Genomic DNA, 127,707 nt, shown 5'->3' with positions numbered 1-127,707 from the left:
ATAATAAGCTCGAAAGAAAAGTTTTCCGAGGAATACATCAAAATATGAAAAAGGCCTACAAAATTGTGGAGCTCCATCCAACCAGATCCCTTTATAGGCAAGCCTTGCTCTCTATAAAAAGGATCCCTTGCTATGTACATTTCCTATCCCAGGCCCCATTCCCATAGTCTCATAGCCTTTAGGCTCGTAAGCCAAGGGTCTGTGTTGTGACACTACTCCCTCCTTGAAGAAGAGGTTTTATTCTTGAAAAAGGAAGTGAGGAATCTGTTTGGAGGAGCATAGACATGGTTTTGCATTCACATGTCATGATAATCTAAAATCATTTCTAGCTCATGTGGTCAATCCTACTAGCACATCATATCTACAACATCACCTTACATTCCTAGTCGCTTCATCAAATGACTAATGTGAAAGGCAAGATGAACACAAGACTAATTTATAAGCTCGTTCACCTATCTTGTTAGTCTGCATTACCATTGTGAGAGCTCTAAAGAGAATGTCTAGTTTCTAGAATTTTTGAATATTCTAGAACCGTCAACAATACATGTCTTCCTTCCTTAAAGAAAAACTAATGTAGTTTGCCATCTAAAATTTGCTTATAGCAGCATCGAGTCTGTCTCGTTCACCTATCTTGTTAGTCTGCATTACCATTGTGAGAGCTCTAAAGACAATGTCTAGTTTCTAGAATTTTTGAATATTCTAGAACCGTCAACAATACATGTCTTCCTTCCTTAAAGAAAAACTAATGTAGTTTGCCATCTAAAATTTGCTTATAGCAGCATCGAGTCTGTCGTGCATTAGGACGAGCAATGCATAACAAATCCATGTGTTTTGGAGAAAATTCTTTGCCAATTGCACCTCCTCATTAGCAAACCCATTGTAATTTGACCTAGATTGATACCCAGACCTGAATATAAAGGGGTTAATCTAGTAGAAACATGTTTAGGACTATTATGAGCAAACTCTAAGATAGATAATCCTCCAAAGTGGTCTTTTTATTGATGTTAGATCTTAACATATTTTCAAGTACCTGATAATCTCTAACCTAGTTTTTTTATCATTGCTCTCCAAAATTGGCCATCATATACCTATCACGATCGCTAACAAAATTAATAGGATGACCATATAGCTTAAACACATTCTTCTCAAATAGCATTGTTAATTTTGGAGCATTAGTGGTTTAAGTAGAAATAAACCTACACATCTTGGTCAAGTGGTTTATAACTACCGAAAACATCATTGTTGCGGTTTGTAGTAGGCAAAGCCACGATAAAATCCATAGAGGTGCTTTCCATTTGCTGTTGGGAATCTCAAAGGGATGTAAGAGCCCACCTACCTTACGCCACTCCACCTTCTTCATCCAACACTTTTATCAATGTAGCAAGTACCCTATATGTCCTTACGCAATCGTGGCCATTGAAATTTCCTTCTAACTAGTACATGTCTTGCAAATACCAAGATGATTGACACTTGAACTATCATGACTTTAAAAAACAATTTGGCACCTACTGTAAGTTTGAGGGTATCTATTCTCCTCCCTTATGGAGGAAATGACCATATTTGATGGAAAATTTTCAATTTAATTCGTCACCTCATATGGGGCCCTTTATAGCACTTCCTTTAGAGCACTCCCTTTGGAGTGAGAAAGATCTTGCATTCTCACGTGACTCCACACCTTAGCATATGAATAATTGAAAAAGAAACTCATAAAGCATGAAAAGAAACGCTTAATGTCCAAATTTAGTCCTAAAAGCTATCTTAGCAATATTCACTGTATTGATTTATACATTATGGTATCTATGTCAGGATTAGAGTGGATAGGGAAAGAGGCATTCATGATTAGGAGAGCATAGATACACATTGGAGAAATACTAGACTTGAACTATTCAATATGAAGAGAGTACAAGAGGGCTCTCTTCATAGCCTTTAGCTAGGTATCTTTTGGGTAGTACGACCAGGTAGTGCACAATGATTGTGAGTCTTTACCTCAAGTGACTCCTATACATCAAAGAATCTCATGTGGACTCATGTAAAGACTCATCTGAATATCATCACTCACATCGTCTCATAAGGGAAGGTTCATAGGCTAAAGCCAATACACAACTAGCCTCCGCTTGGGGTTTAGACTGTGACAACTCATTGGTGCCTAAAGCGGTTCATAATCATAAGGTAGCCATATAACATAATTCATACTCATAACACCTCCCTTCAAACTAATGACCAAGACCAAGATCTCCTAGGATATCTCTAAAATGGTACATTTGAGTGAGGTACAAGGAAAACATTAGCGTGCTATACAAAGTAGAGTCAAAAGCATAGGAAGCCAAATGACTGCTTCTTTGGTAATCTTCTTCTTGTCTATTTGCTGCATTTTCTTCATTCTTTTTCTACTTCTTTTTCTTCTTGTTTTTAATTCTCTTTGGCTGACCTTTGAAGTAGCATTGGTAGGTGCATGTCCTTTTCTTTCACAGTGAATGGATTTTTGTTCTTGTAACATTCTTTGGCTTGACGTCGTGACTTTCCACAAGTAAACCATTTCGTTTTTTTATGATTAGGTTAGGTAAATCCATCCCCTTGAAGTAAATTGTTATTCGTATTTGTGCTTTCTTTCTACCTCCTGAAGCGAGTTGACTATAGTTTGAATATTGGATCCTTTTCTTCAGGCTTTGTGGCTACTTGATTGTAGTCTTTTGGTAGAGTTCCTAGAGTACTACAACTTTATTGGTACTTCACATTTAATGTATGTGTGTGACAATTCTTTTGACAAGGCTTGCAATGTCTTCTCCTTCCTCCATTGTTAAGAGTTACATTGTTTTCAACAAGAATCTTACTTGTCTTCTTTGCCCAAGTTCTTTTCAAGAAATTCCAAGGCCTCATAAGCACTTGTGCATTCATCTATAAAGTGCACATAATTTATATCTAGTGTCGGTAACACGAGTATGCCTAAGGCTTGCTCATCTTTTGTAGACAATTGGGTAACAATTCTAAATGATGATACTTTAAGTTGAGTTTCTGTTTTGATGGTATGAGTGGTCATAGGTTCTTTTTCATAAAATATCCCTCATTTTTTTATACCAAGTGTGGAAGCCTTGGTCATTAAATTTCTCTATCTTTCTCCTCCATTGTGCTTATGGAGTGGCCTTAATACTTGAAGATTATTCAAGAGTGTCTAAATCTTTATGAATGCACAATTATCATAACATCTGTTTTTAATGTGCTTGGTTGCCAAAGCTCTAAAGAGGTTGAGAGAGAGAGAGAGAGAGAGAGAGAGAGAGAGAGAGAGAGAGAGAGAGATTGAGATTTCCCTCAGGTTGACAAATGGCTCTTATGAAAGTACCCTTGGCCTTGGCTTTGGCTAAAAATACCAATGCTAGGAATTATTCAAGAGTGTCTAAATCTTTATGAATGCACAATTATCATAACATCTGTTTTTAATGTGCTTGGTTGCCAAAGCTCTAAAGAGGTTGAGAGAGAGAGAGAGAGAGAGAGAGAGAGAGAGAGAGAGAGAGAGAGAGAGAGATTGAGATTTCCCTCAGGTTGACAAATGGCTCTTATGAAAGTACCCTTGGCCTTGGCTTTGGCTAAAAATAGCAATGCTATGCCATTAGGGAATTTGGGAGGTCATTTGGAGGGCCTTATTGAGGAGAGAGAAAAGGAGGCGCATCCAATGAATAGCAAGCCAACGTAACGTAGAAATGGGAAGAAATAAATAAAAAAACGCAAAAGAAAGAGAAGAAACATGAGGTAAAACCTCATTTTTAGGGCGTTTACGATATCCATATGTGGGCCCTAGGTCTTAATCTAGTTAAGGTACTGAAAGACAGCTACGATAATGTATCATACTCCCGCCACCAAAAGCTCTTGCTCCATTAGCCAAGCGTTCAAAACTAAAATTCCCTCCACTGGAAGCAAGTTCAAGTTTTTCTCTACCACTCAGAAAGAGCCATTCTTCTTCTTGCCCTAATAACTCTAGGGGTTGTTGTGCTCTTTCCCCAACCAACCTCGCCATTAGTCTCCCAAGGAGGCCAAGTAGCACCATAAGCTCTATCACTATCTCAAACTCCATCAATATAGATAGTCAATGGAAACAACAAACAATATACAAAGGGTCTTGAGTTCTTATGCAACCAAGAAGGAGGAAAAGATTCTCAATAGAAAATCTATTTTGTTCAGTATGGAAAGCACGAGTGCTAGTTTTCAAAGTGGAGGTAGGCAAGAAAACTGCTAAGGAGGTTTTGGTACAGCATGTCTACAGTCACTCTGATGTGATTGCTAATGGCGAAGATGTCTTGGCTTACCATCCACAATGCAACTATAAGTGTGTTCATAGCAGATCAAGTTCTCATAAGCTCTAAATTCTATTCAGTTATTAGACTAGGTGGTCTATTACATTTTGTTGTTGCAATTGCATATGTCTATCCTTCATCATATGAGGAATGGGAGCCATTGGAGTGTATTATAGGTCTCATCTCTGTAATCCACATTGACATTGGTGTTTTACAATATGATGGAAGAACTAGCAAGAGTCTTGCAGATGAGAGAATTTTTTTCTACGAGCATTTCTACCAGCTCAACCAAAAAAATCAAAAAGGTACTCTGGTTAAACTCCCTCTCCCTACTAGTTGGAGTTGTATTGTTGACTGGCCGGTCTCGGACACCATGATGTTTGAATCTCTCAGAAGTTTATATGTGCCCACTAAATTGGTAAAGATTGCTAATTTTTGTCCTATAAGCTTATATGTGAAACTATTTCACACCTGCCACATACATGTTGCAAAGACAATAACACCATATTAGTGAATTTGAGAATTTTCCAGTTCTCACTTTCAAAATGAGCTTAAGATTTGACCACATGGCCAAATCTTAGCCAAAGTTTTGAGAGCATGGCTTAAAAGAGATTCTCAAGTACTACCTGGTGGAAGGAGTTGGCTTTAAAAAATAGTTTGAGATTTGTCCATATGACCAAATCCGATTAAGACATTGGTGATTCCCAAACTAGCTCTAAAGTCTCAAATTCTCTAATATGGTGTTCAATGTTGGTATGTAAATCTCGCTTGCTTATGTGACAAGCTTCTTGATAGAGGGTGGTATGTTAAAGAGGTGGACGACATACAATGCGAGGTTTCACTGGACACTTTGGTGGCCAAGTACATGATCGGCACACAGTCCCTTCTCATCTCCTTTTGGTACTAGCACTGCTCTCATATTGTTGTAGGCTACTCTAAGTTTATTTCTATTGATCAAGAGTCGGCAGGCTTGGAGAAAAATGGTGTCGTAGATGTGGAGGTATTTGACAAAGAGCTCAACCTTGTGACATTGGTCACAATAAGAGAGCAATGCAACCTTCTACAACTTCGGCACAACATAGTGGACGAGACCGCGGAGAACGAGCCCTCACAGTTCTATTTTTTATTTGGTGGACGCAAAGTAATGCAACGAAGGGAAAAAGAGATTGTATGTAGAGAACTAACTGACCGAGTGCAAATCGTGCCAATGTAACTTGAATAAATTCCATTGGGCGTAACTTCTTCTTTACTTGAAATCTATATTTATGACTTCCATTGCAACATTTCTTTCAATTTAAATCTTTTGTTTCAATTGTGAGATGAGTCCTACCATTTGGTTATATCTTTATTTCAATTGTAAGATGAAACTGTCTCGCTACCTCTCTCTCCCTTTGTGAGGTGGAAGTGTGATTACTGTATATTTTGAACAACATATGCAGAGTTCGATGTCTAAAATCTCTCTCTCTCTCTCTCTCTCTCTCTCTCTCTCTCTCTCTCTCTCTCTCTCACACACACACACACACACACACACACACACAACACTCACATTTCCATGGCACCACATTGAGAATTACAAAGAATCATATTAATGTACATAGTTAGCATTTTGGAGATTATTTATAAGTACAAATTTTGAAACAGTCAATGGGCTGAAATACAAATTTTAGAAATAAGGGATCAAAATGTCCTCTTGATAAAAGTCATGCTTATGACCTTCAAATGAGGGTGGGGAGAGAGTGGTGCCCGGTGGATTTAGCAAGCCCTTATGGGATGTGTCATCTATCAACAAAGTGTTGATATCATCATATGGGTCATGGATTTGATAAAAAGGTTTATAGTATATGAATATGTCTGGTTTGGTAGGGTGGTAGTGGCCGTCAATGAAAACACACTCCTGTGAATACAAAAAATCAAATTGCAAATGTTTGATTCCCACTAAGTTGCAAACCATATTTACAAGGGAATTGCGGTTTCTTTGCTGCACAGAGGACCATATCGCAACCCGGAACCTTGGAAGTAGAAATTGTATAAATTCCTTGGTTCCCGGACGCATAGTGGCTCTACAAGTGCCTATCCAGATGGTGCGCAAATTGACAAGTTTTGCATGGGGATCATACGGCTCCCAAAACAGCAGCAATCCGTTGACGTCCGAAATAATTAGTCTCTGCAAACATTTTGTAAAACAAATAAGTAGTTAGACAGTAGGTTTTGACTTCATTGGTTATTAACGAAACAATCATGTCAATGTCTAGCAAAGGTCCATACTAGGTTTGCCTGTTGTGGAGGTTGTCTTGTCCAGTGTTGACATCCTCAAGCTTTTTCTCACCAGTCCCTTATTCTTCTACTGTTCGAGACTCTTGTGTCTCCAGTGTTGAGGGGTCCATTGCACCTGAATTAGCTTCTAATGTGCTATGGTCTGTTTGTGTGTCAGGCATAAATGACTCTTGATTTTCAAGCTCAACAGGTGGCATTCTGACAGAGGTGTGCTCTACTTGAGGTTTAGGGTGTTCTTTCTCAGCCCCTCCCTCTGCATAAACTTCTTCCTTCTGAAACCCTCCAAGTGCAAAGGGAGTTTCAATTTTTATTTCTTCCTCAACCCCTCGATTTGTGTGATCTTGCTCCTGTGTGGGATTCCCCTCATCTTGAATTTTCTCCTTGTCAAACTCTCCCTCGGCAGCATTTATCTTCTCAGAAGTTCCTCCCTCCTCTTGCTCTTGTCCTTCCGCAGCTGACCTTATGAAATATGTTTGCTGATGTCCCTCATCAGTCATCGTTAACTCTACAATGTGGTCATCCAATAGGGTCTGTTTTGCATCCATGCTCACGGGATGTGAAATCCTTGATTAGGGTGGCACAGTATCGGTGAAAATACTGTATGATGTACTTCTCCAATGCACTCTGCAAAAGACAAAACAAAAACAAAAACAAAAATGAACTTAGACACATTTTTGTCCAAACAATCACAATGTTATAGTAATGCTGTGCAAAATACCTACCTTTGACATGAATGGCTTTAGTGCAAAAAATATCTGTAGTGTATACTCAACATGGAGGAGGCACCTCATCCACACGAGTTGGCATCTCTTTGTAAAGGCACCGTGAATTCCTTAATTTCTCACCTGTACAACTCTAGATTTCGGCGTAGCCTTCCATTTGCGTGCAATAATCTTTTTATGCATGTGCAAGCAGGAGGACTTTGTATGAACCCAACACAATAATTGCCTCCATACTTTATCCAAAATAAAACCAATTTATAATTCTCAATACTCACAATTTTAATTCTAGATGCGTTCCTTGAATTGAGTTCAATGCAAACGAGGCTCCAATGGTGGTTGCTCTCATATGGAAAAATTATGGTTGTTACTTGCAGCATTGAACAATGGGCAAACAATGGGCAAGCCACTTATCGAATGTGCCGATATGGGTGTTTTTCATTTTGAAAAAGATAGAGATCTGGGGATCCAAGATATATATTTCTGCATGACTTTGTGCAAGTAGCTGGCTCTTGATCAAACTACAAGACATTTACTAGTTGTTAGTCTCTAGACTCAAGGCTGGATAAAAATATGATGAAGCTGGTGAAAGAATCTTACATCACGAAGATATAGACAATTGAATCTATGATTTGAGCATCTAGATCTCGCAATATATTGATATCCATAGAATCTAATGCAAGTCTTCTTATACCATGTTCTAGCTGTATATCTACTATTAATCCTTCCTCCATAGATGATAAAATTTTGTTGTTGCTGACATCGACTTCGTCTGTAATGATGTGGTAGCTATTAATCTCTTCTTCGATAGCATTTGCTACTTTTTCCTTCTCTTTAGTTTATTCATCTCCTTTGCACGCCGTTTTCCTACTCAACTTTGGACCTGACATTCACATCGTGGGTGACTTCTACAATCTTCACCTCTGTCTGTGGCTTTGATGGAGGAATAAGCAAAATTTCCTTCATTTTATTGTCTATAAATTCTTTGGGTTGGAGAAGTTTATCATATCTCCACCTTACTCTTTTCAAAGTTTCACTGTCCTTGTCCATAATCGTTACCCTGTGTTCATGTCTTGCAACAATTGTTATGGCATTAAAATATTCTAGCAAAAAATCTTTTGCTGCCTCTTGTAGTGCCAGCTGTGCAGTAGGTTTCCACCTCATGGTGCCAAAACGTGCTTCCTCACATATTGACCTGACTAGTCTTTGGAATGGAAGCTTTCGTACAAGAAGCTCAATACAATTGTGAGCCTTCTTTATTTCCTTGAGCAACTTGATGTGTCTTTGTGGCCTCTTCATCCTTGGAGCTTTCAAGATTTTCATGGGCTTTCTTGGTCTCTTCTTTTTACTAGCAGATCTTCTTCCTGCTTTAGCAGCAAAATCTGGACCTTTGTCTGCCTTTCTCGTAGTCGCCTTTGTTCTTGCCATTTACTTGTAAGCCAATTTCTCTCTCTCTCTCTCTCTCTCTCTCTCTCTCTCTCTCTCTCTCTCTCTCTCTCTCTCTCTCTCTCTCTCTCTCTCTCTCTCTCTCTCTCTCTCTCCCCCCCCCCGTGTGCGTGTGTGTGTGTGGAAAAGGTTTTAAAAAAAGGTAAGCCCAAGAAAAGGTAACAAAAATGTACAGCTTTGTAACATAAATTTGCATAAAAGTGTTTTTGTCATGACGCTGCGTGAGTAATTACCTATTGTTGTTTATTTCTTCTACGAGCGGTTTTGATGTCAATATTGAGAGAGAGAGAGAGAGAGAGAGAGAGAGAGAGAGAGAGAGAGAGAGAGACGATACTTTTACTTGTCTTATGGCACGCGTACGTGTATTGTTGGTCTGTCGAATGTCCTTCGTGCGTTGTAGAGCACAAAATGGGTAGAAAATCATGGAGAGAGGGGGTAGGCACTCAAATAAGAGGAGATGCTCTACTAACCTCTTTAAAATGCCAACATGACCTATGAGACCAATTTTTCACACACACACACACACACACACACACACACATAGAGAGAGAGAGAGAGAGAGAGAGAGAGAGATGAGACTTTGTTGTTGTCCTATGGCACGCATATATGTAGTATTGGTCTGTTGCTTGTCCTCTGCACGCCGTGGAGCATATAAGGGGTAGCAAAACAAGGAGAGAGATGAGTTGGCACTCAAATAAAATGAGATGCTCTATTAACCTCTTTAAAATACCAACATGACATATGAGACCAATCTGTCAGAGAGAGAGAGAGAGAGAGAGAGAGAGAGAGAGAGAGAGAGAGAGAGAGAGAGACCATCTTGCAATTTTTGAGAAATGTGTTATAATATTTAATAAAAACGTCAAATGTTGGTGTCTATGGTATGTGGCTGAAGCTTCTTAGTCCCAATACTTACCTATTATATCATGTATTATGTTTTTGTTAGGATTAAGATCTCACAAAATGAAGAGGCAGAGGGTCGATCCAAAAATTGTTTTTTGGTGAACAGGAAGCAGAAGAAAGACCATCTCAGTTGCTGGGAGACTCTTTAAAGAGAGATGTGGACTTTACTAAGGCCAAAGATATATTTCTTGAAGATGATGTTATGGGCACAGAGGAACCCCCCAATTACTCAGAAGCCCCCAATGACTCAGAAGCATCAGAACATGAAGAAGTGCCTGTAATCCTGAAGCTTTAAGTGACTAGCACCAAAAAGAGAGACATTGATATTTCTTCTGCCTCCTATGAGCCAGCTACAAAATGCAAGGAGGAAGGGGTAGATGGTGTTGAAAATCTTACATGCGTGGATAAAAGATTGTTTGATTTTGTACTATCTACAGGAGCTGCTGAAATGTTTGACAAGGTCTCTTCTATCTTTAATGTCCCATTAAATCTTGATGACCTTATAGCTCAGCACAACGATTTCCTCAAGTCTAAAAGAGACAGGTTTTGAGCTTGAGGTCCAAATGGGCAGGGTGGTTCTTGTTGATATGGTGGTGATACACATAAAAGATTGTGATTCCACAAGATGGTCATACAAGAAGTACCATCAGCTGCCCATCATCTATAGACCCTCATGGTGTCCTATGCACGAACGGGATTGCAAGCTAATTAAAGAATCCTTTGGGTTCCTTCTATTTTTAAATTCTCTATTTGCTAGTCTCTTGAAGGATCCTTAAGAGTAATGGAGGAGGAGGATCTACCACCCGATGAACAAGATGATGAGGACATGCAGTCCAATGAGGTACCCGAGATTGAGGAGGATATTAATCTTGAGGTAGAGGCTAAAGGGGTGGAACAAAGCAAAATACTCTCAATTAAAACATCTCAAATAAAACTACCCAATGTGTCTGGCTTTAATGAGAAGCAAGCCACATTGATGCATCCTGGACCGCCAAAGTTCAAATTTGGTGAGAGATCATACACTTTCCTCCATGACATTCAAAATATATTTGCTTTAAGGGAGGACTTTGCACTTGCCACCATCTCCAAATTTCAAGAGGGGAGGAGTGGATTTGTGTCTGATGATAGCAGTGACAACAAGGCGATGTAAACCATCAGTAACCCAATGGAGTGCCTCAAACTCTGCTTGAAGGCAGAAAATTATAGAGAGACACTCCCATATGAGGCTACCTTCCAAGCTATCAGAAACAACCTCATGTCATCAACCAATACTCAATAAGTAGAGGATTGGTTTATGTGTCCCACACAAGAGTCCACGAGGTCAGTGGACCTATGGAAGGATGATTTATATATGCAAGATGAGAGCTACGTGGTAGGCCACCCCCCCCCCCCCCCCCCCCCCCCCCCCCCCCCCCAAAATATAGTTGTCATTGTCTTTCTCTAACTCATCCTTTTGTGTATAGTCATGGATTACTGAAAAGGATGTCTTCCTTCATCATCGGACAAGAGAGTATTGTGGAAGGGATGCAGCACTAGGACAATACCTTGCCAGAATCTGTGAGGCACCCATACTAGTCTTTCACAATGGATGTCCCAAGAGGGAAGTACTGCAACGTTCGCCCTCAAGATGCTCTCACGCTTCCTAGGTGGACCAATGCTACTACGAAATGTAGACAAATTTATCCTCGTCGACAAAGTTTTTGCTACAAAATGTTTTGGATACTGTCCGGGATACACTGGTGGTTGTGTAGCTTATTATTACACATACACATCAATGGCACTCACTTTGGGAAACAAAACCCAATGAAGTCTTAGATTATGGCAAACATTTAATGATCCGATACAAGGGTAATGTGCCAAAAGATATCCACTATCTGTCATCAAGTTGAGAGACTTGTGACTTGTACTATATCTATTATAATATTATGCATCTCTTGTACATGTTGTGACCTAAAATCAAATTCTCTTGATCCACCTATGGTTAACATATTGCATTGTCTCTCTCCACTTTCTCTAGCCTTCATGAGCACTAAGTTGTTGAATGCCTCTACTCATTTCCTTTCTTTTGTTGCAAATGCCTAATTGCTTGTGCTGTTGATGAACAGTCCAATACATGTTTTTGCTACAGTCGGTGAAGGATTCTACAATAAAACCACTGAAACAACTCTTTCAAACTGTTTGCCTTATCTTCAGAGCCACCATGTTTTGTTGTCTGAAATATGCATTCCTTGCCATGTAATGAGACTTTTCCAAGCTTTGGGTGTTCTAGATGCCTGGGTTTCCATACTTTTGAATGAAGTATGGTAAGTGATCGAAAATGATGTGCTGCAAATAAAACAAGTTTTTAGGAATTTTAAACATCATTTTAGTCCTTTTCATTTAAAAGGATGCTTTACTAGTACCATGTAATGAGTAATCTAAGTTTCAATCCATGCTGTCCTAAATGCTTTCTTTAGTAGCTGAAGGTTCTCCTTGAACTTGTTTAGATCAATTTGTGACCACTCATCTTTGTCACACATCTGAAATAGCACATCGATGGAACGCCACACTTCACCCTTGGCATTCGTGTTACCATATACATAGAGTAGTGATGTATGTGAACACACTTAGGACCGTCGGGGCATTTTTTCCCTCACTAGGAGGTTTTTTTCCTCCTGCATTACGCCCATCATTCAAGGGCTATTTATCTTTCCATTGCACACTAATTAATACACTCTCTGTTGTGTTCCTTGATCTTACTTCGTCTTCTCCAAGCTGTGGGTGTTTTCTTGCAACCCTAATTCCAACAATTGGTATCAGGGCAGGTTGCATCCTCACTTTCTCCGATTTCTGTGAGCTTTGGTGAGCGTTCGCAGGTCGACAAAATTTTTGGGTAAGCTCGAAGAACTTAGTCTGCTCAGATTTTTGATTCGGACTAATTTCGGGCTCCGTTTCCACTATAGGCAGTATACTACACGTGCTATTTTGTCATTTTGTGCAAATTTTTTGTCAGTGCCATCTTTTGTATAACAGGTCCGTTACAGTCTTCTATGGTTTGTGCTATATAGCACGTGTTGTTTCCCCTTTGTTTCTACTCTTTTCGAGCAGTTTTCACATGAGGTGCAGGCATTCACCATGGCCGACAACAACACAGTGTTCAAGATGTTTGGTGCTGAGGACAGATTGGATGGGGACAATTACCCTATGTGGGCTTACATGATGCAACACGTTCTTGTGTCAAAGGGTGTTTGGATTAGAGTTGTTTTGCCAACGATAGAACAAGCTCGTTGGGATGTAAAAGATGCACAGGCTCATGCATTGATTGCGTTGTCTGTGAAGCGCACTATTACTCCTCACATTCGTTCAACAAAATCTACAAAACATGCTTGTGATATTCTGGCTGGTCTTTATGCAAGTCGCAATGAGGCTAAAATTGCATTGCTGCGTAAAGAGCTAGAGTCGAAGATTATGCATGAGCAAGATGATATGGACACTTTCCTTGCTAGTGTCAAGGATATCAATGAGAAACTTATTTCTGCATGTGAAGTCATTTCATACAGTTCCCTTGTGCAGACTGCTCTTGATGCCTTGCCAGATTCTTACTAGACTTTGCTAGTACTTGGAGACTTATGACCCAAGGAATTTTGAAAGTTGTCAAGTTTGATGCATTGTGCACATTGTTGTTGCAAGAGTCGCATTCCATAAAAAAACAAAACTAGACAGCGTGCAATTGAACTGGCTTTTATTGCCGCTCAAAGAAATGTGGTAGTAGTATTGTAGCCACTTCTCATGGTTCTTTTGCGAGTAGAAAATTACATATAATTCCTAATGCTTCTACTGACAACAATTCATCTGAAAATTCTAGTGATAAGGGCACAAAGAAGATGCGTTGCCATTATTGTAAAGCTAATGATCATTTGATCAAGTAGTGTCTTAAGTTGAAGGCCAAAAAGGCAAAGAAGAAAGAGGGTGGTTCCACTGCAAATGTTGGTTCCACTACAAATGCAGCTATTGTTGAGTCTTCTATGAAAGGAGATTGTGATGTTGATGTTGATGCAGAAAGGCTTTTAGTGCAGAGTGTACCTATAATCCTCTTGTCCATGATGCATGCATGTCAATTGAGATTCACATGTGTGGTATTTTGATAGTGGTGCTACAAAGCACATTACCTCACATCGTGATTTGTTCACTTCTCTTGAGTCTGTCCCTTGTGGGAATTCAGTTACTTGTGCCAATAATGCCTCTTATCCGGTTCAGGGAGTTGGAAAGATTGTGCTTACTGCTCCAAATAGCAGTTCTTTCACACTTGTTGATGCACTTTATGTACCTGGGATCAAGAAGAACCTTTTTTTTGTATCCGCAATTGCTAGACTTGGTGTTGTAGTCAAATTTGTGAATGACAGATGTCCAGTACATGATCTCAGTTTTGGTGACGAAATTGTTGCATCTGGCATTTTATAACGTGGGTTGTTTAAGCTCATTTTGTATGACAAGTGTGGGTAGAATTTTAGAAATGCAATTGTGGATTCAAACGCTATTTCATATGCAAAACTTTGGCATGCACATTTTGGTCATCTGAATTTTGCCAGCTTGATGTGTTTGCTAAAATCTGATATGGTTGCTTCTTTGCCGCCTCTTGAAGCACCTGTCAAACATGTTTGTGAAGGCTGTATTTTGGGTAAGATGCAGCGTTCAAAGTTTCCAAAGGATGGTTCAGTTAGGGCCACATGCAGGTTGCAGCTTCTTGTGCATAGTGATGTTTGTGGGCCCATGCAAACTCCATCCTTGGGCAATTATCTTTACTTCGTGACTTTCATTGATGATTACTCCAGGCATGCATGGGTATTTCCGCTTAAAGCAAAGTCCAAAGTATTTATGTGCTTCAAACAATTCTTGGCTATGGCTGAAAATGTCTCGAAATGTACTATGGGCACCCTCCGTTCCGATTGAGGGGGGGGAGTATATGTCTCATGAATTTAATGCATTTTTGGCTAGTCGTGGGATAAAACACCAATGTACAGTGCCTTATACACCTCAAAAAAATGGTATTGCTGAGAGGAAAATTAGGTCACTTACGAAAATGGCACGATGTATCGTTTTGTCTTGAGGCCATCATGTGTGCCACATATGTACTCAACAGGTGTCCTACAGAAGATTTGTAGTCTATTACTCCATATGAAGCATGTCGTGATAGAAAGCCTTCTATTGAGCACATGCATGTTGTTTGGCATATGCTTTGGTGCCACAAACACAACGCAGAAAATTGGATGATAAGGTTATCAAATGTATTTTTGTTGGTTATAGTGCTGAAAGAAAAGGTTACAGGTTGTATCATCCACAAACGAAGCATAATCTGGTTTCACGGGATGTTGTGTTTGTGGAATATTTTGTTAAGCCCTTGTTGTCATGTACTAGAGACAATAATGTAAGCTCACAGGACATATATGACACTTTGTTGCCTGTTTTCAGTGGTGGAAGTTCGAATATAAATTCCAATGAGGCAAATGTACAGCCTATGGGGTTTCTGAAAATGTTGCAGATCAGCCTATTACTGATGAAGATGTACATCATGTACTTGATGAGGAAAGGGTTGAGAATGAGTAGGCTAGAGGTATGCCTAAATGGCTGGTGCATACTTTGTGTGTCAGTAAATTGGATGCACCTTTGTCTAGTCGTACTCGTTCAGGTTCTCGCTATGCATCTTATGCATCAGATTGTTATGCTTTGGATGTGTCTAGTCTACAAGATGTTGAGGAACCTCTATCTTTTGATGAAGCACAAATTTTTTTGTTTTGTTTTGTTTTCTTTTTGGAGTCGGGTAGGGCACGCCCAACCGCTCCCCCCATACACCAAAAAAGTATACAAGAAGAACGACCAGGACTATGCACCCAGAAACCGAAGGCAGACGCTTTTGTCACTAGTTTCCTCTGGACTACGAGAGTTCATAATTATCTACACTCTTAGGGCCATGACTAATCCCTTGAGAGACCCACTTCGCCACTTGGATTTGGGCGTGACAGAGACCAAGTACCTCTATTCAGAGGCCCAGGTATTGCAGAACCTGCTTCGGTCTTCCCTTTGGAGTTGCCTCCTCTAGGTAACTTATCGCTCACCTCACTAAACTGCCTTTGAAACCCGACGGTTTTCCCCTAGGAAATGCCATACCCACTTGGAAGGGCGTCGGCTCACAAGTGGCGTCCGTTGAGGTTGGTGATGTCTCCCTCTTGCACCTCCCAACCCCTTTTAGGTTACGTTGAACCCCTGGGGGGGGAATGGCACTTGGGCGCTCTTGTAGCTCATCTGGCTTCGCTTGGGGAGAATTACGTCATTTCTCCCGAAAGGGATCGGATTCAAAATAACAGCATAGGAAGGGAAGCATTATCTCCCCATCCGTCTATGCAGAGCACCCAAATACCAGGGTACAACTTCACCGAGGAACTTCGTCACAGGCACGTGCCTGCGGTTCCGTCCCTCGAGTGCGGATCACGGCATACCCAGAAGGGCATCCGCTTCCTGCGAGCCTCCCCACCAAGGAGGATAACGGTCCTTTCTTCAGGGTCCAACGAAGGGTCGATTAAGTTGAAGGTGGAGTTGAATTGGTTTATCCAGTGCCCCCTAGCTTCATCAACCGCCAAACAACTCATCAGCAAATGCGAAAGCGAACGACCCTCGAACAGGGAGCACAACGTGCAAATGCCGTGTCTGCGCATGTAACTATTAGCCAGTTTAAGCCCCTCTACTCTCACGAGAGACAGCATTCTCTCCTCCTTCCTATTCGCTATAGTGCTCCTATTGAGCTGCGCAGGTATCCACATATTTGTTCAAAGCCGGCCTCCTCATAGGGCTCCAACGCCAGGCACGAATGCCTCTCGTCCCACTTGTCCCATGCGTGGTAGCGAATTGTGCTAAAGTCAGTCTCGTTGGGATATACTTATTCATCCAGTTCTCGGTTTTTGTCGTCCAAGTTCACTTCTTGAACAGTTGGTTCTTAGGCTTCTTCGTTACCAAGGAGCCTATCCAAGTAGATGAAACTGAGCGGTACTTGTCAAACGCCCTTGCTTGTTGTTTCCCACAAAAGGCAGGTACGGGTGGTATGTTAAACTCGTGATGGAGAGTTGCCATCCCTATAGAGGTTGACCTTGCTCCCTTTCGAGTAACATTCGCATCCCTATGGTGACAAGGCGTTGCAGAGAGTGAAGGACATTCAAAAAATTGGATGGCTGCCATGCAATCAAAATATGATGCACTTAGAAAATAACACATGGAATTTATGTGATTTTCCTCATAGAAAAAAGACCATTGGTATGAAGTGGGTTTACAAGTTGAAACGCAAGCCGGATGGTGAGATTGATCGCTATAAGGCTCGACTTGTTGCAAAGGGTTATGCACAACAAAAAGGCATAGATTATGAAGAGACTTTTTCTCCCACTTGTCATATGACTACTGTGCATTTTCTATGTGCATTGGCAGCTCATTTTGGTTGGGATGTACATCAATTAGACATTGTTACTGCTTTCTTGAATGGTGTCATATTTGAGTAAGTTTATGTAACGCAACCTACAAGAGGATAGGGTGTGCAAATGTAACAATGTTTTGTATGGGTTGAAGCAATCTCCTCGTGCTTGGTATGAGAAGGCTGACACTCATTTGGTCAAACGAGGCTTTCATAACAGCCCAACAAAAGCACATTGTATGTAAAGCATGAGGGTGATGTACTTCTTATTGTGCTTCTTTATGTGGATGATTTGTTGATCACTGGACCAAATATATTTTTGAATTTAAGGTTTATTTGATAGAGACATTTTTATGTAAGTTTGGACTTGAGGATTCCAAACCTATCGCCACTCCCATGGAAACAAGTTTAAAATTGAGTCTTCATGATGCTGGTGATCCTGCGGATGTCACTCTTTACCAACTATTGTTGGATGCCTCATTTATGTATGCAACACAAGGCCAGATATTCAGTTTGCAGTCTCACAGGTCAGCAGATTTATGCATAGCCCAGGGTCAAAGCATTTACTGGCTATCAAGAGGATTTTTCGCTACTTGAGTGGCACTTTACATCTTGGCTTGTTTTATCCCAAGGGGGATAATGGCCGCCAGACTTACATGCTTTTTCGGACTCAAATTGGGCTGGTTGTTTTGACACGCAAGTGTCCACAAGTGGTTTTTGGTTCATGCAATTCATGTATATCATGGTTGTGCAAGAAGCAACCTACTGTGGCCACTTCCAGTTGTGAGATTGAGTACGGTTGAGTGTGTATGGCTCAGACGCTATATTGTTGATTTGAGTGTTGGACAGGACATTGCCAACACTATCTACACTGACAATCAAAGAGCATTGGAAGTTGCACGAGGAACCCAATTTTTCATGCTTGCACAAAGCACATTGAGGTGCATTACCACTATGTCAGGGAGAGGCTCTCAACACGAGAGATCAGCTTGGCTTATGTGCCAACACAGAATAACCTTGCAGATCTTTTCACAAAGGCATTGTCTCGTGAGAAGTTCGAAGATTTCCATAAAGCTTTGGGCTTACTCCCCTTTGTGGACTGATCATGTCCTCAGGGCATGGCACTTCCCTTTACTCTATGTGTCAGTTCTCATTCACCGGATCACTCTAGGGGGGTTTGTTACCATATACATGAGGTAGTGATGTGTGTGAACATACTTAGGACCTGTAATGGTTGGTGATTTCTTCTCCGCATGGATTTGAGAAGCTTTATGGGGTCTTACCATTGTCGTTGTCGGGGTATTTTTTTCCTCACTAGGAGGTTTTTTCCCCCGTGCATTGTATATACGCCCATCATTCTAGGATGATATATCTTCCATTGCACACTAAGTAATACACTTTCTGTTGTGTGCATTGAGCTTCCTTCGTCTTCTCCAAGATGTGGGTGTCTTCTTGCAACCCTAATTCCAAGAATCGCGAGTTGTGGGTTCCTGGACCTTCACTGTCATATGCAGATTTTTCCATTGCTGAAACTCAATTTTGCTGACATAGGTGGACCGATATATCCTTCCATGCTTGGCTAGCTTCTTATCTTTCACGCGTGTTGGTTTTGATAAAAAACAACGTGTCTTGACTCCACCAATAGATGATTTGCAAGATACATCTTTATCATTGGTTGACTTTTTCTCGTCCCGTTGGATTTTCACATTGCTCCCATGGAGACCCGTCTCTGACAAAACCAGTTCAAGCGCCTCTACCGTGACCTTCTGTTCTTTTGAGTTCTTGATGTTTCAAGCAAACCCAACGTACATATACACCAACTTCTCCACAATTCTGTAAAGAGCATGCATTGTACAAATGTGGACATTGACAAGTGGAATATCCAGAACTGGCTGGAAATTTAGGATCCTCATTATGTTGAGTAGGAGCCTTTCTCCACCATTCTGGGTCCATCATCTTTGCAGGCTCCATGCAATACAAGCATGGAGACCTTACCATAGCACCCATTCCACAATTATACATACACTTCAGTGTTTTAATGTCACTTGCAAGATTCTATTGGACTTGAAAGCCTCCCCTCCCATTTACAACTAGGACCTTTCCTTGATTCATTTGTTTATCAATGCTATCAGGGATAGGGGTTTGATGGAATACTCGATATAAAATATCGCTGTCTTCTTTCTTTACCTTCAAGATTAAATCTACATGAAACGTGAAACTAAATCTAAAATTAAATCACAAGAGTGCTCACCAAAGCTGAAGAGAATATGGAAATGGAATACCTGAAAAGCACCAAGCCACCATATGTTTGTTTGTGATTGAACACTAAAGTATGAAGGATCATCAGTGGAGCATTTTGAAAGAGCCCTATTCATCAATGTTATTGTGACTCGTTCTAAATTTTTGTCTTTGAGAATCTCACTCATCTAGCTTCAAAACAAAATGCAGAACGCAACTTGTTTCTTCAAATGTTATATTATAGAACTCAACCATTCTAGTTTGCAACTACGTGAGGTCCATGAAGATATTGTTGTACTCATCGTAGGTTACAATTGTTCCTTGAGATCTATAAATACCATCAATATGAAATGAGCATACAATGAAGTCTATCTATGCATGGTTGAGTTGAAGTCTCTCTTTTCAGACACCTGCTGTTGTTGATAGAAGTTTAGACTTTATTCTATTCTTCACAAAAATGGAGGAGATAGATTGATGAATAGCTGAGTACCCTCTCTTACTCACGCCAAGGGAGTCAAGTGTGCCATGTACTTCACTGGCAGGCACTGCACTCTTTGTAATAAAACGGTCATACATTATATCCTTTGCAAGACCACTTGTTATCAAAAGCTTCAACTTCTTTCCTACATTGGCCTTTGGATCTATGTTTTCTTTTTTTGGATATATAGCATGTCTACATAGAAAACATAATATGCATAAGAAAAAACTGTGTATATAAACTATAAGGTCCACAATCGTAACTTCAATGCTTGGATTCTTTTATTGAGACCGCCAGAGCCAACCTTCAAGGTTTCAAGATTCCGTAGTCTCTTCTTTCGCACACGAGCACCTAGTCTTATATCTTTCCTTTGTAAGTTCCGCACTTTTTCTTGCAAGACCCGTATTTATAGTGTGCACTGCAAAAGGGTTTTTTGGTCCTCATAATGCAAATTAAAAAGTCGTAGAATCTCATTTGCTTTTGATGGTGAATCATGTTTTTTTAAATTTCGGATTTCCCACTTAGAGCTTTGCAATAGCCAAGTAAACCATTCTATACGTCACCTGCAAAGGTCAATAAAGTAGTGAGATTTGTAAATGCAAAAGAGGCATTGGTCATAGGATTCAAAAGATAGAGTGAGCAATTTGTTCATAAATCTATGTGTTTTGCTTCCTCTACTCTGAGTCTTTCTTTCTCCGTAGGTGTTACTATTGTGTTTGTTTACTTCTCTTGCATAAAGGCTACTATTCAAGATTCAAATCAACGTGTAAATGATATTTATGTTGTTTAGTGAGAAGGTTTGAGAGGATCGATGAAGAAGCCATGAACACACAATCAAGAAAATCAACAAACGAAAGAGTAGAACGCCATTAGTCCCTAGACTCCCTACTGCATACATTGTATAGAGAAGAACTTCCCTCCTATATGACGAGGTGCATTCAATATAACTGAAAGAGGACATTCTATCAATCATTACGGCCGTTATGACTCTGTCGAAAGAATCCACTTCAAAGTACACGTTTTGAACGGTTAATGAGGACACCTTTTCTTTTACCACACCAATTTTCTAGAGAGAGAAGACAAAACATTGTATTTTCTTAGAAGGCCCTCCAAATGAATGCCTGTGTGGACACCGCCCCTTTAGAAAATAAAGCACTAGATTAGCCGTGCAAAATTACCCTTAAACAAAGAGTAGGTTGAGGCATCAATAATGGGAGACATCCTCTAGCAAAAAAGGCATTGGTGCTCTGTCGCTTTGAGAGGGAGCCCACGGATGGTCTAGTGGACCCAACATAATAAGCAATTACAATGGTGATGATAATTAAGATGAAAAGCATACAAAATTGCAAGCAAAAGCTTTGAGAAATAATTTGACATTGCTTAATCAAATCATATCATAAAAATTTGATGAGATTGAGTGAAAATTAACTCAGATCCACCAATCTTCGATTGATTCTCTACATAATCAATGTCAAGTTAGCCAACGTAATTAATGGCTAAAGGAGTGTGACTAAATTCCAAAGGACATAATCACGCATAACTTATCTTTCTAGTGGTTAGTGAGATTGGCGGTAATTAAATCATGTCACCATATTATATGTGTGTGAGCACATGTAGGACCACCAAAGGCACTTTTCTCCTTCACAAGGAGGTTTTTTTTCCCTAGCTTGTATACATGTCCATCATTCTAGGGTGTTAATAGAAACATACATGTGCCTCAAGAAACATATCTAACAAATATTCTAAATTCCAAAGAATATTCCATCATTACAAAATAACCCAAATGACAAATAGAGAAACTTCTAGTACCTTCTACTAAATTCTTAACCTTCTAGATACTTCTAACCGAATCCCTATAGTTCATTGTATGCCTATATAAAGGCCATTACACACATTGTAACTTGGTGCACTAGCACATTTAGGTGCTTAGCACCAATTTTGTAACCATCATTATGATAATGCTATCAAAGCTTATTTGGCTTCATTGTGCTTACTCTCCATCTCTCCACATTGTCCACCATGTTCCTCTCAATTAAGAAACTCTCATGATTAGTCTTTCTTAATACCATCCTAAGATTGCACATTATCTTATCACCCTAATTATCCCTTTAGTGGTGCATTTACTATGGATTATGCTAAGCATTAGGAAGCCCTAATCGCTTAAGCTGTGATTGGCATCCCTAGATAGCTAGATAATTCCAGCATTTGGTATTAGAGCTTACCTTAAGCAAGAAGAAAGATGGATTGATGTTTTGTGCACGTGCATGCATGCATGGTGCTTGTGTGGGTGTACATGCGTGCACGCGCACGTGGATTTTTTAAAAAAAAGTGTGTGTCAATGCCATCAGATAAGTTAACCTTGCGAGGATACTATACTTAATGTAGTTATGTTACCCTTGTGATGATACTATTCTTAATGTGCATGAAAAAAATCAGGTCCCCCTGCAAGAAAACTATGATTAAACAAAGTAGGGGGCATGCACTGCATGAGCACTCACCCCAAAGGGGTGAGCTTTGCAGCGTTTGATTTTGTTGCTTGTTCTTTTTGTCTACGGTTGACGTTAATGAAGTCTAATTAGTCATATTGATCCTCAACGTAAGTTCTAGTAAACAAGTCTACCTACCATAATGTGGGAGATTTCATGAGCAGCAGAGGGCCCCAGGGTTGACAGTTCTGTCCTACCCGCTGACACATGGTGGAGCCGACGGTGCCATGGAGCTCCATGCAGGGTTTTGGCTTGGACAGGAGCTTCGATCGGTGGGAAAGAATTTGACCTACGCAATCAAGCGCTTTTAAGCACACACATGCGGATCCATGGTATGTGATCCTATGGTACTGGTACCACCCCTACAAGATGCACAAGAAGATTTAGAAATTTTCTCATGTAGGAAAACAGAGTCTTTTTCAATGTTTTTCATACAATGCATAATGTCATGAGCTTTTGTGAGTTAGGCACCGCATACCTAGCTAGGTACGATTGGGGGCAGAGGAACCCCCCCCCCCCCGTCCCCTGCCCCCAATCGTACCTGGCTAGGTATGCGGTGCCTCCATCACAGAAGCTCATGACATTGAGGTAAGTCACAATGTGGGAATTATAGTGAGAATTTGTCCAAAACTTCTTGTGATGAAGCCCCAGTGTTTATATCACTGACCACAACTAGACATGATAGATATTGCGAGAAGCTTATGACCGTATAACAAGAAACAAACGAGAACATATTAGGCAATACACATGTTTTTTGGCATTCTTAATCTTTCGCCTTCAAGCTTTAACATTCCCCCCACAATGGAAACAAACAAATGTTTATTTACAGTACAAGTAGGCAGCCATATACTTATCAAAACTGCCCATTTCCACCATAAAGAATGTTGCATAACACTTACTTCTGAGGGTTATGTTGAAGAAAGGATTGTCATTCATTAAGTATCCTTGCGATCCTATCACCACTAAATTATAAACAAGGGGCTTTGCAGACATTGCATCAATCTGTACAAGAGGGGACCTTTAGGCAATGGTGTTTCTGCGTATGAGAGCTTGCCATCACTGTCCACTGTAAGCAGATGACAAACAATACAAAGAATGCGGTGCGAATCAAGACAGCTGTCGTTTCACGACCCAAGGTCAAAATCCATTGTATAGTCATACTCGATGGTCGGGATGACTGATGCCACAAACTTCAAAAACAGAAAAAGATACCTGGCAAATGAAGATTTTTCAAGTTAGTAGGTGACCCCTGTCTGTCTAAATGAAAAATCCAACAAATGCGAAAGCAGATATCAATTGAAGCGTGTAGAACCTTAAAAGGACGATGGAAAGTTCATTGAAACGCATAGAGTCACATTTCAATTCATATCTATAGAGACCACAATACATCTCTCTCTCTCTCTCTCTCTCTCTCTCTCTCTCTCTCTCTCTCTCTCTCTCTCTCTCAGAACAGGGTGCTGTTTTCTATTACTTTAGCCCCTTGTAGGAGCCCAAAAGGTGCCTGCCTACAAGGGGAGTAAAACTGATACAACCACCCGAAGGCAGAGTACAAGGCTTCCAAATGGCACAGAACCTTTGCAAACTGAAGCCCATCAAAAATTGTAAAAACTGGAGACTAATGCCCGCAGGCTACAAAACTGAAAAAACCAGGGGGAAAAACCCCTCCTAGTGAGGACAAAAAGTGCTCCTGGAACTAGGTGAGAGCCAAGAGGAGGATGGAGCTGCACCAGCCTCTGAAATATACACCTCAGTACTGTCGAAGATGGAGTCCTCCAGTAGATGGTGAGGGGATAGCGAAGGCTATCCAAAACCGCAGAGCGCTAAGAAGAATCCAGCCCAGCAATGAAGAGGATGGGCGAGAAGAAGCTGATAAAGCACCAGAGAGAGCCACAGCAAACCCCGAAGAAAGGCCAGCCAAAGGAGACCAGAAGAGTCGCCTGACACGGCGAAGCCTGCTGTAACTTCAACAAATTTGGTTGGAGGAACAGGCAGCAGTACCGGGTGGGCCAAATCCGAAAAGTGCACTGTCAAACAAGTCGAAAGCGGGAGAGAAGCAGTGCGGTCAATGTCACAGACGATCTGCAGCGGCCCCACCATGCTGAGCTTGTTCTTGAAGAGGAAGCAGTGAAGAGTGCATGCCAAGAGCACAGTCACAGACACCAGCCATGAACTCACAAAACACACAAAACACAGACACCAACAACCAGACACACACAGGCACATCCACAACAACCACAAAGCACAGCAGAAACTCACACACCCACACACCAGAAACTCACACACATACTCCCCCGCAAACAGAAAAAACAGACACAAACACACATACAAACAGAAAAAACACACACAGACAACCATTCAAAAAACCGCATTCATGCCCACACACAAGCTAAAATACAGTCACACCCACACGCCATACACAGGCAGTCTCAAAAACAGAAACCCTAACACCCCCCCCCCCCCCCCCCGACAGGCAGCATGCAAGGGGCGGGTGTGCAGGTAAGGGCAGGAAGCGTCAAGGAGCAGAGGCAACATCCGAGGGAGGCGCGAGGAGGAACGAAGCTGGAGGTCGGGATGAGGCGGAGGCCTGTGGCGGCGACATTGGTCGAAGAGTCCAATGGGGTGTCGAAGACAATGGCCGGGCGAAGTGGGTGGTCCGCGGCAGAACAAACAGAGGGCATCACGAGCCCATAGCTAGGGCAATGCAAGGCTCTCTCTCTCTCTCTCTCTCTCTCTCTCTCTCTCTCTCTCTCTCTCTCTCTCTCTCTCTCTCTCTCTGTGTGTGAACCTTGGTAAAACCAAGGTTATGGTGTTTAACACCACACCACAGTGGGTCAAGAGATCGGCACCTACACTCGTATATGGTCAGGACACTGTGGAGTACACAGATGAATACTGCACCCCCTCACGCCACCTGCTGCAGCCCCTCACGCCACCTACTGCTCTGTTGAGCGCTGCCCACGCAGCCCACTCAGCCCCACGTGCTCTCTCTCTCAGCTGGACAGCAACGCGCTTACTCTCTCACAACAACCCGTGGTCAGCTGGACGGCGCCTCCCGCACCCCCCCCTGTTGTGACAGTACGTCGCCCCCCCTACTCCTGGCTGGACAGCGCCCCCCCCCCCTCCCAAAGCCCGCAGGTGCATTACAGGGCAGAATAATGGGCAGTCACACCTGAGAAAATTTTTCAGACCTGCAAAATTTACTCAGACCTGCAGAATTAGAAAATACAGAATTTACATTTACATTATTCACGAGTTGCAGACCTGCAGGGAAATTTCAGAATTTCAGAATTACATAAATTTCAGCATTGACAGAAATTTGCAGAAAAGAAAAATCTCAAAAATGTACGATTGATATGGGGAACACACATGTATGCATAATGCGGGACAGGGATGTATGTGTGATGTGGACATAGTGGGTTGACTTGGCAGAAGTGCATTTGTATTTTTGATGGAGGTCATGACTGCTTCGCCGGTATGTAAGCCCCATCCGAAGGCAACCTTTGTGCTTACAAACAAGCGGATTACACAAATGGAGAGGGAGATGAAAGACTGGAAAGCAGATATGGAGGGATGGTGGAAAGAAAAGGCCGACCTTCTTCAAATGTTTCTCAACGAAGGCGCGCAGTGGAAGAAAGAGAAAGAAGACCTGCACGCAGAGCTACAAGCACTTAAGGCGGACTCCAAAGCACTTAAAGAAGAGGTCTCAGCTCTCAAGCGAGAACTTGCTGATAGAGCGAGCAATGGACTAGAGGAGGGGGAATTCCAGCCTTCGGTAGTAGAGGAAATCAAGGTCATCAAAGAGCAAGTACGGATGATCAAAGAGGAGGAGAAACAAAAGAAGGTAAAGACATCTTCGTGGATGGATGTGATCATGAAGACGCAAAAGAAGGCGGATGAGGCCGAGAAGTAGATAGAAGTCGTTAAGAAAGGCAAAGGGAAAGAAACCACATCTGTAAAAGATTGTCAGGACGAGAGGATTGGCTCGCTGCTGCTGCACGCTCCCCCCTTTGCGCCATCGCTGCCCCTCACCCCCCCCTTCTCTCTCGCCCTCGCGCTGCCTCCAGCCCCCCCCGCGCTGCCTCCCCTGCCCCCTCGCTGCCCCCTCTCGCCCTCGCGCTGCTTCCCTCACCCAGCCCAGCCTGCCACCCTTAGCCTCCTGCTGCCCGCCCGCCCGCTGCCCCCCATTCCCTGGCTGTTTTCTCCCGGCCCCCCCCCCCGCAGCCTCTTGAACTCTCGCTCGCCGCTTTATCCATCCCCCCCCTGTCCTCTTTGTTCCAGAAGGTCTTCTGCACCTGGCTCTGCAACACTTTTTCTTCGGACAAGTGCTCGGCGTTCTCGGTTGCAGTTTTTCTTCACCGTCCGCTTCTTCGACTCAGCAGTAGACACAGATGGAGGCTCCAGCTCCGCCACAGAGGGACTCGCCAGAAGCCCCCTCGCCCGACCCCGCTGAGCCCACCATTCGACTTGCTCTTTCACCGACAGAGCAAGCGAGCCTTGCCGCAGAGGTAGAGCGCTTGCAGGCGACTTCTGTCATCTGCAAGGTTCTCGGCACCCGTCCTAGAAGAGGAGAGCTGCGAGACCTTCTCCAGGCCCGCCTTCTCGCAGAGGTGGGCAAGATTTTGGATGTCCAGATCCTCGGACAGGGATACTACCAGATCGAGTTCGAGACTTCCGAGATGGCCTCCAAGGTCATAGCTATGAGTCCACTCGCCGTCCGAGCATCACGCGCCCACTTTCGACAGTGGCGACATGGTTTTGACCCAACCTCGGATGTGCTAGTAGAGGAGGCAGACATCCCCATCTCAGTCTGCTTTCCGGGTTTACGGAGGGAGTACCTTCCACTTCTCTCCAGGATTCGCTCTGCCATCGGGACTGTCCTGGAGACACCTCGTACGGCAGCATCAGTAGCTGCCAAGGCGGCTGGCATCCCTTCAGTTCGAGTTTTGGTCAGAGATACCCACACGCTCCCGAAGGTCATCCTTCTGCCTCGGGTGAGTGGGGGTTGGTTTAGACAGAGTGTGGAGTACTTGGGTCTCCCGAACCAGTGCTTCATTTGCAGACAGATGGGCCACCTAGCGAAGGCCTGTCCACGGAGGAGACCACGACCTGCACCTCAGCCTCAGCCTCAGCCTCAGCCCCAGCCTGCCAAGGCTGGGCCGCAGCCACAACCAGCGGCACAGCGCACAGATTCAGAGCCACCCTCCGAGCCTGGGGCTCCAGCGGAGGAGGGGTGGCAGCAGGCCCGTGGCCGTCGACGCCAGGGGCCACAACGACAGCCTGGCACTCAGAGTGGCCCTCAGGTGCCTACTCAGCAGTACTGGGTCCCCACGGGGAACCGCTTTGGTTCTCTTGAGCAGGAGAAGCCCCCTACACCAGCCTCCACTTCCGCTTCACCCTCGCCAGCCGCCCCACCTTCAGATTTCCCCTCCTCCTCCTCATCCCCTCCCTCGCCCTCTGCTCCCGCCCACTCTCCTCCTCACCCCCCTGTCTCTGTCGCCCCACCGCACTTCTCTTCTCCTCCGCCCCCCCCCCCCCCCCCCCCCCCCCCCCCCCCCCCCCCCAGCTCCTTCTCCCCCTCCTCCTGCTTCAGTACCACAGTCGACTCAGGAGACTGGTCCCTCGCCGGCGGCTAGGAGATCTCTTGGCAACGCCTTTGCCACGAGTCGCCTAGCGAGAGAGGGTCAGCCCTTCTTGCGACCCCCTCTGCAGATTCAGACATCTTCCCTTGCAGCTATCCCTCGTGGTCTGACGAGCATTGACCTCCGACGCCGCTGGGATTTCTTCGATTACGAGTTCATTCGCTTTCTCGGCGATTCCGCAGCAGACCACGAGGCAGCCTGCTTCAGGGTCCACGCTCTGTTCCTCGCTGCTAGGGGGACAGAGGCCTTGGACTCAGCAGTTGGTTTCTCCTTCCCCCTCTGTGGTAGGACCAAGACAGAGTGGTCCCTTGACTCAGTGGTGGGATGGTTGCATACACAGGTTCTCGAGTTCTCTCACCATATGGGAGAACTTGGAGTTACAGATTTGCTGCAGATTGTGGCCACTGGCCAAGTTTACGGTGACACCCCCAGACTCAGCAGGATGTAGGCACATTGTGGTGTACTTTTTTGTTGATACGCAGTGTTTGCCTTGTTATGTATACATTCATGAGGACTCCTGGACAGAGGAGGTTGCTTTACGCACGGCTCTCTCTGCTTGGGCTTGGGCCAGGCACTCACTACAGTCTCGCCTATCTAGAAATCCAAGCCTGCCTCGAAGATAGCCCGTCTTGCTGCTGCGGCAGCATCTGTTCTCTCACTCCCCATGAGGATCGTCTCGTGGAACCTGCAGGGATTAGGTGGGCCCCAGTTTCAGCAACAGCGGGGTCGATTGCGCCAGGAGCTTCAGCGTTGCCTTGTGGGAGGAGAGATTGATCTCCTTATGCTTCAGGAGCACCATTTGTCTGAGAGCCGCATTCGGCTTTGCGTGGACGTTATGATACCTTTTGGTCAGCTGCTTTTGGACCTGGAGGCATAGTTACCAGGAACGGAAACCGGAACGGGAACGGGAACACCGAACAAAATGCCATTCCCTGTTACGGGTACTCACGTTTGAAACACGGAACGGGGATTTGGAAGGGGAACTTGGAATGGGAACGGGGAACGGAGACCTGAAAACGGCCAATCCCTGCCTCCAGGCTGGAGGCATCCAGGGTGGGATATGTATGACTATTGCGGACTCATTGCAGCAGGCCATTGTGGGTAGAGGGGTTATTGTGCCAGGCAGGGCTCAGTGGATTACTTTGCAAGTTCAGGGTGGCCTTGTGGGCTTCCTGAACATCTATGCGCCCAATGTGGCGAGTGCTCGTGCAGAGTTTTGGTCACAGATTGTTGAGTCTTTGCCACAGGTTGACCATTGGTGTGTAGGAGGGGACTTCAACATGTTGGAGGACCCTTCTGACAGGATCGGAGGCAGCCATGCTACTGTGCATGGAGTCGAGTTAGCAGCTTGGGAGAGGTTGTGTATGACTTTGAGGGTCTCGGATACATGGCAGCATTCTGGCTTTGTGATGCCTCCAGAGAGTCTTGCCTTCTCTAGATCGGACCGCAGAGTGGGAGGAGTGAATCTATCGCGGATAGATCGCTTCTACACTAGTGACCACTTAAGTGACTTTGGGGGATCAGTGGGCATCCTGGCAGGGACATCCTTCTCGGACCATGCACCAGTGATCCTCACATTGGCAGACATGCAGAGGAGTGGGAGCACGATGCTTCGCATCCCAGAGCGGGTCTTGTTGGACTCAGCACTCAGAGAGAGGGTTGAGGCTCTCTAGATAGAGGGCATGGACAGTCAGGCCTACTTGCAGACAGAGTGGCCTTAGGCCTAGCTCAGCTTAGTCACTTTATTCTTCAGGAGTCTCTGGCTCGACGGGCTGCAGCGAGAGAGGAGGAGCAGCGTCTCAGACGAGGCATTGCTTCACTACAGAGGATGCAGGAGCAGCATCCAGACAGTCCATGGTTGGAGAAGCAATTACAGCAGGCTCGACAGGAGCTTGCTTGCACAGAGGAGAGGCGCCATGAGTTTGCCTTTCACCGACAGGCATCTCAGTGGACTCAGGTGGGTGACAGAGTGACAGGTGCTTTTTTTGAGACAGTGGGACCTCGGCACTCGCATGCCAAGGTCAATCAGTTGAGGAGACCCGATGGGTCAGTTGTTTGTGAGCCTGAGGATATGCGTGCAATCGCTACTGACTTTTACCGTGAGTTACTGTCGGCTGAGCCGCAGTCAGAGAGACAGGATGCATGCAGGGAGCAGGTTTGGGCACAGATGCCTTGTCTTGTGACTGAGGAGATGCGCCAAAGGCTAGAGATACCTCTTCAGCTTGAGGAGCTACACACGGCTCTTAGGGCCCTCCCTCGTGGTAGTTGTCCAGGTGAGGATGGGCTGACTCCCAGCTTCTTCTTGGAGTACTGGGACCTGCTTGGCCCAGATCTTTGTAGTGCCTTTCAGTACATTCTGCACACAGGAGTGATGCCGGATAGCATGAGTGAGGGCCTGATTTACCTCATTCCAAAGGAGGGTGGCTCCTTGGATGAGATTCGACAGTGGCGCCCCATCACCATCCTCAACTCAGCCTACAAAATTCTTGCCAAGGCTCTGAGTTTGAGGATTCAACCACTTTTGGAGAGCCTTATACATGGGACTCAGACAGGTTTTGTCAAGGAACGCAGTATCCTTGACAACATCTTCACTTTCTGGGAGGCTTCTGCCCTGACACGTCTCCGTGGGGAGGACCTTGTGATTCTTCTTCTCGATTTTGAGAAGGCATACGACAGAGTTGACTGGGACTTTCTAGAGGGCACGCTACGTAGGATGGGCTTCTCAGATGCTTGGATCAGAGGGGTGTCAGCTTTGTACAGACAGGCTCACAATCAGGTGCTTTTGGCAGGAGGTAGAGGTGAGCGCTTCATGCTCACACGATCGGTCAGACAGGGTTGTCCTCTTGCCCCCTTTCTCTTTCTGTTCTATGCGGAGGCGATGAGCAGATTTTTGGTGTCACAGCAGGTTGGTCTGAGGGGCTCAGCACTCCCTATACGGGGAGATGAGCTTCTGGACGCCGACGACTCAGCCTTGTACTTAAGAGGGCCAGGAGGCCAATTTACACAGATGTGAGCAGGCTTTGGAGATCTTCTGCTGTGCATCGGGCGCACTGATCAACTGGAGAAAAACAGTGGCTTTCTCGGTTGGCAGTGCTCCTGTGCCGGATTGGATGCCAGGAGAGGGTTTCAGGTGGATTCCTCCAGGGACTGCAATTCGGTACTTGGGTTGTCAGGTTGGTTTGGACTTGTCCCCCGAGCAGCAGATTGCTCCTCTTCTCCTGTCCATCAGGAGAAAGCTGTTACATTGGAGCTCAGCACGACTTTCACTGGCTGGTAGAGTAGTAGTTGCCAACCAGGTGTTGTTGGCGACTATGTGGTACATCACTTCTTGCTGGATCTTCTCGAGTTCTTGTATCAGCCAGGTAGAGAGGCTGATCAGGAACTTCCTTTGGTCAGGCTGCGACACTCAGATTGCCCGAGCCAAGGTGGCTTGGTCGGTCATCACACTTCCTTGTTCTCAAGGAGGGCTTGGGATCATTGATCCAGCACAACAGAGCAGAGCCCTTATTGGGAAGTTCGTCGTCAGAGGACTTCTTCCAGGCGAGGAGCCCTGGAAGGAGTTCTTGCTGCAGAGGCTTTGTGCCAGGGTGCCTCAGGCAGGAGGCCCTTGGCAACCTTCGACCAGATGGATCTTTACAGAGTTGCGCCGAGTTGGTTTGAGCAGGAGACTGGAGGACCGATTCGCTGTGAGTTTGCTTCGATCTTGGGAGCTCTTACGGCAAGGCCTAGAGCAGAGACAGCCGACGTGCACGGAGGAGCGCCTACGGCAGCCCCTCGTCTGGAACCCCATGGTTAGCACTCAGAGAGGCCGCTTGGTTGGGAGTCGGCCTCATGTTTCTTGGGGTCCCATGGTAGCAAGTCCAGCGCGCTCTCTAGGTGACTGGCTAGAGTTCACAAGTTTGTCAGAGGAGGTGCAGGCTGTCCAGCTACAGGGCATGAGAGGGGTTCAGAGCATGTGTCAAGACATCTCAGAGTCAGTTCCAGCTGAGTGGCTCACGCCTCTCGAGCCAGTAGCACCCTAGTGGATGGGAGCCTTCACACGACTGGAGGTTCTCATTTCAGTCAGGGCTTGCTCAGAGACTGTCCCAGCCCTGTTCTTCGAGCTTCAGGGTGGGGGACGGTTACAGCGAGTTGCAGTAGAGGCCCCGCAGGTAGCAAAGTGCTGTTTCCAGAGGATCCGAGTTGTGGGCATCTGTGGGAGGACTTGCGTCATAGACCCTGACCCAACAGCTCTTGAGACAGGACACTGGAGGCTATGGGCTTGGGAGTGTTGTCCACTGGCACGAGTATAGTGGGATCCTGGTGAGTGGCTATGGAGGGACCCCTTCTCTTCTGCAGACCGCCCAGGAGTCCCTTTCTTTCAGTACACTGTTCGGCTTGGACGTCATATACTTGCAGCACAGAGGGAGGCCCGCCCCGCTGTAGCACGTCATTGGCAGGAGGAGGGCCTCACAGTCGAGTTCTTGGCAGCTTTTTGGCAGAGGCTGTGGGACTCCAGACAGCCGAGGCGCGTCACTTTGTTCCAGTGGCTGGTTGCACACAGAGCCACAGCAGTAGGGAGCTGGCTTGTGCATAGTGGTCTCTCGGCCGCATGTGCAGCCTGTGACCAGTTGGTGGAGAGTCAGCATCACTGCCTTTGGGATTGTCCCTCGGCCCAGCAGGTGTGGCTACGAGTTCTTCGGCTGATGCCTGCCCTCTCCACGGCTCGACAGTACACTTGGGGGGCGGCGGCTTGGTCCACACTCACGGGCCCGGCACTTCAAGTTGAGCTATCTTCCACCAGCAGGATGATAGTGATACAGGGGGGGCGACCTACACTCCAGCCTGCTACAGATCTTACTCCACAGGAGTGGTGCAATGAGAGAGAGGAGTGTTGGGAGCTCATCAGCGGCCTAGCTCTCTGGTTCATCTGGCGAGCCCGCTGTTTCCGCATCTTTGAGGCTCGCCCTGTGCCACCAGCAGAGACTGTTCGTGACTTTTGGCTAGAGCTGATCCATACTCTCAGAGGACAACTTGAGGGACTACAGGGCAGCTCCGACCGCATGCAGGAGCGCCGCGAGGCTTTCCTTCGACTCTGGCGCCCTGGGCCTTTCTACACCATTGTCCAGGGGGTGCTGGGTGCTTAGATGGCACTACTGTCCACCTGTGTGGCTCTTCCCTCCTCCCATCTCTTGATTTAGCCTCATTGTATATATGCTGTTTTTTCATTGGGAAAGTCTCCCCATCATGCTTGTTGTAGTCCTCTCTTGCAGAGGTGGATGTAGCCCTATGGGCAGTTTTCATTAACTAATAGAAGGATCTTTTTCTCGGAAAAAAAAAGAAACCACATCTGTCCCCACTCCTACAATCGTCAACATGACTCTAGAGGACAACGAAGGAAAACTAGAGCTTTGCATATAAGAGTAACCGGTCTAAAAGACCGAGATGAGGTGGAAGGGTAAGTTGAAGAACTTCTCCGCATGATGGGTAGTGAGGCTACTCATACAAAGGCATGGAGGGTGGGGAAGAAGACACAAGGCAATGGGGAGACTTCAAAAGGGAGACCTCTAATCATTCGTTTCCCATCATGGAGGCAAAGGACTTCTTGAAGAAGCGTCCTACACTAAAGAAAACGGGCATATTCCTTGGAGATGACCTCACTCTCACATAGCTTGCGCATATGAGAGAGGTAATGCCAGAGATTCAAGCGGCAAGGGAGAAGTGAAAGACGGCCTTCTACAGAGATGGCCGGGTTGTGATTGTAGAGCGGAGCTCCACATGACGGTGCGAGACCCATGGGACCACCCTCAAAGTTGCCACGTGGAATTGTAATGGATCTATGCGACTTGATGTGGGCGCCTTTGAGGATAGTTTCAGGGGAAGAGACATCGTCTTCTACTCTAAGACACATCAGGCCTTGGGCAGTCTATGCCTCACATTAGTGGATATAGATGGGAGACTGCCTATAGACAGGAGACACGATCAGAGCGCAGAGGGCGGGGATCAGGAGGAGTGGCAGTGTTATTCAGGGAGGAGTTGCAGCCATTGATACATATAGCCCGCAGAGACGAGCAAGCTAGGTACATGTGGGTGAGACTGAGAGCAGAGACAGACAGATATCTTTACATTGCTATTTGCTACTTTTCCCTGAGCACGTCAGTGTATGCACCACCCAAAGGACAGTCCCCTTTCTCTATTTTGGATGATGACATATGGGAGTTCTCTAGAGATGGTGACATCATCATTCTAGGAGATTTCAATGCTAGGACTGCCCATCATCAGACAATATTTTATGATACTTCAGAGGAGATGCTAAGAGAGCTAGATGCTGCAAAGACAGGCCTATCCAGACTATCACAAGATGGAGAACACACTGACTATGGACGACACTTGATAGACATGGGGACAGCACATGGATTGGTCATCTTGAATGGCCTACAGAGATTTCCCGCTTCAGGGGGTTTTACATGCTTTCCACACAGACATGGAGCCAGCACAGTGGATTATGTCATGGCACAGCCGAGCCTCATCTCTAGTATCCAAGATCTCACGGTTGGAACCAGACCTGTTGGCGTGGCAGTGGATCATGCTCTTGTGTCAATGACCATCTCTTTTCAGTTTAGTGTAGCACACAGGCTACGGACAGCGGTCCCTACTCGCTACACCTTCACGCGGGAGAAACACTGTATACATAGATGGGATCTACAGACGCCTATGCACAGAGGAGCCAGGGCGACCTCTGGAGGAGCTTACTACTATATTGACACAGACACTACATGATGCAGCAGCAGAGGCATACCCACATACCCAGCCTGAGCAGAGACGCCGTTCGGGGAGCATGCCCCAGAACAGTTCGTATGATGAGGAATGCCGGGACACTAGAGCTAGACTTCAGAGGGAGGTGCTTTTGGGGGACATCACTCACAGACAGTCACAGATTGACTTCCGACGCCTAGTGCGGCGAAAGAAGAGGGCATTTTTGGCTCGGCTAGAGCAGGATCTATATCAGTTGTTCTTGAGTCAGGACTCACGTGAGGCATGGCGCCTCTTTCAGGAGCACTCTCCCCCCCCCCCCGCCATCACTTCTACAGAGGACTGGGGCCAGTACGCATCATCTCTGTACACAGTTCCTGAGCAGCCCCCCCTTCCCGCCCCTCCCGATCCATGCCCACACACATGTGCTTTTTTCACCGCGGAGATGGTGAGGAAGGCCATTGACAGGATGAGGACTGGGAGAGCATACGATCATGATGGTTTAGTGGATGAGCATTTCACGTATGCCAGAGATCTACTAGCAGAGCTTCTAGCAGTGATGTTTAACCGTGCCATGTGTGAGGGCTTGCCGGATACTTGGAGCCTATCTACTATTGTACCTATCTTCAAGTCGGGAGACCCTATGGAGCCTGGGAATTATCGCACTATCATGATTGGACACACATTGGCACGGTTGTACGCATCTATTCTTGAGCAGCAACTGAGTAGATGGGCAGAGAGGGAGGGGATACGCGCAGCCGGGCAGGCAGGGTTCAGGAGGGGTTTTTCTACTCTTGACCATATCTTGACACTCAGAGCCATCATTGAGGAGGGTAGATCGCGTGGGAGACGGATCTATTGTAGCTTTGTGGATTTCCGCAAAGCATTTGACACGGTCTAGATTGATGCGTAGATTACAGCAGATGGGAGTACCCACAGAGCTCATTTGGGGGGTCATGGCATTATACAGGTTAGTAGTGGGGCAGGTACGCACCTCAGAGGGTTTATCCACACCGATTCACTCCACTATTGGGGTGAAGCAAGGCTGCCCGCTCTCTCCTACTCTATTTGGTATGTATGTGGATGAGGTTTCTGACTACATTGAGAGAGATGGTGCACAGCTGGCAGGGACATGGATTCCATTATTGTTATATTCTCATGATATTGTGTTGATCTCCGACTCTCCGGAGGGGATGCAATGTCACTTGGATGCTTTGAATAGGTTTGCTCAGGAAAGTGGTTTGTCCGTCAACCTTGGTAAAACCAAGGTCATGGTATTTAATACCACCCCACAGTGAATCAGGAGGTCAGCGCCAACATTCACATACGGCCAGGAGACTGTGGAATATACAAAGGCGTACACTTACCTCGGAGTGGTTTTTAGTGGGCCAGCATTTTCATTGAGGAGGGCAGCAGAGACTAGACTGACCAGAGCCCATGCAGCATTGGGTAGATTGGAAAGGATGTGTTCGCAGGTTCAGTTTCAGGAGCCTCGGACGAAGCTCTGGCTCTTTGACACTCTGGTGGCTTCTCCATTGCTTTATGGAGCTGAGATTTGGGGACCTTCATTAGATCATCACGGGAGGATAGGCCGCAGTGATGGATGGGGGGACATGGAGAAGCCTCTGGTCTCTATGATCTCGCGGCTCATTAGAGCCAAGGCCTCAGTACCACGTGCTATTGTTCGAGCAGAGCTAGCTGCCTCCCCACTAGTGGTTGAGGCGCTCACCAGATCGGTCTCCTTCATACACCGCATGTGGGAACTTCCCAGAGACAGATATGTCCGCCTTGCACTTGAGTCCTCTCGACAGTTAGCCATGCAGGGAGATACAGCATGCTGGTATGGGGAGATGACATCATGGTTTCAGGCGCATGGGTTCAGCATAGACAGATTGCCTCCCTTCCAGTACTCACTGGATGCACCCTCTCTGACTCTTACACAGTCCGAAATCATCGGGCTCATCCGCCAGGACTTGACTCAACCAGCACAGGAGCTGGGCACGAAGATGGCTTTCTACAGAGAGCATCTCCTCCAGCTTACGGTTGATGGTTTTGTGACGAGGCCCAGATACATGGACACCCACTTGTCTCATGGGATACGATGTGCTATCGGCCAGATACGTACATCTTCACACCAGTTGCGGATCGAGACTGGGAGATACATCGGAGTACCAGCAGAGGCTAGGACATGCCCCCTGTGTGACATCAAGCCTGAGACAGAGTTGCACTACACATGCCACTGCCCCGTCTACTACGAGATACGAGGCCGCTTCCATTGCTTGTTTAGAGAGGGCTTTGGACCATTCTCCAGAGTCATGCAGTACGAGGATCAAAGATGCTTGGGTTTGTTTTTGTTTGTTTTTGTTTTTGCTCGAGCTACGCAGACACAGAGAGAGCCTGATGAGAGGAGAGGCTAGCCAGTCCCAGAGACAGATCACAGATTTCTTTAGAGCTGCCACTGGACACCCGGAGGAGTTACTACCACAGCAGAGCTCGTCGTCTCACACCAGAGGCACACTGATCGACCAAGCGACTCAGCTGGGAAGATCCAGACACCCACGACTGCGGAGGACTACACAGCATCGGCGGAGGCTGCATCAGAGGATTCGGATCACTTTGGCTCGACATGCACGACGCCCGGTCAAACTACTGACCATGGAGGAGATTGATGAGATCCGCCAGCGACCGATGCTGGATCTCTTGTGATCTAGCTATCCCAGCTAGCTGCTTAGTTCACACCTAGTAGTTTAGGATTCCATAGTATTTTATTGTGACATTTGTCATTTCATTTTTGTCATCTTGTTACTCTGTCTCTGACTTTGTATCAGATCCACCACATTGTAACTTTCTGGTCTCATAGGTCACTTTGGCCTTTTGAAGACGTTAATATAACATTTCATTTCATTCATCTGTGTGTGTGTGTGTGTGTGTGTGTGTGTGCGCATGACCATGGAGAAACCCTAAAATGCACTTGACCTGCACGCTGCCTGTCTTGAGCACTACATCTCCCTCTCTCTCTCTTTCTCTTCGCGCTGCTGCCAACCCCACCCCTTCTTCGTGCTGCTGTCAACTCTCCCCATTACGACACCTGCCTGGCTTCCACGCCATGGTTTAGGTATTTTAGGTTGCCCACTACATGGCCCTCCATTGGGCTACCCATTAACCCCCTTTCACATGGCCTCCCTAGTGGCTACAGCCCGTCTCCCTCTCAACATGAAGTTCTCGATCACCAACAAGCAGATATCAACACTTGAGGTTGAAGTGAAGGAGTGGAAGAAAGAGATGGAGGCAACCTTTCTTCAAAAGATGGAGGAATGGAAAGAAGAGAAGAAGAACTTAATGCAAAAGGATTTCTCCCATCGAAGAGCAAGCGGCTTCACAAGAAGCCACAATCTGAACTCTCCAAGGTGAACTTCTTGCCGCAAAAAGTGGGCGGCTCGAAGAAGGTGAAATTAAGCCATCCATGATGGAAGAGTTGAATAACATGAGAGAAAAAATACGGGTTATTAAGGGAAGATGAGGAGAAGGATTCATGGACCACGGTCATCTCCGCGACACAAAAGAAAGTAGGAGGCCGAAAAATGGATTGAGGTCGCCAAGAAAGGGAAAGGTAAGGAAGCCCCTTGTACACCCACACTCATTAACATGACCCTTGAAGAGGAACAAAAAAGAAGGATGCGGGCTCTACATGTGAGGGTAACCGGCCTCAAAGGCATAAACAATGTGGAAAAAGAGATCACAATCCTCACATCCATGATGGGTGTGGAATCTTCAAAAGAGAGAGAGCTCTCATACTACGCTTCCCCTTCTTGGAAGAGAAGAAGAAATTCCTGAAAAAGAGGCCTACTCTCAAGAAGACAGGTATTTTCCTCGGTGAGGATCTCACTCTCTCACAGCTTGCGCATATGAGAGAGGTAATGCCAGAGATTACGGCGGCAAGGGAGAAGGGAAAGACGGCCTTTTATAGAGATGGTCGGGTGGTGATTGTAGAGCGACACTCTACATGACGGTGTGAGACCTATGAGACCACACTGAAGATGGCTACTTGGAATTGGAATTGTAATGGATCTATGAGGTTGGACATTGGTGCCTTTGAGGACACTTTCAAAGACAGGGACATTGTTTTCTTCTCAGAGACTCGTCAAGCCCCTGGACAGCTTATGCCACATGTGGTGGGATACAGATGGGAGACAGTCACGAGATTTGAGCATGGGAGTAGAGGTTCAGAAGGAGTAGCAGTGCTATTTAAGGAGGAGCTACAGCCACTACTACATATTGTACGGAGAGATGATTATGCTAGATACATGTGGGTGAGGCTGAGAGCTGACACAGGACGGTTTCTATACATTGCTATATGTTACTTCCCTCCCAGTACGCCCGTATATGCGCACCCAGAGGAAAGCCTTTCTCTATACTAGATGATATATGGGATTTTTCTAGGGATGGTGATATCATCCTCCTAGGGGACTTCAATGCCCAAACGGGCAACTCTCATACAATCTTCTACGACACTTCAGATGAGATGCTTAGCGAGTTGGATGTGGGTGACTTGGGGCTTGATAGATGTTCACATAACAGAGAGCGGACGGAGTATGGGAGATACCTCACGGAGATGACAACCACACATGGGTTAGCCATACTTAATGGCTTACAACAATTTCCTAGAGCAGCCGGTTTCACATGCTTTCCACACAAACACGGGGCCAGTACAGTGGATTATGTTATGGCACAGTCGAGCTCTATTCCGTGTATTTAGGACTTCATAGTGGGAGCCAGACTAGTGGGCGTAGCAGTGAATCATGCTCTTTTGACATTGTATGTTTCATTTCAGTATAGTACAGCCTAGACATTAGGAGGCAAGGCACATACCCGCTATACATTTACACCAGAGACTAACTTGGTGTATGCAGAGGAGATCTATAGCCATCTATTCCTGGCCTCTCAGTGGGAGAGTGCACCACTTTACTGACTAAGGCACTGCATGGTGCAGCATCAGAGGCATACCCACACACTCAACCGGGTCGGAGGCGACATTCTAGGAACATGCCCCAAAATAGTTGGTACGATGAGGAGTGTAGAGAGATGAGCACCCAGTTCCAGAGAGATCTTCTCTTAGGAGTCATCACTTACAGACAGTCTCGAATTGCTTCCCGACGCCTTGTGCCGGGAACAGGAGGGATTTCTCCACTCTTGATCATATTCTGACACTCAGAGCCATCATTGAGGAGGGCAGGTCACACGGGAGACAGATTTATTGTAGCTTTGTGGATTTCCGCAAAGCATTTGACATGGTATCGAGAGCAAGTTTGATGCGCAGACTACAGGAGATGGGGGTGCCCATTGTGTTGATTCGGGGATTATGGCTCTATACAGATCAGGGATAGGGACATGTACGCACCCCGGAGGGGAAATCTGATTTAGTTCACTCCACCATTGGGGTGAAACAGGGTTGCCCATTGTCTCCTACTTTTGGTATGTATGTTGATGAGGTGTCTGATTACATTGACAGAGAGGGTGATAGAGGTGCCCAGTTGGCAGGGACGTGGATCCCATTGTTGTTATATGCTGATGATATTGTGTTGATCTCTGACTCACCGGAGGGTATGCAGCAACAGCTGGATGCATTACACAGTTTTGCAAAGGATAGTGGATTATCTGTAAACCTTGGTAAATCCAAGTTTATGGTGTTTAAAACCACACCATAGTGGATGTCACGAGGACGTGGCAGTTATTAACCATGTCACAGAGATGTGGCAACTGCTAACCTTGGTTGTTGGTTTCTTTCCAATGGGGTTTATTTTATTTGTTTAAGACCCTCTTCTTGAAGTAGCAAACGGTCGGACATTGTATGGCCAATGTGAACGGTAGATTCACCCGCAGACGGGAAGTGGTCGGCACTGGAATTCGTATGGTAAGAGGATGTCTAGGCTCAGAGCAAGATCATATAGGTCTCCCCGTCGCACTTAGCAAGTTGGTGGATACTAGGAAGTGAACTCAATTAAGGCGTAAAGTCAAGGTGGGACTACCAACAAAAAGTATCCAACAGTTGGGCCACATTGCATTTTTGGATGCGGTCCCAATGAGGATAGATGGTCAGAAGACCAGTGGGAGCCCAACGGAAGCATCTCCTAAAATTTAGGGAACTGCTATTTTGGGCCACGAAATGTGTTCGCGTCATTACCTTCGGTATGACTAGGGGAACACTCTACAACTCTGCCGCGAAGTCAACTGACGCACCAGTTGATATTTTTAGCAGGGAAAGCCCAAACTCGGAAACTGGGCGACGTGTCAGCTTGTGAGCGATTCTGCCACTCTGGGAGGCAAAAACGAGCTGCATATCAACAAAGGGGGCGCCATTTTCAGCCACAGGCGGATTGCAACAGGTACAGAAGCTATGGAATGCTTACCTTGCCCTTTATGCACAGTATGGTGACGGGAGTGATGCCCCGCACGCTACATACTGCTCTCTTTCTCCCCTACGTGCAGTTATGTGATGCCCCACAAGAGGGCTACTCATTTGACTGATGTACAGTTGTGTGGGTTCATGCTTTTGTGCTGAGGCAAGAGCCTCCTTGAGCAGGAACAGGGGTAGCTAACTGCTGCTCCAAAGCAAGCACTGGTGAGGGTCATAACCTCACCGTACAGGTGCAAAATCAGCGCTGTGTATGCGCTGTAATTTGACTGTTTTTCAGCCATACGGACGCCAGGATCATTGGGAATCGTGCCCCACTGGCAAAGGACAGTTAGGGGACTGTTTGGGGCTGAAAACAGGGCAAAAACCAGTAAATACAGCGTGCTGAATTTACTGTTTTTGGACAGGAATCAGAGGGTATACGACAGTGCAAGCGAGTTCCAGCAGGGGAATTGGTTTCGCGCAAGTTTTGGGGCTGTTATGTTGCCGAAATTTGGCCAAATCAAATGGTATCTAGGTGGATACACGTGAAGGATTCCCAGGACCTTACCTTGTAATTTATCCTCCTAAAGAATAAAGAAATACCGAAAGGGGCGCCAATTTTGGGGCCTACAGGTTGTCGGCGTCTGCTCGGAGCATTCTAGCTTCCGAGCCGTGTGTGTATTCAAGTGTTAACTCCCGTCGCAGGTTCTCTTTGCAAAGTGCTCTGTGTGTGTGTGTTTAAAGTAAAGAATTTCGGGTGAAAGCCAACGCCTACCGCCCTACGGGCCGGTTTCATGGTTCCATTGCCGGGATATCAATCACTTTTTCTTCAAAGAGTGAGCCTGGATTGTTCAGGGTAAAGACACACAGTGCAAGAACGCGGGGATTACACTATGGCCGACAAGGGGAAGGGAATTATGGAAGAGGGTTCCTCTCCAAAGGACAGGCAGGAGATTCCTATGGTTTTTGAGATTGGCGAGAGCTCACGGCCACGTCAGTCTGTACCTCCTGTCAACGTGAATGTCCCTCCAGTAGTACAGGGCTTTATGACAGGGCAACTTGAGGATGATGCGTTTAAGACTCAGTTAGTTGCCGCGGTGAATGTCTTTTCGCAGCTGGTGCAGAATCCGAGGTTTATGGAATTCTTGCAAGCGCCACCAGTGCAACAGCAAAATAGGCAACCTACGCCGCGTACGGAGCTTGTTGAAGCTCAAGCCCAGGTACTTCATGAGGCGCAGGAGGAAAGGGAACACTCGCATGTAGAGATTATAGCAGCAAGGGAGAAGGGGAAGTTAGCTTTCTACAGAAATGGACGAGTAGTGATTACAGAGCACCGCTCTACATGACGGTGCGAGACCTATGGGACCACTCTCAGGATGGCAGTTTGGAACTGTAATGGTTCGTATAGACTTGATGTGGGGGCCTTTGAGGATAGCTTCAGAGACAGAGACATTGTTTTCTACTCAGAGACTCATCAAGCTCCAGGACAGTTGATGCCGCACATATCAGGATACAGATGGGAGACAGCTTGTAGGACATGCACCAGAACTGCGCATGGGACTAGAGGATCAGAAGGTGTAGCAGTTCTTTTCAGAGAGGAGCTCCAACCACTATTGCACATAGTTCGGAGAGATGATCAGGCCAGATACTTGTGGGTGAGGCTGAGGGCAGAGACTGGACGTTCTTGTAAATCGCCATATGCTATTTTCCTCCCAGCACTTCAGTATATGCTTCACCCAGAGGACAGTCTCCTTACTCTGTACTTGATGATGATATCTGGGAGTTCTCCAGAGATGGAGACATCATACTCCTGGGGGATTTCAATGCCCGTACAGGCAGCTCACAGACAGTCTTCTATGACACATAAGAGGAGATGCTTAGAGAACTAGAGCCAGAGGAGTTGGGACTTGAGAGATGCTCACACGACAGAGAGCATACAGAGTATGGGAGATACCTGAGAGAGATGACGACTACTCACAGTTTAGCCATGCTGAATGGCTTAACGACTTTCCCATTGTCTACAGGTTTTACTTGTTTTCCACATAGACATGGGTCCAGCACTGTAGACTATGTTCTGACACATCCGAGCTTTATCTCTCACATTCAGGATTTCACAGTGGGGCCCAGGCCAGTTGGGATAGCAGTAGATCATGCACTTTTAACATTATCAGTCTCCTTTGAGTACAATACATCTCAAGCCTCACGGGGTGGTGGACATACACGCTATACTTTTACACCAGAGACTGACTCAGTCTATGTAGAGGAGATACGTAGGCTTTTATGCACATCAGAGCCAGTATACACAGTGGAGGAGATCACATCTATGCTGACAGTGACATTACATGGGGCAGCGACAGAGGCATATCCACACACTCAGCCTGGGCAGAGACGTCGTTCTGGGCACATGCCTCAGAACAACTGGTATGATGAGGAGTGTCGACAGAGGAGAGCTCAGATATAGCGGGACCTGACATTGGGAGTGATCACCTATAGACAGTCTCGCATTGCTACACGACGACTAGTGCGGCGGAAGAAGCGAGCTTTCTTGGTCCAGATGGAGCAAGATTTATATCAGCTCTTCCTTAGTAGAGATTCTGGAGAGGCTTGGCGTCTATTCCATGAGAAGTCTCCCCCACCAGTGATTACTTCTACAGAGATATGGGGGCAGTATGCAACATCTTTATACACTGTACCTGGACAACCACCATTACCAGACCCACCACAGCCATGTCCGGCTACGAGCACCTTCTTTACCACTGAGATGGTACAGGAGGCCATTGACAGGATGAAGACCAGACGGGCACAGGATCATGAGGGTTTGGTAGCAGAGCACATTATACATGCTGGGGATTTGTTGGCAGAGATGCTTGCACGGCTATTCAACCGTGTCATGTGTGAGGGTCTCCCTGAGTCTTGGAGATTATCTACTATTGTACCTATCTTCAAGACAGGTGACCCCACAGTGCCGGGGAATTACCGTACTATCATGGTAGGACACACATTGGCACGGTTATATGCATCCATCCTCGAGCATAGGCTGAGCAGTTGGGCAGAGATTATGGGCATACGAGCACCTGGGCAGGCTGGTTTCAGAAGGGGTTTCTCCACACTAGATCATGTATTTACACTCAAAGCTATCATTGAGGAGGGTTGAGCACATGGTAGACGGATATACTGCAGCTTTGTGGATTTTCGCAAAGCCTTTGACACAGTGCCGAGGGCCAGATTGATGCACCGGCTTATGGAATTGGGAGTACCCACAGAGCTGATGTGGGGGATCATGGCATTGTACAGTTCAGTGATGGGTCATGTACGCACATCAGAGGGGATATCCGACATAGTTCACTCCACCATCGGAGTGAAACAGGGATGCCCACTGTCCTCTACTTTATTTGGTATGTATGTTGATGGGGTCTCTGATTATATTGACAGAGGAGGAGATAGAGGTGCTCAGCTTGCAGGGACATGGATCCCTCTTTTATTGTATGCTGACGATATCGTGTTGATATCAGAATCGCCAGAGGGTATGCAGAGACATTTGGACGCATTGCATAGTTTTGCAGAGGATAGTGGATTGTCTGTCAACCTTGGTAAAACCAAGGTCATGGTATTTAATACCACGCCACAGTGGGTTAGGAGATCAGCACCTACTTTCACATATGGACAGGACAGTATGGAGTACACTGATGCATACACATATCTTGGGGTGGTCTTTAGTGGACCGAGGTTCACACTGAAAGTGGCAGCAGACACTAGATTGACTCGTGCCTATGCAGCCCTAGGTGGTTTAGAGAGGATTTGTTCGCAAGTTCAGTTCCAGGAACCTCGAACAAAGCTCTGGCTTTTCGATACTTTGGTCGCTTCAGTTATGCACTACGCGGTTCAGGTTTGGGGACCGTCTATTGACAGTGCTGGATGGACTAATATGGAGAGACCCCTGATATCTATGATTTCTAGGCTGATTAGAGCCAAGGCCTCAGTCCCACATGACATCATACGAGCGGAGCTGGCTGCCCCACCTATGGAGGTTGAGGCACTCACCAGGTCAGTATCATTTGTACACAGCTTATGGGACACCACCAGGGACAGGTATGCCAGGCTTGCTCTCGAGTCATCCAGACAGCTGGCATTACAGGGAGATACATCATGTTGGTATGCACAGATGAGCACATGGTTTCAGAGGCATGGTTTCAGCATGGACAGGCTGCCCCCTTTCCAGTATTCTCTTGATGCACCATCCTTGGCTCTTACACGGATGGAGACTACTAGACTCATTCGGCAGGATCTTATCCAGCTTGATAGCAAGAGGACATGGATAGAACCATCACGGGAGTTGGGTACGAAGAGGGTTTTCTATAGAGAACATCTTCTTCAACTCACGACAGACGGATTTGTCACACGGCCCAGTTACATGGACACACATCTATCTCATAGGTTACGATGTGCTATTGGCCAGATTCGCACATCTTCACACCAGCTTGGGATTGAGACAGGTAGATTCAGAGGCATACCAGCAGACAGTAGGATATGTCAGTTATGCCATGTAGAGCCAGAGACAGAGTTTCACCACATATGTCGATGCACAGTCTACTATGAGATACGGGGACGCTTTCATTGTCTATTTAGAGATGGTTTTGACTCGTTAGACAGAGTCATGAGATACCAGGATCAAAGATGTCTCGGATTATTCCTACTTGAGATTCAGAGACATAGAGACGCTCTATTGAATGGGCAAAGACAAAGACAGTCCCAGAGACGCATCTCAGATTTCTTCAGTCTGAGTACCACAGAGTCAGAGGGGACACCACCACCAGAGAGCTCGGTTCCCACCCATACACACATCAGCGGTACTCTCATTGATCGAGCTATAGAGTTAGGGAGATCGAGACGACCGCGACTGAGGAGGGGAGCCACGCAGCACCGGCGGAGATTGCGGCAGAGGATCCACAGGATTCTAGCACGACACCCAGAATGTCGATCGGGATAGGCTTCATGCTACTGCTATATTGTATCATGGTGACACTGATCCCCACTTTGTACCTTTATGGCATGATACCATTGCTCAGCCTACCAGCCACCCATAGGAGTCGGTAGCACTCCTATCAGTTCTTTGTTTGTAGTTTTCTTGTTTGTACCCAGACTTGGTACTAGACTCATCATTGTAATCAGTTGGTCTCATAGGTCATTTTGGCCTCTTGTAGACGTTAATATATCATTTCATTTCATTTCATTTCTCCTGCTGACGGGCTCGCGCAGGTGTAACAGCAGCAGCGCAGCACTGCAGCTCAATCAGCCTCGATGTTGCTGGCACTGCAGAGTAGGGCAGTTTGGCAGTTCGGCAGCAGCAGGTGCAACTGCAGGAGAACGCGCAGGCGTAGCAGCAGGGGGGCGTGTAGGTGCAACAGCAGAGGGGCGCGCAGGTGCAGCAGCAACAGCAAGACGACCAGCGCGAGCTGCTGTCACCTGTGTGTGAACTACCTCAGCGCGCGAAACCTGCAAGTTGCTGCTGCGACCAGTTTCTTTCTCTCTTTCACCCAGGGCTGCACTCCACCTGCTTTCTACATTCGCTGGCTGTTGCCGCGAAGCCCTTTACACAGCACGTCAGCTACAAGGTTACTGGTTTTGCAATTTTCTCAAAGGCATAGAATTTCCAGAATTGCCAGAATTGCCTCTCTCTCAGCAGACAGATTTTCAGCTATATTATGTATGCATAATTGAGGACAACAAATATATTCACATGGTGCAGGTATCATGAATAAACAAAAATGGGGCTGAGCCTCTGGATATTTGGCAGAGCAGACTGAGTGTCCCGCAGTGGGCTGTGGTAGTTCATATACCCGCATTCGGGTTGTGGTTATTACTTCTCCGCCTGCACTAGCCGAGCCAGAGCATCGAGCTATACCCGCATCGCCAATGGAGGCCATGAGCCCTTTGCCAATGGAGGCCATGAACGTTTCGCCAGTATGTAAGCCCCATACGAAGGCAACCTTTGTGCTTACAAACAAGCGGATAACACAAATGGAAAGGGAGATGAAAGAATGGAAAGCAGAGACGGAGGGATGGTGGAAAGAGAAGGCCAACCTTCTTCAAATGTTCCTCAATGAAGGCGCACAATGGAAGGAGGAGAAAGAGGAATTGCACGCAGAGCTACAAGCACTTAAGGCGGATTCACAAACACTTAGAGAAGAGGTCACAGCCCTCAAGCGAGAGCTTGCGGATAGAGTAAGCAGTGGACTAGAAGAAGTAAGCCCAGCCCTCGGTGATAGAGGAGATCAAGGTCATCAAGGAGCAAGTACGGATGATCACAGAGGAGGAGAAACAGAAGGTGGTAAACACGTCTTCATGGATGGATGTGATCACGAAGACGCAGAAGAAGGCGGATGAGGCCAAGAAATGGATAGAAGTCGCTAAGAAAGGGAAAGGGAAAGAAACCACATCCGTCCCTACTCCTACAATCATCAACATGACTCTAGAAGAAGAGAAGCGAAGGAAAACTAGAGCCTTGCATATAAGAGTAACCGCTCTAAAAGACCGAGATGATGTGGAAGGGGAAGTCAAAGAACTTCTCCGCATGATGGCTAGTGAGGCTACTCATACAAAGGCATGGAGGGTAGGGAAGAAGACACAAGACAATGGGGAGACTTCAAAAGGGAGAGCTTTAATGATCCGTTTCCCATCCATGGAGGCAAAGGACTTCTTGAAGAAGCACCCTACACTAAAGAAAACGGGCATATTCCTTGGAGATGACCTCACTCTCACACAGATTGCGCATATGAGGAGGTAATGCCAGAGATTCAAGCGGTAAGGGAGAAGGGAAAGACGGCCTTCTACAGAGATGGCCGGGTGGTGATTGTAGAGCGACGCTCCACATGACGGTGCGAGACCTATGGGACCACACTCAAAGTTGCCACCTGTAATTGTAATGGATCTATGCGCCTTATGTGGGTGCTTTTGAGGATAGTTTTACGGGAAGAGACATCGTCTTTACTCTGAGACACATCAGGCCCCGGGGCAATCTATGCCTCACATTAATGAATATAGATGGGAGACAGCCTATAGACAAGAGACACGATCAGAGCACAGAGGGCGGGGCTCAGGAGGAGTGGCAGTGTTATTCAGGGAGGAGTTGCAACCATTGATACATATAGCCCACACGGATGAGCAAGCTAGGTACATGTGGGTGAGATTGAGAGCAGAGACATGCAGATATCTTTACATTGCTATTTGCTACTTTCCCCCGAGTACGTCAGTTTATGCACCACCCAGAGGACAGTCCCCCTTCTCTATTTTGGATGATGACATATGGGAGTTCTCTAGAGATGGTGACATCATCATTCTAGGGGATTTCAACGCTAGGACTGCCCATCATCAGACAATATTTTATGATACTTCAGAGGAGATGCTGAGAGAGTTGGATGTTGCAGAGACTGGCCTATCCAGACTATCACAGGATGGAGAACACACTGAGTATGGACGACACTTGATAGACATGGGGACTGCACATGGATTGGCCATCTTGAATGGCCTACATAGATTTCCCGCCGCGGGGGGTTTTACATGCTTTCCACACAGACATGGAGAGCACAGTGGATTATGTCATGGCACAGCCGAGCCTCATCTCTAGTATCCAAGATCTCACGGTTGGACCCAGACCTGTTGGTGTGGCAATGGACCAAGATGGTGAGAAAGGCCATTGACACGATGAGGATTGTGAGAGCATATGATCATGATGGCTTAGTGGCTGAGCATTTCACAAATGCCAGAGATTTACTAGCAGAGCTTCTAGCAGTTATGTTTAACCGTGCCATGTGTTAGGGCTTGCCTGATACTTGGAGCCTATCTACTATTGTACCTATCTTCAAGGCAGGAGACCCTATGGAGCCTAAGAATTATCGCACTATCATGATTGGACACACATTGGCACGGTTGTACGCATCTATTCTTGAGCAACAGCCGAGTAGATGGGCAGAGAGGGAGGGGATACGCGCAGCCGGGCAGGCAGGGTTCAGGAGGGGTTTTTCTACTCTTGACCATATCTTGACACTCAGAGCCATCATTAAGGAGGGCAGATCGCGTGGGAGACGGATCTATTGTAGCTTTGTGGATTTTCGTAAAGCATTTGACACAGTGCTCAGAGCTAGATTGATGCGCAGATTACAGCAGATGGGAGTACCCACAGAGCTCATTTGGGAGATCATGACATTATACCGGTCAGTAGTAGGGCATGTACGCACCCCAGAGGGTCTATCCACACCGGTTTACTCCACTATTGGGGTGTAGCAGGACTGCCCGCTCTCTCCTACTCTATTTGGTATGTATGTGGATGAGGTTTCTGACTACATTGAGAGAGATGGTGATAGAGGTGCCAACTGGCAAGGACATGGATTCCACTATTGTTATATGCTGATGATATTGTGTTGATCTCTGACTCTCCGGAGGGGATGCAACGTCACTTGGATGCTTTGCATAGGTTTGCCCAGGAAAGTGGTTTGTCTGTCAACCTTGGTAAAACCAAGGTCATGGTATTTAATACCACCCCACAGTGGATCAGGAGGTCAGCACCAGCATTCACATACGGCCAGCATAACGTGGAGTATACAGATGCTTATACTTACCTTGGAGTGGTATTTAGTGGACCAACATTTTCATTGAGGGCAGCAGAGACTCGATTGACCAGAGCCCATGCAGCATTGGGTAGATTGGAAAGGATGTGTTCACAGGTTCAGTTTCAGGAGCCTCGGACGAAGCTCTGGCTCTTTGACACTTTGGTGGCTTTTGCATTGCCCTATGGAGCTGAGATTTGGGGATCTTCACTGGATCCTCACAGGAGGACAGGCCGCAGTGATGGATGGGGGGACATGGAGAAGCCTATGGTCTCTATGATCTCGCAGCTCATTAGAGCCAAGGCTATGAAATCCGTACACTGCTGCCACGTGGCACTGGCGCCAGATTTAGGGTTTTTCAGCCACTTAGGGTTTCAGCCAGCAGTTAGGGTTTCTGAAAATTAGGGATTCTAGCAGATTTTAGGGTTTGCAGGAAATCAGGGTTTTTTGGCAGAAATTAGGGTTTCTGCTGCCGGTAGCTATGTCATCACTTTGTGACATACCCCCCTCTTGAAAGCATTGTAATCGACCACGATTATGCGTGCAAAACCGACAAAAGCCATAAACCGTCTTAGCAGACACTGACTGTTAGTACCTACGTACTAGGAACACACATCTAGCACATGTAAATCCACAGTCACATCACACGACATCACATGACATTCAACATTCATTTGGATCTTAGACCATGATTTATCGGCAATGTAGCTAGCAATCACATCTAGGTCCAATCGGGACCTCATTGATGTCGGATTGACTAACCCATATTGCAACCATGTCTATTCAAGGTCAATCAGACCAAAATGCTGCAGTCATTTCGTCTATCAGTGCCTGCACTCAAAAGAAGTCAAGAACAGATCAGTATCATTATCAGGAATTCCATTTCATAAAGTCATCCAGCAGAATACTGTCAGCTCTCAGTATCCTTGAAGCTCAAAGAGACATCAATGACTTTAGTATCAAAATCAAGGCATCTGTTGGCAAAGGAGCGGAGCGACTCCCCTCTTGTGCATCCCACTGCACCAGATCTGCGGCTAAGCTGAATTTCTCGGTTCCGTTTGGAGTAGGCTATGCTAAACCAAAGCAGTGAGGTAAAGTTTCACAATCAGAGGAGTATCTGCTAGTTCCTCCTCCTCCATCCACTTCGCATCCAATGCAGGATAGTTCTTGAACTTAACCAAGAACCGCCTTCGGACTTTACCTTTATTCTTCGTATCCGTATGTGCCAAAATCTGTTCAGGAACAAGGATCTCCTCGTTTTCTTCCACTTCGGGTTGCTCATCAGGCTCCCCATCATCAGGCACATCACCCTTAACAGGTTTCAAGAGACTCACATGCAATGCATTGTGAATCCTCCAAGTATCTGGCAGTTTCAATCGGAGGGAGACATCATTTATCTTTTCAGTGATCTGGAAAGGTCCGTAGTATCGCATACTAAGCTTTGGAAAAAGCTTCTCCTTTCCCTTTTTCTTTCTTAGGCGTGCCTTCTCAAAACGTAAGAGCACCCAATCATCCTCCTTCAATTTCAAGTCGTGACGATGGCGATCCGCTGCCTTTTTCTGTTGTTCTTGAGACTTGTGCAAAGTCTCGCGAACCTTGGCAAAAGCCGTATCCAAATCTCGCGAATATTCATCCGCTTGAAATATCTAATCTTTCGTGCTCAGGAAGGATGGAACCTTCGCAACACGTTCAACAATCTCAAATGGCGTCTTCCCCGTCGAAGAGTGTATCGTGTTATTGTAGGCAAATTCCACCAAAGGTAAGCAGCGAAACTGCGAAACGCGTTTCGGCCGGGGTGAAACGTGAAACGCCTGAAATGCCTGAAACGTTTCAGCATGCATGCAGGTGAAACGCCTCTGCTGAAACACCTAAAATTTTTGGAGGTTTTCAACATGTGCACACCTATTATGTATATATATATAATACTATATACACCCAAAATTGGTGTTTCAGTCATACGTTTCACCGAGGCTCCTCTCTTGGGTGAAACGCCCCCGTTTCGGGGTGAAACGTTTCGGGTCTAAAACGTTTCGCGGTTACGTTGACTTAGGTAAGTTCTTTTCCCATTGAGTCTTCTGATCCAAGATACAAGACTTCCATAAATCTAAAAGCAATGAATTGGCAATCTCAGATTGCCCGTCAGTCTGCAAGTGGAACGATGACAAGAACTGCAACCGCGTGCCAATGTTCTCCCAAATTGCCTTCCAAAACAAACTCATAAATCTGGGGTCTCTGTCGGAGACAATCGTCTCAGACGTGCCATGTAATCGAAAATGCATCGTGATCATTCTGTGTTTTCGGGAGATCAAAAATGAAATCCATTTCAATACTTTCCCAGGGGCGGGTGGGTATGGGTAAAGGCTGTAACAATCCCTATGCCTTATGCCTGTCAAACTTGACCTTCTGGCATACTGCGCACAAACTATTTCACATCCTTTTTGAGTCTCAGCCAAAAAGAAGTATCGCTCTACCCCTTTCATGGTGGTAGCAATGGCACGGTGACCCATAAAAGGTGGATAGTGGTATTCAATCATAACCTTTTCCCTCAACCGCTGTGTAACGCACAACATAGTCTTTCTCATCAAGTAGCCTTCTCGAAGGGAGATCCAGCTCTACTGTCTCCCCATCCCGTATCCGTGTGAAAATATCTGCAAAATCTGTATCTGTGGCATACTGATCGACCATATCCTCGAAGCTCCTATGATGTATCGCCGAAATAGCCAGAACCAACGGCTTCCGAGACAGAGCATCTGCCACCACATTCTTCTGTCCCTGCACATGAACAATCTGGAAGTGAAACTATGACAAGATGTTCACCCACCGCATCTGCTTTTCCGAAAGCTGCTTCTGTGACAAGGAGGAGCGCAAACTCTGATGGTTTGTAAAGACAGTAAAATCCACTCCGGGTAGGTAATGCCACCACTGAGTAAGAGCGTGGATAACCGCCAAAAGCTCTTTCTCATAGATCTGTGTTGTCATCTCCGGCCTAGAGAATAATCGGCTCTCGTAAGCAATGACATTGCCATCTTGCATTAAGACCACACCCAGACTACGACCACAAGCATCACAAAATACTTCAAATGACTTCTGCAAGTCCGGCAAAGTCAAATCTGGTCCTGTAGTCAATTTCTCTTTCAATGTCTGAAAGGCAATCACCTTTGTGGATCCCCACGAGAAAGGGACTCCTTTCTGTATCAAGATATGCAAAGGGGAAGCAACCTCTGCAAACTTTCGTATGAACCGCCTGTAGTACGAACACATTCTTCAAATCGGGCCAATCCTATATAGTCTCTATCTTGGCCGAATCCACTTGCACTCCTGCTGCTGAGACAAAGTGCCCCAAAAAGTCCTTGAAGCAGATGATCTCTGTGTTCTACCTCATTCTTGGAGAAACAATGATATCATCAAAGAAAGTGCCAACAAATAGCATGTACTCTCGAAAAATCCCGTCCATCATCCGGTTAAATGTCGCAAGACCATTGGTTAAGTCAAAAGGCATCACCAAAAACTCAAATAACCCAAAAGTAGTCCGGAAGGCTGTCTTGTAGACGTCTCCCGTCGCGATTCGGATCTGATGATATCCACTCTTCAGATCAATCCTGCTAAAGCACGAGGATCCCTGTAACCTATCGAGTATATCATCGATCCTAGGAATCGGAAATCTGTTCTTGATGGTGATTTTGTTGAGAGCTCTATAATCGATGCACATTCTCCAAGATCCGTCTTTCTTCAAATCCAACAACAGTGAAGAGCAATACGGTGAAACACTAGGCTCGACAAGACCCTTTTCCAAGAGGTCTTTCATTGGGTTCATAATCTTTTCATTCTGTACTCGGCTCACACGGTAAGGTGGCCGGTTCGGTGGCGTGCTTCCAGGTATCAGGTCAATGGTCTGATCTTTAGGCCCTCTAAAAAGCAATCGGCATGAGTGTGGAGAAAAATCTTGGCGTTCTTTTGTTCCGGTCAAACCATATTCAACCTTTATCCATCGTTCAGTTCTCTCCCAAAAGAATGAGTAAAGAAACTGAAGTTCATCAAGTACAATCTCTGAGCCCTTCATTTATCAAAGTAGCTTTCTCGGCTCGGTAGTCAACCACGGCGTAGTTCTTGTGGTACCAAGGGATCCTGAGTAGAACGTCACTCGCGTGCCCTGAACACCCCTATCTTTGCAAAACGAAGTTTGCCAATGCTCGGTGTAATGGCAACATCCCATCCGGGTGCCAGTCGAACTACCTCCGCCTGTGCGTCAGTCTCTCGGGCATAATTCCAAATCGAGCCGCCAATTCTAAGTGAAAAGAAGTTGGCCTTGGCTCCTTCAAAAGAGCTTCCTGATCCTTCACTTTGCCCCATAAGCGGCAAAGTTTGTACTTTCAGTCATTTGATTCGGTGAAGGTCCCACGCCATGTGGTACCCGTTCTGCTTTTCTATCTGTCTTTTCTACCACGTTCCTCAGCTGCTCTCGAACTCCCAGGCCTGTCGTCGTCTTTATCATTCTGTTCTTTTTGTGCCTTTTTAGGGCACTTCGCGGAGATATGTCCATGTTTCCCACATCCAAAGCACTTCCCCTCTCTGATGAAGCGAGCTCGCTCCTCAGGAGTAAGCTTGAGTTGTGCATCCTTTTTCTCTGGGTTGCTCTTTTTCTTTCTACTCATTCCCAAAGTCTGTTCGGCTCCTTGTGTCATGGTCTCATCTGTGGGGTAGGTCAGACTACCAGACTGAATGGCAGAGCCCCGCTTCGCATGACTCATCAACTCTTGAATAGAAGCTGACTTCTGTTCCAAGCAGTGATCTCGAATCTCTGTAGGTAGACCCAAGGTAAACCGCTCAATCTGTTCTCTGAACGAGATCTTCTTGAATGAAGATGCGGGTAGAAAAGAGCTCCAGAATCTTTCACAGTAAGCATTAATTGTATCTTTCTTGGTCATCCGAAGATGGTTCCAAGCAGCTCGTACATCTCGTTCATATTCTTGCGTCAACCAAGAAGAAATAAAAAGCTTCTTAAATTTCAGCCATTTAACTGGCGCAGTCTTGTTTAAAAGAAGCATGGACCACCAAGTACGAGCATTCTCCTAAAGGTAAGAGGTAGCTCTCCGAATCTTGGAGTGCTCTGAATAGCGTCCTCCCGCGAAAGCAATGTCAAACTGCTGTATAAAAGACAAAGCCTTCGAAGCATCTGAATATCCCGTAAAAGTATCAAACTTGATCGAGTGGCCACCTTCCTTAAACTCTCGGACTTTCTTGCTTTTATCTTCGAGAAAGTCATACTGGTTGGCTTTGTAAAAATTCTTCTTGTTCGCATAAAAGTTTCAGTCATCAGAATCTGAGCTGTCTATAGACGAGTCCTCAGTAGAACTGTCAGGCTCTGGTCGAGATTTGGCCTTCTTTGCCTTTTTCTTGCCCTTTTCGAAGCTTTGTTTCTTGCTTCGCTTTTTACCTTTTCTGTCTTCTTCGCTCAATCTGAAGAGCTAGAAGAATTGTCAGAAGAAGAAGAAGAACTGGGTACTCCTTCAAATCGAACACGCTTCTTCTGTTTCTTTGCCTTGTCAAAAGTCGACTGACGACCCAAATATCCCGGGAAGTCAGTGCTTTTCTTCAACTTTTTGCCGTGCTTTTTGGCTTTCTTTTGCGCATCAAAAAGCTGAGCAATCCGTGCATCAACCACCTCTTATAATTCCTTCTCTGAATACTGTTTGTGATCAGAAGGTTTCTTGAGAGCGGGTTTTAGGGGTGGTGTAGTGGTTTTCTGCCATTGCGCATGCACTTCCTGAAAAGAAGTCTCGCTCATATATTTTGCCAATTTCGGATCCTTCGCAAAACTGAGCATCATCTTTGTTGCATCAGCGATCAATTGACGACGCTTCATCTCTCTTTGCTCCGCCTGAGTAGGCCGAGGCGGGCCATACTCTCTGTCTGAATCTTCGTTGTGATCCTTGCCCGCATCTCCAGATGCAGAGGGAGTCGACTGATCCTTGCGTGAAGCCATAGGTGCCGCGGAAAAAGAAATTGGGGATAGGATTTCTTGTAGAAGAGAAATCGACCGTGCTCTGATACCACTATAACAGACTTGGACACTCCAAGTCAAGAATCAACCGCGACAGCACCAAATAACCACTTCAAAACAATTCACAGATCACAATAGATTTACACTGGCCCGGCGGAGTTCCGTGCCTAGAGATATTGGCCCCAAAGACTAGCACCCCTTTGGGTATTGCTTTTTGTATTAATCAGTTCAAAGTACAAGAGAGTGGTTCGGGTTTCACTCTCAGACTCTGCGTCCAGACGCTCTGAGAAGTGAAGTCCTCACCACTAATTTAAAGGTTACAAGGGATGCCAAAAGCAGAGCCCCAAAAGCTTTCAAAATCAAAAGCAAGTGTTCTCTCTCACAAGCTCTCTCTGTGTGGCTTTCAATAAAATAAAAGCAAGTAATCTCTCTCTCTCTCTCTCTCTCTCTCTCTCTCTCTCTCTCTCTCTCTCTCTCTCTCTCTCTCTCTCTCTCTCTCTCTCTCTTGCCAAGCGTAGAGAAAAAGCAGATTTGCGTCGCCCTTGCAGATGCATTTCACCTCCGCAATCTATGCCGCAATTCCAAGAAATCTGTACATTGCTGCCACGTGGCACTGGCGCCAGATTTAGGGTTTTTCAGCCACTTAGGGTTTCAGCCAGCAGTTAGGGTTTCCAAAAATTAGGGTTTCTGGCAGATTTTAGGGTTTGCAGGAAATCAGGGTTTTCTGGCAGAAATTAGGGTTTTTGCTGTCGGTAGCCATGTCATCACTTTGTGACATTGAGGCGCTCACCAGATGTGTCTCCTTCATACACCGCATGTGGGAACTTCCCAAAGACAGATATGCACGCCTTGCACTTGAGTCCTCTCGACAGTTAGCCATGCAGGGAGATATAGCATGCTGGTATGGGGAGATGACATCATGGTTTCAAGCACATGGGTTCAGCATAGACAGATTGCCTCCCTTCCAGTATTCACTGGATGCGCCCTCTCTGACTCTTACACAGTCCGAGATCACCAAGCTCATTCGCCAGGACTTGACTCAGGTAGACACCAAGAGGACATGGATACAGCCAGCGCAGGAGCCGGGCACGAAGATGGCTTTCTACAAAGAGCATCTCCTCCAGCTTACGGAGGATGGTTTTTATGACAAGGCCCAAATACATGGACACCCACTTGTCTCATGGGATACGATGTGCTATTGGCCAGATACGCACATCCTCACACCAGCTGCGGAACGAGACTGGGAGATACGACGGAGTACCAACAGAGGCCAGGACATGCCCCCTGTGTGACATCGAGCCTGAGACAGAGTTGCACTACACATGCCACTGCCCCGTCTACTACGAGATACGAGGCCGCTCCCATTGCTTGTTCAGAGAGGGCTTTGGACCATTCTCTAGAGTCATGCGGTACGAGGATCAAAGATGCCTAGGTTTGTTTTTGTTTGAGCTGCGCAGATACAAAGAGAGCCTGATGAGAGGAGACGTTAGCCAATCTCAGAGACAGATCACAGATTTCTTTAGAGTTGCCACTGCACACCCGGAGGAGTTACTACCACAGCAGAGCTCGTCGCCTCGCACCAGAGGCACACTGATCGACCGAGCGACTGAGCTCGGGAGATCGAGACGCCCACGATTGCGGAGGACTACACAGCATCGACGGAGGTTGCATCAGAGGATTCGGATCACTTTGGCTCGACATGCACGATGCCCGGTTAGACTACTGACCATGGAGGAGATTGATGAGATCTACCAACGACCGATGCTAGATCTCCTGTGATCTAGCTGTCCCAGCTAGTTGTTTAGCTGTTTAGTTCACACCTAGCAGTTCAGGATTCCATAGTATTTTATTTTGTCATTTCTGTCATTTTGTCATCTTGTTACTCTGACTTCGTATCAGATCCACCACATTGTAACTTTCTGGTCTCATAGGTCACTCTGGCCTTTTGAAGATGTTAATATAACATTTCATCTCTCTCTCTCTCTCTCTCTCTCTCTCTCTCTCTCTCTCTCTCTCTCTCTCTCTCATAGGTCATATTTGACCTCCGAGGACGATAATGAAATCTCTCTCTCTCTCTCTCTCTCTCTCTCTCTCTCTCTCTCTCTCTCTCTCTCTCTCTCTCTCTCTCTCTCTCTCACACACACACACACACACACATAGGTTATGCCATTTCCCTCTTGAATAACAGGTCTTGAGTTCAACTCCTCGTCGGCTAGATCTTTAAGGTCTCTTGGGATAGTTTCCTACGACGTTAAAACTCTCTTCTTCTCGGGTGTGTGGGTGGGTGTAAGGTGCAACAGAATGAATGTTTGAACTTTGCTCAAGATGAGTGCTCCATAATGTGCTCAAGGTTCCTTTTTGTTCTTATGGAAGGGAGAGCCTTCCGTTCTTAATGAGAGAGTGCAATGGACACAAACAAAGTGAATGGACATTGTGAATGAGACTGAGAGATAGAGAGAGAAGAGAATACGACACCAGAGACGTAAAACCCTCCTCCGAAGGCCCCACTCTCGTCGGCAAGAGTGGTCTACTATTGATTGCACAAACTGGTACAATGGGGATGTATGTGATTGATGCAAGTCTAGACTAGGTCGATGTCGACGACGAGGATGACGAGACCGACGTTGTGGCTGAAATCTGATGGTCTTTATCTGTTGAATTCTGACTCTATGTCGATGGCGACGACGACACGTTGAAAACTGAAAACGCTGAGGTTTCTTGATGTTCCGTCGCGGTCAATCTGCAAAACGCTGGGGCTGATTTGCTAGGGCTGAAAACTGATCTGCTGTCGCCGGATGTCCTGCAAATGCAAAACGCTAGGCTGATTTGTGGTTTTGTTGTTGCCAGGAATCTGCAAATGCAAAAACGCTGGCTGATCTGGGGTCTTGATGCAAAATGCTAGGCCTTGCTGGGGGTTCCTGCTGAGAAGGTGCATGTTGAGCGGTGCTCCTGCTGCCTCTTCTGCCAATTAGTGCTAGTCTACATTTGCTTATATACAAACTTACTCAATTTGCCCTACCTACTTTCCAACAAAAATCACTTAAATTAATAAGTGAAAAATGTCAAAAATAGGGAAAATAGGTTAAATGCACTGGAAAATTCCCCTGAAGGATTCTGATGGATTCTGATGGGAATGCTTATGATCATGCTGTGTGCAACCAGAGGATATGCATCTACACTAAGTGTCTGGACATGCACGGTCTGCGACCAGACTCACAAAAGTGCCAGATCACTTCCTATTCTAGACTGACTTGACTAAACTGAATCATGATCATGCTGTAGCTTGTCCACTGACACATAGGGTTGGATGTGTCACGTGACATCCCCTCCTTTTCAAAGTGAGGTACTGGTACCGAACTGTATGGCGTCGAGGGAGATCGCCAATAACATCCGGAATCATGGAAAGGACTCTTCGCTGGCCCACTATGATGTGTGGGTCGTGCGGTACTTGAAGTTCATAAAGGTCTGCAACGCTTGCTTCTTTGGGCCGCGCCGAAAGCGACACAAAGTCTCTTGTGGCTCCTTCAATGCTTCAACTTCGTCTTTAGTCATGCTTCTTTCTTCTTCAAGAATCTCCATGGCTGAAAATTCCTGAAACCATTTCCAACACAAAAACATGAACATACCCATTCCATGTAAAGTGAGTGGACAAAATCTTGTCTTCCTCAAAGACTGTGCATGTAATGTAGATGAACAAAGAGACGGAGACTGGAGTGCCAAACCGTTCACCACACACACAGAAACAATGAGATCGAATCTTTCTCTTCTGATCTAAAGCAATCAACTGTGGCAATTCACAACGGAAATGCCCATGCTTGGTGCTCATACTTCCATGTGCTCTTTCTACGAATGTGTCATGCCAAGGAAGAGACATGGAATGTGACTTTCTTACATACATACTTCATGAACAATCCGCATACATTCGTGCTCATTCATAAGTGAAACGTGCTCAACGTACAATATGTCATGCCTAGGAAAAGGAATCACATAAAGGCGCTGACGAAAATACAGGAAACGATCACGAATAAAACACTCGTACAATGCGTGCTGACTAATCATGCGAACACATAGTACTTCCTGTAAGGGTTCTTTGGACCTAGGCTCGAGAGCCAAGATCGGTTCTTCCTGAGGGGGTGCTTTGGACTTGGGCTAAAGAGCCAAGATCGATCCTTCGTGATCGATCGAGCTTGCAAGGACGTTAGCTTCGCTAGAAAAAGTATCCACTAACACATCATCCTTGTGAACAATCACATCATATTCATGCAACTCATCATGCTTGTCAGAAATCACATCTTAGTCATGCAAATCATCATGCTCATCATTATCATCCAAATCATCATGCAAATCATTGGCATTCAAATCATCATGCTCATCATTATCATGTGTCATGCTTGAGAGAAGAAGGGAGTGAGAGAGTCTCCTTCTCTTGAATCTCTTGCATCTGTGTCTGCACTTAATAAAAGAGTCGCAAGAACTCTTTCATGTGTTGATCGCTCTTCTCTTGTCGTGCTTCGGTCTCGCGGTCATATTCTGCTTGTCTTGCTTTGTTCTCGCAATGTATAGCTGCCACTCTTTCTGTGTATTTGACGCTCTATGGATGCCATCTTTTCCTCGTGTTCACGCTCTATTTCTGCTTTTCTATCTAACTTCTTGTCCATCATCATCTTGTCGAAAAGCGTCGTAGGATCTGGTGCAATCTTTCGCGTAGATGGGGAAGGGTCGGAAAAACCTCCTGGTGGGGAAAATTCTTCTTCGCCTCTCTCATGCTCATCACCTCTAAGCGAAGTATCCATTCCGCTTCGAGTGATGACCATTCTGAAGTCGTGGGTTCTTGTGGTCTTGGTAGTTCACGAGGAACTTGGGTTCTTGGGGGTCTTGAGGTCTTGAGGTTCTTGAGGGTCTTCTTTTGCTTGCAATCCGTGTTAGAGAAGGATCTTCTCTTCACCCGAGTTCTTCTCTTTCCCGCGGGCGCACTCCTTGGCGGCCTTGCGCTCACACCAAGGTTGCTTTTTCCCACCTCACGTCGATTGGCCGGCCACTAAGTGCACGGTCCGCTCTCAATGAGTGAAAAGAGGCACAAGGGGAGGCTGGACAAGCCCTTCTTTCTTGGGATTCCTGTCACTCTTCAAAAACACGATTAGGAATCGACGTGCCCAAGCGAACTTGGGTTCGTGCGACCTCAACAAGAAAAAAAATTCTTGTGATTCTTGTGGTTCTTTCCTTGAGTGATACAGAACACTGTCAAAGCTCTGATACCAATGTAAGGTGCAGCGGAAGGAATGTTTGAACTTTGCTCAAGATGAGTGCTCCATAATGTGCTCAAGGTTCGTTTTTGTTCTTATGGAAGGGAGAGCCTTCCGTTCTTAATGAGAGAGTGCAATGGACACAAACAAAGTGAATGGACACTGTGAATGAGACAGAGAGATAGAGAGAGAAGAGAATACGACACCAGAGACGTTGTAAAACCTCTCCAAAGGCCCCACTCTCGTCGGCGAGAGTGGTCTACTATTGATTGCAAAACTGGTACAATGGGGATGTATGTGACTGATGCAAGTCTAAACTAGGTCGATGTCGACGACGAGGATGACGAGACCGACGTTGTGGCTGAAATCTGATGGTCTTTATCTGCTGAATTCTGACTCTATGTCGGTGACGATGTCGATGGAGACAATGCGACGACGACGCGCTGAAAACTGAAAACGCTGAGGTTTCTTGATGTTCCGTCGCGGTCAATCTGCAAAACGCTGAGGCTGATCTGCAAACCAAAAACGCTAGGGCTGAAAACTGATCTGCTGTCGCCAGATGCCCTGCAAATGCAAAACGCTAGGCTGATCTGTGGTTCTGTTGTCGCCGAGAATCTACAAATGCAAAAACACTGGCTGATATGGGGTCTTGATGCAAAACGCTAGCCTCTCTGTTGTGTAGCAAAAACGCTAGGCCTTGCTGGGGGTTCCTGCTGAGAAGGTGCCTGTTGAGCTTGGCTCCTGTTGCCTCTTCTGTCAATTAGTGCTAGTCTAGGTTTGCTTATATACAAACTTACTCAATTTGCCCTACCTACTTTCCAACAAAAGTCACTTAAATTAATAAGTGAAAAATGTCAAAAATAGAGAAAATAGGTTAAATGCACTGGAAAATTCCCCTGAAGGATTCTGATGGGAATGCTTATGATCATGCTGTGTGCAACCAAAGGATATGCATCTACACTAAGTGTCTGGACATGCACGGTCTGCGAACAGACTCACAAAAGTGCCAGATCACTTCCTATTCTAGACTGACTTGGCTGAACTGAATTCTGATCATGTTGTAGCTTGTCCACTGACACATAGGGTTGGATGTGTCACGTGATAGTGGATGTGTGTGTGTGTGCTAATAAAAAGAGGAAAATGGTATAACCTTTCTATCACCCAAGTGTGGTAGATTGGTTATGCCATTTCCCTCTTGAATAACACGTCTTGAGTTTAACTCCTCGTCGGCTAGATCTTTAAGGTCTCTTGGCATAGTTTCCTACGACATTAAAATCCTCTTCTGCTCGGGTATGTGGGTGGGTGTGTGTGTGTGTGCGCGCTAATAAAAAGAGGAAAATGGTATAACCTTTCTAGTGTGGTAGATTGGTTATGCCATTTCCAAGGTGGAACCAAACATAAAATTCTGTACGTATTCGGTACGTATGGATTGAGGTTTAAGGTACGTAAAAATACGCACTATTGGTAAAAATCCCTTAAAAATTAGGAAGAAAATAGGAATTTCATGAGAGAAGCCTACAAATATATCACTCTATATGTCTATATGGCATCAAACATCAATCAAGTGACCTACCATGGTCCATGATACGAACTTGGGACACAATACCACATGTCAATAATAGCAATGGAACTTAAGAGGAGATAGAAACCACCACCACCACCCCACCACCCGGACGGAGGGAAAAAAAAACTTAAACTTGTACAAATTGAATCCGTACGGTACGGATCCGTACTGTACGGACGTACCGTACGGATCCAGTCCATACGTACGTACGGGCCAACCTTGGCCATGTCCCTCTTGAATAACACGTCTTGAGTTCAACTCCTCGTCGGCTAGATCTTTAAGGTCTCTTGGAATAGTTTTCTATGACGTTAAAACTCTCTTCTTCTCGGGTGTGTGGGTGGGTGTGTGTGTGTGTGCGCTAATAAAAAGAGGAAAACGGTATAACCTTTCTATCACCCAAGTGTGGTAGATTGGTTATTCCATTTCCCTATCAGGTCTTGAGTTCAACTCATCGTCGGCTAGATCTTTAAGGTCTCTTGGGATAGTTTCCTACGACGTTAAAACTCTCTTCTTCTTCTTCTTTTGCTTCTCTCTCTCTCTCTCTCTCTCTCTCTCTCTCTCTCTCTCTCTCTCTCTCTCTCTCTCTCTCTCTCTCTCTCTCTCTCTCTCTCTCTCTCTCTCTCTCTTCTTCTTCTTCTCCCTCCCTCCCTTCCCCAAGCCTCTACATTCCTTTCGCCATTGTGCTCTTGTTGTAAGTAATGTAATTGTTTAAGAGATGAGAGAGTAGGAAATAGTCTTATTGCATTTTAAGAGACAATTGTTAAGCAGAAAGCTTTGTATGTTTGAACAGAGAATCCATACTTGTCGACTTCTGGTTCCACTCCACGGCTCAATAATACATCGATTATTTTTTTCATGACAGCTCCATGTCTGCAGGGATGGACGGAAGCGTGCTTGCCAGCCATATGTGGATGATCCTCTATAGTGACCTGTAGAGAAAAGTAACAAATCAAAAAGCACTAGTTCTGAAGAACCTACATGCCTCATGCTACTCTACAATATACCGTTTTGCGGGCATGATCTTGGCTGACATCCTCTAAGATTAGCTCTGCTTGCAGTGGCATTCGGGACTGCAAACCAAAGAAGCACGATACAAGTCATTAAAGGTACCCATCAATGCAGAAATGCATAAAGATACCAAGCCTAAGATGCATAAACCCAAAGCATTTTCAAAAAGAAACAAATGACATCACATCAAGCAAACCACCTTACCTCGTCATACCCTGTCAACCAAACACGAGGGGTTTGATAATATTTATCATACCTGGCCCAAAAATAAACGAGGATATGTTACTTTGGACCTTTTATTTCGCTTCGCCATGCTACTAAATCAGAAAAATAAAGTTGATCACCTACGTTATGCTGACATCATATGTTCTTGTCCGAAGGATGTTATCCTCATCAGGTTCTTGAGCTGTGAGGTAAGATGGCTCCAACGTTGCCTGTGAATGAATTATCCCTTCAATTAATTAGGGCCCAACCATTCCAACAGGAACACCTCTTCAAATATCCTCATAGACAGCAATCATAATGTTCCAACATAATACTTCTAGCCAATGAGGGCAAAACATGAGGCTTCATATTGTCTTCTCAAATAAGAATGATTGAACATGGCTTGTTAAACCCAGAGCACGCTATGAGCTAACAACTGTTGAAAGACTTCGCTAAAATGAGAAGAGGGCAGAAACTTACAAAATGGCATTTTCCAAAATAGATTAGAGCTTAATAATCAGATCACGAAAAGATTAAAGAAAAACAAAGCATTCAAAATATGAGTAAAACATTGCCAAAAACTTATAAGCATGCGTATAACAAAAGATCCACTTGCATCATCATTTTCAACATAGTCTGACATGTCTGGAACATCTTCATCGTCCTCATCTTTGGCCATGCCATTTGCTACCATAGTTTTATTGTTTGAATCACGGTCTTCAGTGATTGATGGGGTAATTTCTTCAGTTTTCTGATCACCTACAACATGTGAGAAGGAAATATTCCAATCAAACCAGATAAATTTAACACTTGTACAAATTCGGTACTGAAAGTACCGAGTATACTTTAAAGAGAAAAGCCTACCTGGTTTGCCATGGGTTGCGAGCCAACCATTGTCGTCATCATTCTCAAGTAAAACCTCGCCACCAGCAGCTTCGTAGTCCTCTTCTATAGAAGATGCCCTTCTGAGGCAAGGAGCTGCAAGACAACAAATTATACAAGAAAAGTATTATTCCTCCTCCACATTTACAAATTAGCCCATTCAACTTGATGCTGAAATATTCCTCCTCCACATTTACAAATTAGCCCATTCAACTTGATGCTGAAATCACGCTAGATATTTGGTGACCGCTTATACAACCAAATCCTAAGACAGGCTGAATTGATGCCGAATGTATGCTTAAACATCCATATGCTTGAGACTGTGCAGCCAATTCCAAAATCTGACTCCAACATTTAATGTGTTGCAAGTCAGCAATACCATTTCTGGTGATCAAGTACTGTTTTTCTGGTGGTAGAAAACCCTTGCGCTTGTTAGGATCTCCAGCCTCCCTAAACAAAAGAAAACAAAAAACTTCAAGATGCTAGAAACATATATTCTATATTCAATGACATATACCAAAATGAATCCAGGAAAAGCCCAGATTCACCTTTAAAGAAAAGTGCAAGGTCTAGACTCATAGTAGTCATCCACAAGACAAAATAATCATCAGCTCCATCATGCATAGTATTGACTAAATACTACGACATCCCCACTAACGTCGTCAGTGCCCAATAGTGGGTGCAAAACTAGGTACTAATATATGCTCCCACACACATGCGTGAGCATACATCAACACAAAATCTGCATACTGAGGTTCTGTCATAACTCTAGAGATGCAGGGCAGACTCGGCCATAATGAAGCCTAGCACTTAAAAAGCATTAAATTGGGAAAATTACCACAAAAACAAGGTAGTTGATAGGGCATATGCATCTCAAAATCTAGAAAGAATCAACACAATAACAATTGTTCATAAATTGGACGAAATGTTCACAAGTGTAAAGTTTGCATGTCCGTTATATGACTTAAAAACATACGTAGATGAATCTAGGATAAGCCCAGATTCACCTTTAAAGGAAAGTGCAATATATAGACTCATGGTAGTCATCCACAAGACAAAATAACCATCCGTGCAAGTTAGTGACATGGCACCACCAACCAATAGAATAGGAGAAGAGGCCGCAAGAAGAGAACTAAATTTCAGCTTAGCGATGTGTAAATCTTGCCGCAAAGAAATCATAGGCAGTGTACGGAATTGTTGGTGTGGCAATTTCACATGCAAGTACAGCTTCTTGGGTGTCAGCTATTTAGCAATCATTTTGGAAAGATTTTGGGGATAAGTTATTAAATCAATTGACTTTTTGAGAAGTTATTAGAAGCAAAAGATTTTGGAGCCTATTTTTAGGATGCTTTTAAAAGTTGTTTTTTGAGCCTAGGGCCTTTAACTACGAGGCCTAGCCTCACTTTGTAAATTGGATCTAGTGAACGTGCCCACAATTGTCATATCTCGATAAATATATAAAGAAATGCGATAAGAACGCTCGACTTGAGGGCCAATACTCTCTGAAGAAGAACTCAGCCTCTTCTATCTCATCTTCAAGTCCAAAATGTTGTCTCAGTTCAGTTTCCGTCTATTCTACTTCAATTTGAGTGAAAGATTGAATCATCCAACCGGCAGGTGGTTACACCTACCACATGTAGTTGCCCCAAAGCTACCTTAGAATCAATATCGTAGAAAATTGGTCACAACATCACAACTCCAAAAGGAGCACTTGCAAGCATAAGAGAAACTTCAAAAAATAAGCATTTTGAACATGCTCAAAATTGATTCCACCCATGACTATGTGCAAGATGGGCATCCACGGTGAGTTTTCCCATAACAACTACATGTAGAGGGGGCAAGGCAGTGCACAAACGAAGCAAGAGGGGAGAGCCCCAACAACCCAAACATGCAAAAACCTGATAATAAGCTACCCCACTACTTACTTATAGCACAAACTTAACTCATATGCAAGAAGCACCTCAAACAACGTTTGGGCACATAAGAGTAACTTGCTAGCCGGTAGCATTTCAACGATTTTCCTTACACATATACGTGCTTGCTAAAGCAACCTTAAAAGAGAAGTCCCACAACCTTCTACATCATTCCCTAGGGATCCCATGTACAAGATATGCAAAATCCTTTGGAGCGTTTATGAGGTCCATTCATAATGAAGTTGCAGAAACTACTTGAGAGGAAGGTTCCGATGTTATGAGTCCACACGATCAAAAGTTGCATGCCATGACTGAGAGGTGCTTATGAAGGAGGTAATGAAGATCTAAGATCTTACCTTGATGGTACACGATGAGATTGAGCAACCAAAGGCTTCTACAGACCACTCTCTTTCTTCCAAGGAGTTGAAGAAGCTCGCCCAATATCAACACCCTTGGGTCATCTCAATGCTACAATCCAGTCTTTGGCCTTACTTGCCAGGCAGTTGGCACATTCCGAGTATGACAAATGCTTAGGAGTGTCAAAGGTGCAGTGAAAAAGGGTGAATCGGATGAGAAACTGTCACGTGCACATCTAACCCTATGTGCATGTGGACAAGCTACTTCATGACAAGGGTTCGGTAAGCCTAGCTTAGGGAGTGTTCTGGCACATCTGCGAGTCTTTTCGCAGACTGTGCACGTCCAGACACTTAGAGTAGATGCATATCCTCTCGTTGCACACAGCATGATCATCAACAATACCATCAGATTCCATCAGGAGCATTTTACAATGCAGAAAACCTATTTTCCCTATTTTAGCCATTTTTCACTTATTATTAATAAGTGACTTTGTTGGGAAACTGGGTAAGGCAATTTGACTAAGGCAATATATAAGAAAAGCTAGTGCTAGTGTTTTCTAGCAAAAGAGGCAGAAGACCAAAGCTGAAGTGCACCTTCTCAACAAGACAACAAGAGGACCTAGCGTTTTCAAGCCACCAAAGATAGCCAGCGTTTTTCACCAAGTGCAGATCAGCCCCAGCGTTTTGCCACTTGCAGATCAGCCTAGCGTTTGCAATTTTCCTAGCGTTTTCTGCAGCAGATACAGATTCAGCTCTAGCGTTTTTGGACCAGCATTTCAGCCTAGCGTTTTGCAGATTCCGGCATCATAACCATTTTCTACATCAGCGTTTTCAGATTTCAGCATACAAACACTGCAAAATAGCCCCCAAACCTTGCAGATCTCACCTTCCCGCACCAGATCCTCGCCGCACGGTTAGATCAGCCAAAGTTTGCAGATTCAGCCTGCTATTCGCAGATTTCAGCATCTGCGTTTTCAGTGCGTAGTTGTCGCCGTCGTCACCGACATAGAGTCAGAATTCAGCAGATACAATATCTGCAGATTTCAGCCCCTAGCGTTTTCAAATTTCAGCCCATCTAGTCGCCGTCCTCATCGTCGTCGACATCGTCGGCAAGTCCATCGCATTGTAGAGATTTGTTGTCACAAAGTGATGACGTGTCTGCCTGGGAGCCGAAACCATGACTGCTACTGAACACCCTAAATCTGCAAACCCTAACCCGAAAACCTGTAAACCCTAAAATCTGCCAGAAACCCAAAAAACAGCAAAAACCCTAATCCTAACACTAAAAGTGCAGCAGCGCTGATTTCCAAGCTGATGACGTGGCAAAATCCCGTGATTTGCGGCGGAATTCCAGCCTTTTGCATCAACTGCTTTTTGTCTACGCAAATTGAGCATGAAGAGAGAATTCCACTGCTTTTATTTTATTAAAAGCCTAGAGAGAGAGAGCTTGTGAGAGAAAAGAGTTTTGCTTTATTTTCAAGCTTTTGGGGCTCTGCTTTTGGCATCCCTTGTAAACTTTAAATAAGTGGTGAGGGCTCACACTCTGCAAAGCATCTGGACGCAGAGTCTGAGAGTGAAACCCTAACCGCTCTCTTGTACTGTGAACATTGATTAATACAAAAAGAATACCGAAAGGGGCGCCAGTCTTTGGGGCCAATATCTCTAGGCACGGAACTCCGCCGGGCCAGTGCAAATCTATTGTGACCTGTGAACTGTTTTGAAGTGGTTATTTGGTGCTTTCGTGATTGATTCTTGACTTGGAGTGTCCAAGTCTGTTACAATGGTATCAGAGCACGGCCGATTTCTCTTCTACGGGAAATCCAATCCCAATTTTTTTTCCCGCGGCACCTATGGCTTCACGCAAGGATCAGTCGACTCCCTCTGCATCCGGAGATGCGGGCAGGGATCACAACGAAGATTCCGACAGAGAGTATGGCCTGCCTCGGCCTACTCAGACGAAGCAGCGAGAGATGAAGCATCGTCAATTGATCGGCGATGCAACAAAGATGATGCTCAGTTTTGTGAAGGACCCGAAATGGGCAAAATATATGAGCGAGACTTCTTTTCAAGAAGTGCATGCGCAGTGGTAGAAAACAACACCACCACCCCCGAAACCCGCTCTCAAGAAACCTTCTGATCACAAACAATATTCGGAGAAGGAATTAGAAGAGGTGGTTGATGCACGTATTGCTCAGCTTTTTGACGCGCAAAAGAAAGCCAAAAAGCACGGCAAAAAGCAGAAGAAAGGCACTGACTTCCAGGGTTATTTGGGTCGTCACTCGACATTTGACAAAGCAAAGAAACAGAAGAAGCGTGTTCGATTTGAAGAAGTACCCAGTTCTTCTTCTTCTTCTGACAGTTCTATTAGATCTTCAGATTCGAGCGAAGAAGATAGAAAAGGTACAAAGCGAAGCAAGAAACAACGCTTCGGAAAGGGCAAGAAAAAGGCAAAGAAGTCTAAATCTCGCCTAGTGAGTGATAGTTCTACAGAGGACTCGTCTACCGTCTACAGACAATTCAGACTTCGATGACGGGAAATTTTATGCGAACAAGAAGAATTTTTATAAAGCCAACTAGTATGACTTTCTGGAAGATAAAAGCAAGAAAGTCCGAGAGTTTAAGGAAGGTGGACAGTCGATCAAACTTCAAATTTGACAATTTTTCAGGATACAAAGATGCTTCGAAGGCTTTGTCTTTTATAAAGCAATTTGACATCACTTTCACGGGAGGACGCTACTCAGAGCACTCCAAGATTCAGAGAGCTGCCTCTTACTTTAAGGGGAATGCTCGAACTTGGTGGTCCACGCTTCTTTTAAACAAGACTGCGCCAGTTAAATGGCTGAAATTTAAGAAGCTTTTTATTTCTTCTTAGCTGACGCAAGAGTATGAACGCGATATACGAGCTGCTTGGAACCATCTTCGGATGACCAAGAGAGATACAGTGGATGCTTACTGTGAGAGATTCTGGAGCTCTTTTCTACCCGCCTCTTCATTCAAGAAGATCTCGTTCAGAGAATAGATTGAGCGGTTCATCTTGGGTCTACCTACAGAGATCCGAGATCACTGCTTGAAACAGAAGTTAGCTTCTATTCAGGAGTCGATGAGTCATGCGAAGCGGGGCCTTGCCATTCACTCTGGCAGTCTGACCTACCCCATCGATGAGGTCATGACACAGCGAGCCGAACGGAATGAAAGTAGAAAGAGAAAGAGCAACCCAGAGAAGAAGGATGCACGACTCAAGCTTACTCCTCAGAAGCGAGCTCGCTTCATCAGGGAGGGGAAGTGCTTTGGATGCGGGGAACATGGACATATCTCCGCGGAGTGCCCTAAAAAGGCACAGAAAGAACAAAATGATAAGGACGACGACAGGCCTGAGAGTTCGAGAGCAGCTGAGAAACGTGGAAGAAAAGGCAAGATGAAAACAGGACTGGTTCCTGATTGTGTGGGTACCAATCCCAACACCATGGACGAGAGTACAGAACTTTGCCGAGCTTGGCACAAAGTGAAAGATCAAGAGGCCCTGATCTTCTTTGATGGAGGAGCCAAGGCTAACTTCATTTCATCGGAATTGGCGGCGGGCTCGAGATCACTCCCGATCGGACGGGACCACTTGTAGAGGCAGTTCTAGCAACACCCAGCAGGGACGTAGCCGTTACACCTATCATTGGCAAACTTCGGTTGCATTGTCAGGGGTATTTGGGGCATGAGGACTTTTTCATAATGCCTTTGGAGGGTTGTGATGTTCTCTTAGGGATTCCCTGGTACCACAAGAACAACGACGTGGTCGATTATCGAGCGAGGAAAGCAACATTGACTACAGAGAAGGGCAGAACCATTGTAATTGATATTAAACTGAAGGGCGAGTCTGTCCCTATTGTATCGGCTTCGGCCATTTCTAAATTAATGAAATCCAGTCTGTTTGTTTACTCGATCTTTATGAAAAAATTGAGCGATAAGGATAGGACAAATATGTCTAAACTTGATAAAGAACACCAAGATTTTCTCCACTCTCACGCCGATTGCTTCTCAGAGGGCCTACTAGGCGAGTTACCAACTGCTCGTCCTGAAGATCATACCATTGATCTGATACCTGAAAGCACACCAGTGAAACGACCACCTTACCGTGTGAACCGAGCACAGAATGAAGAGATTATGAACCAAGTGGAAGACCTCTTGGAAAAGGGTCTTGTCCAGCCTAGTACTTCACCGTATTGCTCTCCAGTGTTGTTGGTTTTGAAGAAAGACGGATGTTGGAGAATGTGCATCGATTATAGAGCTCTCAACAAAATCACCATCAAGAACAGATTTCCGATTCCTAGGATCGATGATATACTCGACAGATTACGGGAATCCTCGTGCTTTAGCAGGATTGATCTGAAGAGTGGATATCATCAGATCAGGATAGCGCCTGGAGACGTCTTCAAGACAGCTTTTCGGATGACTTTTGGGTTATTTGAGTTTTTGGTGATGCCTTTTGGCTTAACCAATGCTCCTGCGACATTTAACCGGGGATGATGGACAAGATTTTTCAAGAGTACAAGCTATTTGTTGGCACTTTCTTTGATGATATCATTGTTTTCTCCAAGAATGAGGCAGAACACAGAGATCATCTGCTTCAAGTCTTTCAGGCATTACGAGATCACAAGTTAGTGATTAATCAAGGAAAAGTGAATTTTTCCTACAAGAGATACACTTTTTGGGACACATTGTCTCAGCAGCAGGAGTGCAAATGGATCCGGCCAAGATAGAGACTATCCGTGTTAGGTGCAGCGGAATGAATGTTTGCGCTTTGCTCAAGATGAGTGCTCCGAACTGTGCTCAAGGTTCCTTTTGTTCTTATGAAAGGTAGAGCTTTCCGTTCTTAGTGAGAGAATGCTATGATCACAAACAAAGTGAATGGACACTGTGCGTGCAAGTGTATGAGACTGAGAGATAGAGAGACAAGAGAGATACGACACCAGAGACCTTGTAAACCCTCCTCCGAAGGCCCCGCTCTCGTCGGTGAGAGTGGTCTACTTATGATTGCACAATCTGGTACAAACGGTATGCATGAGACTGATGCAAGTCTAGGCTATGTCGACGATGACGACGGGGATAACGAAGTCGACCTAAGGGCTGAAATCTGCAATCTTTTCTCTACTGTCCAAAAACGCTATGGGCTGAAATCTGCGGCTAGCCCAAAAATGCTGATTTTGGGGCTGTTTTCTGTGGGTCTTTGTCGCTGAAATTCTGCAGGTTTAGGGCTGAAAACTGAGGTGTCTTTTGGCTGAAAACTGATGGTCTTTCTGGCCCGAATCTGCTACTTCTAAGGGGCTGATCTTGCAAGTTCTTTAATGATGAAAACGCTGCATGCTGAATATGCAAAGACTGAATTTGGGACCAAAAACGCTAGAGGCTGAAGTTCCCAAAAACGCTAGGCTGAGGTTCTGCAAAAATGCTAGATGAGATCTTTTGCTGGTGAGGATGCTGATGCAAAACGCTAGGCACTGGGGCTTGTAAGCGATGGCGTGCTGGTGCAAAAACGCCAGGCAAGGGCTGATGAAGAAACGCTAGGATGGGGGGGATCTGCTGCTTGGAGGGAATCCACCAAGGCTTGGTCTTACTGAGAAGTTGCCTGTTGAGCTTGGCTCCTGTTGCCTCTTCTGCCATTTAGTGCTAGTCTGGGTTTGCTTATATACAAACTTACTCAATTTGCCCTACCTATTTTCCAACAAAAGTCACTTAGAAATAATAAGTGAAAAATGTCAAAAATAGGTAAAATAGGCTAGATGCACTAGAAAATTCCCCTGAAGGATTATGATGGATTCTGATGGGAATGCTTATGATCATGTTGTGTGCAACCAGAGGATATGCATCTATACTAAGTGACTGGGCATGCACGGTCTACGAATAGACTCACAAAAGTGCCAGATCACTTCTAATCTAGACTGACTGGACTGACTGAACCCTGATCATGCTGTAGCTGGTCCACGGACACATAGGGTTGGATGTGTCACGTGACATTCCCTCCTTTTCAAAGTGAGGTACTGGTACTGAACTATATGTGTTATGTCCCGCTCACAGGAGAGGGGATCTAGCCCAGATGCCGTCGGGATGGGCGTCCAGTGTCCGGACGAACATAGTGTGAACACGGCCAGTGTGGCCGGCCATTATTATAAAAGGGAGGCCAAGGCCTCATTTGCAGTTATCGACCCCCAATGGCAGAGTGCCAGTGGTTAGTCCGCGAGGCTAGGAGTGCACGAGGTCACCTCGAGGAGGTGAGGCCGGGTGGTATGGGACGCTCGGTCTTACAGGTGCACGCCTACGTCCTCAGATGCTAGCCCAGCACGGGGGAGCTGCCGGATGGTGGCTATGGTCGGGTGGTTCGTCCGACGCGTATCTGTAGGCGGTCTGTGTAGCCGGGAGATCCTCTCTCCTTGTTTGTTTCATGGTATCAGAGCCGGCTTGGCTGCACGAAGGACCGTGTGCACACCTACGGATTGGTTCGAGTCAGGGAGCCTTAATTTAACGTAATCTTTAGTGATTAATTTGCTGAAATTACTTACTTTTCTTCTCGAAAGCATGTTTGCACGTAAGAAAATAATGTTTGATTCCTGATTTTTGACAAAAATCAGCAAATTGGCAGGTGACAGTGCTGAAAAATGGAATATTAAATCGGAGGATTACTCATTGAATTGCTGGTTTTAGATTAAAATTCAGCATGATGTATCCTTTCGAATCTCTCTCTCTCTCTGTAAGTCCCTCCGTGCGAAGCGTAGAGAGAGAGAGAGAGAGAGAGAGAGAGAGAGAGAGAGAGAGAGAGAGAGATTTACCTCTCTTTGCTTGCGCAGTTTGAGCTTGCAGGGGAGGTACAGGGCAGAACGGGTGAGAGGATACGCTGCTCCTCCACGCTGGCTGCTCCTCCACGTTGGCTCCAAATTGGCACACCTTTTGCGTGCTGGGCACGAGCAGGCACGCGTAGCTCTTTCCCCCTTTCTCTCCACGCGGCATCCGTACAGAGCAGAGCAGCGCTCGATTTTTTTTAAAAGGCCTGTGCTGGAGTTTTATGCTAGCACTTATTTTATCCAGTGCCCTTTTATTAAAACATGCCAAAGTGACTTTTAAGTGTGGGCACGGGCCCTTTGATTTTTTTTAGGACTTAGTATGGAACCTGCAGGTTATTACAAAAAACTTACAAGGACTCAAAAGTTTGCAGAGAATTCACTTTTAAGCTCTCAAGTTCTCTCTCGAGCCTTCTCTCTCTCACCTGCTCATGCTCGCCTTCAAACACTCACGCTGACGTGTGGAGCTCCTCGTATTTCAACTTTTCGCGACCAAAAAGTGCAAAAAAGGCCCGGTTTCGCGTGAAACTTCCAGTTTTTCATGCGCTTCGCCATGGATTCCTCCAGCTCAGATGTGCACCGTGACGACACGCCAGGTAATATCCAAATTCCATTCACGCATGCTCTCTACACATGGATTACAAGTACTTTCCAGAGTTTCGACCAGCGTGTCACCGCTCTGGAAAACGCGAATGTTCAGACGAACCTTCGCTTGGCCTCTCTCGAAGGGGTCGTACAAGGGCCCAGTTCCCGACTCTCTACTCTCGAAAATATGGCTCACTCGACGACTGCGCGTATTTCCAAGGACGAAACCCATCTCCAACAATTGCGGATACAGATTGCTGCTTTTGGGCGTTCACAAGGTGGTCCGACTGCCACGATTCCGTACAAAACTACAAATTTCTCAGGGGAAGAGAACGAGTGTACGAAACTGGCCGTAAATAATTGACTGCACCAGTGGACCACATACTTTGATCTCCATGGGGAGCATGATGAACAGAGGATTCAGACGATTCCTCTCTATCTGCGCAGTAAGGCGCTTACCTGGTGGCGCGACATGACAAAGAAGCCTACAACGTGGGCTGATTTTTGTGTGAAATTCAAGAGGGATTTCGCTAAAATGGACCCTTTAGAAGCTTATGCCAAACTGCAGAGTCTTTCGATGAAAACTATGTCTTTTGATAAGTATACGACAGCTTTCAAAGAGGCGCTCACCTTCTGCAAGGTGGATTCCATACACGTGCACATGTATCTGCTGGGATTGCATGAGGATTACCGTTGGGCCTTAATTAAGGATAAAGCCCCAACTGATGTCGAGGATGTAGTGGCAAAGGCCAGGACGTTCCATTTAATAAATGGAGTGAATTATGAGAAGAAAAGAACTGCAGACCATCAATCCGGTGAGGGTTCTTCGAGGAAGCGACCCCGATTCCAGCATAAGTCCAAATCACCGCCGAGATCTTCTCAAGAGAAGAAGAAAGCCAGAAATGCTTCAATTGCTGATGCAGTGAAGAAGGGGGCTTGCTTCGGATGTGGCCAGACGGGTCACCAATTGCCCCAAGAAGAAGAAGACACAGAAACCGCAAGGTCATCCTTCGGTTCATATTCACGAGATCTCAGGTAACTCTGATGTTGTTCAAGTTGAAATCCATCATTTAGCGCACAGTTCATGCACTAACTGTATTTTTAGCACCAAAGTGTTTGGTAAGCACGATCTTCTCCGTTTCCCCGGGAAGATCAATGGTCACGATGTGACCGTACTCTTTGATAATGGAAGCTCACACAATTTTGTGGATGCAAAATTGGTGCAAAAACTGAGCCTGCAAAAGCGGGATAGTGACCATGAGTATCGCGTGAAGATGGCTCGTGGCGTGGATATGGATGTATGGAATCAGATGGTTCCAGACTTGTCGCTCGAGGTAGCATATTACAAAGAGAACCTGGATTTCCACATCATGCACCTGGACAGAGCAGATGTTATTTTAGGAATTCCATGGTTTTATGATAAACAAGACTCATTGTATATAGACTATGTACATCACTCTCTTGTTTTTGTTAAGCAGAACATACCTCATGTATCTGTGTCGCTTTGTAATCAAAAGTCTGTAAATAATGGTTTTGCAATACCAGTTGTTACTGCTTTGGAAATGTATAAAGAAATAAAGTCTTCTGATGTTGACTTTTATCAATGTGTACCATCTGCTTGGTTTAATTCATTAGTTCTATCACTGAATTTCGTAAAAATGTTTCATGTTCTACTATTGAACTTGGGGATTCCGACGGATCCAACCTTATCCGAGAAATCATGACTGATTGAGGATGTTTTTCCTGATGATCTACCTCCTGGCTTGCCGCCTTCGAGAGGAGTAGATCATGGCATTGAGTTGGTGACTGGTAGCCAACCCTTCTCAAATCAACCCTATCGGTTTAGTAAAACCGAAGAGGACGAGATTCAGCGGTAGCTGAAAGATTATCTCGACAGGGGTTTTGTTCGACCAAGTCCGTCTCCGTGGGGGGCGCCAGTGTTACTCTCTCGAAAGAAGGATAACACTATGCGCTTTTGCATCGATTACAAAGGGTTGAACAAGCTTGCTGTCAAGAACAAGTATCCGCTCCCGCGCATGGACGATATGATAGATCGACTCCATGGAGCATTGTATTTTACGAAGATAGACCTGCGATTAGGCTATCATCAAATACGGATCAAACTGGAAGATATTCCTAAGACAGGCTTCCATACGCGTTATGGTCACTACGAGTTTTTGGTCTTGCCTTTTGGTTTGACCAATGCTCCAGCTACGTTTCAGGAGATGATGAATGATCTGCTGAGACCATTTTTAGGCAACTTCATTGTTGTATTTCTCGATGATATCTTGATCTACAGCCGAAGTTTGTCTGAGCACTTAGCGCACATACGCACTGTTCTCGAAGTACTGAGAACTGAGAAGCTTTACGCTAAGGCTTCTAAGTGTGAATTTTTTAGGAAAGAGCTTCTGTACTTGGGTCACATCATTACTCGCGATGGAATTCATGTTGACCCTAAAAAGCTGGATAAAGTGCGAAATTGGCCCATTCTGAAGAATGTACGCCAAGTAAAGTCCCTTTTAGGCTTTACTGGATTCTTTCGCAAGTTTATCAAGGATTACTCTAAAGTTGCTGCTCCGCTTACGCAACTTTGAAAAGGAGTGGTGAAAGGCATGAAGACTTCGGGTCCTCATTGTAAAGGTAATCCCCTTGTTGTCTGGAATGAGCGTCTCGATGAGAGCTTTCGAACACTAAAGCACTTGGTGACTACTGCGCCAATATTGCACATTGTGGATCCTAGCAAACCGTTTGTGGTTGAAACGGATGCTAGTGATTATGCCATTGGTGTGGCGTTATACCAGGATGGACGTCCTGTTCATTTGAAATTAATAAGCTTTCCGACGCTGAAATGCGTTATCCAACGTACGAAAAGGAGCTTTATGCTGTAGTCCACGCCTTGAGGAAATGGCGGCACTACTTGTATGGCTCTACGTTTGTTGCATGGACAAATCATCACTCCTTGCGCTATATCTGTGATCAGGGTGATCTCAGAGGCCGGAAGGCTAGATGGGTTGAGCTTATGCAAGAGTTTGACTTTGAGATCCGTTATAGAAAAGGATCCAGCAATCGAGTTGCCGATACGCTCAACAAGATTCCCGAGGTTAATGCCTTGTCTATGGCTGAAATCTCGACGGATTTCTATCTCTCTCTCCGAGGGCTATGTCGTTCCGATGGCCATTTTGGCAAGATATGGAAGAAGGTCGAAGCGGGGCATGACTTGCATACAGGCTTGGGTGGTCCGGAGACCCAAGTGAGTCGTGTTGGAGAGACGAGACAGCGACAATATTCCATTAAAGGTGGACTATTGTTTAGAAATGGTAAAGTCTGCGTGCCGGAAATCGATGAGATTCGACAAAGGATTTTGTGCGAAAGCCACTATGTTCCTAGCGCTAGGCGCCCAGGCATCGAGAGAACTTTGGCTTTGGTCAAACTATATTTTTATTGGCCAAGAATGCGCTCTTACATAGAGAGCTATGTGAAGAGATGCACTCAGTGTCAGGTCAATAAGGCAGAGCGCCTTAGGAAAGCTGGCCTGCTACACCCATTGGAAATCCCAGATGCCAAGTGGCAGAGTATTTCCATGGACTTCATCGTTGGTTTGCCAAATACTAGTCGGGGCAATGACGCTATTTGGGTTGTGGTCGATAGACTCACAAAAATGGCAAAATTTATACCAACGAAGTCGACAGTAAAAAGCCACGAGTTTGCGGTTTTATTTGTCGTTCAACTTTATAAGTTGTATGGTCTGCCAGAAGATATCGTCAATGATCAAGATACTAAGTTCACTGGCCGATTTTGGCGAGATGTGTTTGCTCATCTTTAGACGAAGTTGAGTATGTCGTCTTTTGACCATCCTGAGTCCGACGGACAAACCGAGAGGATGAATCAGACATTAGAGGACATGTTGAGAGCTTATGTCTCTCACAGGCAATCTGATTGGGAAAGGTATCTTCCACAGTTAAGAGTTTGCCTACAATAGTAGCAAGCATTCTGCTACTGGATTTAGCCCGTTCATGCTGATGTATGGATTTTAGCCTAAATCCCCAATTGCTATTGGCTTAGAGAAAGTCAAGGAACACCAAGCTCGTGATTTCCTGTATGACATGTAAGAAATGCTCGAATTGGCTAAGGATAGTATAAGAACGGCTCGTGACCAAGATACTACTTATGCTAATCAAAAGAAGTCTCCAAGGACTCTAGATGTGGGACAATGGGTCTATCTGAAGATACCCAAGGATTCCAAGACTATGCGAACAGGAAAGAATTATAAGCTTTCAGCTAGATATTGTGGTCCGTTCTTGATCACAAAGAAAATTGGCCAAGTTGCCTACGAACTAGCTCTTCCTTCGGATGTTAGTGTGCATCCAGTGTTTCATGTCAGCCGCCTTAAAGTGAAATTAGGCGAAGCCGACGTTGTTGTGCCTATCGAGGAAAATGTATGGCAAGATATGCAAACTGAGTATATTCCTCGAGAACCAGAAGCAGTTTTAGATCATCGTACCCGTCATTCGCGTCAAAAGGCTTATGACGAGTACTTAATTAAATGGAAGGGTCAATCTGAAAGGTTTGCTACTTGGGAACCTGTTAGAGCTTTGAAGGCTCAGTATCCCCACTTCATTGATGAGGACATCAATGGTTCTTAAGGGGAGAAGTATGTTATGTCCCGCTCACAGGAGAGGGGATCTAGCCCAGATGCCGTCGGGATGGGCGTCTAGTGTCCGGACGGACGTAGTGTGAACACGACCAGTGTGGCCGGCCTTATTATAAAAGGGAGGCCAAGGCCTCATTTGCAGTTATCGACCCCCACTGGCATAGTGCCAATGGTTAGCCCGCGAGGCTAAGAGTGCGCGAGGTCACCTCAAGGAGGTGAGGCCGGGTGGTATGGGACGCTCGGTCTTATAGGTGCACGCCTACGTCCTCGGACGCTGGCCCCAGCACGGGGGAGCTGTTGGATGGTGGCTATGGTCGGGTGGTTCGTTCGACGCGTATCTGCAGGCAGTCTGTGTAGCCGGGAGATCCTCTCTCCTTGTTTGTTTCAGTATGGCGTCGAGGAAGATCACCAATAGAATCCGGAATCATGGAAGGGACAGTTTGCCGGCCCACTCTGATGTGTGAGTCGTGCGGTACTTGAACTTCATAAAGGTCTGCAACGCTAGCTTCTTTGGGCCGCGCCGATAGTGACACAAAGTCTCGTGTGGCTCCTTCGATGCTTCAACTTCATCTAGAGTCCTGCTTCTTTCTTCTTCAAGAATCTCTATGGCTGAAAATTCCTGAAACCATTTCCAACAGAAAACCATGAACATACCTATTCCATGTAAAGTGAGTGGAAAAAATCTTGTCTTCCTAAAAGACTGCATGCAATGTAGATGAACCAATAGACGGAGTGTCAAACCGTTCACCACACACACGCAAACAATGAGATCAAATCTTTCTCTTTTGATCTAGAGCAATCAACTTTGGCAATTCACAACGGAAATGCCCATGCTTGGTGCTTATACTGTCATGTGCTCTTTCTACGAATGTGTCATGCCAAGGAAGAGACACGGAATGTGACTTCCTTGAATGCATACTTTTCAGCTTTTCATGAAAAATCCGCATACATTCGTACTCATTCATGAGTGAAACGAGCTCAACGTACAATATGTCATGCCTAGGAAAAGGGATCACATAAAGACGCTAACTATAATACAGGAAACGATCACGAATGAAACACTCGTACAATGCGTATGTATCAATCATGCGAACACATAATACCCTGTAAGGGTTCTTTGGACCTAGGCTCAAGAGCCAAGATCGGTTCTTCGGGATCTATCGAATCTTCTTGTGGGGGATCTGTGGACCTCGACTCGAAAGCCAAGATCAATCCTTTGTGATTGATCGAATTTGTAACGATGTTAGCTTCGCTAGCAAATGCATCAACTAACACATCTTCCTTGTGAACAATCACATCATCTTCATGCAACTCATCATGCTTGTGAGAAATCACATCTTGATCATGCAAATCATCATGCTTGTCATTGGCATCCAAATCATCATGCTTATCAATATCATTCAAATCATCATGCTTATCATCATCATTCAAATCATCATGCTTGTCATCATGCAAATTCTGTGTATCATGCTCGGGAGAAGAAGAGACTGAGAGAGTCTCCTTTCCCCAAATCTCTTGCATCTGTGCCTGAACTTGAGAAAAGAGTCGCCATAACTCTTTTGTATTGTCGGTCGCTCTGTTCTTATCTTGCTTTGGCTTCCTTTCTTGCTGCTTCTCTTTCTGCTCTTCTTTCTGCGTGTCTGAGTTCCATTTCTGTCATTCTTTCTGCATATCTTGCTTCGCGTTCTAACCTCCTTTTCATAAACATCTGGTCCAAAGCCTCCATAGGAGTTAGTGCAATCCTTGACGTAGATGGGGAAGGGGGAGGGTCGGAAAAACCTCCAGGTGGGGAAAATTCTTCTTCGTCTCTCATGCTCATCACCTCCAAGCGAAGTATCCATTCCGCTTCGAGTAATGACCATTCTGAAGTCATGGGTTCTTGTGGGTTCTTGTGGTTTTGGGTTCTTAAGTTCACGAGGAACTTGGGTTCTTGAGGGTCTTGGGTTCTTAAGTTCACAAGGAACTTGGGTTCTTGGGGGTCTTGGGTTCTTAAGTTCACAAGGAACTTGGGTTCTTGGGGGTCTTGGTTCTTGAGGTTCTTGAGGTTTTCTTTCGCTTGCAAACCGTGTTTGAGAAGGATCTTCTCTTCACCCCAAGTTATACTCCTTTCTACGGGCGCACCCCTTGCCGGCCTTGCACTCACACCAAGGTTACTTTTTCCCACCTCACGTCAATTGGCCGGCCGCTAAGTGCACGGTCCGCTCTCAATGAGTGAAAGAGACACAAGGGGAGGTTGGACAAGCCCTTCTTTCCTAGGATTCCTGTCACTCTTAAAAAACACGATTAGGAATCGACACACCCAAGCGAACTTGGGTTCGTGCGACCGCAACAAGCAAAAAAAAATTTGTGATTCTTTCCTTCAGTGATACAGAACACTGCCAAAGCTCTGATACCAATGTTAGGTGCAGCGGAATGATTGTTTGCGCTTTGCTCAAGATGAGTGCTCCGAACTGTGCTCAAGGTTCCTTTTGTTCTTATGGAAGGGAGAGCCTTCCGTTCCTTTAGTGAGAGAGTGCAATGGACACAAACAAAGTGAATGGACACTGTGAATGAAGGTGCTGAGATTGAGAGATAGAGAGAGAAGAGAGATACGACACCAGAGACGTTGTAAAACACTCCTTTGAAGGCCCCACTCTCGTCGGCGAGAGTGGTCTACTTATAATTGCACAATCTGGTACAAATGGTATGCAAGTGACTGATGCAAGCCTAGGCTATGTCAACGATGACGACGGTGATGACGAAGTTGACCTAAGGGCTGAAATCTGCAATCTTTCTACTACTGTCCAAAAACGCTATGGGCTGAAATCTGGAATTGTTCTATCTGCTGAATTCTGACTCTATATCGGTGACGATGTCGATGACGACGATGCGACAACAACGCGCTGAAAACGCAGATGCTGAAATCTGCGTTTTCCGGGCTGAAACTGTAAACCTTGCGGAAACTGTCCGTGTGGCGAGGAACTCCTACGGGAAGGTGAGATCTGCGAGGTTCGGGACTTGATCTGCGAAGTGTAACTGCTGAAAACTGAAACCGCTGGTCATAGGGCTGATTCTATCGCGATAGATCTTCAAAACGCTGAGGTTGCTGGCAAATGCAAAAACGCTAGGCTGAAAATTGCCTTTCTGTCGCCAGGATTCTGCAAATGCAAAAACGCTAGGCTGATCTGTTGTGGTCTTGTCCAAAAACGCTAGCCAAGGTGCTGTGGAGCAAAAACGCTAGAAGCCTTTGGGGTCCTCCTGAGAAGGTGCCTGTTGAGCGGTGCTCCTGCTACCTCTTCTGCCAAATAGTGCTAGCTCTAGTTTGCTTATATACAAACTTAGCAAAATTGCCCTACCTACTTTTGTTGGAAAGTCACTTTAAAAAAATAAGTGAAAAATGTCAAAAATAGGGAAAATAGGCTAAATGCACTGGAAAAATCCCCTAACTGATTCTAATGGATTCTGATGGGAATGCTGATGATCATGCTATGTGCAACTAGAGGATATGCATGTACACTAAGTGACTGGGCATGCACGGTCTACGAATAAACTCACAAAAAGTGCCAGATCACTTCTAATCTAGACTGACTAGACTCAACTAAACCCTGATCATGCTGTAGCTTGTCCACGGACACATAGAGTGTTGGGTTAAAAGGCCTAAATAACCCCTTTTTGTACATTTTTATACTTTGTCTAAGTTCATATTGAACCTGGACACATTTTTTAAAGGTCACTTATAATAAAAGTGGGAAAACCCAAAACTCACTTATTGAGTTTTCCCCAAAAACGTGAGCTCTCTCTCTCCCTCTTTTGCTAGCGCTTCCTCTCTTCGCCTCCCCTCTCTGCACACACACTGCACTTCCTCGCGTGCTCTTTCACTTGCACACACCGCCGCGCATTCATCATAGAGTTGGATGTGTCACGTGACATCCCCTCCTTTTCAAAGTGAGGTACTGGTACCGGACTGTATGGCGTCGAGGGAGATCGCCAATAGCATCCGGAATCCTGGAAGGGACTCTTCGCCGGCCCACTCTGATGTGTGGGTCGTGCGGTACTTGAACTTCATAAAGGTCTGCAACGCTTGCTTCTTTGGGCCGCACCGAAAGCGACACAAAGTCATCTTCAATGCTTCAACTTCGTCTAGAGTCATGCTTCTTTCTTCTTCAAGAATCTCCATGGCTGAAAATCTTGAAACCATTTCCAACACAAAACCATGAACATACCCATTCCATGTAAAGTGAATGAAAAAAATCTTGTCTTCGCTAAAGACTGTGCATGCAATGTAGATGAACAAAGAGACGGAGTGACAACCTGTTCATCAAACACATGCAAACAATGAGATCGAATCTTTCTCTTATGATCTAGAGCAATCAACTGTGGCAAAACACAATGGAAATGCCCACGCTTGGTGCTCATACTTTCATGTGCTCGTTCGGAAACTGTCATGCCAAGGAAGAGACATGGAATGTGACTTCCTTACACACATACTTTTCAGCTTTTCATGAACAATCCGCATACATTCGTGCTCATCCATGAGAGAAACGTGCTCAACGTACAATATGTCATGCCTAGGAAAAGGGAACACATAAAGACGCTGACTAAAATACAAGAAACGATCACGAATGAAACACTCGAACAATGCGTGCATATCAATCATGCGAACACATAATACTTCCTGTGAGGGCTCTTTGGACCTAGGCTCGAGAGCCAAGATCGCTTCTTCCTGAATGATCGAATCGTCCTGTGGGGGTTCTGTGGACCCGGACTCAAAAGCCAAGATCGGTTCTTCGTGATTGATCGAATCTGTAACGAGGTTAGCTTCGCTAGAAAAAGCATCCACTAACTCATCATCCTTGTGAACAATCACATCATCTTCATGCAACTCATCATGCTCGTGAGAAATCACATCTTGATCATGCAAATCATCATGCTTGTCATTGTCATCCAAATCATCATGCTCATCATTATCATTCAAATCATCATGCTTCTCATAATCATGCAAATCCTTGTCAAGCAAATCATCATCATGCTTCACACAATCATGCAAATCTTGTGTATCATGCGTTGGAGAAGAAGAGACTGAGAGAGTCTCCTTTTCCCGAATCTCTTGTATCTGTGCCTGAGCTTGAGAAAAGAGTCGCAAGAACTCTTCCCTGTGTTGGTCGCTCTTTCCTTTGACGGCGGCTGCCATTCTTTCTTGGTATCTGCGCTCCATTTCCGCTTGTCTTTCGGCTCTTCTTTCTGCGTGTCTGCGTTCCATTTCTGCCATTCTTTCTTTGCATTCACGATCAAATTCTGCCATTCTTTTTGCATTTCTTGCTTCGCGTTCCAAATTCTGTTTCAGAAACAATTGCTCCAAAGCCTCCATAGGAGTTAGTGCAATCCTTGACGTAGACGGGGAAGGGAGAGGGTCGGAAAAACCTCCTGGTGGGGAAATTTCTTCTTCGCCTCTCTCATGCTCATCACCTCCAAGCGAAGTATCCATTCCGCTTCGAGTGATGACCATTCTGAAGTCCTGGGTTCTTGTGGTTTCGGGTTCTTAAGTTCACAAGGAACTTGGGTTCTTGGGGGTTTTGAGTTCTTGAGGGTTCTTGAGTTCTTAAGGTTCTTGAGGTTTTCTTTCGCTTGCAAACCGCGTTTGAGAAGGATCTTCTCTTCACCCGAGTTCTACTCCTTTCCGTGGGCGCACCCCTTGGCGGCCTTGCACTCACACCAAGGTTGCTTTTTCCCACCTCACGTCGATTGGCCAGCCGCTAAGTGCACAGTCCGCTCTCAATGAGTGAAAAGAGACACAAGGGGAGGTTGGACAAGCCCTTCTTTCTTGGGATTCCTGTCACTCTTCAAAAACACGATTAGGAATCGACACGCCCAAGCAAACTTGGGTTCGTGCGACCGCAACAAGCCAAAAAAAAATTCTTGTGATTCTTGTGGTTCTTTCCTTGAGTGATACAAAACACTGCCAAAGCTCTGATACCAATGTTAGGTGCAGCGGAATGATTGTTTGCGCTTTGCTCAAGATAAGTGCTCCGAACTGTACTCAAGGTTCCTTTTGTTCTTATGGAAGGGAGAGCCTCCCGTTCCTTTAGTGAGAGAGTGCAATGGACACAAACAAAGTGAATGGACACTGTGAATGAAGGTGCTGAGACTGAGAGATGGAGAGAGAAGAGAAATACGACACCAGAGACGTTGTAAAACCCTCCTCCGAAGACCCCACTCTCATCGGCGAGAGTGGTCTACTTATGATTGCACAATTTGGTACAAATGGTATGCAAGTGACTGATGCAAGTCTAGGCTATGTCAACGATGATGACGGTGATGACGAAGTCGACCTAAGGGCTGAAATCTGCAATCTTTCTATTGCTGTCCAAAAACGCTATGGGCTGAAATCTGCAATTGTTCTATCTGCTGAATTCTAACTCTATATCGGTGACGATGTCGATGACGACGATGCGACGACGACGCGCTGAAAACGCAGATGCTGAAATCTGTGTTTTCTGGGCTGAAACTGTAAACCTTGCGGAAACTGTCCGTGCGGCGAGGAACTGCTGCGGGAAGGTGAGATCTACGAGGTTCGGGACTTGATCTGCGAAGTCTAACTGCTGCTGAAAACTGAAAACACTGGTCCTAGGGCTGATTCTGTCGTGATAGATCTGCAAAACGCTGAGGTTGTTGGCAGATGCAAAAATACTAGGGCTGAAAATTGCCTTTTTGTCGCCGGGATTCTACAAATGCAAAAACGCTAGGCTGATCTGTTGTGGTCTTGTCCAAAAACGCTAGCCAAGGTGTTGTGGAGCAAAAACACTAGAAGCCTTTGGTGTCCTGCTAAGAAGGTGCCTGTTGAGCGGTGCTCCTGCTACCTCTTCTGCCAAATAGTGCTAGCTCTAGTTTGCTTATATACAAACTTAGTAAAATTGCCGTACCTACTTTTGTTGGAAAGTCACTTTAAAAAAATAAGTGAAAAATATCAAAAATAGGAAAAATAGGCTAAATGCACTAGAAAAATCCCCTAATTGATTCTAATGGATTCTGATGGGAATGTTGATGATCATGCTATGTGCAACCAGAGGATATGCATCTACACTAAGTGACTGGGCATGCACGGTCTACGAATAGACTCACAAAAAGTGCCAGATCACTTCTAATCTAGACTGACTGGACTCAACTAAACCTTGATCATGTTGTAGCTTGTCCACGGACACATAGGGTTGGATGTGTCACGTGACATGCTTTGTCTCGGAAGCCGTTGGTTCTGGCTATTTCCGCGATACATCCTAGGAGCTTCAATGATATGGTCGACCAGTATGCCACGGATACAGATTTTGTAGTGTTTTCACACGGATACGGGATGGGGAGACAATAGCGGGATATTCCATTCCGGATAGCTACTTGATGAGAAAAACCATGTTGTGCGTTACACAGCCGTTGAGGGAAAAGGTCATCATTGAATGCCACTGTCCACCTATTACGGGTCACCGCGGCATTGCTATCACCATGAAAGGGGTAGAAAGATACTTCTTTTGGCCGAGACTCAAAAAGGATGTGGAAGAGTTTGTGCGCAGTTGCTTAGTATGCCAGTGAAGGAGTACGAGCGGAAGTGCGACGCAAGAGATAATGCGACGCAAGAAGAGCACGACGATATGGTGAACTCGCTCTGTTGTAATGTACAGAGCATAGTGAGTTCTTATTATGGTTTTTACAAAATAATATGTGTACATACCTGGCGGCCCGCCCACTTACCTGGGCGACCACATTGGGCTTTATACCCCAACAACCTCCCACTTAAAGTCCAATGTGGTACTTTAAGTGTGAGAGAAGCTACTATACAAGCTAATATGCAAGAGATGTAGAGAAGTGATGTACTACCCTACACCTAACTGCTTGCGAAAATGCGCAAAGCTCTCTGAGGGAAGTCCTTTTGTAAGTAGATCAGTAGGATTTTCTGTGGTGTGAACTTTGACAAGCTGAATTTGCTTATCCTCGAGCATTTCCCTGATGAAATGATACTTCACATCCACACGCTTTGTCTTTGAGTGATAAACTGGATTGCGAGCCAATTGTATAGCACTCTGACTATCACAATATAACACAGGCATCTCTTCTTTGATTCCCAAATCTGTTACTAGTCGATTAAGCCAAATTGATTCTTTGCATGCCTCTGATACTGCAACATATTCAGCCTCTGTAGTAGACTGAGTAACACAACCTTGTAATCTAGAACGCCATGATACTGCTCCACCAGCCAATGTAAAGACATACCTTGACGTAGACCTTCGGTTGTCTAAGTCACCTGCATAATCTGAGTCTGTAAAACCCTTTACACTTAGCTCCTGACTCCCATAGCATATATGCATACTCTTTGTAGCTTTCAGGTATCTCAATATTCCTTTCACTGCCTCCCAATGTTTCTTGCCTGGCTTTGACATGTATCGACTTACTACTCCCACTGCAAATGCAATGTCTGGGCGAGTAGCAATCATTGCATACATCAAACTACCCACTGCAGACGCATATGGAATCTTATCCATTTCAGCCTGTTCTTCCTCAGACACGGGACAATCTTGTTTGCTAAGTTTCACATATGGTGGCAATGGAACACTCAATGCCTTTCCCTTCTCCATATTGAAACGTTGCAAAACCTTGTCAATATACTCTGTTTGAGATAACCAAATCAACTTCTTTGATCTGTCTCTCTCAATGCGCATACCAAGTATATGACTTGACTCACCCATGTCTTTCATGTCAAACGATTTTGCTATCTTTGACTTCAAAGCTGAAATTTCTTCCAAGTGCTTGTCAACAATCAACATGTCATCCACATACAAAATAAGGATCAGCCAACTGCCATCCTTAGCCTTCTTTGCATATAGACAGTGATCGAACTCACTACGTTTGTAGCCTTGAGAAAGCATAAACTTGTGGAACTTACAGTACCATGCCCTCGGTGATTGTTTTAAGCCATGAAGACTCTTTAACAACTGGCATACCAAATCTTCCTTGCCTTTCTCAACAAACCCTTCTGGCTGCTGCATGTAAATTTCCACATCTAAATCACCATGCAAGAACGTTGTCTTGACATCCATTTGGTGCAACACCAAATCTAATATGGCAACCAATGCAAGAAAGCATCTCAATGTAGTCATCTTGACCACCGGAGAGAAGACTTCATCAAAGTCAATGCCTTGTTCTTGCTTAAAGCCCTTGGCAACAAGCCTTGCTTTGTACTTTGGCTGACTATCATGAGCGGTGATCTTATACCTGTAAACCCATTTACAAGGTAGAGCCTTTTTGCCCTATGGTAATTTAACTAGCTTCCATGTCGGGTTTTTATGCAGAGCTGTCATCTCTGACTGCATGGCCAATTGCCAATTCCCGGAGTCCTTCATTTGCACTGCTTCCTTGTAACATGAAGGCTCATTGCAATCAGTCAACATGACATAGTTCATAGATGGAACAAACCTATCAGGAGGTCGCGTGATACGTCCAAATCTACGCAAAATAGATGGCCCAAGCTCAGCCACAACCTGTGGTTCCACTCTATCTTGTCCTTGCTCCTCTTGAGCCCTGACATTTTGTCTTGCACATGCAGGTCCATCTTCTTGGAAGACAACTCTTCTAATCTCCTCAACCCTCTCTGGTTTAGAATGATATTTGGCTTCATTAAAGTGAACATCATTGCTGCAGATAACCTTTCTGGATTCGGGATCCCAAAGTCTGTACCACATCTCACCAGAATTACCATAGCCTAGAAAGATACGCTTTCTACTCTTTGACTCAAGTTTGTTCCTAAATTCCTTTGGAACGTGAGTATATGCCTCACAGCCAAAGACTCTGAGATGCTTGTATGAGGGCACCTTGCCTGACCATACCATCTCTGCCATTGAATCCTTCTGCAAAACCTTGCTAGGAGATCTCTTTATAAGATGAACAGCTGATACAGCTTCAACCCAAAACCCATTTGGCAGCTGTGCATTAGACAACATACTTCTGACCTTCTCTTGTATGGTCTTATTCATCCTCTCGAGTCTCAGCAACACCATTTTGAGGAGGATTGTACGGGGCAGTAAGTTCACGTTTTATACCTTTTGACTCACAAAAGTCCTGAAAGGCCTTTGAAACATACTCTCCACCATTGTCAGTGCGTAAGCATTTAAGCTTCTTGCCACTCTGATTCTCCACAAGTGTCACAAACGTTTTGAAAACACTAAACGCTTCATCCTTGTGCTTGAGAAAGTAAACCCATACTTTCCTCGAGTAATCATCTATAAATGTCATAAAGTAAGAAGCTCCCCCTAGAGATAGGTTAGGCATAGGTCCACACAAATCACTATGAACAAGTGCCAACTGTGTATCTCTTCTACTGCTTGTATGCTTATGTGGCTGCTGTGTTTGCTTACCATACAGACAATGTTCACAGAATTCAAAATCATTAAATGAAAAGCCAGGCAAATAACCAGAACAAGACAAGATTTCCATTCCCTTCTTGGACATATGTCCTAACCGGCTATGCCACAAAGAAACGTTCGGCTGCTCAGTTACATTAATTACATTTTTAGAGACATTTGATACATAAATCATGTAAAGTCCTCCAGACTTTACTCCATGTGCTACTATCATAGAACCCTTGGATATCCTCCACATGTTCTGTCCAAAAGTGGTGACGTAGCCAGCATCATCAAGTAAACCTGTGCTGATCAAGCTCTTTGTAATTGCAGGAACATGTCTCACATTCTTCAGCGTGAAGAATGTGAGACATGTTCCCGCCATTCTGAAACTTCAATTGAACATCTCCAACACCTAAGATCTCACATGTTTGCCCATTGCCTAGCCGAACATGATCTTTAGTGGTCACATAAGAGGTAAACCACTCCTTGTTTGGAGACACATGAAGTGATGCCCCTGAGTCTATAATCCAGTCACTCAGTGCATGTCCATCAGATGCTGTAAAAAGAGCTGAGTCTAGTGTATTCTTCAAGAAGTAGATGTCTCCTGACAATAGATTGTCATCCTCTGCAACAGTGTTTGTCACATTTATTTCTTGAATCTTCACTGAGGACTTGTTCTTCTCACCATGGTCTTCTGCTTTCTCTTTGCCTTTTTCTGCTTTCCAATCTCTGCAGTCTCTTTTCATGTGACCCTTCTTGCCACAATGGTAGCATTCTATATCACTCTGGCCTTTAGCACTCCGAGACTTGCTACGAGACTGATTCCTCTTTCCACCTTTGTACTTTTCTTTGGTCCTTCCCCTGACAACTAAGGATGTTCCTTTGCCTTTGTCCGTTGTCTTTCTGTTGGTTTCTTCAGTAAGCAGACTGCCTTCTACACCTGCTATGGTCAAACCATCTGGAGGTGCAGAATTACTCAAAGCTGTGCGAAAAGTGTCCCAACTTTCCGGCAATGTGATCAACAGGAACATAGCTCTAACAGGTTCATCAAACTTGACACCTTGAGCTGACAACTGACTGTAGATAGTGTTGAATTCATTCAGATGATTGGACATAGGTGTCCCTTCTTTCATCTTCAAGTCAACAAGCTTCTTAAGCCAGTATACCTGTGAAGCCGCACTCTGCTTCTCATAAAGATCACTCAGCTTTCTCCATGCTTCATAAGCCGACATCTCGTCTGCTACATTGAAGTAAACGCTTTCTGTCAAAGTCAGCATAATGGTAGAAAGTGTCAATTCATCCATTTCGCTCCATTCATCTTCGTCCATATCTTGTGGTTTTATCCCCTTGAGCTTTATAGGTTTCATCTGCTTCTTTTGTACCACCACGTGCCAAATCTGCTTCTTCCACAATGGGAAATTGGTTCCATCTAGCTTCTTGATATTATAAAGCGCAGTGTCCTGTGATCCAGCCATAGCTACGCTTCACAGTAGTTTACTTTCCTGGGAAAAATTCGGCAGAGTTTCCCTTGTAAACTGACCTCTGAACCAATATCAACCGGTCAAATGAACCAAGAAAGCTTCAGATTCTGCAGAAATTTCGGCAAAGTCTCCTTTGTAAAATGGCTCTGGTGTACTCAAAAACATACCAAAAACAGCTCAAAAAACCACTCTCTCTCTAACACTGTAAGCTGTGGGTAAACCTGTCCTGCACCTGTACTATCTCTCACTGTCCTGTCACTGTCTTGTAAGCATAGACTGCGACAATGCCTCAACGGCAATAAAGCAAAGATGCAATCCCAACTGTCTAACTCGCAGTCAATACATCCCAGCTGCCTATCTCAGGGTGCTCGAGGGATCGCTCCAAAACCTGTATCACCGAAAGGATCTCAACATTCGAGAATCCCTCAGCTCAATAAAACCTCACTTGACCCTCAACAAAGGCTGCAGTAAATCTGACAATACATTGTTGTTTGTTTTGTTTTTAAGTTTCTTTTTTTAATAAAATGTATTTTTAAACAATTATAAGGTTTAAAAACACTTAAATTGGGGTTAAAAGTATAGTTAGAGTAATACGTTTTAGTAAGATGCAAGGAATAGCTATGGTTAGAGTAATACGTGACTTCCCACAAAGTCATACATCCACAAATTTCCCACTGTATGTTGTAACCGTTGCGGCCGTTGTTTGCTGCGTGACTCACAGCCAGCAAACCCTCAACAGACATACATCATCTCTGACAATACATCCCATGTGGAAATACCTACAATGTCAAGATGAAATCTGGAATATCAAGCAGCAAACACAAGCTACCTGATGAACTAGTGGATGTCGCCTACAGTCTGTGTGTAGATGCGCCCGTGTCGTATGTGACACGCCTCCAAGAACTGTGAGCCATCCTTCCATGTGTAGACAGCCACAAATCAGCACTCTGGGAGTGCCGATATCCTCAGTACCTACAGTCGTAGGCCGAAACCCCAAATTTGCAGAGTCAGATCTGCACCCACCGAGACCACGTAGTCGAAAATGGCCTGCGCAGAACTTTGTTGAAGCCGAACGGTGGCCGAGCTGACCTCAGAATGAAATTCTGAGAACACAAAAGTAGGTAGGGCAATTTTGCTAAGTTAATATATAAGCAAATCCAAGTTAGCACTTTCTGGCAGAAGAGGCAGCAGGAGCACATGCTCAACAGGCACCTTCTCAACACGACCCCAAAGGCTTCTAGCGTTTTTGCTCCACAGCATCTTGGCTAGCGTTTTTGGACAAGACACGACAGATCAGCCAACGTTTTGCATTTGCAGAGCCACGGCGACAAGACCACAACAGATCAGCCTAGCGTTTTTGCATCTGCAGAATCCCGGCGACAGAAACTCCATTTTCAGCCCTAGCGTTTTTGCATCTGCCAGCAACCTTAGCGTTTTGCAAATCTATCGCGACAGAATCAGCCCTAGGACCAGCGTTTTCAGTTTTCAGTAGTCAGACATCGCAAAATCAAGTCCCGAACCTAGCAGATCTCACCTTCCGACAACAGTTCCTCGCCGCACGGTCAGTTTCCGCAAAGTTTACAGTTTCAGCCCGGAAAACGCAGATTTCAGCATCTGCGTTTTCAGCACGTCGTCGTCGCATCGTCGTCATCGACATCGTCACCGACATAGAGTCAAAATTCAGCAGATAGAAGATTAGCAAATTTTAGCACATAGCGATTTTGGACAACAGTAGAAAGATTGTAGATTTCAGCCCTTAGGTCGACTTCGTCATCACCGTCGTCATCGTCGACGTAGCCTAGACTTGCATCAGTCTCATGCATACCGTTTGTACCAGATTGTGCAATCATAAGTAGACCACTCTCGCCGACGAGTGTGGGGCCTTCGGAGGAGGGTTTTACAACGTCTCTGGTGTCGTATCTCTCTTCTCTCTTTATCTCTCAGTCTCGTACACTTACACGCACAATGTCCATTCACTTTGTTTGTGATCATAGCATTCTCTCATTAAGAACGGAAGGCTCTCCCTTCCATAAAAACAAAAGGAGACTTGAGCACGGTTCGAAGCACTCATCTTAAGCAAAGCGCAAACATTCATTCCGCTGCACCTAACATTGGAATCAGAGCTTTGACAGTATTCTGTATCACTCAAGGAAAGAACCACAAGATTTTTTTTTGCTTGTTGAGGTCGCACGAACCCAAGTTCGCTTGGGCGTGACGATTCCTAATCGTGCTTTGTTGAAGAGTGACAGGAATCCCAAGAAAGAAGGGCTTGTCCAGCCTCCCCTTGTGTCTCTTTTCACTCATTGAGAGCGGACCGTGCACTTAGCGGCCGGCCAATCGACGTGAGGTGGGAAAAAGTAACCTTGGTGTGAGCGCAAGGCCGCCATGGGGTGCGCCCGCGGAAAAGAGTAGAACTCGGGTGAAGAGAAGATCCTTCTCAAACATGGTTTGCAAGCAAAAGAAAACCTCAAGAACCAAGACCCGCAAGAATCCAAGTTCCTCGTGAACTTAAGAACCAAGACTCCCAAGAACCAAAGTTCCTCGTGAACTTAAGAACCCCAGACCACAAGAACCCACAAGAACCCACGACTTCAGAATGGTCATCACTCGAAGCGGAATGGATACTTCGCTTGGAGGTGATGAGCATGAGAGAGGCGAAGAAGAATTTTCCCCACCGGGAGGTTTTTCTGACCCTTCCCCATCTACGACAAGGATTGCACTAACTCCTATGGAGGCTTTCGACAAGAGGATGATGGACAGGAAGTTAGAAAGCGAAGAAAGAATCGTAGCCATAGTGCGTAAGTACCAAGAAAGAATGGAAGTCATAGCCCGTGCGAGCGAGCAAGCCCGCTTGGAAGCCAAAGTAAGAAAAGCAGAAATGGATCGCAAACACGCAGAAGACAAAGCAGAAAGAAAAGCAATACAAGAACAGAGCGACCGACAAAACAAAGAGTTCTGGCGACTCTATTCTCAAGTTCAGGCACAGATGCAAGAGATTTGGGGAAAGGAGACTCTCTCAGTCTCTTCTTCTCCAAAGCATGACCCACAGGATTTGCATGATTATGAGAAGCATGATGAATTGCATGATCAAGATGTGATTTCTCACAAGCCTGATGATTTGCATGATCAAGATGTGATTTCTCACAAGCATGATGAGTTGCATGAAGATGATGTGATTGTTCACCAGGATGATGTGTTAGTGGATGCTTTTTCTAGCGACGTTAACCTCGTTGTAGATTCGATCAATCATGAAGAATCGATCTTGGCTTTCGAGTCGAGGTCCAAAGAACCCCCACAGGACGATTTGATCATTCACGAAGAAGCGATCTTGGCTCTCGAGCCTAGGTCCAAAGAACCCTCACAGGAAGTATTATGTGTTCGCATGATTGATACGCACGCATTGTTCGAGTGTTTCATTCGTGATCGTTTCCTATATTTTAGTCAGCATCTTTATGTGATCCCTCTTCCTAGGCATGACATATTGTATGTTAAGCACGTTTCTCTCATGGATGAGCACGAATGTATGCGGATTTTTCGTGAAAAGCTGAAAAGTTTGTATGTACGGAAGTCACATTCCATGTCTCTTCCTTGGCATGACACAGTTTCCGAACGAGCACATGAAAGTGTGAGCACCAAGCATGGGCATCTCAGTTGTGAATTGCCACAGTTGATTGCTCTAGCTCTTAAGCGAAAGATTCGATCTCATTGTTTGCGTGTGTGTGGTGAACCGTTTGGCACTCCGTCTATTTGTTCACCTACATTGCATGCACAGTCTTTGTGGAAGACGAGATTTTTTCCCTTCACTTTACATGGAATAGGTATGTTCATGGTTTTGTGTTGGAAATGGTTTCAGGAATTTCAGCCATGGAGATTCTTGAAGAAGGAAGAAGCACGACTCTACACGAAGTTGAAGCATCGAAGGAACCATAGAAGACTTTGTGTCGCTTTCGGTGTGGCCCAAAGAAGCAAGCGTTGCAGATCTTTATGAAGTTCAAGTACCGCACGACCCACACATCAGAGTGGGCCGGCGAAGAGTCCCTTCTACGATTCCGGATGCTATTGGCGATCTCCCTCCACGCCATACATTTCGGTACCAGTACCTCACTTTGAAAAGGAGGGGATGTCACGTGACACTCCAACCCTATGTGTCCGTGGACAAGCTACAACATGATCAGGGTTCAATCAGTCCAGTCAAGTCTAGATTAGCAGTGATCTGGCACTTTTGTGAGTCTATTCGTAGACCGTGCATGCCCAGTCACTGAGTGTAGATGGATATCCTCTGGTTGCACACAGCATGATCATCAGTATTCCCTTCAGAATCCATCAGATTCAGTCAGGGGAATTTTCCAGTGCATTTAGCCTATTTTCCCTATTTTTGGTTATTTTCACTTATTATTTTTAAGTGACTTTCCAACAAAAGTAGGTAGGGCAATTTTGCTAAGTTAGTATATAAGCAAACCCAAGTTAGCACTTTCTGGCTGGACAAGACACGGCAGATCAGCCAGCGTTTTGCATTTGCAGAGCCACGGCGACGAGACCACAACAGATCAGCCTAGCGTTTTTGCATCTGCAGAATCCCGGCGACAGAAACTCCATTTTCAGCCCTAGCGTTTTTGCATCTGCCAGCAACCTCAACGTTTTGCAAATCTATCGCGACGGAATCAGCCCTAGGACCAACGTTTTCAGTTTTCAGCAGTCAGACATCGCAGATCAAGTCCCGAACCTAGCAGATCTCACCTTCCGGCAACAGTTCCTCACCACACGATCAGTTTCCGCAAAGTTTACAGTTTCAGCCCGGAAAACACAGATTTCAGCATCTGCGTTTTCAGCGCGTCGTCGTCGCATCGTCGTCACCGACATAGAGTCAAAATTCAGCAGATAGAAGATTAGCAGATTTTAGCCCATAGCGATTTTGGACAACAGTAGAAAGATTGCAGATTTCAGCCCTTAGGTCGACTTCGTCACGTCACCGTCGTCATCGTCGACGTAGCCTAGACTTGCATCAGTCTCATGCATACCATTTGTACCAGATTGTGCAATCATAAGTAGACCACTCTCGCCGACGAGTGTGGGGCCTTCGAAGGAGGGTTTTACAACGTCTCTGGTGTCGTATCTCTCTTCTCTCTCTATCTCTCAGTCTCATACACTTACACGCACAATGTCCATTCACTTTGTTTGTGATCATAGCATTCTCTCATTAAGAACGGAAGGCTCTCCCTTCCATAAGAACAAAAGGAGCCTTGAGCACGGTTCGGAGCACTCATCTTGAGCAAAGCGCAAACAATCGTTCCACTGCACCTAACATCGACATGGAGAGCTCTACATTGGGCTTAGTCTATCATCTCTTCATGGAGATGAAGAGACACATTACAGAGTGCAAATCTTTGACATAGAACCGATAAGTACTTGTCTTTTGAAATCGATTATTGCTTTCGTTGCAAATCTTCTTGTTGTCATTTGAATTTGCCAATTCAACTTTGTTTTATTGCTGAAAATTTCAACCGAGATGACATCATGGCCATTGTAGAAAGGAGATGGACTTTCATGAGTCGTCCCATTCATGGGATGGCTGCATTGCTTCATCCTTTCTACAAGACACCAGAGCTTTTCCATGAGAGGAGTCTCTTGAAGCTCAAGGATGATTACATCAATATGATGTACGACATTGACGATCAGCTGGAGATTGATGCAGAGATGATCAGCTTCATGAACAATCTAGGACCATCCTTTGCTAGAGCGTGGTGTTGAGGCCAGAGGCTGTCACAAACGGGAGCACATAGCAATATAAAATATATTCGGATAAATAGAATTAACACTTAATATTGAAGCCAGATGATATAGAGAGGAATAGATAGAGAGAGAGAGAGAGAGAGAGAGAGAGTGAGAAGATCGACACAGTACTGGGGGCCAGCAAATGGGCTGCTCCCCCCCATCATAGTATCTTTATTACTGAGGAGAAGTCTATACAAGCACTTGAACCAAGCGTATTACCACGTTCGTTCTAGAATAAGACTTGATGGTTCCCAGAAGCCTCGGCTTCCTATTCCTAGGGCAAAACCCTATTCCAAGGAACTTCTGTTCCTTATTCCAAAATCCTCGAGAATCGAGGTTCTCGCCTCTGGATCTCACCTTCAAGACTCAAGGCATGGCATCCCTGCAACTCTCTTTTCCCACTTTGTTTCCAGAGTCCTCTTCCCACAGAACAACTCTACTTTCCCGAACACGAAGGCCTTGCTTGGGAATCCCAACTTCCGGATCACAATTGGAGAGACTACCTCTCTCCGATCCGTGGACTACTTCCCAAACTTGGGTACGAAGCCCTTGGGCTGATCTGGCTCTAGTTCCTCAGAGCGCTTTCTCCTGCAGAGGCTCATGCCTTCCTCTGCTCCAACTCCCTCACTAAGAGGAAGTACACCTGCAAACAAATACTTAGAGATCATAACATGAAAATCGTTACCTTCAAAGTCTGGATGCTCGAAACGCAACTCGGTTCTCAAAAAAAGCAATTCCCTAGAAGAGATCTTATAACCAGCCTGTACACCGTAGAGGGCGGTACTATTTCAATTACCTGTTAACTTTATACAGAGCACTAAGAAGGGAAGAGAACACAGTTGCGTCCAACGACTAGAATGTCACTGCGCACACGAGACCGACACCCTGTAGGCCCCAAAGACTGGCGCCCCTTTCGGTATTTCTTTATTCAAATTAAGGTAGACGATCCGACCACTTCGCACAAGCTTTCACAAATCTGTCCAAACCTGGCGAGGGCTGAAAATGCAGGTTTTCGACCTGATTTTGGCAGCATAACGGCACAAAAACCCCTGTAGGTCAAAAACACCTGTCTAGGACGGATTCCCTCGCTATCTGGAAGCTTTCTGGTGAGCTGTCACAGAAATTCAGCGGGCTGTAATTCCCTGTTTTTCACTGCCGGGTGCCCAAAAGCCTGTACATGCATCCCAAGGCTCTCACGAGGCTCCCCCGGTGTTCCCTTGCAGTTTAGGCGCGAAACCCTAAACCTGCAGCAAAACACAGCAGGCTGTAATTCGCTGTTTGATCGTTTTTAGCGGAGCGAACACGCCTACGCGTGTCCCAAGGGCTCCCGCACGCAATGGGACAGTTCCCCTGTGAATTGGACGAGTTTTCGCGCGAGAAAACTCTCCGAACTCGCAATCTTTCGCGATGGAACTGTGCGTACCTGTGGGGGATAGCTAATCCGGTTCCTGTTCAGAAGGTTCTTGCCTTGGCAAACGCGCATAAACCCCAGAACTGTACATGTTCATCTGAGTAGCCCAACTAGTGGGGCATTACCATATGTGCCAAAGGGGAGAGAGATGCACGAGAGCAAATCATCGCGCTACATGAGACAGAGGAGAAGGAAAGCTTTCCATTAAAGCTGTAGACCTGCACCCACTACTCACACACACACTGTAGCTCACTTATGATAAAAAATCAGCCTCCTCTCTCAAATTGGGCGTCCCCTCTTCATGTTGGAAGTGGCAAAACTGCCTGGAGCCGCCATGTGTCCAGTTTGCCCCTTTTGAGTTAATTCTCTAGTTCCCACTGACTCATAGAGTTATAAGTGACTTTCCGAGTGGCCCAAACTTCATTTGGCGCACACAGGCTTCCATACTCATCAGAATTCAGTGCTAACTGGCCCAACCAGTCCCAGACTAACCGACCCAGACTCCCGCTGTGAGAAACCTATTCGGCCGCAGCCGTTTCACACTGGCCATGCAATGTCCACTTGCACCTTTTCAAGGGTTCCGGGGAAAACAAGTAAAAATAAAAATAAATAAAAATATCTAGTACATATTTACGGAAGGCAACAAGAAAAATACACCTCCTGGTGACAGATCTCTATATAGAAAATAGTCTCTACCAATTCTGCACACAAAAGAGGTGTTTTCTCGTAAATCAGCCTCGTCTACGACGTTTGTGGGCTGAAAACAGAGAAACACAGCAACTTGTCGCGATGGAAACACGCTCCGTAGGCACTTCTTTGCGAGGGAACTCGCGCACTTGGTCTTGGCGTCATCTGGTACACTTGGGACAGCCATGGGTATCACCCGCGACATCTTCTTTGCGGTTGAAATCTGCAGCAGCATCTCCTCCTTGCGAAAAACTGGTCTTCCCTCTGAGGAGGGCGTGTGATGCTTTTATAGCTCCCTGGCCACAGCAAAGATAGCAAAGCATTGGCTGCTTGCGTAGAGATCGCGGCCGTTTTTTGGGTTTCTTTTTTTTTCCGCTGTTCTGCCAGAAAAAGAGAGAGAAAAATCGATGGCTGGTTTTTATTGCTTTATTTAATCATAGGCTGCCCACTTATAAAGTGGGCGGCCGGTCACCTTTAAAAATGGTCTGAATCTGCCCAAAAACTCAATAAAACCTTATAAGTTAAAACAATGCTTTCAGAGCACTTCCCAGGCGTCCCTGGATGCAATCACATGCACAATTGCAATGCAGACATAAACTTCCTTGCGGGAAAGCATTTGCTTTCTCGAAAAGCAATCCCGCTTTCTCAGAAAGCATCTGTTTTTCCTCAAAGTTTCCTCTGAACCCATCTTCATTCAAGTGCTTTCTTTTCCTTGTGCACAATTCTAACACAGTTCGGAATTTCCTCTCGGCTATGGATATCCCCTTTCTGATGCACCCGTCACCCACCTTGTGACGCATCAGGAATACCCATCACCTAGTCACTTCCTACCGAACTTACGGTACAATCTCCTTCATGATGCTCTATGTCACCCACCCTATGACGCATCGGAGATGTCCGTTCCCGAATGATCGGATACTTCTTTCCGATGCTCCCTGTCACCCATCCAATGTGACGCATAAGAAGTACCCGTTCCTGGTAGCCTTACAAATATTCCTGTTCTCAGTGCTCTCGTCGTTACTTTGAATGACGCACTAGGAATACTCTGTACTCGGATGTCTCCAGTGAGAAAAACCCTCTCACTTAAAATTCCAGTAATTCATTTAGAATTATTTTTCCTTGGTGTTCCAAGTGAGAAAACCCTCTCACTTATAAATCCAATAATTCATTTAGAATTATTTTTTATGTCAGATAAAGCCAATTTAGCAACAGAGGCTACCAAGTTTCCTCTTACATGGTGGCAGAATTATGGAAGACAAGGTCTTCCAACGCTTACGCATCTGGCTTTACGAGTACTTTCACAGGTAATTGAAAATCTTGAGACTTATAGTTTTTGTACTTATTATTGCCATATATTAAATCTCAATGCTCATTGCTATAGGATTGCTCGGCTGGTGCATGTGAGCGCAACTGGAGCGCTTATTCCTTGATACATACGAAGATCCGCAATCGTCTCAGCACTTCTCAACTAGAGAAGTTAGTCTATTGCCAAGCAAATATGAGGCATGTGCGAGCCTACCACGCTTTCGGAACACCCAAGCAAGTCCACTATTAATTTTCACATGAACGATTAAATCGTGAATCATGATACACTCGACCATTAAGTACTTAGTAAATACTAAATAATATTTCCTCAATTTTCAATAGGCGGACCCAACACGCGTGAAGATGGTGGTAGATCCTAGTAATATAGATGAGGTGGAGCTGCAGATCAGAAATGAGCAGGAGGAGATTACTCGGCTGCTTCACAAAGAGTTGGAGAGTGTTGATCGGCGTGTGACGAGGTCACGCGCACGAGCTTTGGCTATTCCTTTGCGTGAGCATGCTCCAGACCCAGATAGTACTCGAAGGGAGAGCATTCGTAAAGGGAATCTTCCTGTTCGTTCTTCTCGGAAACAGGCAAACGAGGCTATTCATCTCATTGAGGCTTCGACAGATGCAGTAGAGGATGATCTACATCAGGCACAGCGTGATGGTAGAGCCAGAGTACGACGAAGAGAGCAATGTCCTCAAGAATGGGGACTTGGTCTCTTCAACAAAGTCTTCATCTGCATTTGATGATGATTTTTGAGGATGGCACCATCACATGGATGATAGGCTAGCTTTGAGCTAGCTATTTAGTGCTTTCTACTACTATATAGATAGACTTTTTGAGTAGGATTGTCACGTGCACATCTAACCCTATGTGTACGTGGACAAGCTACTTCATGACATGGGTTAAGTTCAGTTAGAATAGGAAGTGTTCTGGCACTTTTGTGAGTCTGTTCGCAAGCCGTGCATGTCTAGACACTTAGAGAAGATGCATATCCTCTAGTTGCACACAGCATGATCATCAAATTTCCATCAGAACCCATCAAGAGCATTTTTACAGTGCATAGACCTATTTTCCCTATTTTAGCCAATTTTTACTTATTATTTTTAAGTGACTTTTGTTGGGAAACTGGGTAGGACAATTTAGCAAGCCAAGTACATAAGAAACCCTAGCGCTAGCACTTTCTGGCAGAAGAGGCAGCAGGAACACTTTGTTCAACAAGCACCTTCTTAGCAAGAGCCCAACAGGACACCTAGCGTTTTTGCAACAGATGACCCCTAGCGTTTTGTGCATCAACAGAGCTAGCGTTTTTGCATTGCAGATCAGCTCCGGCATTAGCAGACATAGCAGATCCATAGCGTGTTTGCATCAGGTACCAGATCAGCCTAGCATTTTTGGAGCAGCACAGTAGCCCGGCATTTTGCAATTCCTTCGCGACAGAACCCAGAATAACATCAGCGTTTTCAGTTTTCAGCATCCAGACTCCGTAGTAGAACCCCCAAACCTCGCAGATCTCACCTTCCCGCAGCAGATACTCGCCGCACGGTCACATCCAGCGTAGTTTGCAAATTCAGCCCGGAAAACGCAGATTTCAGCATCTGCGTTTTCAGCGCATCGTCGTCACATCATCGCCATCGACATCGACACCGACATAGAGTCAAAATTCAGCAGATAAAGATTTGCAGATTTCAGCCATTAGCGCTTTCAGATTTCAGTCCATCTCGTCATCGTCCTCATCGTCCTCAAGAACCAAGACCCACAAGAACCCAAGTTCCTCGTGAACTTCAGAATCCAAGACTTCAATGTATGGTCATCACCCGAAGCGGAATGGATACTTTGCATGGAGGTGATGAGCATGACAGTGGCGAAGAAGAATTTTCCCCACCAAGAGGTTTTTCTGACCCTCCCCTTTCCCCATCTACGCCAGGGATTGCACCAAATCCTATGGCGGCTTTGTCGATGATGGACATGATGTTACACCAAGAAGCGCGACGCGAGACCGCAGAGCGTGAGCGCCAAGAAAGACAGGACTCCATGGAACGGGACCGCCAAGAAAGACAGGCATCCTTGGATCGCGAGTGTCACCCTATGTGTCCGTGGACAAGCTACAGCATGATCAGGGTTCAGTCAGTCCAGTCAGTCTAGATTTAGAAGTGATATGGCACTTTTGTGAGTCTATTCGCAGACCGTGCATGCCCAGTCACTTAGTGTAGATGCATATCCTCTGGTTGCACACAGCATGATCATAAGCATTCCCATCAGAATCCATCAGAATCCTTCAGGGGAATTTTCCAGTGCATTTAGCCTCTTTTACCTATTTTTGACAATTTTCTATGTTTAAGTGACTTTTGTTGGAAAGTAGGTAAGGCAAATTGAGTAAATTTGTATAAAAGCAAACCTAGACTAGCACTAATTGGTAGAAGAGGCAGCAGGAGCCCAAGCTCAACAGGCAACTTCTTAGCAAGAACCCCCTTGGTGGCGATTTCCCTCCAAGCAGAAGACTCCCCATGCTAGCGTTTTTCTCAAGGATCCATCGCCGGCATAACCTCAGCTTTGGCGTTTTTCCCTCCAAGCAAACATCGCCAGAGATCCTCAGTCCTAGCGTTTTCATCCTATCTTCATCACCAGTAGATCCCAACCTCTAGCGTTTTCCAGATTTGCAGCCCTAGCGTTTTTGGAGCCCATATCGCCCTTCCATTGCATGGCGATTTTCAGCCCTAAAGACCATCAGTTTTCAGCCCTAAGAACCATCAGATTTCAGCCCCAAGGACCCGCAGATTTTCAGCCATAAAGACCAGCAAAGGCAGCGTTTTCTCTTGCATTTTCAGCCGCAGCAGAATTCAGCCTATCAGCGTTTTTGGACAGCAGATAAAGAGTACAGATTTCAGCCCTTAAATCGATCTCACCATCCCCATCGTCGTCATCGATCTAGCCTAGACTTGCATCAGTCACATGCATTCAATTTGTACCCGTTTGTGCAATCAATAGTAAACCACTCTGGGCGAGAGTGGGGCCTTCAGAGGAGGGTTTTACGTCCCTGGTGTCGTATTTCTCTTCTCTCTCTATCTCTCAGTCTCATACACTTACACGCACAGTGTCCATTCACTTTGTTTGTGATCATTGCACTCTCTCATTAAGAACGGAAGGCTCTCCCTTCCATAAGAACAAAAGGAGCCTTGAGCACAGTTCGGAGCACTCATCTTGAGCAAAGTTCAAACATTCATTCGGATGCACCTTACAGCGAGCGTGAGCAAGCATGCCTTGGCGGCCGAGGAACGAAAAGAAAGAAAAGTAGAAAGAAAGGCCGACTTCGAGTGTGAGCTTGCGCAAGCGCGCTTGGCGGCCGAAGCAAGAAAGGAGGCGGCCGAAGAGAGAGGAGCGGCCTTGAAGGCCGAGCGTGAGGTACAGAGAGACCTACGCATGCAAGAGTTGGTCCGACAGGTTCTCACCTCGAAACCCGAGCCGACCAAAGATGTTGGTGGTTCATCACATGGCGCAAGCCAAGATTCGGACTCCAACAACCCCGTCACAGAGAAGTTCACGTTCAGTAAGTATGATCGTAAGATGGATGCTATGATTATTCATTCTTGGTTGCATCAATTTAATGCTTATTTTGCGACAACTAAGAAGACAGGAAATAGCAAGGTTTTGACGGTAGCTATGTACCTTGCCGGTGATGCCATTAATTGGTACCACGCATGGCAAGAAGCACAGTTGACCGTGCACCTAGAGGAAGCCGAGGAAGGCACGCCCCTTTCCTTCAATTGGGCCGCCTTCCAAGACAAGCTCAAGGCGCGGTTTATGCCACCACAGTACCTAGCGCGGTTGAAAGAGGATTGGCGCAATCTCAAGCAAACTGGTATGCCAGTGATGTCTTTTTCTAACCGTGTTTTGCAGCTCGGCACCCAATTATGCAAATCGGATGATGAGCGCGAAGAGGCTTTTCTTTTTGGGTTGGACGAATATATCAAGTTTGATGTAGAAGTCTTCGACCCCGTGGATCTCAACAAGGCGGCAGCACTTGCTCTCTCCTAGGAGATGAAGCACAACAAGGGAAAGCCTAAGGAAAACAAGACTTCTCCAAGTACCACTCAAACTTCTCACAATGGTAAGAACGGTAAGAATGGTATCTCTTCTACCCAATCTTCCTCTAGTCTCTCATCTTGAGCTTTCATGTTCTTGTTCAATTATCAATGTCGTCTTAACTTTTAAGCCTCTTGCAGTAGTTACACTGTATGTGGTTTTCTTGTAAAACATGTCTTTGAATGTCTCTATAAGTTGTTGGCTTCTCTCTTGTTTTATATTGGAAATGTCCTAGAAAATTTAGTACTTTGCGGTTTTTTTACAAGAGTACGTATTTTAACGTACATAAAAAAATTTCCTGTATGGAACAACGTACAGTACGTGCATATACGCCACGTATAGTACGTTTGGTACCACCTTGGGTATGACCAACTGGAAGAGAAATGGTTGAGTGGACAAGAGAAACGAAACCGACCAACTTGAAGAACTTACGAGCACCGGCCGTGGGGCCTAAAACCCTAAAGACCAAAAGCTTGAACTTTGAGGAGGATGCCCGTAAAATGCGATGAAATGGTGGTAGGACTGTACGAAATCCCGTGATTTGCGCTGCTGATGCCACATGGCAAGCTGTACGGATTTTCGCAATTTACGTTGGGCTGATGACGTGGCAGTTTTGTGTGAGCTTTTGGTAGCAGACACTTTGGGGGAAAGTGCTTTTGAATTGATTGCTTATGGGGCTCTACTTTTGGGCATCCCATGTGAGTTTAAAAGAGCCCTTGGGCCTCTCACTCTTCAGAGCATCTGGACGCAGAGTTTGAGGGCAGAGGACTCTTGGGAGTTGTACTTTGTTGTGGGCAATAATGAAGATATACCAAAAGGAGCGCCAGTCTTTGGGGCCAGTGCTTCTGGGCGCGGAACTCCGTCGTGCCGTGTCGACTCTCTCGTAAAGTTCGGTGATTTTAAAGTTTTTGTTCGTGTGTTGCTATTGATTTCTCACTTGGAGTGTCCAAGCCTGTAACAGATCAGCCCTAGCGTTTTGCATATCCTCAGAGTCAACATCAGATTCAACTTTATATTTCTCCATCAGATCCAGCCTAGCATTTTGCAATTCCTCGGCATACAGCATAGGATTCAGCATTTAGCCATTGTATCAGCATTTGTGCAAGTAATCTAAAACAAGTACTTGCTCTGGCAAGGGGAGCCTTGAGGGTGGGCAGATGCTAGTAATCTGAAACAAGTACTTGCTCTCGCAAGGGGGGCCTTGCGGGTGGTTGGGACCGATACGCGGTGTCATCTGTCTACCTCTCTCTCTCATTGTAGTCAATTTCTCTCAAGTGACGTAAAGTAACCTTGTGTTTGTACAAATTACTAGATCTGAACTAAAATCCTGAAACCCTTCCGCTGCACTTGACATAGGTCATGTTGAACTCTGATGACTTCTTTGGCAAACATAATCCTCAAGTAACGACCTTTCAGGTCTTCCTATTTTCCCACGATTGAGCAGGAAGGGGGCTTTCTCTCGATGGGGGATCTCATCTTTAGCTCTAGAGCTTTCAGTGATAATATTTGCTCTGTTCTGAGACGGGGGGTTGAGTCAGTTGTTACCCAAAGTGTACTTTTGAGGATACTTCTCTTTAAGAAGCGGCTTCCAAGTTATTATCTTCGCTCGACTTCTTGTGATCCATTCAACGGGAAACCATGTAGGTGTCTTCAAGTCCTTAGATTCCTTGCCCATTTCTTGTGGCTTTGGATGGTGTGCTTTAGCCCACATTGCAATTAGTATCTTGGCAGATGTTTCCTTGAGCCACTTCGGTGGTTGCTTCATCTTTTGTGATGGTTGCTCTTCCCAATGCATCTGAGCAGTAGTTCCTGTGCTTTTTCTTCTGTATTGATCCTCGGAGACTATACCATTCAGGACACACTTGTTTCCCCTATCCTAAAACTGGAATGTCGTTTCATACACGTGGATAGTGGTCCTTCTTCAGCTCCACAAATATATTTTTCTTTGGATTCACCTACCTTGGGTGATCCAATTACACAGTTGTGGCAGTTATCCATGGTCCAGGTGTTCTTCTTTTAAAGGGGATGTGGATTCAGCTTCCACTATGAGATACATGGAGCCAACTAGATTATGCTAGCTTTAGTTTTGTTCATTTGAGTGTTATTGCCTGATTAATGCATACTTCATGGTACACCTTCTACATGAACCAATACGTTAAATGAAGAAGCTTCTTTTTGGACACATCAAGGTCTACAAGTTTTTTTTTTCAGTAAATCTTAAATATATAGATGGCAAAAAGCATACCAAGACCAAGTTGGGCACTTGCCAACAAGATTATCGCCTGCAAGAACAAACTCATCTGGTGTCAAGACGCCCTTTTCTCTGAAAGCGGAAACAGTTCGCGCTGGTGTTATTCTCTCTACGGCCCCTTTGAAAGCCTCGTGGAGCCTCTGCTTCAACGCCATGGCCCAAAATTTCTTGGAATACCTGTACAAAGAACAATGGTTGCCTTCTCCTCTCTTCTCTCTCTCTATTGTGTGTGTGCGCGCGCGCGCACCATCGTACCTCTACAGCCAGCACCGTTTTTGCTCACGTATATGATCGGCATTGATCGCTAGAGTGAAGTCAAGCCAAATTAATTAAGAGCGGAGCCCTTGGGGACAGGAAGTGTTATATTATGGTCTGTATTGCGTAGTCAAGGGGTACAAATTATTTATCACTTTGGCATACCATAAGGTTAGAATCTAAATTAACATAATATGACGGAAGGGGGAGCCTTTTACACGTGTCGAAATTTGCGACATGAAAGCTAAACTCCAAAACTTAGAGAAGCCCTTGTGCACACAATAAAGTACTAATATAATGTAATAGCTTTATTAAAGTGTGCATTAGTTTGCTGAGCTCGATGCCTGGACAGTGGCCACACAAACGGTCCCAGCCTTCTATGCACATCAGCGCAAGAGACAAGGGCGATGCAAGGAGAAACGGAGGGGGAGCCACACACACCGGCTCAGAGAGATAGACTGCGCACATGCGCTTTGCCGACCGGTAGCTCCAAGCTGGTCTCCCATCGGCCGGATTACCCATTGTCACACACATGCCGCTACGGTGAGTGCTCTACTAGTCTCCCACCGGCCGCCATGATAGCGCACATGCACGTCAGCGAGTGCTCTACCAGTCTCCCACCGACCTGCAGTCACGAGCAGCCGGCAGCTCTGGATTTTGCGAGCTGTGCAGTCAACATCGTGAGCAAACAGGTGATAGTGCAGCTTGCTCGTAGCTTTGCACACCGCGAGCGAATAGCTGACATGTGACTCTTACTAAGTTTAGTTGGCCACCGCCTAGCAAACGTTGCAAACGGCTACGGGAGAGGAAGCACTTTCTAATGAAAGCGACAGGGAAGCGATGCAGAAGCGATACGCTACAGTTCAAATGATTGGTGGGACATATGGGAATCTTCACCAGCCGACCTGATGTAGATGTGTGCACCCTGAGAGAGAGAGAGAGAGAGCTTTTGCTTTGTTTTTGTTTCTAACTTGGTACCATGTCTAGTATGTACAATCGATATCTCAATTTTGAAATGTATACCTCACAAAAAAGAACATCATATTACAAATGACTTGGATCATCATTCTTTTTAAATATTATTCCCTTTTTATATTTGGTAAAAAAGAAAACATCGAACTTTTCTTGCATGGGGAAGTTTTCATAGTCCTTTCCAATTTTTATAATACATGGGAACTTGCCATTCCCACAGCAACACAAAATTTATATTGTGTTTGTTTCACTATTTTTTTACTACTAAATAAAGAATTAAGAGGCTTTTCCTTACCCTTCTTTTTCTACATTCATTTGTCAATTTTCGTAAAACCAATGCAATATCGTTGGCTAAGCTTTTCTTGTTGAAATGCTTCCCAGTTGCCTCGCATTGGTTTATCACATGCATTCCAAAAGATGTCTTTTCAACGTATACCTCAATCACAACATGACATCATAATTCAAAAAGCCCCTGACTGAAAATCTCATGGTGACTTGGGTCAGCAACACACCCTCTGGCACAAGGACACGTACCTTCAAAACACAAGCAAAGGTCACATCTTGCTTTGTATATGATTTAAACAATACCCAGTAACGTCCTCGTTGTGTAGGCAACTTGCATCTTTAACCACTAGTATATGTTTCTCTATTTTTTATATTAACGAGGTAGCAGACTGCAACATGGCAATTCCCACAAGCCTACAAGTTTTTGGTATATCCATCCTTTGTGCTGTATTCATGATTGCATAAGCAATGGTCACTATCTCAAAATGCAGACAAAGCAAAACTTCTTTGGACCAAGGGGAAAATATTTTGTGAGAATGCAAATTTGGGGAATCTCCTTGCAAGGGAAATTTAAGTTCAAGTTCTTGTAGCTTCAACCAAATATTTTTGCTTTGTGAATTCTCATGCATTTAATGCTTGGTGTTGCCTCCTACATGTCTGCAGCTACATAGATGTCACTCATTAACAGGTAAGTTGCAGCATTACCTGTCTCTGATCGTATCCACTTGTGGCACATATCCTATAAGAGCACTCCAAGAGACTTTCTCTGGTAAGAACCCTCATTTTGCATCTGGTTAAAACAACCTCGAGCTTCCTTGCCAATAGCCATGGTAGGCATATCCTGCAATCAATGCTGTCATAAAATCTAATATCTAATATCTAACCAACCCAAATGATTCTCTCATATTAAACTGATCACTTAATGTGGAAGAATAAACGGGAACAAGGGTTAAGATATAGACATGTGCTTATAGATCTATCTCAACATGGGGCAAATGGTAAAGGGGCCCAAATGAGAGATGGTCTATCAAAGAGCAAGGCTAACCAATGGAGCATAAGACCTTAGGGTTAGCTTCATTTAAAACCTCCAATAATGTGTGTAAAAGTCCTTTGACCTTAGGTAAGATAGGGCTGACCTTGAGGCGCGGGAACCCGACCCAGCTTGAGGTGCTTGTCCTGCTTGATGACTAAGGTGCTTGAGGTGCTTGATGATTGAGGTGCTCGAGATGCTTGAGTTGCTTAATTATTGAGATTCTTGAGGTGCTTGACATGCTTGAGATGCTAGGGTTGCACTTAAGGTGAGAACCTAGCCCAAGCTTAAAGTGCTTAACGGCCAAGCTTGTGGTGGGAACTGGGCCTACGTATGAGGGGCTTGAGGTGTCAAAAAGTCAAATATTCAATCCCTACAAGGAGGGGGTGAGCCCTACATGAGGGGGGATGAGAGAGAACACCCACACACTCACACAAGGCATGCATGGTACAAAGAAAGCAAGAGGGACACTTGTCAAGTTCCTCCTCAAGTTGCCCTCATGGTGTGCCTGAAGCCTATTGGTTGTCCACCCAAGGGGTCCAATAATAATTTAGGGGATTTAATTAATTTATTTAGCATTTATCTAGCCCTCTCTCTCAAAGGGGAAAGGGGGACACTTGTCTCAAGGCTACCCTTGCTGCTTGTAATGCCTCCTTCTTGTGATTGGCTAGGCCTGGAGGGGTCCAATGAGCTTCAAGCATGAGCTACAAGGGGGGGTCGACCCAAGCAAGCTAGGGGGTTGCTTAGGGGGTATACTCACCCACACACACTCACAAACACTCTCATTGTGTGCTATGCAAAGTGCAAGAGCTCCCTCTCCTTCTCCAAGAAAGTAGAGGTTGAGAGCCTATACCAACACTCTTGGATATGGAGTGCAAATCCAACCAAGAGCCATGCTTCAATGCTTAAGCTTGCCATCTCCTTCTTCTACATTACTATGATATTATATATGCTAGCAACAAGAGTTATAATAAGTGAGGAACTAATTCTTTCTCCTACGAAATGTTTCTTCTTCCTCTTCCCTACCCTCATTCCCTGCTAGCTCTCTCCACCTTCGAAGGTGTTTGAGGTCTTGGGACTGAGGCTTGGGATAGTTAAATCTTTCTTCAAGTTTATGTTATGTTTGTGATGCATGAAGCTTTCCATCTTCATTGCATCACCTAGGTCACAAGGAACACAAAGATTGTATTGTAACAAGTCTCTCTTAATGGGAGAAATCATAATACAAATGCCTATTGGAGGGGGGACCGGCTCCACATAAATCCGGTCCTCAACTGTTGTCACGTTCTCTAAATTCTCTCTTTTGCAAAAGTATTGTTCATGCCAAGTTAACTAATTGCTATGATTATGTTGCTATATTCAATTATGTTCACCCGCTTGCTCACAAAGTCATTTCTCAAAAGTACTCTCATTAATTTCCGCTACTCTCAAATTAAATAGGCCAATTCCATTACATTGGTATTTGAGAATTTGGTTTCTCTTTTCTTGCTTAAGAAGAGAGGTCCTTAAGTAGCCTATAAATGGTTGATGTTGTTAATTATATTAGGGTAAGTGGAACTGGGATCTATTATCGGTTTTGTTGAGCCCACTATGTGGGGGATGGTGCACACCTCGGGAGCTTTGGACTTAATAATGGAGTCTTTTTAGACTTGCCTACGGCTTTACCATTATTGAGCCATAAGAAGTCCGATAGGAGCTAGCCCTTGGCAACTCCGCTCTGTTAGACCTACTCCTCTACTCTCTATAATTAACCACTTCGAGCCGTGGGTGTAGATACTTAAGAGCCGATTTAAAAGGCTAAGAGGAGTGGCAACTAAGGTTTTGAATTGCCAAAGCATACACTAAGTACATACATAAATTTTGTTAACATGGCTGACAATAATCAAGAGAGTAGAATGAAAATTGATAGCTTTGATTTTGCACATGAAGGTGCTAATGATGATGCTCCCATTTTTGTGAATTATCTCGTCACTAGGTTGCAGCAAGCTATGGGCAACCCTGCTTTGCAAGCCGAAGTTACTCAACAACTTCGTGCTAATGGAATTCCCTTCCTCTCCAAGAGGAGAGAGATCTTAGGAGGCCTCTTGAAGAGACCCCCAAAAGAAGACTCTCTCCCATTCGAGAGGAGGAATCCAAAGAGCAAGAAAGCAATGAAAGTTTAAGTTCCTCTGAAGATGTGGCTCCACGAAGACGGTGGTCTAGACGATCGCCCACTCCTCCCAAGAGGAAAAGATCAACACATAGTCCTTCTCCTCATCACTCTGAAAGGCAAGAGAGGAAACAAAGGAAGAAAAGGGCTAGGAAGAGGTCACCCTCTTCTCCTTCTTCTTCACCTTCCTCCTCTTCCGACGAAAGTTATGGCTATTCTCCTAGAGAATACAAGAGGGGAGGACATCGCAAATCATTTCGTGCATGGCGAAGGTCACAAAATCTAAAGAATTTCAAGGAGGGAGGAAAGAGTATCTCTTTTCTCACCTATGATGGCACCTTCGGTGCTACCGACAAAGTGTTGTCCTTCATCCAGCAATTTGATGCGGCCTTTGGAGATGAGGGCTTCACAGAGTCCTCCAAGCTACGCCATGTAGCTATGCACTTCCAAAAATCAGCTCGTCAATGGTGGGCTAGCCTTCGTGGAAATGGTGAAGCCCCAAAGACATGGAAAACTCTACGAGTTTCCATCATGAAGCAATTCCTTGCAAGCGATGCAAAGGACAAAGTGCTTACCGAATGGCGCAGCTTGAAGCTCCTCTCCCATGAGTCTATCCACAAATATGTAGACAAGTTTTGGGATTTACATCTCAAGGCTACTGTCTTTCAAAAGATAGACTTGGCCGAACAAAGGTAGCAATTCTGTGCGGGATTACCTGAAGAGATGGCCGAATACATCAACTCTCAACGGCCTGGTACTATTTGCGAAGTAATTCATCACACCATGGTTGCTTCACGCATCAATTTCCATCAAGGGGCTAGACGTAATGTCAAGCCCATGGAAAACAAAGACAAAAATTATGCAAAGGGGAAAACCAATGTTCAAAATACTTCCCAAGTCAATTCCAACAACAACAACAATCGGTCCAAGGAGAAGGTATTTTACAGCTTTTCGCAAGGACCATAAGTGTTTCAAGTGTGGGGAGCAAGGACATGGCTATCGTTCTTGCCCCAAGAAGAATACTCGCAATGAGACTCCTAGGGCTTCCACCATCGAAGCTCCAAAAGAGGATGCTCATTGCAAAGGATCATCACTTTCCTATGCTTCGGGAAAGGTAAGAGAGCATGATGCCTTCATCTTGTTTGACCCTGGCTCTACTCTCAACTTCATATCAACGGAGTTGGCCACCAAGTTGGGCATTCAAGCTTTTGAGATGGGAGATATAGTAGTGGCTGATGCAGCTTTCAAGGGACAACAAGCCTCCGTTACTCCCTTGATTGGGAAGTTGAGGCTTCATGTCCAAAGCTATGTCGACAAAGAAGACTTCTTCATCTCTCCTCTCCAACATGAGGATGTTATCCTAGGGGCACCATGGTTTGATCGCATGGCTGCCAACACGAAGTTCCCTGAAAGGAAAATCTACTTCACCTCACAAAGGAAAGAACATGTATATAGATGCTAGTGAGCGTGGTCGCACTATTCCACTTGTAAATCCTCTTGGTTTTGATAAGTCAATGAAGGACTCAGTTTCTGCGTACAGGATTTTTGTCAAAGAGTCTCTAAAAGATACTAATGTTTCATCAAATGTAAATGGTAGGAATCAAGAAGAGTTAGACTTATCTAATTTTCTAAAAGGATTCCAAGATGTGTTAATCGATGATATCCCTATGGACTTACCTCCAAAATGAGGGGATGATGACCATCGCATTGAGCTCCTTCCTGGAAGCTCACCACCTAACAAGCCTCCTTATCGAGTCTCACAAGATCAACAAGAGGAGATCATGAGGCAAGTACAAGAGTTGGTAGACAAAGGGATGGTGAGGCCTAGTTCCTCTCCCTTTTGTTCTCCAGTCCTTCTAGTACAAAAAAAAGATGGTACATACCGTATGTGTGTGGACTATCGAGCACTAAACCATATCACTATCAAAAACAGATTTCCCGTACCTCGGGTAGAAGATCTGTTTGATAAGCTACAAGGCTCTACCTACTTTAGTAGGATTGACCTTAAGAGTGGCTATCATCAAATAAGGATAGTGGATGAAGATATCTTAAAGACCGCGTTTCGCAGAATGTTTGGTCTTTATGAATATCTAGTCATGCCTTTTGGCTTGACCAATGCACCAGCTACGTTCAATCGTTTGATGGAGAAAATTTTTAGACCATACCGCAAATTCTTTGGAGTGTTCTTTGATGATATAATCATCTACTCCAAGTCTTTGGAGGAACATAAGCAACATCTCCAAGTGATTTTTCAAGCATTGAGGGAGAATTAGCTTTTTCTCAACCAAAAGAAAAGCGAATTCTTCCTTCAAGAGATTCAATACCTAGGTCATATTATCTCTAAAGATGGTATCCGAATGGATCCATCAAAGTTAGAGGTAATAAAAGCATGGCTTAACCCAAGAAATCTACATGAGCAAAGAAGCTTTGTTGGTATGTGTGCATACTATAGACGCTTCATAGCAGATTCTCTCAAGTAGCAGGACCACTACACGACTTAACTAAGAAGAACGTTAAGTTTGTATGGACTGCTAAGGAGAAAAATGCTTTTGAAAATCTCAAAGAGAAGCTTACTTCCCAACCAGTCCTCGTGCTTCCGGATCTCTGAAAGCCATTTGAGGTCCAATGTGATGCTTGTGGTGATTGCCTTGGAGCAGTTTTGCTTCAAGAAGGGCATGCCATAGCATATGAGAGCCAAAGGCTCAATATTGATGAACGAGTCTTGGGCATTTATGAGAAAGAGATTTTAGTTGTTCTACATGCCCTAGACACATGGAAGCACTACCTATTGGGGACTCCATTTATCCTACGAACCGACCACCAAAGTCTCAAGTATTTCATGACGCAAACCAAGCTTTCCGACAAACAAATGAGGTGGGCAAATTTTCTTTCGCAATTTAATTTCCATATTGCTCACATAGCTGGTAAGCACAATCAAGTGGCCGATGCACTTTCACGACGACCCAAAGTTAATGCGGTGTCTATAGCTACTCACAATGATCTATCTCTATGATAGATGAGTATGCTACTGACCCTGACTTTAGAGACATAATGTCAGCCCTTGCTTTGGGGAAGAAAGAGGAACCATTCACCTTGCAGGATGGTTATCTTCTCCACGGCAATAGGCTATGTGCTACCCATTCCCTTCGTGAGAAAGTTATGTATGAATCCCATGCTCCTCCATATGCGGGGCATAGATGTATTCAACCTACTCTCCGAGGAGTAGAGATGTACTTCTATTGGCCTACCATGAAAGTGGACATACAAGAGTATGTTTCAAAATGTGTAGTATGCCAAAAGACCAAGTATGATAGAGGGAAGCAACCTGGATTACTCCAACCATTGCCTATCCCAAATTCACCATGGAAGAGTATATCCATGGATTTCATCTTTGGATTACCCAAGTCTATCCATGGGAATACAGGAATATGGACAATAGTTGACAGGTTTAGCAAGCAAGCACATTTTATTCCTGTCAAAAAAGACTATTAAGGCACATCAAATGGCAACTCTCTTCATATCTCAGATTTTCAAGCACCATGGATTACCCACATCCATCGTGTCGAATAGAGATCCTAGAATGACCAGTAATTTTTAGAAAGGTCTCTTTGAAAATCTAGGAACAAGATTGAATTTCTCTTCGGCCTATCACCCACAAACGGATGGGCAAAGTGAGATAGCCAATCTTACGATACTCGATCTACTCAAGACTTATGTTACCGAAGTAGATCAACGCTCACAATGGGAAAAATACTTACCTCTTGTAGAGTATGCCTACAATAATACTGTACATACATCTACGGGAAAAGCACCTTTTGAGATCATTGAGGGAAGACCTAAAAGTCCTTGCTACTCAAAGTACATGGGAAGATCTTCGCTACCGATGAGTATAGCCGTGACCTATAAGAATCTTTTCAAAAGATTAAGGAGGCTATATCCATCTCTCAACAAAGGCAAAAAGCTGCTACTGATAAGCACAGAAGAGCCTTAATGTTCAAAGAAAATGATTGGGTCTTACTCAAGTTTCCTAAGGCTCGATTAAGGCAAACAACGGGCAAAAATCCTACGGGCCATCAAAAGTATTATGCTAAACTAGCAAAAAGATACTATGGTCCTTTCCAAATCTTGAAGCCCATCAATGAGACGGCTTATCAACTCAAGTTGCCCAACCATTGGCTCATACACAATGCCTTTCATGTAAGCCTACTTAAGCCCTACAAAGGAGAGCCACCAACTGAACCAATTATTGAAGACCCTCCCGAAGTGGAAGACCAAGAAGAGGTGCTACAACCCGAAGCTGTCCTTCGGCATGAAGACAAGGTACTATGACATGGTAAGATAATCCGACGGTATCTTATTAAGTTCAAATCCTTTTGAAGATGCTAGATGGATTCAAGGAATACAGCTTAAGGATAGCATGAACCTTGTCAATGCTTACAATGCTACATTAGAGTAAGCAAATGTACAAATTTCTTTTAAATGACTCATGTTTTTGTCTTATAAGACTAGTCCTCTTTTTAATTGTGCACAATTTTAACTATTATGCATGCTTAGAATCATGTTTGTGATGATGACGTCTCTCGAACACCAAGTAGAATTTGTCACTCTACTTTGGGACAATGAAATGGACTAAAGAACAGACATGCTTGCGGCAGCTATGTCTCCCAAGCACCAAATGGATTAGTCATCCATCTTGGAAAGATGTCGTAGGGTAAAAAAAAGGGATCCTCTACCCGCTAAGTAAAATTGACTAATGACTAAGGCTTTATCTCTTCAACCTCATAGTCGAGGACGACTATGATTTCAAGAGAGAGGTAATGTCATAAAATCTAATATCTAATATCTAACCAACCCAAATGATTCTCTCATATTAAACTGATCACTTAATGTGGGAGAATAAAGGGGAACAAGGGTTAAGATATAGACATGTGCTTATAGATCTATCTCAACATGGGGAAAATGGTAAAGGGGCCCAAATGAGAGATGGTCTATCAAAGAGCAAGGCTAACCAATGGAGCATAAGACCTTAGGGTTAGCTTCATTTAAGACCTCCAATAATGTGTGTAAAAGTCCTTTGACCTTAGGTAAGCTAGGGCTGACCTTGAGGCGTGGGAACCCGACCCAGCTTGAGGTGCTTGTCCTGCTTGATGACTAAGGTGCTTGAGGTGCTTGATGATTGAGGTGCTTAATTATTGAGATTCTTGAGGTGCTTGACATGCTTGAGATGCTAGGGTTGCACTTAAGGTGAGAACCTAGCCCAAGCTTAAAGTGCTTAACGGCCAAGCTTGTGGTGGGAACTGGGCCTATGTATGAGGGGCTTGAGGTGTCAAAAAGTCAAATATTCAATCCCTACAAGGAGGGGGCGAGCCCTACATGAGGGGGGATGAGAGAGAACACCCACACACTCACACAAGGCATGCATGGTACAAAGAAAGCAAGAGAGACACTTGTCAAGTTCCTCCTCAAGTTGCCCTCATGGTGTGCATGAAGCCTATTGGTTGGCCACCCAAGGGGTCCAATAATAATTTAGGAGATTTAATTAATTGATTTAGCATTTATCTAGCCCCCTCTCTCAAAGGGGAAAGGGGGACACTTGTCTCAAGGCTACCCTTGCTGCTTGTAATGCCTCCTTCTTGTGATTGGCTAGGCCTGGAGGGGTCCAATGAGCTTCAAGCATGAGCTACAAGGGGGGGTCGACCCAAGCAAGCTAGGGGGTTGCTTAGGGGGTATACTCACCCACACACACTCACAAACACTCTCATTGTGTGCTATGCAAAGTGCAAGAGCTCCCTCTCCTTCTCCAAGAAAGTAGAGGTTGAGAGCCTATACCAACACTCTTGGATATGGAGTGCAAATCCAACCAAGAGCCATGCTTCAATGCTTAAGCTTGCCATCTCCTTCTTCTACATTACTATGATATTATATATGCTAGCAACAAGAGTTATGATAAGTGAGGAACTAATTCTTTCTCCTACGAAATGTTTCTTCTTCCTCTTCCCTACCCTCATTCCCTGCTAGCTCTCTCCACCTTCGAAGGTGTTTGAGGTCTTGGGACTGAGGCTTGGGATAGTTAAATCTTTCTTCAAGTTTATGTTATGTTTGTGATGCATGAAGCTTTCCATCTTCATTGCATCACCTAGGTCACAAGGAACACAAAGATTGTATTGTAACAAGTCTCTCTTAATGGGAGAAATCATAATACAAATGCCTATTGGAGGGGGGACCGGCTCCACATAAATCCGGTCCTCAACTGTTGTCACGTTCTCTAAATTCTCTCTCTTGCAAAAGTATTGTTCATGCCAAGTTAACTAATTGCTATGATTATGTTGCTATATTCAATTATGTTCACTCGCTATGCTCACAAAGTCATTTCTCAAAAGTACTATTAATTTCCGCTACTCTCAAATTAAATAGGCCAATTCCATTACAATGCAATACAAGCAATGACCTTTAACACAAAAAGCTTATGAAGAACTTTTTTTTGTTTTGTAAGGGCACCACGTTTAGCAAACATATTGACCAAAGCATTGCCAAGAATAACATGTTTCTCCAATAGCCCCTTACTAGCAGTCTCATCGTGAATTCTCTCACCCATGTGAAGCTTTTGCATAAGGCCACAAGCTTTCAAGGTGTAAGCATAGGTGCTTGCATTTGGAAAAGGTATTCCATTCATATATGATTAAACTGTTAGGTTTCTAGTTAGGATTCCAAGCCCGTGGGAATACCTCTTATAGCATGCAGAGAAGAGTCAGTCCAAGATTAGTGTGCATGGAAAGTTTTGTGGTTTCATATATATGTAATAGACTTTAATACAGTGCATAACGTTCATTTTTTTCCTCTGTGTATCGTGTCGACCTTCTCTCTCGTTTCTTCAGTTGCACACCATGAGTCCTGCAGATCATCATCCACCATAGCTGACATCACTCAACACTTGGTATCAGAGCCCATGCTCTAGGTCTTGGCTCGGTACACCAGCGTAGGAGCGGCCGCTTAGAGAGGAGAGAGGCAGTTGAATGACCGGCATCAAACCGAGAAAATCCATCATCAAGCTATTTGCCCTGGCTTGCTGATAAGACCTCGTCTCATGAGCGCCTCCCAATTCAGCATCGAGAGCATGCTGCTGCAAGCCAGAATATCTTCATGCTATCATTTGTTGCGCCATCTCTACATAGAAAGCTCGTTTTTCCTTTTATGTTCACACCTTATTAAAGTGGCCAACCCTATTTTAATTTTCAAGCAACTGGGCATTCCCACCCGCGCAAGGATCTTTCAAGCTACACCTTCTGTGGAATTTGTGCTCGATGTTCAGTAATGTTGGCGTGGGATTTTGAAGACGTTAGCCACGAACTCAAAACAGTAAATTGACATAAAATGGTATTAGCCATGTTCTAAAGCATCAACACCCTTGCTTCGGAACTTCAAAAGTTGATTGGAATGCTGCTACAAGCCGAATCTGGCCAAACCCTTCACCTTCTAAAGACTTCAACATGGCGTCGAAAGTCGATAAATTTAATGGATCCGCTTCCACACCTGAAAAATTACAGTAAAAGGATATCTGATGCGAAAAAATTATGGAACGTCGTCAAGCCGCTATCAACCGACAAATTAGGTACATCCGCTGCAATTACCAAAGCATTATCTGTTGAGCAGCAACGCAAGGACGAGCAAGCATTAGGTATTATTCTGACATCTCTAGAAGATGATTTTATTCATTATCTGGATGACATGCAATCTGCTAGCGCTGCTTGGATACAGCTAGAGACGGTTTTTGGTCCTAAAGCTAAATATTCAATGATGAGTCTAAAGATGGAGTTGTATTCTCTTGCTATGCGTGCTGATGAAAATATTACATCTTTAGTTTACCGATTATGAAGAGTATTAAAACTCAACTTGTTAATGTCGAAGCCCCAGTACTAGAAGAAGATCTCATAGCCGTTTTGTTAATACGTTTGCCTGACAAATTTCATCAGATTATTACTGTTTTAAAGGAGAAAGATCCGTTGCCCTCCTTGGATGGTAACATCAATTCATTGCAGGAAGAATAACAAAGGGTACCTAGTACCAATTCTACTATTTTTCCCAGTGCATATACAGTCTCCAATGCAGTATCCCCCATTAATTCTTCTGATACCTCCAATGCCTATGCAATCATTAATTGTGCTGCTACCTCAGCTTCATCTTGACCATTCAATGGAACCAGATCTTGTGCCGTTTGTGGGCGCAACAATCATCAGACAAAAGACTGTTTCAAGAAGAATCCTTGTGTTCACTGTAGTAAAACAAATCATCCGTCAAACATATGCTTTCAAAAGGGTAAAAATCAAGTTCATATGACTGAGGGAGACACCGAACCTGAAAAATATTATGTTGACAATGATGTTCTTTAGTTAGACTCTTTTCATGTTTTTAGTCAAAATAAATTGTACGGGCTCTAGACACTGCCACATATGAGTGGTAAGACCTCCCAAATTATTAGTTTTTGTTCTCAAGTCCTATTTTGTTCCCACTTCTCATGAGGTTACTAGGTACACCTTAAACCCAAGGTTTGGAAGTGAACCAAAAAATCCATTTTTGGTAGCTGTTTTTTTGACCTACACCCTATCTATTCAAGGGGGGGTTATTATCATAGCACTAGGTTATGGATACACCAAAAATCCTTGGTTGTGAGAGAACCTAAAACTCATGATTGACGAGTACACCAAAAACTCGAGGTATCATGAGAGGGTTTGTCTAGTTCAAGCTTGAGGGGGGATTGTTAGGTTTCCAGTTAGGCTTCCAAACCCGTGGGTATACATCTTTCAGCATGCAGATAAGAGTTAGTCCAAGATTAGTGTGCATGGCAAGTTTTGTGGTTTCATAATAGACTTTAATACAATGCATAGCGTTATTTTTTTTCTCTGTGTATCATGTCGACCTTCTCTCTCATTTCTTCTGTTGCGCTCCATGAGTCCTGCAGATCATCATCCACCATAGCCGACATCACTCAACATAAAACACTGGAAAGCTTGCTTCCCATAGCCACATTGTGCCACAGTCTCATTGTGAATTCTCTCACCCATGTGAAGGTCTTGCATAAGGCCATAGGATTTCAAGGTGTAAGCATAGGTGCTTGCATTTGGAAAAGGTATTCCCTTCATATATGATTAAAGCACCTGAGATTTTCCTTCTCTAATAGCCCCCGACTAGCAGTTTCATCGTGAATTCTTTTACCCATGTGAAGCTCTTGCATAAGGATAGAATCTTTCAAGGTGTAAGCATAGGTGCTTGCATTTGGAAAAGGTCCTCCTTTCATATGTGATTAAAGCACCTAAGAGCTTCCTTCCCATAGCCACATTGTGCATATCATGCATCGATGCCCTCCAAGAGATGACACCCCAAAGAGGATGCTCATCAAGAACTTTTTGGATCTTGGGCATATCCAAGCATTTTCCAAGCACAATATGTTTCTCCAATGACCCCTAACTAGCAATCTCATCGTGAATCCTCTCACCCTTGTGAAGGTCTTGTGTAAGGCCACAAGCCTTTGAGATGAAACCATAGGTGATTGCATTTGGCAAAAGGCCTTCCCTTTGGATTCCCTTTGTGATTAAAAGAGACCAAAGCTTCCTTGTCATATCATATTGGGGATATCTTGCAATCAACCAGCTCCAAAAGATTACATTATGCACAAAAATCTCATCAATAATTTTATGTGCTTTTGTAAGGGCAGCGCATTTGACATGCATATCAACCAAATCATTACCAAGAACAACATGTTGCTCCAACAACCCCTGACTAAGAATCTCATTGGGAACTATTGGAATTAGGGTTGCAAGGAAATGCAAATAGCTTGGAGAAGACGAAGGAAGCTCAAGGCACACAACAGAGAGTATATTACTTAGTGTGCAATGGAAAGATAGATAACCCTAGAATGGATGGGCGTATATACAATGCATGGGGAAAAAAACCTCGTAGAGAGGGAAAAAATACCCCGGCGGTCCTAAGTGTGTTCACACACATCACTACCACATGTATATGGTAACAAATCCCCCCTGGAGTGATGCGGTGAACGAGAGCTGGCACATGAGTAAAGGGAAGTGCCATGCCTTGAGGACATGATCAGTCCACAAAGGGGAGTAAGCCCAAAACTTTGTGGAAAGCTTCAAACTTCTCACGAGACAATGCCTTTGTGAAAATATATGCAAGGTTGTCCCGTGTTGGCACATAAGCGAAGATGATCTCTCCTGTTGAGAGCCTCTCCCTGACATAGTGGTAATGCACCTCAATGTGATTTGTGTGAGCATGAAAAAATGGGTTCCTCGCAACTGCCAATGCGCTCTGACTGTCAGTGTAGATAGTGTTGGCAGTGTCCTGTCCAACACCCAAATCAACCATAAGGTGTCTAAGCCATACACCACACTCAACCATAGCTGTGAAGACTGCCCTGTACTCAGCCTCACAACTAGAAGTGGCCATAGTAGTTTACTTCTTGCTCAACCATGATATACATGAACTGCCAAACATGAAACAAAAACCACTTGTGGATACTCGCGTGTCAAAACAACCAGCCCAATCTGGGTCCAGAAAAGAATTTAAGTCTGGCGGCAATGATCCCCCCCTCAGGATAAAACAAGCCAAGATATGTAAAGTGCCACTCAGGTAGCGAAAAATCCTCTTGACAGCTTGCCAATACTTAGACCCTGGTCTATGCATAAATCTGTTGATGTGTGAGACTGCAAACTGAATATCCGGCCTCGTGTTGCATACATAAATGAGGCATCCAATAGTAATTTGGTAAAGAGTGACATTTGTAGGATCACCAGCATCATGAAGACTCATTTTCAAACCTGTTTCCATGGGAGTGGCAATAGGTTTGCAATCCTCGAGTCCAAACTTACATAGCAATGTCTCTATGTAACTTTTCTGACACAAGGCAATACCACCATCACACTGCTTAAATTGTATACCCAAGTAATGATGTAACATCCCCAGATCTTTCATCTTGAAAGCAACATTCAAATCAGCCTTAAATTCAGCAATATGTCTCTCATTTGGTTCAGTGATTAGCAAATTATCTACATAAAGAACCACAATGAGAAGTACATCACCCTCACGGTTTACATACAATGTGCTTTCTGTTGGATTGTTACGAAAGCCTCGTTTGACCAAATGAGTGTTAGCGTTCTCATACCAAGCATGAGGAGATTGCTTCAACCCATCCCTTATCCTCTTGTCCTTTCTTGACAAAATCGCGAGGCTGCGTTACATAAACTTCCTCAAATATGTCACCATTCAAGAAAGCAATAACGATGTCTAATTGATGTACATCCCAACCAAAATGAGCTGCCAATGCACATAGAAAATGCATAGCAGTCATACGACAAGTAGGAGCAAAAGTCTCTTCATAACCTATGCCTTTTTGTTGTGCATAACCCTTTGCAACAAGTCGAGCCTTATAGTGATCAATCTCACCATGCGGCTTGCGTTTAAACTTGTAAACTCACTTTGTACCAATGGCCTTTTTTCCAAGAGGAAAATCACATAAAGTCCATGTGTCATTTTCTATAAGTGCATCATATTCTGATTGCATGGTAGCCATCCAATTTTTTGAATTATGTGCTTCATCAAAAGATAGAGGTTCCTCAACATCATGTAAGCTAGACACAACCAAAGCATAACAATCTGATGCATAAGATGCATGGTGAGAACCTGAACGAGTACGACTAGACAAATGTGCATCCAATTTACTGTTACGCAATGTATGCATCAGCCATTTGGGCATACCTCTAGCCTACTCATTTTCAGCCCTTTCCTCATCAAGTACATCATGTACATCTGCATCAGTAATAGGTTGATATGCAACATTTTCAGAAACCCCCTTAGGCTCTACATTTGCCTCATTGGAATTTACATTTGAACTTCCACCACTGAAAAGAGGCAACAAAGTGTTGTAAATGTCCTGTGAGCTTACATTACTTTCAACATGACAGCAAGGGCTGAACAGAATCTTCCACAAACACAACATCCCGTGAAACCAGAATACGCTTTTTTTGTGGATGATACAACCTGTAACCTTTGCTTTCAGCACTATAACCAACAAAAATACATTTGACAGCCTTATCATCCAATTTTCTGCACTGTGTTTGCGACATCAAAGAATATGCCAAACAGCCAAAAACAAGTATGTGCTCAATAGAAGGATTTCTATCATGCCATGCTTCATATGGAGTAATAGATTGCAAAGCTTTCGTAGGACACCTGTTTAGTACATAAGTGGCACACATGATGGCCTCAAGCCAAAACGAATGCGGCAAAGCTTGACTTTTGACCATACATTATGCCATTTTTGTAAGTGACCTGTTTTTCCTCTCAACAACACCATTTTGCTAAGGCGTATAAGGCACTGTACATTGGTGTTTTATCCCACGACTAGCCAGAAATGCATTAAATTCATGAGAAATATACTTTCCTCCTCGATCAGAACGGAGGGTGTCCATAGTACATTTCGAGACATTTTCAGCCATAGCCAAAAATTGTTTGAAGCACAAAAATACTTCGGACTTCGCTTTAAGCAGAAATACCCATGCATGCCTGGAGTAATCATCAATGAAAGTCATGAAGTAAAGGTAATTGCCCAAGGACGGAGTTTGCATGGGCCCACAAACATCTCTATGCACAAGTTGCAACCTGCATGTGGCCCTAACTGAACCATCCTTTGGAAACTTAGAACGCTGCTTTTTACCCAAAATAGAGCCTTCACAAACGTGTTTGACAGGTGCTTCAAGAGGCGGCAAAGAAGCAACCATATCAGACTTCTGCAAACGTAGCAAAATCAGCAAAATTTAGATGACCAAAACGTGCATGCCAAAGTTTTGCATCTGAAATAGTCTTATAATCCAAAACTGCATTTACAAAGTTTTGCCCACACTTGTTATACAAAGTGAGCTTATATATCCCACGGCATAAAATTCCAGATACAACAATTTTATCACCAAAATTGAGATCATGTATTTTACATCTATCATCCACAAATTTGACTACAAGACCAAGTCTAGCAAGTGCAGATAACTGGATAAGAGGCATTGTTGGCACACGTCAATCATTCCCATGAGGGATAGACTCAAGAGAGGTGAACAAATCATGATGTGAGGTAATGTGCTTTGTAGCACCATTGTAAAAATACCACAAATGTGAATCTGCAATTGACATGAATGCATCATGGATAGCAGGATTATAGGTACACTCTGCACTAAAAGCCCATTCTGCATCAACATCATCATCCGAGTCTCCTTTCACAGAAGACTCAACAATAGCTGCATTCGTAGTGGAACCAGCATTTGTAGTGGAACCACCCTCTTTCTTCTTAGCCTCTTTGGCCTTCAACTTAGGACACTACTTGATCAAGTGATCATTAGCTTTACAATAATGGCAACGCATCTTCTTTTTGCCCTTATCAACTGAATTTCCAGACAAATTGCTGCCAATAGAAGCATTAGGAACATGTGATTTTCCACTCGTTGAAGAACCATAAGAAGTGGCTGCATTGCTTTTACCACCCTTTCTTTGAGCAGTAATAAAAGCCTCTTTAAATGCACGTTGTCTAGTCCTGGTTTTTTTGGAAAGTGACTCTTGCAACAACAATGTGTACAATGCATCAAACTTGACAACTTCAAGATTTCCTTGGGTCATGAGTCTCCAAGTACTAGCAAAAGTTTGGTAAGAGTCTGGCAAGGCATCAAGAACAGTCTGCACAAGGGAAATGTTTGAAATGACTTCACCTGCAGAAATAAGTTTCTCATTGATATCCTTGACACCAGCAAGGAAAGTGTCCATATCATCTTCCTCATATATAATCTTCGATTTCAACTCTTTATGTAGCAATGCAATTTTTGCCTCATTGCGGCTTGCATAAAGACTAGCCATAATATCCCAAGCCTATTTTGCAAATTTCGTTGAACGAATGTGAGGAGTAATGGTGCGCTTCACAGACAACACAATCAACACATGAGCCTACACATCCTTTACAACGAGCTTGTTTTGCCGTAGGCAAAACAACTCTAACAATAGCAATCCTTGCAGCAAGACCTGCAACATCCTCAACATCGCTTACATCCTCAGAACCAGGATGTACATCAATGCCCTGCAATATATTCTAGACTCCCTTTAACACAAGAACATGTTGCATCATGTAAGCCCACATAGGGTAATTGTCCCTATCCAATCTGTCCTCAGCAGCAAACATCTTGAACACATCTATGGTGTTGTCAGCCATTGTAAATGCTGCACCTGATGTGAAAACTACCTGTAAAGAAGAGAAACGAAGCGAGAACAACACGTGCTATATAGCACAAACCATAGAAGATTGTAAGGGACCTATTTTGCAAAAAATGGCACTGACAAAAATTTTGCACAAAATGACGAAATAGCTTGTGCAGTACTGCCTGTAGTGGAAACGGAGGCCGAAATGAGACCGAATCAAAAATATGAGCAGACTAAGCTCTATTGAGCTTGCCCAAAAATTTTATCAACCTATGAACGCTTGCCAAAGCTCACTAAAATTGGAGAAAGTGAGCAGGCGTGTGCTGGAGCTATTGGCGACTTAGCCCGAGAGGACGCAACCTGCTCTGATACCAATTGTTGGAATTAGGGTTGCATGGAAACGCACACAGCTTGGAAAAGACGAAGGAAGCTCAAGGCACACAACAGAGAGTATATTACTTACTGTGCAATGGAAAGATAGATAGCCCTAGAATGAATGGGCGTATATACAATGCACGGGGGAAAAAACCTCCTAGAGAGGGGAAAAATGCCCCGACGGTCCTAAGTGTGTTCACACACATCACTACCACATGTATATGGTAACATGAACTTTCTCACCCATGTGAAGGTCTTGGAGAGGTCTTGCAAAAGGTCTAGACCTTCAAGGTGCAATCATATTGGAGAAAGGCCTTCCCTTTCCATATTGTTGAAAATGCAAAGAGTGTTCTCCCATAGCCATGATAGACATACCCTGCAATCAAAGTGCTCAAAGGGACAACACCCTAGAGAGGATGTCCCTCAATAACTTTTTTTTCTTTTCTGAGGGTCCCATATTTGGTATACATATCAACCAAAGCACCACCAAGTAGACATCTTTCTCTAGCCCCCGTTCTCCAATAATCTCATTGTGAATTTTGTGATCCTTGTGAACGTATTTTGTAAGGCCGCAAGCCTTCAAGGTGCAAGCATAGATGAATGAAAGGCCTTCCCTTTGAATTTGGTTGAAGCTTCCTTGACATTGCTATGTTGGGCATATCTTGCAGTCAACACGTTCCAAGTGATGACATTCCGTAGAAGATGCCGATCGACAACTTTTCGTGCTTTTGTGAGGGCACCACATTTGGTATACACATCAACCAAAGCATCGCTAAGCACATGATTCTTCTCCAATAGCCCTTGACAAAAATATCATCGTGAATTATCTCATGCCATCTCTTGGTTACGGCCACAAGATTTCAAGGTGAAAGTATAGGTGACTGCATCTAGAGAGAGGCCTTCATTCCTCATCCAAACTCATCCAATGGAGTGCTTCCTTGCCACAACCATGTTGGGCCTATCTTGCAATCAACATGTTCCAAGTGATGACATTTTGAAAAGAAATCCAATCAATAACTTTGAGGGCTTTGTGAGGGTACCACATTTGGCATACACACTCACTAATGTGCTCTTTGACAAAATTCTCATCAAGAAATTTTGTAGGGGCACCATGTTTGACATACATAGTGACTAAAGCACAATGAGCCATTGTCAGAAAATAGTGCTAGATAGTGAGACCCCTTTTGCTTGATCGGGGGGGGGGAGAGAGAGAGAGAGAGAGAGAGAGAGAGAGAGAGAGAGAGAGAGAGAGAGAGAGAGAGAGAGAGAGAGAGAGAGAGAGAGAGAGAGAGAGAGAGAGAGAGAGAGAGAGAGAGAGAGAGAGAGAGAGAGAGAGATTTTATTATCGTCCTAAGAGATCAAATATGACTTATGTGACCAAAGTTACATGTGATGTAGTATGTGTGCGACTAACGAGTGATTCTTGAAGCTCCAAAATTGTGGTGAGGAGAGTCACAATGGAGATCCCACACTATGACTGAGACAGGAAATTTTGTAGGTCTAAGTCATGGCTAAAAGTTTGAGGGAAGCAAGTTCAGATGTGACCAAAAGCTGAACACTCTAGTAGTATGTGGTTCTCAAATTCTTGAACTTGCAGTGAGCATAATGTGCACAATCAAATTGACTCTTCTCTATTGCTCCGATGCCCTATCTTGCATTGAAGGGAGTGGGGCTAAGCTGAATGGTTGCGATAGAGAGAGAGAGAGAGAGAGAGAGAGAGAGAGAGAGAGAGAGAGAGAGAGAGAGAGAGAGAGAGAGAGAGAGAGAGAGAGAGAGAGAGAGAGAGAGAGAGAGAGAGAGAGAGAGAGAGAGAGAGAGAGCATGCAATACGTGCTTCTTTAGAGAAGCCATCACTTAGCTACCCCCATTGCTTAGCTACCCATGCTTGGCTGATAAAAAGTGTAGCCCCATGAAGGGAAGCATTGCTTGGTAGATGAAAATAGCCCTAAGCATCCTAGTGTCAGTGTGCATTGGCATGCCATGGCACATAATGAAAACTTTTACCTCACTATTTATGCTTTTGACGTATGGGGTAAATGCTACAATGTACATAGTATAGTATGTGTGAGAGGGGATGCCATGGGTGTTGTCATGTACATGCCTTCTTGGGTAGTTGTGGATCTGGTCGTGGTGCCATTGGGTGTTCTATCAAATTACTCAATTCCTATTTTGGGTTTGAGAATGTACATA

The 127,707-nt window shown here is 44.9% G+C and overlaps 1 protein-coding gene across 2 annotated transcripts; it reads right to left on the bottom strand.

Annotated features, from left to right (window-relative positions):
* Positions 1-22,969: 22,969 nt before the first annotated feature.
* LOC147419569 (autophagy-related protein 3-like) lies at positions 22,970-106,621 on the bottom strand. 2 transcript variants are annotated; one of them, XM_086505438.1, is made up of 11 exons: positions 106,469-106,621; positions 106,208-106,390; positions 64,909-64,979; positions 64,512-64,625; positions 64,264-64,406; positions 63,792-63,877; positions 63,648-63,699; positions 63,440-63,505; positions 63,237-63,364; positions 23,572-23,628; positions 22,970-23,471 (listed from the first exon to the last, which is right to left on the bottom strand). In XM_086505438.1, exons 2-11 carry the CDS (start codon positions 106,366-106,368, stop codon positions 23,384-23,386), a joined length of 966 nt encoding a protein of 321 aa, XP_086361564.1. In that variant the 5' UTR covers positions 106,369-106,390; positions 106,469-106,621; the 3' UTR covers positions 22,970-23,383. The 2 variants fall into 2 exon arrangements, with proteins under 2 accessions (XP_086361564.1, XP_086361565.1); XM_086505439.1 differs by lacking the exon at positions 23,572-23,628.
* Positions 106,622-127,707: the final 21,086 nt, after the last annotated feature.

Source organism: Adiantum capillus-veneris, chromosome 29 (assembly GCF_014529385.1).
Source record: "Adiantum capillus-veneris isolate H3 chromosome 29, ASM1452938v2, whole genome shotgun sequence".
In the NCBI taxonomy this organism is placed as follows: domain Eukaryota; kingdom Viridiplantae; phylum Streptophyta; class Polypodiopsida; order Polypodiales; family Pteridaceae; genus Adiantum; species Adiantum capillus-veneris.
This window is presented reverse-complemented; position numbering and strand designations above follow the sequence as displayed.

Coding starts and splice junctions, on each gene's coding strand:
- LOC147419569 (XM_086505438.1), bottom strand. CDS start 106,368: ATGGCGTTGAAGCAGAGGCTCCACGAGGCTTTCAAAGGGGCCGTAGAG. Junction 63,506..63,647: donor GGTTGACAGGGTATGACGAG/GTAAGGTGGTTT, acceptor TTTGGTTTGCAG/TCCCGAATGCCACTGCAAGC. Junction 63,365..63,439: donor AAGATCATGCCCGCAAAACG/GTATATTGTAGA, acceptor TTTTCTCTACAG/GTCACTATAGAGGATCATCC.